The sequence below is a fragment of the Scyliorhinus torazame genome, chromosome 4 (genome assembly GCF_047496885.1).
Source record: "Scyliorhinus torazame isolate Kashiwa2021f chromosome 4, sScyTor2.1, whole genome shotgun sequence".
In the NCBI taxonomy this organism is placed as follows: Eukaryota; Metazoa; Chordata; class Chondrichthyes; order Carcharhiniformes; family Scyliorhinidae; genus Scyliorhinus; species Scyliorhinus torazame.
The window spans coordinates 133,536,238-133,672,774 of NC_092710.1; the positions used below are offsets into that span (position 1 = coordinate 133,536,238).

At 49.8% G+C, this 136,537-nt stretch overlaps 1 protein-coding gene across 4 annotated transcripts; it reads right to left on the bottom strand.

Annotated features, from left to right (window-relative positions):
• Positions 1–368: 368 nt before the first annotated feature.
• cln8 (CLN8 transmembrane ER and ERGIC protein) lies at positions 369–61,967 on the bottom strand. Of its 4 annotated transcripts, none has more exons than XM_072498628.1 (4): positions 61,881–61,967; positions 35,803–35,953; positions 11,155–11,865; positions 369–5,100 (listed from the first exon to the last, which is right to left on the bottom strand). In XM_072498628.1, the coding sequence occupies exons 3-4, from the start codon at positions 11,716–11,718 to the stop codon at positions 4,786–4,788; spliced, it is 879 nt and encodes a 292-aa protein (XP_072354729.1). In that variant the 5' UTR covers positions 11,719–11,865; positions 35,803–35,953; positions 61,881–61,967; the 3' UTR covers positions 369–4,785. The 4 variants fall into 4 exon arrangements, with proteins under 4 accessions (XP_072354729.1, XP_072354730.1, XP_072354731.1 ...); XM_072498629.1 differs by lacking the exon at positions 61,881–61,967 and adding an exon at positions 61,750–61,874; XM_072498630.1 differs by lacking the exon at positions 35,803–35,953 and having other exon boundaries at positions 61,881–61,918.
• Positions 61,968–136,537: the final 74,570 nt, after the last annotated feature.

Here is a 136,537-nt window from a genome sequence, read left to right on the forward strand (position 1 = left end):
AAGAAATCTCATTACATCCAAAGGAGTGTACCTGATAATACGAAAACAGGTTAGCTCCTGAGAGACGGTACTTGCTCACCCACTCCTCAAAAAAATCAGCAAACTTCCTATCTATAAACAAATCTCTAAATCGCTCCAATCTGTCCTCCCTCCACTTTCCAAACGAGTCCAAGGCTGCAGGTACAAGATGAAGATTCTCACAGATTGGGGCCACCAATGACATATCACCCTGCTTAAAATGCTGCCTAAACTGTCTCCATATTCTCAAGATGGCCATTTAGCCAGAGGGAACAGAAGAGGAGCCATAACCAAGGAACTCAAAATAGAGCCTCTGCTGGCGGCTCACTTCATTCGCCCCCCCCCCCCCCCCCCGTACCATTACGTAGTAAAATATTCGCCACCTAATAAAATAATAGATTGGACAAAGCCAGACCAGACCCCCCCAAACTGCCTATCCCTCTGCAAAATACACCCTGCAAATCAGTGGGGTCTTACCAACCCAAATTAAAGATAACATCATTTTACTTATTTTCACAAAGATTTAAGGAGAAGAGTTGGAAGGTACTGAAACAAAAATAGAAACCTTGGGAGGATATTAATTTTTACCAACTGAATCCTACCTGCCAAGGCCAGCAGATGGTTTTCCTACCTCCCCAAGTCAGCCACCTTGACCAGATCCGCAAAATTCAGTTTATGGTGCGAAGCCCAGCTGTGGGCCACCTGGTTTCCCAGATAAGGGAAGCTGGACCTGGCCAGGCGAGAGGGCAACCTCCCCATATCGGATCCTCTTTCTGGGAGATTCACCAGGAAGCATTCGCTTTTGCCCAAGTTCAATTTGTACCCCTCGAAGGAGCCAAACCTCCTGAGAAGCTCCAATCTCCTATGCATTGGTGAGGGCACCTGTTCAATACAACAAATCGTCTGAATACAATATACCCTATACTCTGTGCCCAAATCTGACCTGCAAAGGTGGCATAACCTTCCCCTGTCCTTGGCTGGCAGGGTCCAGTGTATCAAAATGAATATTCTTCCACTGTTTTTGTTTCTTGTTCAATGTCTTCCTTCCAAAATCCTTTTTTGGGAGGGTCAATAAGTTGAAAGCAGCTTTTACATGGGCGGATAAGATGCCAAGAATTCGTTGGACCGTTTTTCAGACAGACAATTGGGAATTACCCAATTTGCTTTTTTTAATTATTGGGCGGCTAATGTAGAAAAAGTGCTCGGTTGGTGTCGTGGCCCAGGGTCCCCTCGGTGCAGGTTGAGGCGAGGTCATGTAAGGTCTGGGTTGGGAGCTCTGGTGACAGCTTCGCTCCTGTTTTTGCCGACAAAACATTCTATGAGCTCAGTGGTCATACAACCTCGAGGATATGGGGACAGTTCAGGCAACATTTTAAGCTTATATCTGTCGAAGTAGCCCCTATTTAGACGAACCAGCTGTTTGAGCCGGAGAAGCTAGACCATTTGTTTTGGGAATGAGGAAGGAAAGAGCTGGAGAAATTGGGGGACTTGTTTCTGAAGTGGCAATTTTCCAGCTCGTGGGATCAAGTTCGTTTTGATATCTCCAGGTTCGGAATTTTGTACGAAGACCTTCCCGGCCTTCCCCAATCCGCCGCCGCCGCCTCTTATGGAAAGGGTCCTTTTGCTGATGGGGTCGGAGGGGGTAGCACATCTGGAATCTATGGGCGGTTCCTGTCAGATGAGGTGGGCCCTGTGGACAGGGTGAAAATAAGGTGGGAGGGAGAGCTGGGGCCATAGTAAATGATGAGGTGTAGAGTGAGGCTCTTTGCAGGGTGAACTACACCTCCTCGGGTGTGATGCTGGGCTTGATCCAGTTCAAAGTAGTGTTTAGGGCACGTCCGACTAAGGTGAAGATTTTCTTTTCTCCAGAGGTGGCTGATAGCAATGTTCAGGGGGCCTGGCCAATCTCACGCACATGATCTGGTCTAGTCCCAACCTTTTGGGTCTCCTTCTTTAGTACCACGTCAGCAATTCTCAATTGGAGTTCTGTCCTCTGGTTGCAATATTTGGAGTGTCGGACATGTGGGCCTGCAGTCAAGGGCAGAGGCGGATGTTCTCGTCTTCACCTCGTTGATTGCCCTGAGGCGAGTTCTGCTGGGGTGGAGATCTCCAACCCCACCCAGTGCCTCGGCATGGTTTGGGGACCTTATGGTGTTGATGCATTTGGAGGTCAAATACACCATGAGGGGATCGGCTGAGGGATTCTACTAGAGGTGGCAGCCTTAAATTACCTATTTCAAAAAACTAATCGCCACCAGTTGCTAGTGGGGAGTATGGGTTACATGGGTTTGTACAAATGTTTGTATTTGTGGATATATAAAAATATAATTTTTTTGGTAATATTTGGCAAAATTAAAAAACTTTTGGATACAAGCTATAAATCTAAGCTCAAAGCCCATTTCCCCCTTATTATAGAAAATTAGCATCTTTATTTTGGCTACACACCTCTTTCTGTGGTTAACTGTAGGTACATACCAGATCAGGGTTTCCCAATCTGTGGTTCAAAACACCCAGTGGGGTCATGAAACAAGATTTTGGCGTTGTGAGTGGCGCAACAGCAATGGGTGTCATGGAGTTTGGCTGCTGGGTAGTTTGAGCTGAATGCTGACAGCTATCAGGACCCTTTAAATCTGCACCTTTTTTTTCTAATGGTGGGTGTGGCCTAATGGACAGATCTTTGAGGCAGATTGCTGCTGCAAAACTGTTTAAACATTTACCACCACGTTGCCCTTCCCTTTCTCCCCAGCCTGCTGCACACACATGCAAGCGCTAACCCCGCATCGCCCCTGCAACATGATCAGAAGTCCAAAACGTACCTAAAAGGAGCCCCAACCATCATCATTCAAATGTCTGTCCATCATTACAGTCTTAACAACTCAGATACTAAATTGCCATAGTTTTGTTACAAATACAAAAGCTTTAAAAAAAAAGTCAGTAATTTTACAATGGTTTCTTTTGACCCAGAGCTTAAAAATGTTAAAGCCATGACAATAATCAGATTACTGACAGTGACCTTAAAAAGGGACAAAGCCATGTTATCAGCTCAAAAATCACAAAAATACTTTAAGCTGCAATGCCATACAGAAGATACATTGTTGAAATACAAATCGAATGATATTTTCTACAAAGTAACAGATCTACATGGATCAAACTGAAGAACTCAGCAATTATATTCCACAGAACAGAACTTGAAAGTGCAAAGATCCCGGATCCACTGAGGGGATGAGAGTTCAGCTGGCTTGTCCAGCACTTGTTGCTCATTCCTAATTGCCCTTGGGAAGTTGGTGGTGAGCTGTCTTCTTAAACCGCTGCAGTCCAACTTTTCAAAGTCAAAAGCTCCTGCATTCTACTTGTAAGGCAAATTAAAGAACCAAGATGGCAATGGAATTACATGAGCATGCTGAAGTTATTTTTTGTGAAAATGCCAAGTTGTAATATTTATATAATATATAAAGATAAGACACGAGGATAATGTCTCTGAAATAAATTAACAAGTGTCTATAGTTGTTAAATAAAATATGGGGCGGATTTGCATTTCACTGCCAAATTGTGTAATTGTTAGGACTTTGCATCCAGTGATAAAAAATGGGTTTCATATGGATTAATGCATCCCAAAAAGTCAATTATTTACACAAATCTAAAACTTTAACCGATGTACGGACACTTTTACAGACCGAATACTGTATGAATTTTTTTTGAAAAAACCTGCTTTGACATCAGCTTCTTTCATGCCCATGCGGCATCCCAATATGCTTTACAACCTATCGAGTGCAGTCAATGTTATAATATAGAAAACACAAGTTGTCAATTTACCCACAGCACATTGATGATGACCAGATAATCTGTTTTGTGATGCTGATTGCTCTTCTGCAAAATAATGCTAGAGCATCTTTTTGAGGGGACAGATGTGGCATCAGTTTAACATCTCATCTGAAAAATGGGGCCTCCAACTGCGCAACACAACACTCCCTCAGTATTGCACTGGCGTGTCAGCCTTGATTTTTGTGCCTCAAGTGCTGGAGTGAGACTTGAAGCCAGAGAGCCTTTTGACTCGAGAAGCAACAGTGCTATCAGCAGTGACTTAGTTAGCAGCAATATTAAGAATGTAAAATAGGTTGTCCTGCGCCACAACAGTGGTACCAAGAGAACAAAATACTTCAATGTAAAAGCCATGATGACATTCAATAGAATGATTACATGATGAGAGAAAATTATTGCTGACTCATTGTCCGTGCAGTGGGTAAATACACGAGTAAAGCAAATAGAATATGTATCATATTATGTGAAACTTTCCCATGTAGGAAACGAATAGCGAGTCTTGAAAGGTACCACTGAAAAAGTATCCATTACCCCAAAACTCATTGACATTTAGATATTTACTTATGCAGTTATGGAGTTTCATTACAATCTCTCATCTTTGCTTTAAATATGGGACTTTCAAAAAGACCACTTAAAATCGATTGCTAACTAAATTCTCAAGTCAGATGTCAGAGGACTGCACCAAATTCAGCATGTCAGGGTTCATGCCATCACAAGTTTGCAGAGAACCTTTCTTGACCTATGTTCGGTTTGTGTGTCATTTATTGCACAACCGTGCTCATATAAAATGATCCATTTTGATGGGAAATAATGAACATGTTTGGATGTCAAACGCAATAGCCAGGGATACAGAGCAGCTAACCTCAATGAGTAGATTTGTGCAGCATAGCATGTTAGCATAATTTTGCATGTTTGGGGTTTAATATTTTCCCCAAATTGTATTTCAAGTCATGTTGTTTTCTTCAAAGTCTTGCTTGTTTCACCATTCTCCCTGCCACTGGCCTCCTTTGCAAAGTTCCAGTCAACTGGGCTAAAAAGTTGGATTGTTTTCTTGCGTGTCCAATGCGGGTTGATTATGAAGGTCAGGAGGAAAAGTCCAGAGAAGAACACCATGGCCTGCGGGACTGGTACATGTAGTCTTATTCTGTCAAAATGCTGCCAGCATACCCACCATATGTGATAGGTGAGGATCATGCGACAGTGAAACAAGTGGATCATGAACCACTGGTTTAATTTCCAGGGCAGAACGTGTGAAAAACCAGCCTGGGAAGGGAAGATTAAAAGAAACAATTAGGACACATCGTGGGCAAACTCAAATTATCCGCACCTCCTCAAACTGTTTTCTAATCTACAGCAGTCCTTTCCTCAGTTAAATCTCAAAGCAGAGAGCAATATGAAATGCTCTTTAGACAAACTACAACTCTAGGTGCACAACACATTAAATCTAACCTTTTCTCTATTGGTGATTATGTTGGGGTTGAGGGTGGATTCCTGATTCTTTTTCTTTTGTGTTTTGTATTTAAAATGTTGGGGGTGGGTGAGATAAAGGGATTGTTGACCAGGGGATTGCCATTGTTTTTGTTATTGTTGATTATTTGTTGGTGGGTGTAAATTTGATGAAACTGTGAAAAGGGGGAAGAATAAAAATAATCTAAAAAAAAATCTTCTCTGTAACAGTTACTGTGAAAGGGAGCATTTTTCATTGGGATTGAAGGGTCATTTTCACATCTGCTATCATTATACAAACTGAAAAGTTTGAAATACAGTGCTGAATTTAAATTTTAAAGAGCAAAAATCGTTATGAATCATTTGAATTAACCAACATTTTCTTTCTAAAAGTAGTGAGACTCCTTAAGTGTGCAGCAAAACCGAGCCATGCATGTTCAAAGACATCTGCAAAGCCACTATATTCCTGCTGGTGGAACTACAGAGCTATTATTAGGGGTCAGTCTTCAGCTCACCACCAGAAAAACTAACGGTCACTGCAGTCTCAAAGCACACACAGTTTGCATTATGAATTGAAATCTCATTCTTATATCGTTCTTAAGTGTACAAGGGCAGAGACGGCAGTTAGGGCAGTGATATGCTCCTCCTGCCAGATGTAGGAGATCAGGGAGCTTTCTAGCGTACCTGACGACTATGTCTGCGGGTTGTGTGACCAGCTGAATCCCCTTACAGACCGCGTAGTTTGGTTGGAGCAGCAGCTGGACACATTGCAGAGCATACAGGGGGCAGAGAGTGTGATAGACACTAGCTTCAGGGAGGTGGTTCAGACAGGCAGATGGGTGACCGCCAGGAGAGGCAGGCAGTTAAGGCAGGAGCCTCCTGCGGCTATTCCCCTCTCAAACATGTATACCATTTTGGATACTGTGGGAGGGGGTGAGGGATGACCTCTTCATCATAGAATTTACAGTGCAGAAGGAGGCCATTCGGCCCATCGAGTCTACACCGGCCCCCGGAAATGTACCCTACCCAAGGTCAACACCTCCACCCTATCCCCATAACCCAGTACACCCACCCAACACTAAGGCCAATTTTGGACACTAAGGGCAATTTATCATGGCCAATCCACCTAACCTGCACATCTTTGGACTGTGGGAGGAAACCGGAGAACCCGGAGGAAACCCACGCACACGGGATGTGCAGACTCCGCACAGACAGTGACCCAAGCCAGAATCGAACCTGGGACCCTGGAGCTGTGAACCAATTGTGCTATCCACAATGCTACCGTGCTCCCCTCCTCAGTGGAAGATACCAGCAGCAGCCAGGCATATGGTACCACAACTGGTACTACTGTGGAGCAGGGTTGGGCTAAGTCCAGGCGAGTGATAGTAGTAGGAGACTTGATAGTCAGGGGCACAGACAGGCGTCTTTGTGGCCGCAAACCGAGTCGAGGGCATCCTGAAACCGTAGGGTAAACAGACAGATGTCATTGTCCACATTGTTACTAATGACATAGGCAGGAAGAGGGAACAGGTCCGGCAAAGACAATTCAGGGAGTTAGGTCAGTAGCTAAAAAGAAGGATCTCTAGGGTAGTAATTTCAGGATTACACCCCATGCCATGTGCTAGTCAGGCTTGGAACAGGAAATTAGGACAGTTGAACACCTGGTTAAAGAGCTGGTGTAGGAGGGAGGGCTTTAGATACTTGGATCACTGGGATGCCTTCTGGGGAAGTAGGGAACTGTACTAGAAGGACGGGTTGCACTGAACTGGAGGAACACTAATATCCTGGGTGGGAGGTTTGCTAGTGCTGTTGGGAGGGTTTAAGCTAGTGTGGCAGGGGAGTGGGAACCAGATCGGCAGGCCAGTAAGTGTAGAGAAAGTGGGGAAGTGTAGTAAATGAGGAAATAAGTGAGACTGAGATAAACATAGCACAGAGTAAGAGCAGGCAGGGGGAAGCCACAGGGCTCAGCAGGACTGTAGGCCGGAGTGTGTTTGCTTCAATGCAATAAGTATAACAGGTAAGTCCGATGAACTGAGATCCTGGATTACTGCATGGAACTGTAATGTTATTGCAATTACGGAGACATAGTTAAAGGAGGGACGGGACTGGCAGCTTAACATTCCGGGATATCACTGTTTTAGATGGGACAGAAGGAGAAACAGGAGAGATGGGGGAGTTGCATTGCTGATTAGGGAGCAGATCACAGCTGTTGAGGGAGGACACATTGGAGGGATCTTGTAGTGAGGCATTGTGGGTGGAGTTCAGGAATAAGAAGGGTGAAATCACAATGTTGGGAGTGTACGACAGACCTCCCAACAGCCCGCAGGAGACAGAGGAGCGATTGTGTAGTCAGATACTGAAAAGATGTGAAAAAAAGCAGGGTAGTTGTGACGTGTGAATTTAACGTTCCCCCATAAGGGCATCAGGGGTTATTGGGAAGAAGGCAGGAGAATGGGGATGAGTAAATATCAGCCATGATTGAATGGCGGAGCAGACTCGATGGGCCGAGTGGCCTAATTCTGCTCCTATGTCTTATGGTCTTGGAAGTGGGTGAAATCTTAATGAGTACTTTGTATCGGTATTCACCAGGGAGATGGACATGATGGATGTTGAGGTCAGGGATACGTGTGTGAATGTTCTGGAGAACGTCAATATATCAAAGAGGAAGTGTTGAGTATCCTAAATTGCATTATGGTAGACAAGTCTCTGGGGCCGGATGGGATCTATCCCAGGTTACTGCGGGAGGCAAGAAGACAAATAGCTGGGGCCTTAACAGGTATTTTCACATCCTCTTCAACCACAGGCGAGGTTCCAGAGGACTAGAGAATAGCCAATGTTGTTCCCTCATTTAAGAAAGGAAGCGGGGATAATCCAGGAAACTATAGGCCGGTGAGCCTGAAATCAGTGGTACGGAAGCTTTTGGAATAGATACTGAGGGACAGGGGCAGGGATTCTCCGCAATCCCGGTCAAGTGTTGACCCCGGTGTCAAAACCGGCGTGAGCGACGCCAGCAACGCTGGCATCAACGTCATTCTCCCATTCCTCGGGGGCTAGAATGGCGCCGGAGTGCTGTGTGCTGCTCTGGCGCCGAAAGCCTGCCCTACACGGCTGCCGCGGATCCGCGCATGCACGCCACGGCCGGGGCCACTACAGCCCATGGGCAACATGGCGGAACCCTACAGGGGCCCAGCGCGGAGGAGCTTAGGCCCTCCCCGGAATTAGCGCACCCTCCGATTGGTTGCCCCCGATCGCGAGCCTGGCAACCGTGGATGCAGTTCTGGTCACATTATCAGAAGGACGTGGAAGCCGATCAAGATGAACGTACTGCCAAGGTTCCTCTTCCTATTTAGATCCATTCCGATCTTCATCCCCAAGGCCTTTTTCCAAAATGCAGTCTAATCATGACGTTTGTGTGTGGGGGAGTAAGAACCTGAGAATTCCCAAACAGACACTGCAAAGAAGGAAAATCAAAGGGGGCTTGGCCTTACCCTCCGATACTACCACTGGGCAGCAATGGCAGAAAGAGTGAGGGGATGGGTACAAGAACCCGACACAGATTGGGTACAAATGGAGGAGGCATCCTGTAAAGGAATGACCCTCCGGGCCCTGGCCACAGCAGCACTCCCATCCTCCTCAACAAGATACACAACGAGCCCAGTGGTAGCGGCCACGCTGAGAACATAGACCCAGCTGAGACAACACTTCGGGATAACCAAAATGTCCCCCATGGCTCCCATATGCGGCAATCACAGATTCCCCCCCCTGCCATGCTAGATACCACCTTCAAAAGATGGAGGCGGGTCAGGGGCACACTGACGGTCAGGGACTTCTAGGTAGGGCGCAGACTGGCGACACTAGACAAAGTGACTAGGAAGTGGAAACTAGCAAAAGGACAGGAAATGAGAAACCTCCAAATAAAACACTTCCTCTGCAAAGAGACAGTAGGCTACTCTAGGGCCCCAGAAAGCACACTACCAGAGGACCTGATGGGCACAAGCAATGAGAAGGGGGGGCTATGTCGGAAAATATACGGAAAAGCTACTGGACAGAGCCCGGACTCTACTGGACGAGGCCAGCCAAAAATGGGAGGACGAACTGGGGACAGAGGTAGGATGGGGACTCTGGAGCGAAGCACTGAGCAGGGTGAACTCCACCTCCTCCTGCGCAAGGCTAAGCTTAATGCAGCTCAAAGTGGTGCACAGAGTGAACCTGACCAGAACCCGAATGAGCAGGTTCTTCCTGGAGGTGGAGGACAAATGTGAGCGGTGCCAGAGGGGCCCGGCCAACTACACCCACATGTTTTGGGCTTGCCCCAAGCTTGCTGGGTTCTGGACAGACTTCTCCAAAGCAATGTCCAAGGTTGTGGGGGTGAGGGTGAAGCCATGCCGAATAGTGGCAATCTTCAGGGTATCGGAGCAGCCAGAGCTACACATGGGGAAGGGGGCCAACGCCCTTGCTTTCGTTTCCCTAATCGCACGCCGGAGAATCCTGCTCGGTTGGCGATCGGCAGCACCACCCACAGCTGCAGCCTGGCTCGCTGACCTTTCGGAATTTCTCCACCTGGGAGAAGATTAAGTACGCCACCCGAGGGTCAGAGGAAGGCTTCCTGGATACTTTGGGGCAGTTTGTCGGTCTGTTCCAAAATCTGTTCGAGGCCAGCAACGAGGGGGGGGGTAAGGAAGGGGGGGAAACCATGAGAGATGGGGGGGGGGGGAACACCCCATCCTTTTTTCCCCCCCCATTCTGTCCAGAAAAGAAAAGAAAAGCACAGCCGAAGTGGGGGGAGGGGAAACCATAGACCGATCCAGAGGGCAACAAAACGCACATAGGGTCAGTTAAACGAAGGACGAACTAAACCTCTCTGTATAATAAAAGAAATTAGTGCGAGCGATAAAAATGTGATGTGTATGTATACAACTGCTTATAAATATGGAAAATGCCAATAAAAAGATCTAAAAAGGAAGCTTTGGAGAGAGTGAAAAGAAGGTTCACCAGGATGCTGCCTGGTCTTGAGGGTGTTGGCTATGGGGAAAGGTTGAATAAATTAGGATTGATTTCACTGGAAAGATGGAGGCTGAGGAGAGACCTGATAAAAATCTACAAAATTATGAGAGGCATAGACAGGGTGGATAGTCAGAGGCTTTTTCCAAGGGTGGAAGTATCAATTACAAGGGAGCACAGGTTCAAGGTGAGAGGGGGGAAATTTAAGGGAGATGTGCAGAGTAAATTTGTCACGCAGAAAGTGGTGGGTACCTGGAAGGCGCTGCAAGAGGATATGGTGGAAGCAGGCACATTAGCAACATTTAAGAGGCATCTGGATGGGTACATTAATAGGGAGGAAATAGGGCAGCACAGTGGCACAGTGGTTAGCACTGCTGCCTCATGGCACCGAGGTCCCAGGTTCGATCCTGGATCTGGGTCACTGTCCGTCTGGAGTTTTCACATTCTCCCAGTGTTTGAGTGGGTTTCACCCCCACAACCCAAAGATGTGCAGGGTAGATGGATTGGCCACGCTAAATTGCCCTTAATTGGAAAAAATGAATTGGGTATTCTAAATTTTTTAAAAATTGAATAGGGAGGAACTAGAGGGATACGGACCAAGTAAGGGCAGAAAGTTGTTTTTTTTAGTTAGGCATCATGATCAGCACAGGCTTGGAGGACCGGAGGGCCTGTTCCTGTGTTATACTTACCTTTGTTCTTTGAAACGCTAACCCCCAACGTCAGATTTAGTTTCCTGTTCCAAAGAATAAGCTGTCAAAGACTCAAACATATTTGCTTAAGGCCATCTTTCTAAACACTGTCCCACCGTTTTTATGATTTATTTTGTTCCCGTTGTAAAAAAATAAATAGAGAAACACTAATACACTTTACCTTCAACAGGATCCAAGAAATGCAAGTGAATGGAGTGCTCATCTCCAGCAATAGCACCATCATGGGCAAATAGTGACCCGCATTGTCCCATATCAAATTGGTGGCAAAACCAGATATGGCAAAAAAGTGATGGATAGCCAGGGCCACATCAAATGTTTTGAAAACTACATTGAACCCATGAAGAGCTGCATTCTCCAACATAAAGAAGCCAAGTGCTGTTAAGATGTTGAACCAAGACCAGTTTTGTTGAGCCAGTATTTTATCAGCATGCAATTCGGAGTCTTTCAGGAGAGCCCAAAGACCTGCAGCCATGCCCTGGATCCCAAAAACACCACGAGTGACAGCAAGGTTCCAGAAAACCTTCTCCTTTGCTGGCAGAGAACAGTAGGTCACAGACAATACAAGGCATAGCCAATGTGAAAGAATGAATATTACAAAATAGAATAGGAAACCGGCAGCGATCACAGTGCAACGGACATTCCAGGCAGAATAGTCCATGTCAAAAAGGTTTTCTGAAGTGTCACCCTTATGGAAGGAATTCATTTTGTCAACTGAAGCAGTCATATTCAGTTGAAGTGTGTTGTCGCCAATTATGTTTGGTTGTCGGTTCAAGAAAATTCAGCCAGCAAAAACAAAATTTGTCTCCACATCCAAAGTGCCTGGTGAAAAGTCCATCCAAGTTTACGGAGGCTCTGGACAATTACAAGTCATCTGGAGGAAAAGCACAGATTAACAATGTTAAAAAGGTCAGCCAATCACTATATACTTTTGTTGCTGTTTTACAGGCCTAAAATTATGCAAATTAAGAACTAAATTTTCTTCCAATTCTTAGAATCTCTACAGTGTAGGATGCCATTCAGCCCATCGAGACTGCACCAGCCCTCAAAAGAAGCATACTACCTAGGTCCACTCCTATCCTATTCCCATAACCCCGCACATTAATCATGGCCAATTCACCTAACTTGCACATCTTTGGACTGTGGGAGGAAACTAGAGCACCCGGAGGACACCCACGCAGAACATGCAAATTTCAGTCATCCAAGGCTGGAATCGAACCCTGGACCCTGGCGCTGTGAGGCAGCAGTGCTAACCAGTGTCGCTCCTCACCTCCGATGCCTCTCCTCCCTCCCCTATCCTAGTACTGCCCTCAAATATAGTGGTACTTGCGTAGTACAGTAGTGGGCAGCTTTTCCGTACCTCACCTACATGGGTCAGCATTCATTTTTAAGGCAATACAGTTGAGTATCAGCATTAATGGGTAGGCATAAAGTCATAATACCAATCATTATTCTGCCTTCACCAGACCCAGCATTTCCAGCAGGAATCACTACATAGCAATCAGCAATGGGAATTTCAACTTTCTCTCACCCTAAATCAAGGGCCCAATGCTAAAACCAGCAGCCTCACCACTGTTAGGCAATTTCAGTAAGGGCACTGTAAAAATTGTGCATCAAAAAGAGGACTTGCATTATTATATCTCATTAGATGGTACAGGTGTCCACTTCACCCCGGGTGTTCGTTTTAAAAATTTACTAACAAACCAACCAATATAACTAGCAAATAATTCTACAAACTTTTTAACTTTCAGCAATTTCAAATCAAGCTGCTTTCAGGCAGTGGATTGACACTATGATTAAACGTTTCTTTTTGAGCTATTCGTAAAACTGCCCAAAGTTGGCACTCTTTTAAGATATCATAGGAACAATTTTTAAAAATGTTTTAAAATTCTGGCCCATCAAGCTGGTTTGTGCCAGATTTCACATGCAGTGATGTGAATGAGTTTGAGTGAAAACCAAAGGGGAAAAAGATTGTTTGGGGAGAAATTTGAGAGCCATTTGCATGTGGATCACTGATGATGCCCAAATATAAACCTATAATACCGTACATATATTTGCATTCAGCATGAAATAACCTTCTTAATAACTGGAGTAATACCAAACTATATTTGTGCAAGAATAAAAACAATTTACTTGGGGCAAAATTAAAATGCATCTTTTCCACCCCCTCTTCCCTCCCAGCCCAAGTGCCAGTCTGGAAGTGCTGACCCTTATTTTGCTATCTGACCTCTAAGCCAGGATTAACACATGTTTTTCTTTTTAACACTGTCATTACCACTCCGTTGTCGTGTGTCCATGACATCTTTCTCATTTTACCTCTCTTGACTTACAACCTACCCCTGTCCTTCTATTTTGCTCCACCTCCCCCACACCCATCACATTTCTATCTCTCGTCAGCTCTGAAGAAGTCATTCAAACTCAAAATGTTAACTCGGCTTCTTGTCGCAATGATGCATTTTCTGATTTTAGTTTACATTTGCACAAGAGGAGCGACCATTCTCGGAGTTATCATTCCACCTTTCGCTTTGTGTATTTCTTCTCATGCCTCTCACATGGAGATAAGAGGGAAAGAAGACATCTCCCTCACAAACGGTCCTGCACTTAGTTGCTCAATTTGCATAGATTCTAAAAATGGCAACTACTCGAGTTATGGGCCAGGGTTTAGAGAACACCAAAGTATATCATGGAGTTCATCTAACCCACAACTTTCAATAGATTTTGGTTATGAGGAGCACAAGGGCCCACCTTCCAGAGGTGCAACAGAGATCTTAAGTATTTAAAAAAAAAACAATGTTTATTCTATGAATCCAGTTAACATTTTATAAACACTCAATTTTATGAGTTTGAGTGCTTATGAAGCTACACTCATCCAAGCTTGTGGAGTGTATTCCATCACAATCCTAATTTGTGTCTCAGATGTTGGAATGGCTTTGAGCAACCAAAAGTGGAGTCCCTCGCCATAAAATACCCAGCCTCTCACCGGTTCCTACAGCCACAGCATTTAACTCGTTAACAGTTTTAGTCAATGGCAACTTGCAGGATATTGATGATGGCAATGCTGTCAAATATCAAGGGGAGGTGGTTAGCCTCTCTTGTTGGCCTTTCTCTTGTTGGAAATGGTCACTGTCTGGCCTTTTGTGGCAGGAATGTTATGAATCAGTCCAAGCCCACTGCACATGGATAGAGGCTACTTTGTTATCCAAAGAAAAATGGAACTAAACACTATGCAATCATCAGCGATCACCACCACGTCTTGTCTTAAGGTGGAGCTCGATGACAAAGCGGATGGTGGTATTGGGCCCCAGAACACTGCATAAGGGTATGATATCCTGTGGTGAGATGACTGGCCTCCAACAACCAAAATCATGTTACTGCATCCACTCTCTCCTCACTGCTGGAATTCAACTTTTTTGTCCATGTTTGAACCAAGGCTGTAATGAGGTCTGGAGTCAAGGTTCCGGCGGATCCCAAACTGAACATCAGCAGGCAGGATTTTGGGGAGCAAAGTGCTGCTTGATAACACCTTCTATCACTTTGCTGGTGATTGAGAATGGGGCAGATTCACATTTCTGGCTGAAAATTGTTTCAAAAGCTTTAGCTTTAACTTTTGTACTCACACTGGACTCGGGCAGGAGCAGGACATTAACCACAACCACAGTATCTCCTGCCAAGGCAACATCACTGCGCATGGACACTGGTCTGTGCAAGCCTCACTCTGCTGTGCCAAAACATGGGTTTTGCAGGTAGGAAATACATGCAGGTCTTAACATCTTAAACTCAGAATTAAAATAATGCAAACTTTTTTTTTCCTTTTGACACTGAATGAATTTCAATCTCGCAGCAGCAGGTCAGTGAAATTCTAATACAGCAAAACTGCGCATTCCTGGCATTGACAGCAAACACAGTCATTGACTACTGCATCAATGTGTTTGACTCCATCGTATCTGCATCCGTTCAAATATTATTCATCAATATTTGATAAGGAAAAGGTCAGTTCATAGCGCACCCAGAGTGGCAGTAGCTAATCAGTATCCCTGGTCTTGACATAGGGCCAACAACCTTTTTCAGGCCATCGGGACCACGGTTTCTACTGCCAAGTTTCTACTGCAGCCTAAACTTAAAGCCAACGTGAATGAGGCTCTCCTGCAACGCAGATTGAAAACTAAAACGAACAAGGATAGAGATACCCATGGACTCAGTCCCCTAACACCAGATCAAATGGTCAGAATTCAGACTGCATCTGTGTGCTCGTCAGATGCAGGAGTAGTTGCGATGGCCTGTGGGAGTCTGCATGTCCGCTGGGGGCTGGTGCCTCGGCCTGGTGATTGAAGTGGTGTGTTATCTGTTGGTGCTGTTCTGCTACCTGAATATAATTGTCTACATAGTGGGCACCGTCTAAGGCTATCACATAGCTATTCGATTGTGGTGCAATACCACCCCCATGTTCTCATGACAGGACAGCCTCTGGGAGGGATCAAATCTCTGCTCGGGCTGGATGTATCTGAACCTGAGCTCACGTCCTTACCCATGAGACCAGTCAAAATACTGTTGGAAAGCATCTGAGCTGCACAACTGGCAGCAGCTGTTAAAACATTTTTAAAAAAAGCAGAGTAAGGCCTACTTTGATGGCAAGGTGAACCCCATTGAGTATGAAGTTGGACATAAGATAATGCTGCAAGTCTTCCAGCCCGGCACATTCCTATCCCCAGAAACGCGGGACCCTGCCAAGTGGTGGACAAGGCGATCCTATCCATTTACCGGTACTGATGGATTCTGGGAAATCCGGATGATACCATGTGAACCGAATGAAGGCATTCAGTTCTCAAAACAACTATCATCAATACTCTTTAACACCAGAGGGAATTGAGGCAGTGCCCCCCCCCCCCCAACCCCAGGGTCTGGTCCCTGATCCCGTGTTTCCAGTCCCACCCTCACAAAACCCAGGCGCAAGAGAAAAAGAAAACGAGACGTGATTAAACCGCACCTTGCGGCGGGACCACTGAAAGCACCTGGTACGACGCTCCGACCGGGAGTAAGTGGAATAGCTGGTTCCAGGTAGCCAGAGTCTGCCCACTTAAATCACCACCTCAAAAGGAAATACGGGGACCGTAAATAAAATGTAGTGTTCATTTTGAATTTATAAACTTTAGGACTTGTGGCAGACCCCCTGTTCCCTTGCACTCCTCCATTCTCCACATTTCTTTCTTGCTATGATTTCATGGAAGGTTTCCTCCACAGGCTGCCTGTTCTAACAATTGTCAGGATCTGCTCGATAAAAATGTTTGAAAAATCCAAAGTACCACATTCAGTTCAATGATTGGTAGCCATCATCTCTATCAATCATAGAAGAACGTAGTCTTCTTGATATTCTCCGGAGGTTGGGGGACCTTCGCTTTGTCACCTCTCTTCGTCTCCTATGCCCACCTTCACCATAGAGAAATATTCGGCAGGATTCTCCAGTGGCCGACAACGAAATCAGGAAAGGTGATTGGGCAGAGATTCGGTAGTGAGGCCGAAATCGTGGTCGGCGCCAGGCGCCCACCAGAATGCAATGCTCCAGTGCCTCGGCAGCGGAGTCAATGCGTTCTCCACCACACATACATTAAACGGCGTTGGAATATCATTAGCGGGCCTGACCCGGTATTCTCTGGGGCTTCCGCGATGCTCCGGCTCCTCCAGGAGGAATTATCTACGGCGAGGTTCACTCGTGGTTTCAAAAATCGGGAAACAGGTGTTGTGGCTGCTGAGGGAGGCAGAGAGAGGGGCTCCAGAAAGTGTCCAACATCATAGTTTTCAGACAGTTGTGCCGCAGGGGGAGGGGTGGGGATGGTCAGCAGGTGGGCCATGGGGTCAGGGTGGCCGGGCACGGACCATCATTACCGCAGCCTGCAAGGCAGCCATGCAGCTGCGCACACAGCTGACTGCCCACTGAGTGCTATGGGCCTTATGGGTGTCACCGGGCCACTCCTTAGGTACCCTCTGGCCCCAGCTAATCCATCAACAGGATGGGCGTGCTCCAGCGCAACCTGCGTCATCTTATTGGCTGGGATGAGTGTGTGTGGGGAGTGGAGTGCTAATATGCTGCTGCAGCTCGTCTGTCTCTCGAGTGTCAATAATAATAATAATAATAGCTTATTGTCACAGGTAGTCTTCAATGAAGTTACTGTGAAAAGCCCCTAGACGCCACACTCGCCTGTTCGGGGAGGCCGGTACGGGAATTGAACCCACGCAGCTGGCATTGTTCTGCATTACAAGCCAGCTATTGGAATCAGTCAAGTTCTAAGTGGCACTGGTGCTACCCCATTAACGGTTGCTGAATTGCTCCGGGAACAGTGCCAATTTTGCTTCGTAGAAGTCCGCTGATTCAGTCCCAGCATCAACACTTCACTTTTGAAACGGAGAATCTTGGCGAATCTTGCTTCACCATCTCTTCTCGCCTGAATCATCTTGTCCATTTATGAAACTTACTGTGGCGAAACTCAGTCAGATGGCGTCAAGTACCAGCATCCAACGTTCAGTGTAGTTATGATTGGTAGTCATCACCACACATGAATCATACAGGAATATATTCTCCTTGACGTTCTCCAGAGGTTGGCAGACCTTTGCTTCGCCACATCTCCCATGTCATCTTGATCATACAGAGACGTCGTCTCCAGGAGTCAGCGAACCTTGCTTCACCAACTCCTCTCATCTTAATGATTTTCTCTTGCATCATCTCTTCTCGTCTTAATCATCTCTCTTCTCTTCCACACGACTGCGTGTGTGTGCAACAATTCATCATCCCAGGAAGCACCCAATTAAACCACTAATTCCTAAACCACTCCAATTCTGAGTAGACACACAGATCCCGACCACAACCCTGAGGCACACCTCAATCCTGATCATTGGGAAACTTGTCTCCTGCTAAGTCAGCGAACCTTAGCTATCATTTCGCCATCTCTTCTCGGACAAGCCTTTTGTTTCGCCATTTCTTCACGTCTTCTTCATCACATCTTTTTGTCTAATTTCCGCTTGCGCAACTCTGCCTTGTGACAAAAGCCATGATTTATCAACATAGGAAAGCAGCCCCCTTAAACATGGATGTCTAGATGACCTGCATCCCCAGGAGGCACAAAATTAGACATGGGCACCTGGCCACCTCAGGTTCTGGGATAAGATTATAAGAGGGTTCAGTAAGAGCATGTGTCAGCATCTGGTGGGAGGGATTTTTGTGTTGTGTAGTGTATTTGTTGTCTTTGTATTTTTCTGTATTTTCAACCATTTAATTAAGCAGTTTAATTTTGTATTTTATTTATGATGTCTATGAAATATATGCATGTTGAGTTAGGGAGTGGGATTGTTTGCCCAAGATTCTGATATGTGCCCGTTTGGTAGCTTGGTTGGAGTTGTGAGATTTGGTTCGCTGACGCTCACTGGATCAAGCAGAGGGGACGGTGGTAAAAATAATAATAATAATCACTTGTCACAAGTAGGCTTCAAGGAAGTTACTGTGAAAAGCCCGTAGTCGCCACATTCCAGCACCTGTTCGGGGAGGCCGGTACGGGAATTGAACCCGCGCTGCTGGTCTTGTTCTGCATTACAAGCCAGCAGTTTAACCCACTGTGTTAAAAAAAGAGAAAGGCCTGAATTTTAAACTCAATATACAATTGGACACTTTAAATTAAGAATTGGACATTTTAAATCATAGCCATAGCTAGCCCACAGGCAGGCCTGATGGGAATTCGAACAGCCAAGTTTGATTATACTGAGCAGAGACAGATAATCGGGACAACTCTGGGCCTGCCCTGTAAACAGAACATCAGGAAATAATCGGTCCCATTCAAATAGATTGACGGTTGTGGATTGCCCACATGAAGCTAGACTCTCTGGTACACAGATTTCCTGCGGTTACCACATTTGGAGTAAGGTAATGTGCTGACAATACCTGGAGATGGACCCCTGGGGATGGGCTCCTGGTGTCCTGCACAGTTGGTATCGGCAACTCCATTGGATGCTGCGACACCACCCAGAGACCACATTGGCTGAGGGCCAGAGAACTTTCTGGAATGGCGCGAAGAGGGGAATAAGAATCAACCATCAGGAGCCTCCTCGGTGAAGACTAAGTGCAGAGGCAACAGAGAAGATTTGACGGCAGATCAGAGGACAGAAGGAAGCAGTGTGCAAGACCCACCTTCGCGGACGGAGGTCGTGAGACAACCAAGACTTAGAGTTGGACCCACAGCTCAATTGAGTTCATCTGCATGGGTAGTATGAAGAATCTTGGGATTATTGTAGTTGGGATCATTTAAGAGGGGTAACTGGTTTTATTGTGTTTGATAATAAATTTGGATGAATCGTAAATGTCTGTCCTTTGTTCATCTCGCAAATAAAGGCACCCAAGTACAAGGTTTGAATAATAAACTGATTGAAGTGCCTGATCTTTTACACGCAACAGTTTGTCCACCACTGATTGTATAATCTAGACCATTATCTGCCAACAAGGCTTAGTTTAGACTGATGCACATCAGGCATTAGATGGGATGTTGGGTCCGAGCATTACACCAGAGGAAATCAAACTTTTAGTGTGGGGGTGGGTTGGTCCGGGGTGGCGGACCAGTGCAGGACCGCGCTCCACCCCGCCCCCAGCCCCCCCATGAGTCGGAAATCTAATTTTATTGTCTAAAATGAATATCAATTTTGCTGGTGCTCAGTGAAGGCAATTGAGGTTGCCAAAGAACCAGCCACTCTAAAATATTGATTGGTCCACAGTTATGCTGCTGCACACAGACATTCTCTGTAAAAGCTGTGGTGTAACATGTGGTTTAAACTCAATGCCATTATTGGTCTTTCCTCATTTTTCCTTTCTAGTTTCTCTTGCCCCGACAAAGCTACCAGATCGAAACAGTAGTCTGCACAAATGCAGAAACTTCAATTAACCACAACAACGAACTGCATGCCCCAACAGCTGAACTGACAGAAACAGCTAACCTCCTGTTTCTAACCAAATAGGAACTGGTGCCTTGCCACGATCTAAGCCATCGATATGTTATGAATTATAAACATTGCTTAGCCATTGCTGAAATAACCAATAAGGATTCCAGGACTTGCTATGCAAATAATTAAATGGACCTTTTCTCCGATCATCATTGTAAGCACCATAATCTCCTCTGTCTCCTTTTAGAGGTTATCTGCAAGAAACTTAGCATAGAAAACAGGATTTTTTTTTAAACAAACAAATGGGAGGTTGCGGACTGTATAACCAGCATTAGCGGTTAAAATTGAAATCATGACAACATTTAAGAATAGACTAGACAAGTTGTTGATGGAAAAGGGAACAAAAAATATTGTAGCAGAGGCAGCAAACCAGAGTAGACTACAGCGGATGTGGAGAATTTATGTCAACATGGACTGGTTGGACTGAAGAGCTGGTTTCCCATGTTGCAATTCCAATGGAAGTCCGCAAGAGTAAAATCTACAATGAGAAGTGTTTCTTACATGTCTCTGAATGTGTGTGTTTGCAAGAAATGTACAGTGCAGAATGTATTCCTATTTTTTTCTGAATTGGAGCATCTTCTAAAAGTCTGTAAATTTTTGTACAGAGTGCATGAAGAGATCAAATACTGCCCACAGAGGGCAATTCATTATTTACTAGGTTTTGTGAGGGGCATGCCAGAATCTAATCTTCTGGAGGCTTGTGCAAGGGATGACAAAAGTGCAGTGTGTGATCTTTATTTTCATTCCAAATGAAAGCCACATTCGTGGGAAGATTGAGGAGAAGTGATCATAAGCAGGTTCTGTGCTTGTTTATTGCATTCCTGAATTCCCAGAGAAAAACTAATGATCATCTTCCAATGGTTAACTTTGTACTCTTTTATGTTCTGCAGTTTATGTGGTGAACCTTTTGAATTGGTGAAAAAGGAATCAAAAGAAAAACTTGAGGGCATGGTGTCATGTAGCACTCCAGGATTTGGAGTATATAGTCTGGCACTTACTGAGGTAGTGCTGCACTGTCAGAGATGACATTTTTCAAATAAGGTATTAAAACTGTGATTCCCCTCTGCTATCTCAGAAGCACGTAAAAACTGTACAGGACACGGTGGCACAGTGGTTAGCACTGCTGCCTCGCAGCTCCAGGGACCCGGGTTCAATTCCTGCCTCGGGTTACTGTGAGGAGTTTGCACTTTCTCCTCGTGCTGCGTGGGTTTCCTCCAGGTGCACCGGTTTCCTCCCATAGTCCAAAGGGTGCAGGTTAGGTGGATTGGCCATGCTAAATTGCCCCTTCGTGTCCAAACAGTTAGGTGGGGTTACAGGGAGAGGGTGGTGGCGTGCGTTTAAGTAGGGTGCTCTTTTCAACGGCCGATGCAGACTCGATGGGTCGAATGGCCTCCTTCTGCACTGTAGGGATTTTACGAACTATTTGAAGGGCAGGGAATGTCTCTCAATATCCCGGCCAACACCTATTCCTCAACTGAACTGGATATAATGGGTGCAATTCTCCCATCGGGAGACTAAGTCACGGCGCCGGAGTGAAAACTGGAGTGTTTCACTCTGGCGTTGGTGGGCGCTCCCAGCACCCTATTCTCCCGTACCCGGGGGTGGGGGGTAGGGGTGGCTAGGAGCAGCGCCGCGTCATTTACGTGTGCCGGGCCTTGCCACCGCGTAATACGGCGCCGCGTAAATGACGTCAACCGCACATGCGCAGGTTGAACGGCGCCAACCCGCGCTTGCCGTCCTACCCGCGGCCGCCCCGCAAGAAGATGTCGGATGGATCGTGCGGGGCGGCGGAGGAAAGGAGGTCCTCCTTCAGAGAGGCCGGCCCGCCGATCGGTGGGCACCGATCGCGGGTCAGACCCCTTTTGAGACCCCCCGGTGCAGGAACCCCCCCCACAGGCCGCCCCCCCCCAGCATTCCCGCCGGACGGAACCTGCCGTGTTGGGCGGGCCGGAGAACCGCTGCTCGCCCGTTACAAACGGCGAGCGGCGATTCTCCGAGCGGCCAGCCGTGATTCTCGCCGCGCCGGTTTGGGGGGGGGGGGGGGGGGGGGGGAGAGGAGAGAAAGAGAATCGCGTGCAGGTGCCAGGGCGGCGTGGCAGGACTCGCGCAGCGCTCCGGCGATTCTCCCACCCGGCGTGGGGTGGGGGGGGGGATTCCACCCATTCTATGTGACCCCGGTCAGAGTCTATTTTCTCAGCCAAATTAAGTGAATAGTGGATACAAATTCTGAGAAAGTTAATTTGTTGCAATAAGTGAGGTTGAAAATAGTGATATTCAGCTTGAAAGACTCCACCTTTGTGATTTTAAAAAAACCAGAAAGATACTATTGCTATTCAATATAAAAAATGTTGCATTTACAGGAATTGCTGATCCATCACAGAAGTATTACGAGCATTATTGCAGCTTCAATGGGAAGTAATCTCATTTTTAATTCTCTGCTGGCTCAGTCACTTGCCAACGTTGGCACATTGAAAGCTGTGATGATTCATTATAATTTCAAATTAACCTTACAAAGCAAGTAGACTTGTGAATTAGATTTGTATATTGTACGATTCGTATGCAAAAAAAAAAAACTGTGCAAAGTTACGAAATTCATGGAAAGTGAATCTCAGCCTCAGTGAACGTCTCACCCCAAAATACTGCATTGAAGTGCCAGCTTACATTAAGTGCTCAAGTTCTGGAGTGGGGTCTGAACCCATGATCTGGCTCAGAGTTTGGGAGTTAGGAAAGTTACTGACACACAAATTAAGGCATAACCTACAGTTTGAAAATTAAGCTATTTTAAAGCTGCTTTGTTCATTGAATGCTGCCCTGTAAAATAGCATATAAAATAGATAGCTAAAATCAAGCAACAAGAGTGGAATCTATTTCCAGTATTTCACTGAGAGAAGAAGAAGAAAACTGAACCTCACAGACAGATTACAAACTATATCACATTCTTAGGTATCAGGTAATTAAATAACGGTCAACTTTATTTGGTTGCAACAAGAGCACTCATCAGCTATCAAGAAGCAATGGTATTAAATTTTTCGGATCCAACAGAATTAGATGACGAACAGTTATGGGCAATAAATTAACTATAGGATTCAGCTGAAAACATAAATCACGTTCACAAAGGTTTAATCACAATTTGAACACATTTATTAAATCTGTAAAACAAAATGGCTATGCTGTACTGACCAAAGCAAGTAGCATTAATACTCAGGAATGAAATGTGTTCTAAATGTTCACCTTCCCACATAGCCATTTATATAGCAGATTCCAACAGAGACTGCCATAACTAATGCTAAATTACAACTAGTTTTACATTATGGACTTGCGTACATGAGGAACAGGACTGTCCCTGTGAGAGGTCATAATAATTTATTCTTTCACATCGTGCGGATATCGCTGGCTAGCCAGCAGTTATTGTCCTTAACTGGTAACTGCCCTCGAGAAGGGGGTGGTGAGCCACCTTCTTCAACCACTGCAGTCTATCTGACTGTAAACATTAATGAGCTGGAAGGAGGAACTGAGAGCATTGTTGCTAGGTTTGCAGAAGATACAAAGAACTTGTGGAATTCTCTACCACAGAAAGCTGTTGAGGCCAGTTTGTTGGCCAGTTTGTTGGATATATTCAAGAGGGAGCTGGACGTGTCCCTTGCGGCTTAAGAGATCAAGGGGCATGGAGAGAAAGCAGAAGTGGGATACTGAATTTGCATGATCAGCCATGATCATGTTGAATGGTGGTGCAGCTCGAAGGGCCGAATGGCCTACTCCTGCACCTTATTTTCTATGTTTCTATATGTAGAGGGACTGGTTGTGTTGAAGAATCAGAGAGGCTACAAAAGGAGACAGGCTAGGAGCGTAGGCAAAAAAGTGGCAGATGGAATACAATGTGGAAAAGTGTGAGGTTGTGCACTTTGGTAGGAAGAATAGAGGCATGGACTTAAATGGGAAAAGGTTTCAGAAATCAGAAGCACAAAGGGACTTGGGTGTCCTAGTTAAGGTTAACATGCATGTTCAGTTGCTGTTAGGAAGGCAAAGTTGAGAGGGCTAGAATACAAGAGCAGAATTGTACTGTTGAGGCTGTACAAGTCTCTGGTCAGACGTCATTTGGAATATTGTGAGCAGTTTTGGGCCTCCTATCGAAGGATGTGCAGGTGAACCATCGTGTTTCCTCCACCATTCAATCATGGCTGATGTTTCCCATCCCCATTCTCCTGCCTTCTCCCCATAACCCCTTATTAATCCAGAGGAGGTTCACAAGAATGATCCCCGGAATGAAGGACTTGTCATACGAGCCGCGGTTGAGAACTTAGAGTCTGTACTCAATGGAATTTAGAAGGATGAGGGGGTGGGATCTCATTGAAACTTACAGAATACTAAGAGGCTTAGATAGAGTGAACGTGGAGAACTAGGAGAAACTAGAACCCAAGTGCACAGCCTCAGACTAAAGGAATGATCGTTTAAAACAGAGAGGAGGAGGAATTCCTTCAACCAGAGGGCGGTGAATCTGTGGAACTCATTGCTGCAGAAGGCTGTGGAGGCCAAATCAATGAGTGTCTTTAAGACATAGATAGATAGGTTATTGATTAGTAAGGGGATCAGGTGTTTACGGGGAGAATGCAGGAGAATGGGAATGAGAAACATATCAGGCATGATTGAATGGCAGAGCAAACTCGATGGGCCGAATGACCTCATTCTGCTCCTATGTCTTATGTAGAGATATCTGCAGTCCTGTTGGAAAGGGAGTTACAGAATTTGGACCCAGCAATAGTGAAGAAACAGTGGTACAGTTCGAAGTCAGGACGGCTTGGAGGAAACTTGTAAGTAGTGATGTTCCCATCCATCTATTGCCCTTGTCCTTCTAGGTAACAGAGGTTATGGGTTTGAAGGAGCCTTGTTGATTTGCTGCATTGCATCTTGCTAATAGTACACACACTTGCGTCAGTTGTGGAGGGTTTGAATGTTTAGAGGTTGTGGATGGGGTGCCAATCAAGCGAGTTGTTTTGTCCTGGATGCTGTTGAGCTTCTTGAGTATTGTAGGAGCTGCACACACCCAGGCAAGTGGAGAGTATTCCATTACATTCCTGACTAGTGCCTTGTTGATGGTGAACACACTTTAGGGAGTCAGGGATGAGTAACATGCTGCAGAATTCCCAGTTTCTGAGCTGCAACTGTAGCCACAACATTTATATGGCTGGGCCAGCTTAGCTTCTGCTCAATAATAGTCCCCAGGATATTGATAGTGAGGGAGTAGTGTTAGGAATTTGGAATTAAATGAAAGGTAAATAATTGAATAAAAAAAGAAACCGATGCTACAGTGAGGACCCGAGATGCCTGGTAGCAGGGTGAAACAGGTAGCTTGTTAAACAAAGCGAAGACTAACAGTCTAGGAACCTAGATCATTTCCATACCTAGTTGTAAATCAACTGCGAGTGTCAAGCTGTTGTGAAGAAAGAAAGAAGAAAGCTGTTTGTGAGAGCTTGAGTTCTACTTTAAACTAGAAGAAAGGTCCTGAAACTAAATCTACAAGTCCTCTGTGGTAATTATTTTCTGGAATAAGCAATGTTAAAACCTATGGGATGTTGTTTGGGGGAAGATGTATTCTTGGAGTTCAGGAAAGTAGATTGATTTGGATTGGGAGGTAATGTAAGTATATTGTCTGCGTAGCCATTATTGTAGTTAATTGTAAATGTTGATCTTTACTGTTAGCTTTCTTGTTGTATTGTTTAAAGTTTAATTACCTTTTTTTTTAATTTAGAGGACCCAATGTTTTCCCCAATTAAGGGGCAATTTAGCATGACCAATCCACCTAACTGGTGTATCTTTGGGTTGTGGGGGGTGAGACCCACACAGACAAGCGGAGAATGTGCAAACTCCACGTGGACAGTGACCCGGGCCGGGATCAAACCCGGGTCCTCGGCGACGTGAGGCAGCAGTGGTAGCCACTGCGCCACCGTGCCGCCCCTAATAAACCTTTTGTTATTTGAATAATTTACAAGACGGACACCGTTTCCATCTCTTTTCCTACATCATTTTCCAAATCACAAAAATAGTTGCGAACTGTTCCAAGGTTCCCTTCTGGGAATTGAGATGCCCGCGCACTGAACATCAGCAGGATTCATAACAGATGGTAATACCATTGAATTTCAATGGGAGATTGTTAGATTCTCTCTTGTTGGAGATGGCGATTGCCTGGCACTTCTGTGGTGCGAATGCTACTTGCCAGCTATCAGTCCAAACTCGAATAGCGTCCAGGTTTTACTACATCTAGACACAGATTGCTTCAGTATCTGAGGATGGCACTGAACATTGTTTGCTGACGATTTCACATTCCCACTTCTGATCTGGAGGGAAGGCCATATCCTTTCCCAGAATTTTCCGACATCATTCTGTGTGCAATGTTCATTTGCATTCATGTGATGATTTGCATCTGAAGCAATCAGTCATCATTTGACAGCGTTCAAATTAAATCACTGACCTGAAATGAAATCATAGTGCTCAAGCCACAACAATTGTGAACATTCATTTGCCTTCAAAGCAGTCCCTTCAAAGCACTTAAAGTGTTCAACTGATATCACTGACGATCAAATGATATCAAAGTGAAGCCGGACCATCATCAGCACCAAAATGTTCAGCAGAAAGTGTTCAACTGACACTTGTAATCAAGGAGCTACGTACATTCTATAGTGATCGCAAAGTTTTAGATATCAGATGTTTCTAAGTCCCAGCTGATGCCATATATACATGCAGTGTGCAGATTATTTAACATAGGGTCAGTACTCAAATCATTATTGTGATGATATATATTATTATTTTTTATATTTTGGGGGTTGATTGCGCTATTCTGCAAAGCAGGCGTGTTGGTCTGTGTATGAGAGAAACTAATTTAACCAAGCTGGGGACTGATTCTTTGGTAGGGTTTGAGACATGAATGGAATGTAGGTGTTAAAGGCATTCATTTGAAGTAGGCATAGTCAAGTGAATTTTGTGTCAGAAAACAGTAGGTAGATTTTTGCAATCGGAGACAAGTATTTGAATTTTCAGCTGTAAAATTTCAAAGGGGAATAAAACGTTTTACAATTTGAAAGAGGTTATCATTAAATAAGGCAAGCTTACTAAATTGTATTTGACTCCAAAGTGTGGGTAATAGGGAGAACAGGGGAGATTTTTATAATTTGGAAAAGTTAAGTTGAAAGAAATGCGAAAATCAATGGAACGAAGATGAAAGGGAAAAAGGGTATTGAATAAAAGATATTAAGCTGTGTTGGGGTTGGCTATGTGAGACCTCCTGGGGTGCAGCTTGGTGTTGGGGAGAAAGCTGTGAAGGTGCCACATTTGAAGCAGTCACTGCAGCCAAGCCAGAAAAGAGTACGTTTACCAGAAAGCAGTGTTTTGTTTTGAAGTCTTGAATTTCCACAGCACAGTGTGTTTAAGAGGCCTTGTGATATACCTTTAATACAGCAACGCCTAGTGTGTCTGAACAAGTGAGGTTCTTTTGAAGAGTGTTTGGTGAAGCAAATGTCAATTGCGTAATTGTAATCTTGTGTGTTTAAGTTTTCTTTTGGTAATAAATGTTTATTATTTAAAATCCCAAAAGTTACTGGAATTTGTGGTTTCTGACTTCAGTCGACATTTTTCCCCCAATTGTCTACATACAAAAAAAAAAGTTGTGATATGTAGGCCAAGTTCCCCTTTGGGATGGTTTATGTAGTAATTAACATCTGCTGGATCATAACACTACAGTGAATATTTTAAGGGAATGTAAGGGAATGTAAGGATCTCGAGGAACAGTGCATGAAATAAACTTGGGAACATTTTCCAAATAAAGTTACTAATTGTTCACAAAATAACAACAACATAAATTTATATGGTGCTTTTAACATATATAAAAGTGGACCAGAAGTATCATCTGGCAAAATTTGACAAAGCCTGCACTTCCATTAGATCTCTTAGAAACTTTCCAAAATGTTTTCATAACTTCACATCTGAATGACAACACTGCTAATATTATACAGTACTGCACTGGATTGTTATCTTAACATTATGTAATGAAATTTTGGAGTGGGACGTCTGAACCTAAATGTATCATTCACATAACAATTAGACTTTTAAAGGACGACTGGTCTATTTCATGATAAGCTCTCTGATGGACACTTTATGAACTGTTAAACATTCGATTTTCCATGGCCCAGAATCACCGTTCCTAGAGGGTTGGGGGAGCGTGAGAAGATGGTGTGCTTGGGAAGCCCCCTGGAAATTCATTAGGGAAGGATTGCAAGGGAATTGCCAGGGAAGTTTCAGCTTCTGAGGGACAATTACCGTACACCATGAAACACTCGAAACTCCAATTTGAATCATAGGCTTTCAGCAGAATAGATATCCGGGAAAACATACATCAAGACTAGGGATAGATATGGATGTCCTGGTCCCAAGAAATGTACCTCGGTCACAGCCGGCCGCACGCCGTTAGATCAAGCTATTGATAAATCTATATTAGCAGGACTTCTGTTCTGATATAGTGCCCACACTTACTGTCCACAAGGACAGGTTCCACTTACCCAAACCCAAAAAACTGTACAGTTTGACAAAGCAGAATTCCATTGTGCAGGTGTATTACTGAAGTTAAACTGACTAAACGGCTAAATTAACCTGCACAATACAAGTCGGTAAGCTTCCCAGTGTTTATCCAACCCAGGATTATGCTACACGTTGGAATTGTAGCTACCCAACTTTTACAATATTTTTTGAACGTTCATAAATTTTTTTCAAAAAGGCAACAAGGATTAGTTATACGGAACAACTTGAACATTTGAGTTGCAATCACCCAGATAAAACTAAACTGGCTTTAACGAAAGGTCACCGGTCTGAATTCTGAATTGTTAACTCTTGTTTCTCACACCCGGGAGTGCAGGTGGAAAGAGAAGCTGACCTGTTGGCCTTTGCCTCCCTGATAGTCCGGAGACGGATTTTGTTGTGCTGGCAGACTCGATGCTGCCGAGCGCAGGTGTATGGGTGAGCGATTTGGCAAAGTTTCTGCACTTAGAAAAAAATCAAGTTCGCCATCAGGGGTGCAGAGGGGTTCACCTCGAGGTGGAAGCTGTTCATCGACTTCTTTAAGGAGTACGGACTCATCAGCAGGGTGTGGGGGGGGGGGGGGGGGGGTTATTTTCTCCTTGGCCCAGGGTCTGGGTTATAAGTTAAATAAAGGGGTGGCAGGCGCCGAGGTGGCAGGGGGTGTGTATATGGATGGTGTGGCTGTTTGCTGTTGTTTTTTGTTTTTCTTCTTTTGTTATGTATATATTTGAAAATGCCTCCAATAAAACATTTTTTTTTTAAATAAAAAAAAAAACTTTTTCTCTATCCACAGATGTTGCTGGACCATCTGCAGCATTTTCTGTTTTCACTTCAGAATTGCAGCATCTAGCTTTCGTGTTCTGTATAAAAAGGTGCCTGGCCCAGTTGTCTGATTACATAGACCATGGAAGGATTGACAAAGTTGCAATCTCCTATCACCACTTTATCTGTTTGGAGCCAACCGGACTTTAAATAGCCATTGATTAACCCAATCCCACCCGCAAGCTCCAAGGAAAATGAGCCATCGTGATTTTGAACTGATGGTTAATAATGTGTAAAACCCTATGTTCAATGGTTGCATGCCATCTTGCAATAGTTTGAGAACATAAAGGTTCCTCCAGACAATAAAAATACAATCAAAAGAGAGCACATCAGCCCAACTGGTCATAGAAACGACTGACAGCTCAGCTGTGCACTGCCTCTTAGTACAACAGAATACTCCAGTATTGTAGACGTTCTCCCCATGTCTGCGTGGATTTTTCTCCGGGTGCTCCGGTTTCCTCCCACAATCCCGAAAGACGTGCTGTTAGGTGGATTGGACATTCTGAATTCTCCCTCTGCGTACCCAAACAGGCGCTGGAATGTGGCTACTAGGGGCTTTTCACAGTAACTTCATTGCAGTGTTAATGTAAGCCTACTTGTGACAATAAAAGATTATTAAATCTCTTGTCTCTTCTCTCCTACCTCAAGATATTTCCAAATATTAATCATGCTTTCCTTGATGAAATACTTCCTGACAACAATCTTGATGAAGAGATCATAGTTTTATTCAAGTTATTTCACATCATAAATCTGTACAAAACCCTGACAACAATCTTGATGAAGAGATCATAGTTCTATTCAAGTTGTTTCACATAATTAATCTGTACAAAATGTGAAACATACTGACATAAGCACAAGTGACGACAAATCAGAAAATACATCACGGTCAGTATTCCATTGACTGAATGATTGAAATTCTGTTTATTTTTATTACATGAGGTGGTTCCATACATTTTCCTCCAAAGACGAAGCCAAAGGTAACCTTGGATATAATAATTGCCAAGGGCTTATTGAAAAAGAAAGTCATATTGAGGGTGGATAGACCAGGAAGTATTTGGCATGAATGAGTGAACATTCAAGCAGGTTAGCTGGGAACCACTAGCAGACAAACAAGGAGAAAGGAAGAGAATCACAGAGAAGATCTTGGAAGTCTCAACTACCACTAGCATCACACTGACTTGCAACGCTCCCAAACCCATCTTTACCCACAGCTACTCCTGCAATTACCGTCCTCGTAGAAAAACTGAACCTCATTGTAAATGAATTGGGGCCCGTTGAATAAAGTGCAGAATGACCTCTAGAGTGGAACAAGAAGGGAACCCAAATAAAGTGGAGAATAATTAGCCTTAGATTAACATGGCCTCCAGACAATGCTGGTGGAGGGCTTGAGACAACGTTGGTAATGAAAGCCAATAGCTTTCCAACAATAAATGGAAACTGTCAATTGCTCAGCTTTCCACTCTTACTCATTTGTCATTCACACTTAGTGAATGAGAATAGCATTTGACATTGAATAAACTGGATATCCGAATATGTTTGATTTGCTATATTTGATCTTCATCTCAGACAATCATGTATATTTGCTCAACCTTTAGGTGTGATATATAATTGTAACAAGGTAGAAGTTAAGAGGCAAGTAGCGCGATTGAATGGCTTTGTTGCGCCTGACTCGACTATGCCATTGAATCTCGCAAGAGATTCAATGCTGGGAATGGTGGGCGGGATCCAGCAATTAGGCTCATTTAAAATTTCTGTGCTGGATTCTCCCAGCACCCAGGAATGATTGCCCCTGCCTCGGAGATCTCGCATTGGCGCCGTTTACCACTGGTGCACACAAAAGTGGACCAGGTGGAGAGACACCTGGAGTGGTCCCTCAGGCCATCGGCAGTACGCCCCCCAGGCAACACTCTCCCCGGCAGTGCCAGGTTGGCAGGGACACTGCCAGGGTGCCAGTGTCAAGGGGTACCGGTGCCAGGTTGCCCGTGCCAGGGATCAGGCCTGGCCATGCTCTGCCCTTATGAAATGGAGCTCGCTGACCCCGTAACAGGCAAGCTAAGGAGGGTTAGGGTTGGGGGTGTGGGGTGTGTCAAAAGATAGGGGCAGAATTTAAAAATGGCACCCCAACCTCTTGCTGCAGTGAAAATGATGTACAAGTGCGGCTGCACTGACAATGAATGCAAGTGCGACCTCGGCACAGCATTCCTTGCCAAGGCCTAAAAAAAAAACCAGAGCCCCGTTTGATATCGGGGTCATTCCCTGCATTGTAGGCGCCGAGAAACATCCCGCTATTCGTGCCCAAAGTGGGGCTCTTTGGTTGTTAAATTGCACCCAAGGTTTTAGTTGCATGGATAGTTATTCAGTCCTCCTCCTCCATGTCTTAACTTGTTTTTCTAATCTCTTTCGTCTGCAAATATATTAGGTCTAATCTGAATGAAGGAGGAAGTATCTTTACAAGAATGTTACTTTTAATAGCTTTACAGGAAAAATAAATACAGCCTTCTTGTGCAGAATTGTAAACCCCAAAATAAGAAATGAAACTTTTACACACCCCTTGCAAATTTATTAAAGGTTTCACCAACTTAGCAGCACACTTCCTGGAAATAGTAGACTACGTTTATTTAAATTTTAGTTCCTTTTCTGCCTAAATTGTGAAAAGGAATAAATGTTGGTGATGCGGGACTGATTCAACTTAACACAATAGGGACTGAACTAATCCTTTAAGTACAATTGAAGCAGTGCTGTCAGAAAAATATGTCTGAGGTATTGAGCGACGATATATAATAAATAGTGAAGATCTTTGGCTTCAAGATCTTCACCTGCTGGGTGCAAAGTAACTAACCCTTTTCTCCCTCAAGCAGGTAATTTGAGAATATTCACTATCCCTCCAGAGGCAACACTTCAGCAGGAGATGGGGACACAGTGTTAATGCAATAGGGACGTGGCATGTTGAATTTCAAGGGAGTAAGGCGAGTTGGATGGCTTCACTTTAATGCTAGGGGTATCATGGGTAGGGCAGATGAGTGCAGGGCATATGTTGACACGTGGAGTTGTGATGTTGTTGCGTGGTTGAGGGATAGGCAGCTCAATGTTCCAGGGTGTAGGATCTTCAGGAAGGACAGGGGAGGATGTAAAAGAGGTGATGATGTATTATTAATTAAAGAGTCTGTTACTGCCGCAAGGAGCGACGATATATTGGAAAGGTTTTCTAATGAGGCATTGTGGGCAGAGCTTAGCAATAAAAAGGGGGTAGTCACAGTGGTGGTATTGTATTACAGGCCAATAGGAGGCAAAAGAGGAACAGATATGTAGACAATTCACTGAGGTGTATAAAAACAATAACAAGAGATGGTGCAGTGCTGGACCTAGTTGTGGGGAATGAAACCGGACAGGTGTTTGAGGTAGCAGTACGTCACATCGGTTTTCACTTTGGAGAGGAGAACGTATGTGCAGAATTCACATACGGGACTATGAGATTCTTCAGCAGTTTGACAAAGGGAGTGAGGAGGTGCTGGAAGATTTGGAGGGCTTAAAAGTGGACAAATTCCCAAACCCAGATGAGTTGTGTCCCAGGCTGCTGAGAGAGATGAGAGGGGAAGGTACAGGGGCTCTGAACCAAATTTTTATTTCCTCTCTGGCCACAGGGGAGGTCCCAGAGGACTGCAGGACAGCTTATATGATTCCACTTTTCAAGAAGGATGGTAGAGGGGCGGCACGGTAACACAGTGGTTAGCACTGTTGTTTCACAGCACCAGGATCCCAGGTTCGATTCCCCGCTGGGTCACGGTCTGTGCAGAGTCTGCACGTTCTCCCAGTGTCTGCGTGCATTTTCTCCGGGTGCTCCAGTTTCCTCCCACAAGTCCTGAAAGATGTTCTGTTGGGGTACTTTGGACATTCTGAATTCTCCCTCGGTGTACCCGAACACGTGCTGGAATGTGATGGCGAGGTGCTTTTCACAATAACTTCATTGCAATGTTAATGTAACCTACTTGTGACAATAAAGATTATTATTAGAGATAAACCAGCGAATTACAGACGAATGAGTCTCACATCAGTGGTACGGAAAGGATTGGACAAAATTCTGATGGACAGAATCAATCTCACTTGGAGGGGCAGGGTTGGATCGGGGACAGTAAGCATGGCTTTGTCGGAGGAGGTCACGCCCAAAAATTTGATTACATTTTGATTACCATGTGTGTAGATGATGGTAGTGCAGTTGATATAGTTTATATGAATTTCAGCAAAGCCTTTGACAAGATCCCACATGGGAGAGTGATAAAGAAGGTAAAAGAATGTAGGATCTAGGGTAACATGGCCAGTTGAATCCAAAATTGGCTGATAGAAGACAGACGATGCAAAAAGATTTGCCAAGTAAGTGGTTGACAGTGAAGAAGTAGGTCTTGGGTTACAGGAGGATATAGACGGATTGGTCAGATGGGCAGATCAGTGGCAGATGGAATATAACCCTGAAAAGTGTGAGGTGGTGCCCTTTGGAAGGCGTAACACAAGGCAGTACTCAATGAATGGCAGGGCACGAGGAAGCTCAGGTGAACAGAGGGATCTTGTGGTGCTTGTCCATAGATCCCTGAAGGCAGCAGGACAGGTGAATAGGGGGGCAGTTAAGAAAGCATACAGGACACTTGATGTTATTAGTTGTGGCACAGGTTATAGAGCAGGGAGGTTATGTTGGAGCCTTACAGGACTTTGGATAGGCCACAGCTAGCATAGTGTTTGGTTATGGTCACCACAATATAGAAGGATATGATTACATTAGAGAGGGTGTAGAGGAAATTCACCAGGATGTTGCCTGGGATGGAGCATTTTAGCAATGAAGAAAGGCTGGATAAGCTGGTGTTGTTTTCTTTGGAGCAGAGAAGGCTATGAGAGGACCTGATTAAGTGTATAAGATTATGAGGGGTATAGACAGGCTGGACACAAAGCAGCTGTTCCCCTTAGTTGAAGGATCAATAACAAGGGGGCATAATTTTAAGGTGAAAGGTGGAGGTTTATGGAGGTGGTTTAGAGGGGATTTCAGGAACAATTTGTTCACCCAAGGGGGGTGGGAATCTGGAATGCACTGACTTTAACAGAGAGTCAAATGAGTTGGCAAAGAGTCATCCAGACTCAAACATTAGCTCCCTTCTCTATTCACAGATGCTGTCAGACCTGCTGAGATTGTCCAGTATTTTCTGTTTTGGTATCTGGAATGCACTGTCTGGGAGGGTTGAAGCAGGAAACCTCACAAAGTATTTGGATGAGAGCTTGAAATTTTGTAACATTCGAGGCTGTGTGTCAAGTGCAGGCTTGCTGGGCCAAAGGGCCTCATCTGTACTGTATGGTTCTACATCCAGAATCAGAGGAACATTACTGATGAACAAAAGCTACATTCCATATTTATCTCAGATGAAATGTAATTACAAACATTTAAAAGGTTACAGAAATCACAATATTCCTTCTTTCATGCTGGGATAAGACTCAATGGACATTGACAATCCCGCCCCAGCCACTTTGACATAAGGTTGAACTTTTCCTTCCCCAATTCCTCCACAGTCAAACAGCTCAGCAGCTGTTACTGCACCGTGATCTGGATTTTCGATTTTTTGCTTTCCATGACCAGACACGCAGAGACCAACTCTAGCACCGTCACTACACAGGTTCCTCTCCAAGTCAAAAACACCTGATCTGACTGGGATATATTGCCATTCCTTCATCAGTCAAAAAATCTGTAACTCCTATCTAACAGCACTATGAGTGGATCTTCACCACACAGACTGCAGTCGTTCAAGAAGGTGACTCATTGAGTCAATGCCAACTCAGGATTGATATCAGCTCCATTTTTAAAATGAATTTTAAAAACTTTAGACATTCGGATTCTTTTTTAATAAAATGGTGCCAATCGCAAATAAAAAGCAATATAAATGGGCGCACTAAAGACATGTTTGAGAAGGAAAAATCTAAATGATCAATTCCGAGCCTTACAAACCAGGAAGTTGAGTTTGATTTCTAGTCAGCGTTTGATTAATTCCCATCTGGGGCGGCAAGGTGTAACATTTGGCCACCAGTACTTCCTCAAGTTGTTCGAAGAAAGTTGCTTCACGATTCTCACTTCTGATTTCTTTCCAGTGAGCCCTGCTGATGTGCATATGGGAGGATGTGACCATGACTTGTCCACAGCCACACAATCAGGGATCACATGATGATCTCCTGGAACAAGGTACGGGGAGCCAAAGAACAGCTGCAGTGTCAATTCCCTAACAACAGTAGGTGATAAAAGCAGAAAGCACACTTCAAAAAGATTTGAAGAGGTGGCCAACTCATAGGAAGCAGGTTCATCACAAAATTTCACAAATACGAGTTCCCAGTCTCAGATGCGCCAACACATTCTCTCACTATTGGCCGATTAGACCGGTGGCTCCAAAGTTAATCGCTGCAAAATGAAGTTTGGCTTAGTACTCACCACATGAAACAATTCATGGAAGTTTCAAAAACCTTTTATGCTGTGGAAAATCCGTTTCCATCCTTTGGCGACTTGCCATTTCAAATCTCTCCATTCAATTGGCAGTCATTCTATGGATAAACAGCTGCAGCATTACCTTCATCAGGATTTCCTTTGGGAATACATATCAGATAAAAATTCAGTACCAACAGAATGGAGGTCAGTATGCAGCTGACACTGGATTTTGCTAACACACCAGGTTTACAGATCTGAAATAGAAACCCATTAGAGCCTAATGTTTACATGTTAGAAGCTGGCATCAGTGGGATCTGGAAATGGTAGGTCTCGATAACCTGTTACGGACACCTGGTCAGCTCTGAACAGTGGCCAAGAGACTGAACCTGAGCCATAACTTTTTTAAATTTTAAAGTGGGGCGGAAAGATCAATTTGTTCCAGGAATGATGGGGCTTGGTTATTTTATAAACAAACTTTATTGAAATGTCGTTCTTCAACCTTAACACACTAGTTCCCATTAAACAGCACTTTAACAGAACATGCTGCTCTCATGCCACTTACACAGGCAGATAAAGGCAATATATACACAAAGCAATTTTTCTTAGGGACTTTTGTTCAGAAACTTTTCCAAAGCCTGCCTCGGTGGCAATTTCATGACCTCTCTCAATTGATATTGAAAGCCTCTCCCCTACCTGTTGAAAACAGGATTCTTTTTCTCTCTCTCTAAGCTCCGCCATGCCCCTCAGACAATGTTTCTCTGTGGTTTCCAGACTTGAACGTATCATCATTGATTTGACTGTTTGATGGCCTACTTCCATTTAAACAAAAGAACAGAGCCATGCTATTGATATGCAATTAACCTCTCATTGACGGACAAAGAGACTATCAGACTCTGTAATGGGTTGATGGGTGGTCAGACAGGAGTGTTACAAAGGACAATGGCTCAGGGGCACCCTGTGTATTCCCACTAATGAATTTAAGTCGTGACTGGGACAATGTAATTCGGCCAGGTGTGGGCGTATCAGGTTTTTATCCCCCTCAGTCTGTTCAACCCCCAAATTGCCTGCCACATCTTAGATCTCATTTCTGCACCCAAGTTCCTAATATCTCCCTCACGTAACAAACCCTAGAAAAGTAAAACTTAAAACATACTTTATTAATTGCCCTACATCCCCTCCTGCTAGAAGGCATAAACTATTTGCCCAGTATATGCCAAAATAAGTTGACCAAAAAGACAATATGACTTGCTTCCCAGATTACCTCTAACGCTCAGCAAGAGAAGGTTGTATGTGGACCAGCAGTTTTGAAAAAAATAATTATTCTAGTATTCACTAAAAGCAACGTGAGGGGGGGGGGGGGGGGGGGGGGGGGGGGGGTAGTGGTAAAACCTGATTCATTCCAGTAACTTGAATGCAATTGACGTTAAACTGGCTGGTCTGTCCTCGTCAGATTTCTTCCACTTTAAATATTGGGAGTAATATTTAAAATTTTCCAAGCCCAAGACAGAATTTCTGAATGCAGAGCGGGTTGGAAAATCATCAGTGCATCTTCAATTTCCTTCTTTATCTTTTATCACCCTGGGGTAGAACCATCTAGCCCCCACGACTTGTCAATTATATCTTTTTCTCTATTCCCATTTTTAAACTTGTATTTCAATCTACCAAATTCCTCTCCTTCCTATGTCTGAATGTTTCTTTGCGCGGTATTTTATCATCCCCCATTATGTAATCATTATTGTCCCACATGCAAACTTTAAGTGGCCCGTACTCCTCTTTAAAAATCTATTTATAAACAACTTTGCGGTTAGTCTTGATACTGCTCGCAGTTTCTTTGAGATTATTTTCTTTACACCCCTTGATTGTTTTCTTTTATAGCTCTCAAAGGTCTGCTCGATTTTGACTTTGTGTGTCATACTGATACTGCCTTGCCCTTCAAGTAAAGCCTGACATTCTCCAAGTGTACCAGAAAGTGAAAGTATTAAAAATACCCGAGCCGGAAAACAAGGGTGATGCAGAGGGTTAAATGAGGCCCTCATCTTTTATCTCTGGGTGGGTTGAAATCTAGTTCAGACTAATGGATTCAAGTCTTCTAATCGCAAGGACACTTAAGAAACACATTTGGGAAGTTTCAATCCAACTCTGCAAATAATGGGCTGAGCTGGTATCATTCAAGTGCTCCACGTACAGCATTTGTTTAGAAAATGTCAACTTGATGCAGTAGACAAGCAAGTTAGGGCAGAGTGGAAGGAGCATTAATTTACAGCTAACCATACTATCCTTGAAAGAAATCACCAACCATCATTATTACCAGTTCTGAAGGAGCTACAACTGAAACTTTATCTAGTCTGTTCTGTACACAGATGCAGAAGGAGTGCATCAATACATTTTTTGTTTGCGCTTCAGGAGTGCGATGGAATGCTCGCCACTTGCCTGAATGGGTGCAGCACAAACAACAGCCAAGAATCTGATGGGAAAGATGGCCAACATTGTGCTGTGAGGCATGGTAGTCAAAAAGAGGCCAACAGATTTGTCTGTGCAAGAAACTGCCACTCTGGAGAATGGGTTTCATGGGAACAGACAGAAGGATGGTTTGCAACTGGACATTTTGATGATGACATTATGTTTTGGAACAGTGAGAACAAGCCACTCTCAAGGACGAATGATGCCTACATACTACAGGATTGTTTATAAAAAGTAGCAGCTTTAAGATCTCAACGGCAATGACCCCGGGGATCAAGACAAGACCCGGGTTTGGTCGCTCACAGCATATACCCGAGCGAGCCTGGACAATTTGTCTCTATCAGGTTATAGCTAAAGTTAAATAATAAAAGCTGTATAAATCAAACTTGCAGTGAGTATCAATATTTGTCTGTTTCATCAGTTGATGCCAGAAAAGGACAGCAACATATTGGCACCCCAGATGGGAAATGTCTAGATTTTAGACTAATTGGACCGATTCAGAGTTAAACATCTCAATCGCCCAGCCTGAATTAAGAGGGCAGGTGATGGCCAAGATTAAATGGGTGAAGGGGGCATAAACTAAGGACTGGGCAGTCGATTAGTTCAGAGGGCATGTTCAAACGACCGACATTGCAGACAAAAAGATTAGAGTGACTAACGGTTAATAACAAAAGTAAGCTCCATTAATCAACCTTGAGGGATGTCCAGCAAACTTCAAGTGCGTAGATGAGGAGAAACTGGATGGGAAGTTAGCGATAAAAGTATCTGGAAAGGAGTTTAAAAGGATTAAGAGGCACTCGCTTCTTTTCCTCTCTGCCAGATTGGCACCAGTCCCCAAAAACAGTTAATTCTGTGTTGATTAACTGAATTGAGAAATGGTTGAGTCTCAGCCAGAATGGGAAACGGTACTCAGGGAAGGAGGCAGTGCCTTTCTGATGGGTTACAGTTGATAAAGTCAGTAACCAAAGCCAGGAGCCCAGACCCCTAAAATAAATTGCATGTAAACAAGTTGATAAGGACCGCGCAAGTTCAAAAAATCTGCTTAGTGATGGGCAGTGATAGAATGTCATCAGGAAAAGAGGAAGAGAATACCATGAACTTCGATTGGAGAGCATGACAAGATTTACAGCAGAACCACCCCGCTCCCCCGGCCCCAGATTGTGGAGCAGTAAAATCAAAGGAATAATGACTTTGGCATATGCTACAATGTGACTGATAGACAGTTTAGCAACAGAGACAGGAGCAAATGATGTCCTGGGAGCTGCAGAAGAATGACGGAGATTACAAGCGCATCCTTGATAGATTTTCTAAAGAGCTTCAGAAAGGAAACGAGTTGGAGGAAATTCCTGAATAAGTTGATCTACAGAGCACATCTGAGTGCCTTACAGTAACAGATGCAAAGACTTAAGGAAACTGTGGATGAGCAGCAGAATGGAACGGATGCATCAGTTACATTGGTAACAGGAGGCACATGATAGGGTGTGTGGTGCTAAGAAAAAAACTACCGCTGTTAGACCAAGGTTTGGAACAAGATAATGATTTACAGTCAGAAAATATCAGACCAAGCGTGGAGTTAGAAGATGCAGGGGGGATTTTGAGGAAGTTAATTCAGCCACAAAGTGCTGCCTCCCGTGAAGAAGACCAGTCCCAGTGTTTAGTTCAAATGCAAACACCATGTCACAAATCAGCCATCAGCAAGCAGTTCTAGCTGTCATCTCCAAAACCGGGACAGTTAAAAGCACTCCTCGCTCTTCTCTGTCTCTCCTGTGATAAGGGAATGTCGGCGTGAGGTCAGACATGTGACCCTTACTCCGTGCTTGTTTGCCCAGTTGAAGGAATACCACACATTGAAGTCAAATTATTCTTGAGGCAGTGTGTTGTGCGCAAGCATCGTAGATTCAAAGAATTAGTTTGGAAAGGGAACTAAAATTAATTAATTTGAACTGCTGAGAGTTTCTGGTTAAAATAAATTTGAACCGTACTAGAATTCAAAAGGGTTGTTCTCGAGTTTGAAATAATACAGTTGTGAAGGTCTGTCTGTTCCAAAACAAAGATAAGAAGAATTTGATAGCAATCCAATTTGAATTTTCCAAAAGATAACTTATTTTCACAAAATTTTGTAACTTTGGTTAAGTAGTATTTATTGGAAATTGAAAGGGAAAAGGATAAAGAACAGAAATAATAATAATCTTTATTGTCACAAGTAGGCTTACATTAAGGCTGCAATGAAGTTACTGTGATAAGCCCCTAGTCACCACATTCCGGCGCCTGTTCGGGTACAAAGAGGGAGAATTCAGAATGTCCAATTCACCTAACAAGCACGTCTTTCAGGACTTGTGGGAGGAAACCGGAGCACCCGAAGGAAACCCACGCAGACAACGTGCAGATTCCACATTCAGTGACCAAAGCTAGGAATCAAAGTGGACCTTGGCTCTGTGAAGCAACAGTGCTAACCACTGTGCTACTGTGCTGAAATTGACATAATAAAGACTTGGAAATAGAAACTTTAAAACAAGAGTATAAAGCTGCAAAATCAGTTTACTTAGAGGTGCAAAAGAATCAGCTGAATTTGTTACATAGGAGCAAATTCCAAATGGAAACTGAGAAGGCTTATCTGGAAAAGGAGCAAGTTGTTTGTGAATGAAGCTCAGCTCAGAAAGAAATTAAAAGTTGAATAAGAGATGTGCTAATTTACAAGGAGCCATCAAAGTGATACATCAAATGAGTAAAACCTTTCAACATCAAATCACTGACCACAGATGTCAGCATGAGACAGATAAGTTGAAGTCACAACTCAAGATCCAGAGGGATCTGATGTGTACCTTTGGAGCTGTAGAATCAAAGAATATGGAGGAAGGAGAGGCAGATTGGGATGAACTAGGCCAAGCCACTCAAGAATAAGGAAATCGGGAGGAAGTAGAGAAGCCTAACCCCTTCTCCTCCTTGATCTGAACATCTTAAACCACCGCTCTGTAACCAATGCCCATGAAACCCACCACAACACAGACCAGGGGCATAGAGTATAACACGCCACGTACAATAGCCCAGTTAGCAGAAACAGTAAAACAAAATCCCGGTATTCAAGCCTTACAAGACTCAGGGGGAACACTTGAAACGAATACGACCATATTAACGGCTGTGGGATACAGTAGAGAGGACCTGGTACAAGGTCTGATTAAGTGTCGGCAAAGGAAAGGGAAACGTCACACGTCCTTTCCTGTGGACACTAATGCTCCAAGGCTGTGGTACTACAGTTAAGAGAACCGGAACACCTACCTTCCTCACAGACTATCGTTACTACGAAGGGGAATTGCATGAATGTCAGGTCTTGACAGCAAATGATCCCAAGGGACCATTTGTGCAAAAACAGAGAGTGGGGGGAAGCCCGGGGACACCAAGGCTCGGACTGGTAGCCACCGCCCCCACCCTTAAAAGTTTTGTTGAGCCACGGATGAGGATTTGGAGCAGATCAGGGATGGAGTATTTCTGGCGTCTTATAACAAATGAAAAGGACAGGTCATCCTGACCACTGTGCTAAGAAAGGAGAGCTTAGACACACCAGGCTGGTAAATAGACCATGGCTGAATTTACAAATAGACCATGTGGGCCCCTTGCCACCATGTAATGGGGGCAACAAATACATCTTTGTCATCACCGATACCTTTAGTAAATGGATTGAAGCATTCCCTAGCAGGATGGGCATGACAAAAGTAGCAGCAAATGTGCAGGTACAGCTGGTGTTCACTAAATGGGGACTTCCCTGTAACACTGAATCAGACCAAGGAACTGATTTCACCACTCAGGTGATGCAGAGTGTAATGACCGGTTTTGTTCCACATAGCAGCCTAGCCTCCACAGTGTAGCGGTATAGTGGAAAGAATGAAACTAACTTTGAAAAATATGATTCGGGAAACTGACCAACTTAGAATGCAGTTCTGCCCTTTGTCCTAAAGATAGTACGGAATTCCGTATTCAGCTCCACAGGTTTTGCTCCCCATGTACTGATGACAGGACACCCTCGGAGAGGAGTGGAACCTTTGTTGGGATCGGATACGTCAGAGCCAGAACAGACAGGTTTATCAGCCATAAAAAAGCTGCACAAAAGCGGAGGGATAATATCCAAGCCGCCCATATGACCGATGCAGTTAAAGGGGGTCAGAAAAAGAAGGGCGGCAAAGCATATTTTGATGACGTCAAGGCTGTGGAGTATGAGATTGGGAATAATGTCATGCTCCAAATCCACCAACCTGGAAAGTTTTAGTCCTCTAAATATAGTGGACCACATTCTATAGTCGGCAAAACAAGTCCCTCGGTGTACAAAGTCTTGGACTCTGGTAAAGCCGATTGGTACCATGTAAATCAGTTAAAGCTATTCAACCCTCAGGGCAATCACCAGCACAATGTGTTGCTGGATTCAAGTTAGGAAGTTGCAGTTGGGCGGCATGGTGGCGCAGTGGTTAGCACTGCTGCCTCATTGCACCGAGGACCCAGGTTCAATCCCGGCCCCGGATCACCATCTGTGTGAAATTGCACATTCTCCCAGTGTCTGCGTGGGCCGCACCCCCACAGCCCAAAGGTGCGCAGTGCAGGTGGATTGGCCACGTTAAATTGCCCCTTAATTGGAAAAAATTAAAAGCAAGATACAGTTACACCTTCCCATCCTCCCCTAGTAGAGAATGGAGCATCTGCAGAAGCTGCCACCTGCTCTAATCAGACGGCATTCTTGTATGAGCACTAAAAGGCATAATCTCGAAGGAGATAGTCTCAGGTTGAAAGAGGAAAAAAGGAAAATGGGAGAAGATTAATCTGATAAGATCCTAGTGAAGAAGAAATTTTGGCTGATTGTCGAGCAACATCAAAACTGTAAATAAGACCATATACTATCTTGATCTCAATACTAGGTATGAAAAGATGGACTGGGAAACAGACTTGGTGATTATCAGTGTGGCGACTCTTGGGACTGGAGGAATCACAGCATTAACAGAGACAACCATCTATGAAAATTATGTCACGATATCGGAGATACAAAACAATAACCAAGAAAGAATCGTGGGTTAGAGGCCATCCATACCATGGACCATTACAGACATCGCACATAAAAAAGTCAACAAGCCCAGCAAGATTCTTACTTGGTGTACTAATCTAGATGCATATATGACCATTAAATAGAAAAACGTGTATAAAATGTCCTATAGACAAACTCATGCCCGTGGAATGGTCAGAACAGCTAATTATCTCAGCTAACACCTCAACCAGGTGCCTGCTTTGGACATCAGGTTAAATGTAGGCATCCTAAATCTAATCGGGGAAGGCAGGACCAGACTTTAGAAATATGTCGTCAGGCCCAATAGGCGCGCACGATAAAGTGTTTATAAAGTGGGATGGGCCATCAAATCCAACAACCTTCCCTACCACAATCCACATAACTCCACTTCCAATGATCCCTGCACCACTGGGCTGAATGCCCAAATATGGTCACAGGGCCTGAAAATAGTATGGTCTAGAAGAATATTTGGAAAAACACTATGATAATGTAAACTACGAATTAGTGCCAGTAGTTTTAATTATTGTAAAAATAAGGCTCCCGGATTGGTGTCCTAACCAGATCAAGAGATTATATAACCGACAGACTAAAATATTTATTAGGCCAAGAAGTAGGAAATGATGGGGTATGCTAAATGATGCAGCAACAATGTACTGTCCAGGAATGACTACTGTTAACACTTTAGATTTGTAAAATCTGGATGAAAAATTGAGAATTTGAAGGCGACAAGTGAAAAATATATTAAAGAAATTATTATATTATATATCGAAGAAAAAGACTGAGGGAAATGAACAAACAAATTGAGCAGGGTTAGATATTGCGCAAGTACGGGAAGGGCATGCAGAAACAATTAACCAGATAATAAAAGAGAAAGCTAATGACTGACACCAGAATCAGAATCAAATTCTTTCCAGTATTTATGGAAATTGGAAGATAGAACAATTGAGTGAAAATTTGGAAGAAGTGAATAAAGGATTAGTGCCATCATGGGATTGGCAATGAGCATTTACAAAATTTGACCAATAGGGGCATTAACCCAAAATAACAGGGTGCCAACTTAAGGCAGCTCAGTAAAGGTAGGGGAGCTGGGGTGTAGGAGCCGGAATGGTGGGATGTTAGGTATTGAGTTGATTATTTGCAGCCCTGTTGGCTTGTTTTGTGGTTATATTTGATGTGTAAATATAAATGCCTCAATAAAATATTTTTCAAAAATAAATCAAATTAAAGAAATGAGTTAGTGGGGAACAAATATACAACTTGACCCATGGGAACAAATTATATCGTATTCGGTAATAATAGCTATTAATGTAATTGTTTTAATTAGTTATGATTAGCTGTAATGTAGCTTGGACTTGAATATCTGCCTGATGGGAAAAACTGGCTAAGGTTTTCTGTGATCTGCTTCACTCAATTCAGTGGATCAAAGGAGGGGGGAGGGAAACGATGGGAAAGATGGCCATCATTGTGCTGTGAGGCATGATGGTAAAAGAGGTCAACAGATTTGACGGTGTGAAAAATTGCCTCTGCAGAATTAATTTAATTTGGACAGAATGATGGCTTGCAACTGGGCATTTTGCTGAGAACACGGTTTTGTTCTCTCTATCGGGTAGTATACTTTTGTTCAAGTTGTGAGTCTTGAAAATAATTTAACTGTGTAAAATCAGCACATAGCTAAAGTCGGAGTTAAATAATAAAAGCTGTATAAATCAAACTTGCAGCGAGTATCAGTATTTGTCTGTTTCGTCAGTTGATTCCAGCAGAGGGCAGCAACAAAGCTCAATACCATCCAGGACAAAATAGTCTGCTTGATTGGTATCCTATTCACCACACTCATCACTTGGTGCACACTGTTGCCACTGTATGCACCATCTACAAGGTAATAATCTATTATCTTTATTAGTGTCACAAGTAGGCTGACATTAACACTGCAATGAAGTTACTGTGAAAATCCCCCAGCTGCCACACTCCAGCACCTGTTCGGGGAAACCGAGGGAGACTGCAGTGACTCATCAGACTTTAGACAGCACCTTCCAAATGCATGGGGCGCGATTCTCCGCTCACGCGACTAAGTGCCCACGCCACCGTGAACGCTGTTGAGTTTCACGACGGCGCGAAACGGCCCCAATCTAGAGCGATTCAGGGCCCGAAAATGGGCTAGGATCGGGGCCGCGAGGTCAGCGCGCGACGCCCGAATGACGCGGCGCTGCACCATAAATGGCACGATCCGCACATGGAAGGACCTGGAGTAGGAGAAGGAGAGATGGCTGAGCGCCGACTAGCCGCACCGAGGTTCCGGGACACGGACCTGGACACCCTCCTAGATGAGGTGGAGAACCGAAGGGCCACCCTCTGCCCAAGACGTGGGCATCGCCAGCCACCCAGCACGGTGAGGCGTGGTTGGCAACGCTGTCAGTGCTGTGGGGCACACCCCCCCGGTGGGGGAGCAGTGTCGGAAGAAGCTGCACAACCTCACTCGGTAAGTGGCACCCTCATGCCAGGGTAAGTGCCATGAGGGTGCCGCCGGGTCACAACCCCCCCCCCCGGGCACGAGGGGGGGGGGGGGGGGGGGGTTAGGGTGCACAACGATTTACTCGACCCACATGAGCCCCGGGACCCCCCCTGGAGAGATGCCATGGCGTGGCTCCAACTGTCTCGTAAACCAGCATTAATGTAGCTTATATCTGCACGCCATGATAATACCCGCCTAATTGTGATGCTTTATCCAACCCCCCCCCCACCCCCCCCCCCACACCCCCCAGGACAAGACAGCTCACAACCAACGTGAACGTTTGAGAACCGGAGGGGGTTCCCCTGTGCTGCACCCCCTAAATGTCCACGAGCAGAGGGCCCTGGACCTCGCTGGGGGATCTGCCACCCGGGAGGTCGCGACATGCCAGGTCGGAGGCGCAGAAGCAAGTGAGACAACCCTGCATGTCCTCACCCCCCTCCCACCTGCACTCTCCCTCACCCCCCTCCCACCTGCACTCTCCCTCACCCCCCTCCCACCTGCACTCTCCCTCACCCCCCTCCCACCTGCACTCTCCCTCACCCCCCTCCCACCTGCACGCCGCTCCCTCACCCCCCCTTCCACCTGCACACTCTCCCTCACCCCCTCCCACCTGCACTCTCCCGCACCCCCCTCCCACCTGCACTCTCCCTCACCCCCTCCCACCTACACTCTCCCTCACCCCCCTCCCACCTGCACTCTCCCTCACCCCCTCCCACCTGCACTCTCCCTCACCCCCCTCCCACCTGCACTCTCCCTCACCCCCCTCCCACCTGCACGCCGCTCCCTCACCCCCCTCCCACCTGCACACCCTCCCTCACCCCCCTCCCACCTGCACTCTTCCTCACCCCCCTCCCACCTCCACTCCGCTCCCTCACCCCCCCTCCACTCCGCTCCCTCACCCCCCCTCCCACCTGCACTCTCCCTCACCTCCCTCCCACCTGCACTCTGCCTCACCCCCCTCCCACCTGCACTCTGCCTCACCCCCCCTCCCACCTGCACTCTCCCTCACCCCCTTCCCACCTGCACACCGCTCCCTCACCCCCTTCCCACCTGCACTCCGCTCCCTCACCACCCTCCCACTTGCACTCCGCTCCCTCACCCCCCCTCCCACCTGCACTCCGCTCCCTCACCCCCCTCCCACCTGCACTCCGCTCCCTCACCCCCCTCCCACCTGCACACTCTCCCTCCCCTCCCACCTGCACACTCCCTCACCCCCCTCCCACCTGCACTCCGCTCCCTCACCCCCCTTCCACCTGCACTCCGCTCCCTCACCCCCCTCCCACCTGCACTCCGCTTCCTCACCCCCCTCCCACCTGCACTCCTCTCCCTCACCCCCTTCCCATCTGCACACTCTCCCTCACCCCCTCCCACCTGCACACTCTCCCTCACCCCCCTCCCACCTGCACTCCGCTCCCTCACCCCCCTCCCACCTGCACACCGCTCCCTCACCCCCCTCCCACCTGCACTCTCCCTCACCCCCCTCCCACCTGCACTCCGCTTCCTCACCCCCCTCCCACCTGCACTCCGCTCCCTCACCCCCTTCCCATCTGCACACTCTCCCTCACCCCCTCCCACCTGCACACTCTCCCTCACCCCCCTCCCACCTGCACTCCGCTCCCTCACCCCCCCCCACCTGCACACCGCTCCCTCACCGCCCTCCCACCTGCATACTCTCCCTCACTCCCCTCCCACCTGCACTCTCCCTCACTCCCCTCCCACCTGCACTCTCCCTCACCCCCCCTCCATCTGCACTCTCCCTCACTCCCTCCCACCTGCACTCCGCTCCCTCACTCCCCTCCCACCTGCACTCTCCCTCACCCCCCCCTCCCACCTGCACTCTCCTTCAACCCCCTCCCACCTGCACACTCCCTCAACCCCCTCCCACCTGCACACTCCCTCAGCCCCCTCCCACCTGCACACTCCCTCACCCCCCCTCCCACCTGCACACTCTCCCTCACTCCACTCCCTCCTGCACACTCTCCCTCACTCCCCTCCCTCCTGCACACTCTCCCTCACCCCCCTCCCACCTGCACTCTCCCTCACCCCCCTCCCACCTGCACTCTCCCTCACCCCCCTCCCACCTGCACTCTCCCTCACCCCCCTCCCACCTGCACTCTCCCTCACCCCCCTCCCACCTGCACTCTCCCTCACCCCCCTCCCACCTGCACTCTCCCTCACCCCCTCCCACCTGCACTCTCCCTCACCCCCCTCCCACCTGCACTCTCCCTCACCCCCCCTCCCACCTGCACTCTCCCTCACCCCCCTCCCACCTGCACTCTCCCTCACCCCCCTCCCGCCTGCACGCCGCTCCCTCGCCCCCCTTCCACCTGCACACTCTCCCTCACCCCCTCCCACCTGCACTCATCCCGCACCCCCCTCCCACCTGCACTCTCCCTCACCCCCCTCCCACCTGCACTCTCCCTCACCCCCCTCCCACCTGCACTCTCCCTCACCCCCCTCCCACCTGCACTCTCCCTCACCCCCCTCCCACCTGCACTCTCCCTCACCCCCCTCCCACCTGCACTCTCCCTCATCCCTCACCCCCCTCCCACCTCCACTCCGCTCCGCTCCCTCACCCCCCCTCCCACCTCCGCTCCGCTCCCTCACCCCCCCTCCCACCTGCACTCTCCCTCACCTCCCTCCCACCTGCACTCTGCCTCACCCCCCCTCCCACCTGCACTCTGCCTCACCCCCCCTCCCACCTGCACTCTGCCTCACCCCCCCTCCCACCTGCACTCTCCCTCACCCCCCCCTCCCACCTGCACACCGCTCCCTCACCCCACTCCCACCTGCACACCGCTCCCTCACCCCCCCACCTGCACACCGCTCCCTCACCCCCCTCCCACCTGCATACGCTCCCTCACTCCCCTCCCACCTGCACTCTCCCTCACTCCCCTCCCACCTGCACACTCTCCCTCACCCCCCCTCCACCTGCACTCTCCCTCACTCCCTCCCACCTGCACTCAGCTCCCTCACCCCACTCGCACATGCACACTCTCCCTCACTCCCCTCCCACCTGCACTCTCCCTCACCCCCCCCTCCCACCTGCACTCTCCTTCAACCCCCCCCACCTACACTCCCTCAGCCCCCTCCCACCTGCACACTCCCTCAACCCCCTCCCACCTGCACACTCTCCCTCACCCCCCCTCCCACCTGCAGACTCTCCCTCATACCCCTCCCACCTGCACTCCGCTCCCTCACCCCCCCTCCCACCTGCACACTCTCCCTCCCCTCCCACCTGCACACTCTCCCTCACCCCCCTCCCACCTGCACTCCGCTCCCTCACCCCCCTTCCACATGCACTCCTCTCCCTCACCCCCCTCCCACCTGCACTCCGCTTCCTCACCCCCCTCCCACCTGCACACTCTCCCTCACCCCTCCCACCTGCACACTCTCCCTCACCCCCCTCCCACCTGCACTCCGCTCCCTCACCCCCCCCACCTGCACACCGCTTCCTCACCCCCTCCCACCGCTCCCTCACCCCCCTCCCACCTGCACTCCGCTTCCTCACCCCCCTCCCACCTCCACTCCGCTCCCTCACCCCCCTCCGACCTGCACTCCGCTTCCTCACCCCCCCCACCTGCACTCCGCTTCCTCACCCCCCCCACCTGCACTCTCCCTCACTCCCCTCCCACCTGCACACTCTCCCTCACCCCACTCCCACCTGCACTCCGCTCCCTCACCCCCCCACCTGCACACCGCTCCCTCACCCCCTCCACTCTCCCTCACTCCCCTCCCACCTGCACTCTCCCTCACTCCCCTCCCACCTGCACACTCTCCCTCATACCCCTCCCACCTGCACTCCGCTCCCTCACCCCCCCTCCCACCTGCACACTCTCCCTCACCCCCCTTCCACCTGCACTCCGCTCCCTCACCCCCCTCCCACCTGCACTCCGCTCCCTCACCCCCTTCCCACCTGCACACTCTCCCTCACCCCCTCCCACCTGCACAATCTCCCTCACCCCCTCCCACCTGCACACTCTCCCTCACCCCCCTCCCACCTGCACTCCGCTCCCTCACCCCCCCCTCCCACCTGCACTCCGCTCCCTCACCCCCCTCCGACCTGCACTCCGCTTCCTCACCCCCCCCACCTGCACTCCGCTTCCTCACCCCCCCCACCTGCACTCCGCTTCCTCACCCACCCCACCTGCACTCTCCCTCACTCCCCTCCCACCTGCACACTCTCCCTCACCCCCCTCCCACCTGCACTCCGCTCCCTCACCCCCCTCCGACCTGCACTCCGCTTCCTCACCCCCCCCACCTGCACTCCGCTTCCTCACCCCCCCCACCTGCACTCCGCTTCCTCACCCACCCCACCTGCACTCTCCCTCACTCCCCTCCCACCTGCACTCTCCCTCACCCCCTCCCACCTACACTCTCCCTCACCCCCCTCCCACCTGCACTCTCCCTCACCCCCTCCCACCTGCACTCTCCCTCACCCCCCTCCCACCTGCACTCTCCCTCACCCCCCTCCCACCTGCACGCCGCTCCCTCACCCCCCTCCCACCTGCACACCCTCCCTCACCCCCCTCCCACCTGCACTCTTCCTCACCCCCCTCCCACCTCCACTCCGCTCCCTCACCCCCCCTCCACTCCGCTCCCTCACCCCCCCTCCCACCTGCACTCTCCCTCACCTCCCTCCCACCTGCACTCTGCCTCACCCCCCTCCCACCTGCACTCTGCCTCACCCCCCCTCCCACCTGCACTCTCCCTCACCCCCTTCCCACCTGCACACCGCTCCCTCACCCCCTTCCCACCTGCACTCCGCTCCCTCACCACCCTCCCACTTGCACTCCGCTCCCTCACCCCCCCTCCCACCTGCACTCCGCTCCCTCACCCCCCTCCCACCTGCACTCCGCTCCCTCACCCCCCTCCCACCTGCACACTCTCCCTCCCCTCCCACCTGCACACTCCCTCACCCCCCTCCCACCTGCACTCCGCTCCCTCACCCCCCTTCCACCTGCACTCCGCTCCCTCACCCCCCTCCCACCTGCACTCCGCTTCCTCACCCCCCTCCCACCTGCACTCCGCTCCCTCACCCCCTTCCCATCTGCACACTCTCCCTCACCCCCTCCCACCTGCACACTCTCCCTCACCCCCCTCCCACCTGCACTCCGCTCCCTCACCCCCCTCCCACCTGCACACCGCTCCCTCACCCCCCTCCCACCTGCACTCTCCCTCACCCCCCTCCCACCTGCACTCCGCTTCCTCACCCCCCTCCCACCTGCACTCCGCTCCCTCACCCCCTTCCCATCTGCACACTCTCCCTCACCCCCTCCCACCTGCACACTCTCCCTCACCCCCCTCCCACCTGCACTCCTCTCCCTCACCCCCCCCCCACCTGCACACCGCTCCCTCACCGCCCTCCCACCTGCATACTCTCCCTCACTCCCCTCCCACCTGCACTCTCCCTCACTCCCCTCCCACCTGCACTCTCCCTCACCCCCCCTCCATCTGCACTCTCCCTCACTCCCTCCCACCTGCACTCCGCTCCCTCACCCCACTCCCACCTGCACACACTCCCTCACTCCCCTCCCACCTGCACTCTCCCTCACCCCCCCCTCCCACCTGCACTCTCCTTCAACCCCCTCCCACCTGCACACTCCCTCAACCCCCTCCCACCTGCACACTCCCTCAGCCCCCTCCCACCTGCACACTCCCTCACCCCCCCTCCCACCTGCACACTCTCCCTCACTCCACTCCCTCCTGCACACTCTCCCTCACTCCCCTCCCTCCTGCACACTCTCCCTCACCCCCCTCCCACCTGCACTCTCCCTCACCCCCCTCCCACCTGCACTCTCCCTCACCCCCCTCCCACCTGCACTCTCCCTCACCCCCCTCCCACCTGCACTCTCCCTCACCCCCCTCCCACCTGCACTCTCCCTCACCCCCCTCCCACCTGCACTCTCCCTCACCCCCCTCCCACCTGCACTCTCCCTCACCCCCTCCCACCTGCACTCTCCCTCACCCCCCTCCCACCTGCACTCTCCCTCACCCCCCCTCCCACCTGCACTCTCCCTCACCCCCCTCCCACCTGCACTCTCCCTCACCCCCCTCCCGCCTGCACGCCGCTCCCTCGCCCCCCTTCCACCTGCACACTCTCCCTCACCCCCTCCCACCTGCACTCATCCCGCACCCCCCTCCCACCTGCACTCTCCCTCACCCCCCTCCCACCTGCACTCTCCCTCACCCCCCTCCCACCTGCACTCTCCCTCACCCCCCTCCCACCTGCACTCTCCCTCACCCCCCTCCCACCTGCACTCTCCCTCACCCCCCTCCCACCTGCACTCTCCCTCATCCCTCACCCCCCTCCCACCTCCACTCCGCTCCGCTCCCTCACCCCCCCTCCCACCTCCGCTCCGCTCCCTCACCCCCCCTCCCACCTGCACTCTCCCTCACCTCCCTCCCACCTGCACTCTGCCTCACCCCCCCTCCCACCTGCACTCTGCCTCACCCCCCCTCCCACCTGCACTCTGCCTCACCCCCCCTCCCACCTGCACTCTCCCTCACCCCCCCCTCCCACCTGCACACCGCTCCCTCACCCCACTCCCACCTGCACACCGCTCCCTCACCCCCCCACCTGCACACCGCTCCCTCACCCCCCTCCCACCTGCATACGCTCCCTCACTCCCCTCCCACCTGCACTCTCCCTCACTCCCCTCCCACCTGCACACTCTCCCTCACCCCCCCTCCACCTGCACTCTCCCTCACTCCCTCCCACCTGCACTCAGCTCCCTCACCCCACTCGCACATGCACACTCTCCCTCACTCCCCTCCCACCTGCACTCTCCCTCACCCCCCCCTCCCACCTGCACTCTCCTTCAACCCCCTCCCACCTACACTCCCTCAGCCCCCTCCCACCTGCACACTCCCTCAACCCCCTCCCACCTGCACACTCTCCCTCACCCCCCCTCCCACCTGCAGACTCTCCCTCATACCCCTCCCACCTGCACTCCGCTCCCTCACCCCCCCTCCCACCTGCACACTCTCCCTCCCCTCCCACCTGCACACTCTCCCTCACCCCCCTCCCACCTGCACTCCGCTCCCTCACCTCCCTTCCACATGCACTCCTCTCCCTCACCCCCCTCCCACCTGCACTCCGCTTCCTCACCCCCCTCCCACCTGCACACTCTCCCTCACCCCTCCCACCTGCACACTCTCCCTCACCCCCCTCCCACCTGCACTCCGCTCCCTCACCCCCCCCACCTGCACACCGCTTCCTCACCCCCTCCCACCGCTCCCTCACCCCCCTCCCACCTGCACTCCGCTTCCTCACCCCCCTCCCACCTCCACTCCGCTCCCTCACCCCCCTCCGACCTGCACTCCGCTTCCTCACCCCCCCCACCTGCACTCCGCTTCCTCACCCCCCCCACCTGCACTCTCCCTCACTCCCCTCCCACCTGCACACTCTCCCTCACCCCCCTCCCACCTGCACTCTCCCTCACCCCCCTCCCACCTGCACTCTCCCTCACCCCCCTCCCACCTGCACTCTCCCTCACCCCCCTCCCACCTGCACTCTCCCTCATCCCTCACCCCCCTCCCACCTCCACTCCGCTCCGCTCCCTCACCCCCCCTCCCACCTCCGCTCCGCTCCCTCACCCCCCCTCCCACCTGCACTCTCCCTCACCTCCCTCCCACCTGCACTCTGCCTCACCCCCCCTCCCACCTGCACTCTGCCTCACCCCCCCTCCCACCTGCACTCTGCCTCACCCCCCCTCCCACCTGCACTCTCCCTCACCCCCCCCTCCCACCTGCACACCGCTCCCTCACCCCACTCCCACCTGCACACCGCTCCCTCACCCCCCCACCTGCACACCGCTCCCTCACCCCCCTCCCACCTGCATACGCTCCCTCACTCCCCTCCCACCTGCACTCTCCCTCACTCCCCTCCCACCTGCACACTCTCCCTCACCCCCCCTCCACCTGCACTCTCCCTCACTCCCTCCCACCTGCACTCAGCTCCCTCACCCCACTCGCACATGCACACTCTCCCTCACTCCCCTCCCACCTGCACTCTCCCTCACCCCCCCCTCCCACCTGCACTCTCCTTCAACCCCCTCCCACCTACACTCCCTCAGCCCCCTCCCACCTGCACACTCCCTCAACCCCCTCCCACCTGCACACTCTCCCTCACCCCCCCTCCCACCTGCAGACTCTCCCTCATACCCCTCCCACCTGCACTCCGCTCCCTCACCCCCCCTCCCACCTGCACACTCTCCCTCCCCTCCCACCTGCACACTCTCCCTCACCCCCCTCCCACCTGCACTCCGCTCCCTCACCCCCCTTCCACATGCACTCCTCTCCCTCACCCCCCTCCCACCTGCACTCCGCTTCCTCACCCCCCTCCCACCTGCACACTCTCCCTCACCCCTCCCACCTGCACACTCTCCCTCACCCCCCTCCCACCTGCACTCCGCTCCCTCACCCCCCCCACCTGCACACCGCTTCCTCACCCCCTCCCACCGCTCCCTCACCCCCCTCCCACCTGCACTCCGCTTCCTCACCCCCCTCCCACCTCCACTCCGCTCCCTCACCCCCCTCCGACCTGCACTCCGCTTCCTCACCCCCCCCACCTGCACTCCGCTTCCTCACCCCCCCCACCTGCACTCTCCCTCACTCCCCTCCCACCTGCACACTCTCCCTCACCCCACTCCCACCTGCACTCCGCTCCCTCACCCCCCCACCTGCACACCGCTCCCTCACCCCCTCCACTCTCCCTCACTCCCCTCCCACCTGCACTCTCCCTCACTCCCCTCCCACCTGCACACTCTCCCTCATACCCCTCCCACCTGCACTCCGCTCCCTCACCCCCCCTCCCACCTGCACACTCTCCCTCACCCCCCTTCCACCTGCACTCCGCTCCCTCACCCCCCTCCCACCTGCACTCCGCTCCCTCACCCCCTTCCCACCTGCACACTCTCCCTCACCCCCTCCCACCTGCACAATCTCCCTCACCCCCTCCCACCTGCACACTCTCCCTCACCCCCCTCCCACCTGCACTCCGCTCCCTCACCCCCCCCTCCCACCTGCACTCCGCTCCCTCACCCCCCTCCGACCTGCACTCCGCTTCCTCACCCCCCCCACCTGCACTCCGCTTCCTCACCCCCCCCACCTGCACTCCGCTTCCTCACCCACCCCACCTGCACTCTCCCTCACTCCCCTCCCACCTGCACACTCTCCCTCACCCCCCTCCCACCTGCACTCCGCTCCCTCACCCCCCTCCGACCTGCACTCCGCTTCCTCACCCCCCCCACCTGCACTCCGCTTCCTCACCCCCCCCACCTGCACTCCGCTTCCTCACCCACCCCACCTGCACTCTCCCTCACTCCCCTCCCACCTGCACTCTCCCTCACCCCCTCCCACCTACACTCTCCCTCACCCCCCTCCCACCTGCACTCTCCCTCACCCCCTCCCACCTGCACTCTCCCTCACCCCCCTCCCACCTGCACTCTCCCTCACCCCCCTCCCACCTGCACGCCGCTCCCTCACCCCCCTCCCACCTGCACACCCTCCCTCACCCCCCTCCCACCTGCACTCTTCCTCACCCCCCTCCCACCTCCACTCCGCTCCCTCACCCCCCCTCCACTCCGCTCCCTCACCCCCCCTCCCACCTGCACTCTCCCTCACCTCCCTCCCACCTGCACTCTGCCTCACCCCCCTCCCACCTGCACTCTGCCTCACCCCCCCTCCCACCTGCACTCTCCCTCACCCCCTTCCCACCTGCACACCGCTCCCTCACCCCCTTCCCACCTGCACTCCGCTCCCTCACCACCCTCCCACTTGCACTCCGCTCCCTCACCCCCCCTCCCACCTGCACTCCGCTCCCTCACCCCCCTCCCACCTGCACTCCGCTCCCTCACCCCCCTCCCACCTGCACACTCTCCCTCCCCTCCCACCTGCACACTCCCTCACCCCCCTCCCACCTGCACTCCGCTCCCTCACCCCCCTTCCACCTGCACTCCGCTCCCTCACCCCCCTCCCACCTGCACTCCGCTTCCTCACCCCCCTCCCACCTGCACTCCGCTCCCTCACCCCCTTCCCATCTGCACACTCTCCCTCACCCCCTCCCACCTGCACACTCTCCCTCACCCCCCTCCCACCTGCACTCCGCTCCCTCACCCCCCTCCCACCTGCACACCGCTCCCTCACCCCCCTCCCACCTGCACTCTCCCTCACCCCCCTCCCACCTGCACTCCGCTTCCTCACCCCCCTCCCACCTGCACTCCGCTCCCTCACCCCCTTCCCATCTGCACACTCTCCCTCACCCCCTCCCACCTGCACACTCTCCCTCACCCCCCTCCCACCTGCACTCCTCTCCCTCACCCCCCCCCCACCTGCACACCGCTCCCTCACCGCCCTCCCACCTGCATACTCTCCCTCACTCCCCTCCCACCTGCACTCTCCCTCACTCCCCTCCCACCTGCACTCTCCCTCACCCCCCCTCCATCTGCACTCTCCCTCACTCCCTCCCACCTGCACTCCGCTCCCTCACCCCACTCCCACCTGCACACACTCCCTCACTCCCCTCCCACCTGCACTCTCCCTCACCCCCCCCTCCCACCTGCACTCTCCTTCAACCCCCTCCCACCTGCACACTCCCTCAACCCCCTCCCACCTGCACACTCCCTCAGCCCCCTCCCACCTGCACACTCCCTCACCCCCCCTCCCACCTGCACACTCTCCCTCACTCCACTCCCTCCTGCACACTCTCCCTCACTCCCCTCCCTCCTGCACACTCTCCCTCACCCCCCTCCCACCTGCACTCTCCCTCACCCCCCTCCCACCTGCACTCTCCCTCACCCCCCTCCCACCTGCACTCTCCCTCACCCCCCTCCCACCTGCACTCTCCCTCACCCCCCTCCCACCTGCACTCTCCCTCACCCCCCTCCCACCTGCACTCTCCCTCACCCCCCTCCCACCTGCACTCTCCCTCACCCCCTCCCACTTGCACTCTCCCTCACCCCCCTCCCACCTGCACTCTCCCTCACCCCCCCTCCCACCTGCACTCTCCCTCACCCCCCTCCCACCTGCACTCTCCCTCACCCCCCTCCCGCCTGCACGCCGCTCCCTCGCCCCCCTTCCACCTGCACACTCTCCCTCACCCCCTCCCACCTGCACTCATCCCGCACCCCCCTCCCACCTGCACTCTCCCTCACCCCCCTCCCACCTGCACTCTCCCTCACCCCCCTCCCACCTGCACTCTCCCTCACCCCCCTCCCACCTGCACTCTCCCTCACCCCCCTCCCACCTGCACTCTCCCTCACCCCCCTCCCACCTGCACTCTCCCTCATCCCTCACCCCCCTCCCACCTCCACTCCGCTCCGCTCCCTCACCCCCCCTCCCACCTCCGCTCCGCTCCCTCACCCCCCCTCCCACCTGCACTCTCCCTCACCTCCCTCCCACCTGCACTCTGCCTCACCCCCCCTCCCACCTGCACTCTGCCTCACCCCCCCTCCCACCTGCACTCTGCCTCACCCCCCCTCCCACCTGCACTCTCCCTCACCCCCCCCTCCCACCTGCACACCGCTCCCTCACCCCACTCCCACCTGCACACCGCTCCCTCACCCCCCCACCTGCACACCGCTCCCTCACCCCCCTCCCACCTGCATACGCTCCCTCACTCCCCTCCCACCTGCACTCTCCCTCACTCCCCTCCCACCTGCACACTCTCCCTCACCCCCCCTCCACCTGCACTCTCCCTCACTCCCTCCCACCTGCACTCAGCTCCCTCACCCCACTCGCACATGCACACTCTCCCTCACTCCCCTCCCACCTGCACTCTCCCTCACCCCCCCCTCCCACCTGCACTCTCCTTCAACCCCCTCCCACCTACACTCCCTCAGCCCCCTCCCACCTGCACACTCCCTCAACCCCCTCCCACCTGCACACTCTCCCTCACCCCCCCTCCCACCTGCAGACTCTCCCTCATACCCCTCCCACCTGCACTCCGCTCCCTCACCCCCCCTCCCACCTGCACACTCTCCCTCCCCTCCCACCTGCACACTCTCCCTCACCCCCCTCCCACCTGCACTCCGCTCCCTCACCTCCCTTCCACATGCACTCCTCTCCCTCACCCCCCTCCCACCTGCACTCCGCTTCCTCACCCCCCTCCCACCTGCACACTCTCCCTCACCCCTCCCACCTGCACACTCTCCCTCACCCCCCTCCCACCTGCACTCCGCTCCCTCACCCCCCCCACCTGCACACCGCTTCCTCACCCCCTCCCACCGCTCCCTCACCCCCCTCCCACCTGCACTCCGCTTCCTCACCCCCCTCCCACCTCCACTCCGCTCCCTCACCCCCCTCCGACCTGCACTCCGCTTCCTCACCCCCCCCACCTGCACTCCGCTTCCTCACCCCCCCCACCTGCACTCTCCCTCACTCCCCTCCCACCTGCACACTCTCCCTCACCCCACTCCCACCTGCACTCCGCTCCCTCACCCCCCCACCTGCACACCGCTCCCTCACCCCCTCCACTCTCCCTCACTCCCCTCCCACCTGCACTCTCCCTCACTCCCCTCCCACCTGCACACTCTCCCTCATACCCCTCCCACCTGCACTCCGCTCCCTCACCCCCCCTCCCACCTGCACACTCTCCCTCACCCCCCTTCCACCTGCACTCCGCTCCCTCACCCCCCTCCCACCTGCACTCCGCTCCCTCACCCCCTTCCCACCTGCACACTCTCCCTCACCCCCTCCCACCTGCACAATCTCCCTCACCCCCTCCCACCTGCACACTCTCCCTCACCCCCCTCCCACCTGCACTCCGCTCCCTCACCCCCCCCTCCCACCTGCACTCCGCTCCCTCACCCCCCTCCGACCTGCACTCCGCTTCCTCACCCCCCCCACCTGCACTCCGCTTCCTCACCCCCCCCACCTGCACTCCGCTTCCTCACCCACCCCACCTGCACTCTCCCTCACTCCCCTCCCACCTGCACACTCTCCCTCACCCCACTCCCACCTGCACTCCGCTCCCTCACCCCCCCACCTGCACACTGCTCCCTCACCCCCCTCCCTACACTCTCCCTCACTCCCCTCTCACCTGCACTCTCCCTCACTCCCCTCCCACCTGCACACTCTCCCTCACCCCCCCTCCACCTGCACTCTCCCTCACTCCCTCCCACTTGCACTCCGCTCCCTCACCCCCCTCCCACGTGCACACACTCCCTCACTCCCCTCCCACCTGCACTCTCCCTCACCCCCCCTCCCATCTGCACCCTCCTTCAACCCCCTCCCACCTGCACACTCCCTCAACCCCCTCCTACCTGCACACTCCCTCAGCCCCCTCCCACCTGCACACTCCCTCAACCCCCTCCCACCTGCACACTCTCCCTCACCCCCCCTCCCACCTGCACACTCTCCCTCACTCCACTCCCTCCTGCACACTCTCCCTCACTCCACTCCCTCCTGCACACTCTCCCTCACTCCCCTCCCACCTGCACACTCTCCTACACCCCCCTCCCACCTGCACACTCTCCCTCACCCCCCACCCACCTGCACTCCGCTCCCTCACCCCCCTTCCACCTGCACTCCGCTCCCTCACCCCCCTCCTACCTGCACTCCGCTTCCTCACCCCCCTCCCACCTGCACTCCGCTCCCTCACCCCCTTCCCACCTGCACACTCTCCCTCACCCCCTCCCACCTGCACACTCTCCCTCACCCCCCTCCCACCTGCACACTCTCCCTCACCCCCCCTCCCACCTGCACTCCGCTCCCTCTCACCTCCCCCCCCCCCCCCCCCCCCCACCCCCCCACCCCGTTGGCCGCAGCCTGCTCGGGGAAGCCGACCCGGTCTCCAGGAGCTGCGCTACAGTCCGCTCACCTCCTCCCTGCTCAGCGTCAGCCAGCACGACTGGCTGACGACTTTAAATAGCAGGTGTGAACTGCGACGGCGTGAACTGGGGTCACGCCGCCGGGACGTCTGCCCATCCGGCCCCGAGAATAGGGGGGGTGGCGGAGAATCGCCATTTTGGGTGTCTTGGGCGATTCTCTGGACTGCGCCGCGCAGAACTCGATAGTACCGATCTCGCCGTTTGAGTGAATCGCGGGAGGGCGTCGGACCGGCGTCCCGTGAAAAAATGGCGCCCCAGGCTGTTCTCCCAAACGGCACGGCATTGGAGAATCGCGCCCATGATCTCTACCACCCTGAAGCAGATTCCTGGGAACACCACCACCTGCACGTTTTCCTCCAAGCACAAACCATTCTGACTTGGAAATATATAGCCGTTCCTTCACTGTCGCTGGGTCAAAATCGTACAAGTCCCTTCCCAACGACACTGTGGGTGTACCCATACCTCAGGGGATGCAGGGGTTCAAGAGGCAGCTCAACACCACCGTCTCACGTGCAGCAGTTAGGTGTGGACAATAAATGCTGGTCTAGCCAGTGACATCACATCCCATGAAATAATTTTAAAAAGATTATTAGTATTATTCCAGCTCCGAGAACAAATCAATATTATAATCACTTTTAATTGTCAGATTGGAGCGTGTGGACTGAAATACGACAGGAAGAATCACTAGGGCAGAAAACACAGACCAGAACTCTTCCTTATCAAATTTTCAGAATATTAGCACCCGCCATTTCTATCCATGGGTCACACATGTGTTTGTTTTCCCCTGCCTGACCATCACCAGCTCTAATCAAGGACCAACATCTCAATTAACTTTCTGTGCTGGCTGATCAATCACTAATTTGCTATTTTATTTCCGATTTCCAGCATTCACGCTTATTCTCTACTTCTTCAACCAATCATCACCCATTCATGGCTGCTTGTGAGATCTCGGTGTAACCAAATTGGCTGCCAGATTAGGATACGCGATCACGGGTGATTGCACTTGAAAAGCAATTATCTGCCCACAAAGCACTTTGGGACATTCTGAGGACATAACATACAATTATTGTAAAGCTTTCTTTACTTTAAACAAAGATGGGGCACAGCAAAGGAATCTGGCCAGAATTTTTCCCAAAGAACGCCACGTAATTTTGCAAATCAATTCCCAAACATAGGACTGTTACTACAAGCTTCTGCTTGTTTAGCTATTGTTCTGTGCTACTAGTTGACTATTTTGTTTTTATTAAACTCTAGCAAAATACTCGGCACAACAAGACAATCTTTCAAACCAATAAATGGGTAAATGAGGCAATTGAGGAAGTGGGGTAGCACTTAACAGGCAAACAGAAAGTGAAGGTTTTTCAGTAGTCTGGTTTGATGACTTCTGGCAGAGATGTGTTTGCTATCAGCTTTCAACGATACAAAAAAAAAAAATTTACATCACTGTACTGATCGCTATATGTGCATGTACACAAGGGGTTGATGTGTAATCAGTAGCACCACATGATCACTAAAGGGCCGGACCAACAGGGGTATAAAAAGCAACCACATTGGGTGTCTCTCTTCTCTTGGATGCACTGTGACCAGGGCAATAGCAGACTAGTTCAGCTGGCTAGTGGAGTTATGTATAGTTACCGTAATTAGATCTTGTTAACCTTATCACTAGTATCAAAGCTAAAGTAAAGAACTCATGCAATTATTGTTATAGTTACTCAAACTTTTTGTTACTACTGGACGAGTTTGAGTCTTCATCGAGATTCATAAGACCTCATCACTAACCAAGGTTTGAGTAGCACATGTTACCTACCACACAGATAACAAAACAATCACTTCAGGATAGCCACAAAACACTTTACCACTAATCAATTACTTTTAAAGTCCAGTTACCATTTGCCAAATAGGACTATCTACAGTTCAGAATCAATAGTTTATCCCCACACGAACCACCACCTCAGGTCTGCCCCCAGATTAAGCCCACCCCAACTTTACCCTCCATACCGACCATCGTGCCAACTCTCAACACTGATCATCTCCCCAATGCCCCCCCCCATATTAACCACCACCCCAGGTTTACCCTCCACATTAACCAGGTTAAAGACTGGAATTACCCCACGCTGACGATTTTCTGGAGTTTAAAGCACGGACACCATTCCCTTGCGTTGAAAGCCGTGGTTAGCCTCCCTCCCCAGGTTGACCATCACCCTCCGCCAGGCCCGGGTTCACCCGCCGCTATGCTCACCCCTCTCTCCGTCTGAGCATCCTCGCGGCCACTCTGATGGGATGAACCCCGCCGCTCACGTGACCCCCAGCCTGACGTGCCTCCGCAGAGCGAGCCCCGCCTCCGTTCTGATTGGCGGCGGCGCACGCGTAACAACAGATTCGGCTTTACCATTGGTCGAAAGCGACCACCCAATGGCTTCAGCCAATAGACAGAGGTGGGCGGGCTCCCTGAGGCGTCTCAGCTGATTAGAATGCTGGCCCCTCCCCTCAGTGTGCAGTGAGCCCAGCCCTGGGAGTGAGCCTTTGCTTAAGTTAACTCAGAATCAGTGCAGTTCAGAAGGAGACCATTTGGCCCATCGAGTCTGCACCGACTCTCCAAAAGGGCGCCCTAACCCTATCTAAACCGTACATCCCTGGACACAAAGGTGCAATTTAGCATGGCCAATCCACCTAACCTGCACGTCTTTGGACTGTAGGAGGAAAATGGAGCACCCGGAGGAAGCCAAGCAGACACGTGCACACAGTCTGAGGCTGAATTGAACCCAAATCTCTGGGACTGTGAGACAGTAGTGCTAACCACTGTGCCACCGTGTTTTCCTACTCAGCATCAATGTGTCCTGTATGGACTGATCCTGACAGTGCACTGAGGAAAGGTCTCCCACGTGCATCTCAGTTATTTCAAGTATCTGCCTTGTGCATGATTAGTTGTGCAGATAAGTTGGAGCTATGAAAATCGAGCAGCTTTATCCCTCCAAGCAAAGTTTAATCAATAAGATGTTAAAAAATGTCCAAACGTTCCTGCATTCAGTTAACCTTTTCATCTGCAGACCCTTAATCGTTTCTCTCTTCAAAAACCCATTTATGATCTTTCTGAATCAATTTTAAGATTGGACAGCTGTGGCAAATGTGCCTAATTTTTTTGTTGGTGAATTTCTATACCTTTAATTGTGTTGCTCTTGTTCTTGCTGCAGACACTTCACTAGTGTTGACTTTTGCGTCATTTTGGCTCTGAAAGGAGTTTCCAGAGCCGTTATAGGTGCAATTTGGGATTCATTCTACATAGAATTGAATTACACAGAATCTACAGTGATGAACAGCCCACTTTGTCCAACAGATCAATGCCAATATTCATGTTCCATGCAAGCTTCCCCTCCACCTTACTTCACCTTAACTTAGCAACTATTAGCACTGCTGCCTCACACTGCCAGGGACCCGGATTCAATTCTGACCTCGGGTGACTGTCGGTGTGGAATTTGCACGTTCTTCCCATGTCTGCTTGGGTTTCCTCCAGATGGCCCGGTTTCCTCCCACAGTCCAAAGATGTGCAGGTTATGTGGATTGGATATTCTAAATTGTACCTTAGTGTCAAAAAGTTTAATAGGGGAATGGGGGAGTGGGCCTAGGTAGGGTGCTTTTCAGAGGGTCGCTGCAGATTTGAGGGGCCAAATGGCCTCCTGCACTGCAGAGATTCTATGATTCTAACTATTCGTGTCATCACTAAGACCACCTACTTCCAACATCACCCCTGTCTCAGCTTATCTGCTACTGAATCCTCATCAATGCCTTTGTTACCATTAGACTTGACCCTTCCAATGCACTCCTGGCTGGTCTCCCACATTCTACACAAATTTGGGATAATCCATAGCATCCACCTGCTGAGATTTTCCAGCATTTTCTCTTTGGGCTCTGCTTCCCATGTCTTAACCCGTACCAATTCCCTGGCCTCACTGACCGACATTGGCCCCCAATCAAACAATGTTTTGTTTTTAAAATTCTCATCCTTTCAAAAGTCTCCATGACCCCACCACTCCCTGGGCGGGATTCTCCACTCCCACGCCGAAGTGGCCGCGCCGTCGTGAACGCTGTCGAGGTTCACGACGGCGCGGAACAGCCCCGGTCCCGACCGATTCAGGCCCTGACAATGGGCCAGTATAGGGGCCGCGTCATCAACACGCGCCAGGCCTTGTCGCCCGCGTAAAAACGGCGCCGCATAGATGACGGGCCGGCGCCGCATAACGGACGTGGTTGCCGTCCTCTCTAAGTCCGCCCCACAAGAAGATGAGGGACGGATCTTGCGGGGCCGCGGAAGGAAGGAGGTCCTCCTTCAGAGAGGACGGCCCGACGATCGGTGGGCACCGATCGCGGGCCACCCCACATTTCAGGTAAAGCCCGGTGCAGGATTCCCCCTCGCCCCCCCCACAGGCCGCCCCCCCAGCGTTCATGCACCGCCCACGACTGCAGCGACCAGGTGTGGACGGCGCCGGGGGGAACCCGCTGTTTTGGCCTGGCCGCTCGGCCCATCCGGGCCTCAGAATAGCGGGGATGCCGGAGAATCGCCGTTTTCGGTGTCTTCGGCGATTCTCCGGCCTGCGGCCCGCGAAACTCGACCGGGCCGTTCCCGCCGCTTGGGAGAATCGCGAGAGGGCGTCGGACCGGCGTCCCCGGATATTTTGGCGGCCCAGGCGATTCTCCCCACCGGCGTGGGAGTGGAGAATCGCGCCCAGCCTGTATCTTAAATCTCTTCCAGCCCCACAAACCTGTAAGATATCCGCACTCCTCTAATTCGGATCTCCTGTGCATTCCTAATTGTATTCACTACAATGTCAGTGGCCATACCTTGAGTTGCCTAGGCCCATGTTCTGTAATACCCTCCTTATATGTCTCCACCTTTATATCTCACTTTCCTCCTTTCAGACATCTCTTAAAATCGCTACCTTTGACCAAGTTTTTGGTCATCTAACCTAATATTACTACCATGTGATTTGGTATCATACCGTGTTTTATAATGCTTCTCTGATGTTCCTTAGAATGTTTCATTATGTTAAAGGTGCTACATAAATATAAATTGCTGTTGCATTCCAGTCACCCTCATGTAATTATCCAGCTTCCCTTTAAATGCATCGATTCTATGTTTTTTAAATTCTTCGTGGGATGCAGGTGTCACTAGCTGGATCAGCAAGTGTTGCCGTTGTGAAGGTGGTGGTGAACCATCTTTATTCAGACCATGTAGTGTAGGTACACCCACAGTGCTGTTAAGAGGAATTTCCATGAATTCAACCCAGTGACAGTGCAGGAATGGCAATAAAGTTCTAAGTCAGGATGGTGTGTGGTTTTTTATTTACATAATCTTTATTGTCACAAGTAGGCTTACATTAACACTGCAATGAAGTTACTATGAAAAGCCCCTAGTCGCCACATTCCGGCATCTGTTCGGGTACACAGAGAGAGAATTTAGAATGCCCAATTCACCTAACAGCACGTCTTTCGGGACTTCTGGGAGGAAACCGGAGCACCCGGAGGAAACCCACGCAGACACGTGGAGAACGTGCAGACTCCTCACAGGCAGTGACAATGGGTTAGATGAGAACTTACTAGTGGTGGTGTTTCCATACATATGTTGCCCATGTCGTTCAAGGTGGTAGAGTTCACAGGATTGGAAAGTGTTGTCGAAGGAACCTTGGTGAATTCTTGCAATGCTTCTTGCAGCTGGCCCACACTGCTGTCACTGTGCGTTGGTGGTGGAGGGAGTGAATGTTTGCAAATGGAGTGTTAATCATGCAGGCTGCCCATTGAATTGGTATCAAGCTTCTTGAGCGTTGTTGGAGTTGTAATCATCCAGTATTCCATCATACTGTTGACTTGTGCCTTGTATATGGAAAACAGGCTTTGGGAAGTCAGCAGGTACAGTAATCACCACAGAATTCTCAGTCTCAAATTTGCCACAGATACTCCACTTGGCAATGTGAGCCACATTTACATTACTCTCTGAGCAAAGATGTCACTGGAATTCTTTATCGAACATTCAAAAAAATACTTTTTTATTGAACTTTTGACATTCTGTACCCAAAAAATACAGAAAGTACAAAAATTAGAAACAACAACAGTAAACCAAATAATAAGAACAATAGCCCCACCCCGCTTACTCCCTCTCCACCCCGCCCCTAAAAGCTACCAGTGACTAATTCCTTAAAGTATAATATGAACAATGCCATCTACGGTAGAACTCTTCAATTGGTCCCCTCATGGTATATTTGACCTTCTCGAGCTGCCAAAACTCCATAAAGTCACCTAGCCACACTGAGGCGATACGTAGTATCATCACTCTCGAATTCAGGAGGATTCCCTGAATATAGCCACTAAAGGATTGGGCTCCAACTTAATATTCAGGATTACCGATTTGGTGCTGAAAAAAGAGACACACAATCTTGGAACAGGACCAGAACATGTGCATGTGATTTGTAGGCCCTCTCACACCTATCCTCAAAGAAACAACTAAAGAAACAACTCATTTTGGCCTTGATGAAATATATCCTAAACATCACCTTGAGCTGGATTAGGCTCAGCCTCACACAGGATGACATGGCATTCACCCTGCGGAGGAACTCACTCCACACCTCCTCCTCCAGTATGGGTCCCAGCTCGTCCTCCCATTTGGCCTTCACCCCCTCCACCGAGACTAACTCTTCCCCAAAAATCCATCCATATATGCCGGACGTACTACCCTCTTCCGAGCCCGAGCAGGAAACAATCCTATCCAATAAGATTGAAGTGATGTGGGGCTGCTGGCGTTGGACTGGGGTGGGCACAGTAAGAAGTCTTACAACACCAGGTTAAAGTCCAACAGGTTTATTTGGAATCACTAGCTTTCGGAGCGCAGCTCCTTCATCAGGTGAATAAGGTTGGAGGCCGCACCACAAGAAATGTTGGGAACTCCCATTGAACAAAATTTCGAACCTGGAGGTACCTAAACGCGTCTGCGCTCAAGAGCCCAACTTTCTCTTTCAGCTCCTTCAGGCTGGCAAACCTCCCCTCCAGAAATAAATCATTCACTCTCTCCAGCCCTTTCCCTTTCCACCCTCCAAATGTGGTTCAAACAAATGTCCATACAAATAGGGGCCCATCTTGATGCTGATTCCAGCTTGAAACGCTGACAGAGTGTCTCCATATTTTTGAAGTGGAGACAACCACCAGGTTTGAAGTGTAATTTGCTGGAGCAAAAAGCAGAGATGCCGTCACCAACGCCCCAAACTGGGCTCTCCCCACAACCCAGATTCCATCCGCAGGCAGGTAGACCCACTCCAGTCTCCACCCCACCCCAACACCTTCTCCACATTGGCAGCCCAGTAGTAAGACATCAAGTTTCGCAGCACAAGCTCCCCAACTGTCCATCCCTCTGTAGGACCCCTCTCCAAATCCTTTGGTTTTCCCCTCCATATGAAGCTGCTAAATCCCCTGGAACAAATACTCGGCTAGGAATACCAGAAGACACTGAAATAAGAACAAGAATCACGGCAAGATGTTAATCTTGATGGATTGAACCCGGCCCACAAAGGACAGTAGAAGGCTGTCCTACCTTTGCAGCTCTGCCGTGACCCTACCCACTAGATTGGTACAGTTCAATTACAGAACTGCGCCCAATTACGAGCCACCTGGATCCCAAATACTGAAAGCTCGTCCTGGCCAGGCGGAAAGGCAGATCAACCAAAACAGATCCCCGTGTTGACCACAAAATAATCACTCTTTCCTAAATTTAACCTGTATCCCGAGAAGAGCCAATGCTCTTCAATATACCCATTATATCCCCCATAATTGGCCCTGGGTCTCTCACGTACAGCAGAAGGTCATTCGCATACAAGGAAATCCTGTCTTCCACCCCACTTCTAACAATTCCTCTCCACTTATTTGAGGCCCTCAGGGCAATCGCCAATGGATCAATCGCAGCGCGAACAAGAGGGGAGACATAAGACACCCCTACCTCTTCTCCCTATATAGCCAAAATGACCCTGAACTCATGGTGTTGGGGTGCACGCTGGCAGAAGGTACAACAACCGCACCCATGACACAAACGCAGGGCCCAGCCCCAAATTCTCCAAGACTCAGAGAGGTACCTCCACTCAACCCTATCGAACGCTTTTCCTCCGTCCAACAACATGATTATCTCCGGTTCCATCCCAGATGCTGGTGTGAGAACCACATTGAGCAGTTGCCTTACATTGGATGACAACGTTCGACCCTTCACAAATCCTGTCTGGTGTGGTAAACCACGTTATTGTATTATATGCATTGCACTGTATCATACATGCCTGGGCTTGTCCAGGCTGGCTCTGCCTGTGGCTCCTCCCTCGGGCTTCTGTATAAAAGTGGCAAGTCTCCGCCTCTGGACCCAGTTTGGGTCCAGAGGCAGGAGGCTTGCTGTTTAGTGTATTAAAGCCTCAGTTACATTTATCAACTTGTCGTGTATTATTGATGGTGTATCATCTGGTTATCCCCAACTACCTCCAGGAGACAGGGTTTCAATTTCAGCACCCGGGACTTGGTCAAAAGCTTTGCGTCTACATTGAGCAGCAAAATCAGGCCGATGCACACTCTGTGGGATCCTTATCCTTTTTCAGGAGAAGAGAGATGGATGCCTGCCCCAACCTCTCAGGGAGAGAACCCTGCTCCAGGCAATCATTAAACATCCCAATCAATAATGGAACCAACTAACCTGCAAACTTCCTATAAACAAACCGGGAACCCATCCAGCCATGGTGCCTTCTCCCTCTGCATTTTGCATGGCTGTTCGAATCTCCTCCAGTCCCAGCGGCGCCTCCAGCTCTTCCCGCAATTCCCCACCATGGGAAACTTCAGACCTTCTCAAAACGCTGCCATTCCCCGCTCATCGCCTGGTGGCTCCAACTTATAAAGTCTCTCATAAAAGGCTCAAAATGCCTTCAAATATGGCACCTGGATTATGGAAGCACTGAGGTGAAAGCAGGGTGAGCAAATCAGAGGCCACCCACCTCCAATATGGTGTGCTTGCCTTTCTTTTTAACAAAGTCCGGGACTATATGGTGTAAAGAGCCATTTTCCCCACCCACCATCGGACTTTGCCGATATAATAGAAATTCCCGGTCAGGGGTTCATTTCTGGTGGAAAGTATTCAAAAGCAGAAAATCAGTGTTAAACGTGTATGCAATCTTGGTTGGACCAGTATTGTGCACAATTCTGATCTCCACATTACAATAATGATATAAAAACACTGGGAAAAGTGTAAACAATATTAACAAGGATGATACAAGAACGGAGAGAGTACGACCAGCAGGAAACCCTGAACAGGCTGGTGATGAATGGAAAAAAGGCTGAGAAATGGTCTGATGTAGGTCTTTAAAATGGTGAGGTTTCAGAAGGCAGAAATCAAAACTAGAAATCATAAATATTAATAAGTCCGATGAAGGACTTCCGGTGACATCATGCGAGAGTAAGTTGCACGAAAGGTAGCTCCCCACAGGGTCTTTGTTTTTTGATCCCTTTTGCCTGTTTTCTGGGGGATTTTTGTGTCCAAACGCAGTTGGCTGATCGAGGGGACATTCTCTCGATGGAGTTATGTCAAAAGTTTTGACGACAAAGCCCACTGGGAAGAAAACCCAGGCTGGTAATATGACGAAGGGATCTGAAGAAGAGACGATGATGGAGGCGGCCCGCCCATTACAGTAGACACACTAGCTGCGGTGATGGCGCAGTAATCGGGAAAAGTTGGGAAGCAGATGAACAGGCAGTTTGAGTGGCAAGGTAAAGAGATGAAGGGATCCTTTAAAGCCACAATCAAGTTTCCCATCCTTAAGTTCCTTTGAGCTGAGTGGCTTGCTTGACCATTTCAGGTAACTAAGAGTCAACAACATTGCTGTGCGTCTAGAGTCATGTGTAGGCCAGACCAGGTAAGTACAGCAGATTTTCCTCCCTAAAGGACATTAGTGAATCAGATGGGTTTTTGCAACAATTGATGATAGTTTCATGGCCATCATTACTCAGACCAGCTTTATATTCCAGATATATTAATTGAGTTCAAATTCCACCAACTGCCATGGTGTGATTTGAACTGTGACCTGAGAGAAATAACCTGGGCCTTTGGATTACTAGCCCAGTGACTTTACTTCTAAAACACCATCTCCCCCTGTTCTACCTTGTCCTATCCTGACTGGCTCTTGGATACTCGCTGCTTTTTGCTGGTGAAAATAAATTGTTTACTGAGCAAATATATTATCAGTGCCAAACGTTTGCAGGGCAAAAATATCATCACTGCCCGATGTTCACTCAACAAATATAGATGACATTTTAACAGCTAAAAAGCTAATATCTGATTTTCTACTCACAAAGATTAGCTATCAACTTTTCTGGGGGAGGGGGAAGGGAGGATTGGAGTTGGGGGTTGGGGTGGTGGGGGGAGGGGCGGGGGAAGAACTGGAAGCTTACCACAAGCAAAAGGGAAAATATAAATAAAGTTTGAAGAGAAAGATAAAGGGAATAGGAAGTAAATAATAAATAATTAATCTTTATTAGTATCACAAATAGGCTTACATTAACACTGCAATGAAGTTACTATAAAAATCACCTGGTCACCACCACACCACAGCACCTGTTCAGGTACACTCTCGGAGAATTCAGAATGTCAAATTCACCTAACCGGCACGTCTTTCTGGACTTGTAGGAGGAAACCGGAGCACCCGGAGGAAACCCACGCAGATACGGGGAAAACGTGCAGACTCCGCACAGACAGTGACCCAAGCCGGGATCCAACCCAGGTCCCTGATGCTGTGAAGCAACAGTGCTAACCACTGTGCTACCGATTTCACCTGAGGATCACCACACCTCAGACGAGGGGCAAGGTTGAGAAGGTGGGGCCTTCATGAATAACCTCTGGAGGGGGGATGGGAAGAAAGATATACCGGGGTAATAAAAGGAAACTTTATATCAGAAAATCTTGACCCTCTTCTACCGCCTGAGAAACATGTGAATAATATATAGTGTGGGGAAACATAATAGGGTAAGATATAATAATAATAATAACTTATTGTCACAAGTAGGCTTCAATGAAGTTACTGTGAAAAGCCCCTAGTCGCCACATTCCAGTGCATGTTCAGGGAGGCCGGTACGGGAATTGAACCCGCGCTGCTGGCATTGTTCTGCATTGCAAGCCAGGTATTTATCCCACTGTGCTAAACCAGCCTGGGATAGCATCTGGCTTGAATGACAAAACAGAGGCTGAACAGGTAAATACACTATTATATTAAATTGGTCCAATAATAAAAGAATCTTTTGACAAGTTTGAAGAGATCATGAAATCATTTGACAAATATTTTAATATCTTATTGAAACGTTTGTACAACATTTTGAAGAGAGAAAAATTTGCCACAAGAGCCCCAAATCAGCCAAACCTGTAGACATCTTCATAAATGTGGGCAGCACGGTAGCATTGTGGATAGCACAATTGCTTCACAGCTCCAGGGTCCCAGGTTCGATTCCGGCTTGGGTCACTGTCTGTGCGGAGTCTGCACATCCTCCCCGTGTGTGCGTGGGTTTCCTCCCGGTGCTCCGGTTTCCTCCCACAGTCCAAAGATGTGCAGGTTAGGTGGATTGGCCATGCTAAATTGCCCTTAGTGTTGGGTAGGGTTACTGGGTTACGGGGATAGGGTGGAGGTGTTGACCTTGGGTGGGGTGCTCTTTCCAAGGGCCGGTGCAGACTCGATGGGCCAAATGGCCTCCTTTGCACTGTAAATTCTATGAAATGATTTATACCGATTGGCTGAAGACTGTCTATGGTCACCTTCAGTCAGAGCTTACAAAAGACCATAATGGAATGGGAGTAACTGATGATACTATTTTGGATATGCTTCAATCTGAAGACCATTTGACATTGGTAAAGGTAATCCAAAATGTCGGACAATCTGAGGTCCGTCAGTAAAACAGATCCATTTTGCAAGGCGAAGATAAACCAGGGTACAGAACAAAACCCCAATGACAGAACAACTCTTAAAGCAGTGACAGGGCAAGGAGACTCCAGGACAATAATGACAATATCCAAACAAAACTAAGGGTGGTGGTGAGCCATATCAGAACTGTGGCACCAAACATCTCCACAGGTGCAAGCAGTGTCCAACAAACACTGTGCAGTGCTTCCACGGTAACCAGCTGGGCACTTTGGTAAGGTAAGTGGAATCTCAAAACATGCAGAAGATCCCAAGAGAATCAATGAGGTAGAAGAACCAAGAAGAACTCCAACAATGCTTCTTAGGGAAAAGTAAGGATCTCAGATACACGGGAATAGGTAAAATATTCAAGAACTCTGCCTCCACTGCTGTCTAGCAAGAGAGTGCCATGGACCTGTTGTGTATTCATGGTATTTCTAATGTTTTCTCACTAGCAGCCTTGCAGTGGAACAGGAGCACTTTAAGAGACCGAGCATGGGCATCGGTCAGTGTAACCTAGCAGTGTTAACATCTTCTCATGAAGCTCTTTCTGTGTTTGAACCTCTGAGGCCTGCAGATTTAATTTTCAAACCACCACAATATCCTGAGAGAAAAACATTCTCTACGTCTCTGTCTTAAGTGTGAGGTTGCTTAACCGTGCTGCCTAGTTGTAGTCTCTCCCACAAGGGAAAACATCCTTTCAGCATCCACCCTGTCGAGTGTCCTCAGGATCTCAAACGTTTCAATAAGATCACCTCACATTCTTCTAAAGTCCAATGGATACAGGCCCAAACTGTCCAACTTTCCTCATAAGATAATCCCCACCATCGAGGAATCAGTCAAGTAACTTTTTCTGAACTGCTTCTAATGTCCTACCTTAAATGAGGAGAAATAAACTGTACACAGTATTCCATCTCAATGCGCTTTACAACTGTGGCAAAATGTCCCTACTTTTATATTCCATTCTCCTTGCAATAAAAGCCAACATTCGATTTGCCTTCTGAGTCACTTGCTGAACCTTCAGACTAACCTTTTGTGATTCATATACTAGGACATCGAGATCCCTCTGTGCACCAGAGTTCTGCAATTTCCCTCCATTTAAATAATATGCTGCTTTTCTATTTCTCCTACCCTAGTGGACAAGTTCACATTTTCACACATTATGCTCCACCTGGTTAGCACTTTGCTTCACAGTTGCCAGGGACCCGGGTTCAATTCCAACCTCGAGTGACTGTAGAGTTTGCTCTTTCTCCATGTGCCTGCGTGGGTTTCCTCCGGGTGCTCCGGTTTCCTCCCGCAGTCCAAAGATGTGCAGGTCAGCTGGATGGGCCATGCTAAATTTCTGCTGAGTGTACAAAGGTTGGGTAAGGATACAGAGCGAGTGCGGGGATTGGGCCCAGGTAGGGTGCTCTTTCGAAGGGACGGCGCAGAGCCGATGTGCCGAATGGCCTCCTTCTGCACTGTAGGGATTCTATGATCTTTGAACTGTGGGAGGAAACCGGAGCACCCAGAGGAAACCCACACAGACACGAGGAGAAAGTGCAAACTCCACACAGACAGTTACCCAAGGCTGGAACCTGGGTCCCTGGAGCTGGTTAGGTGGAGTTACGAGGATAGGGTGACGGAGTGGGCCTGGGTAGGGGTGCTCTTATGGGGGGGTTGGTGCAGACTCGATGAGCTGAATGGCCTCCTTCTGCACTGTAGGGATTCTATCTCAAAATGGCTGTGGAGTTTCCTGTCCTTTCGCCTATTTTGGTGGACTTTTATGTGTGTGTGTGTGTGTGTGGGACTGTTGCCTGTGGGTGTATCCGGTTAACTGCAACATCTAAATCCTCGGAGACTGAATGGATTATAGCTCGTGTATTTCTCTGAGTTTGGCCTTTCTCGCATAGTGGACCATCTGATCTAAAGTAAGGTCATCTTTGATCTGCAGAAAGCTAGAGAACTTTTCATCCCCGGTGCCCACGCCTATGCAATCACAGATTAGCTCATCTGTATCTGCGGGAGCTAATTTGGTGAGAAATTCAACTGATTCTCCAGGTTTCAGTGACCTTTAAACTATGTTCACTCGCTGACTAAGTTGCACTTTGGAGTAACATACATGTTGAAGGCCTTGAGAACAGCATCAAAGTCACTGTTCCTCCACCCCAGGCCTCAGGAGGCCATATTCTACGACTGGACCCACAGCATAAAGAGACAAACTGACTTGATGTTTTTACACTTTACTCGTAGAATCATAGAACTTATAGTGCAGAAGGGGCCATTCGGCCCATCGAGTCTGCACCGACCCCTGGAAAGAGCACCCCACTTAAGCCCACGCCTTCACCCTATCCCCGTAACCCAGTAACCACACTTAACCTTTTGGACACTAAGGGGCAATTTAGCATGGCCAATCCATCTAACCTGCACATCTTTAGACTATGGAAAGAAACCGGAGCACCCGGAGGAAACACATACAGACGCAGGAAGAAAGTGCAAACTCCACACACAGTCACCCGAGGCCGGAATTGAACCTGGGTCCCTGGAGCTGTGAGGCAGCAGTGCTAACCACTGTGCCACCTTGCCGCCCAATATTTAGAGTACCTAATTCTTTTTTTCTAATTGGGCACTTTAGCGTGGCCAATCCACCTACCCTGCATATCTTTCTGCGTTGTTGGGATGAGACCCACGCAGGCACAGGAGAATGTGTAAACTCCACACGGGCAGTGACCTGGGGCCAGGATCGACCCTGGGTACTCGGCGCCGTGGGGCAGCACTGCTAACCACTGTGCCATCCTGCTGCCCAAGTTAATGTGAAGGCCCAAGGCTGCTCAATATTGGAGAAAGTACCTTTTCCAAAACTTCCACTTATGGCCTCTCTGCGTGCCCTTGAGACTTTCAAATAGGTGAAGTAGGGGCAGGTCTGCTCACAGGATATGGACATTGTTATCACGCATCAGTTTGTTTCCTCTTTCCATAGAGTTGCAGTTCCATTGATGGCATCAATCACTAGCTAAATTGGCATCACCCCACTGTCATGATATTTAGATCAGCATATCATGGTGCAATCAAACACACACTGATGGACATGCAGTCGGACCAACCAACACACACACAACATCGCAGCCAATCACCAGTGAGAGCACACGCACTATAAAAACAGGGGACACCACAGTTCCCGCGGATTCCAGCAGCAGCCAGCTCAGAGCACCGAGCTCAGAGCCTGCCACTCAGACATTCACCATGTGCTGAGTGCCTCACCCAGATAGTGATAGGACAGGGTCCACAGATTAGCTGGTAATGCACGCACCCAAGTTAGCAGTGTGCTGTTATAGTTAAGTAGTAAATAAAATTGAGTTACACCATCTCCAGCCGTGTTGGATCGTTTGTACACCAGAACACCCAACACGACACCCACTACTACCATTCTTTGTCCTGCCATCGTGATCTGTGGACTCATGGCGTGGCTCTTGGTTTTGGGTACTGTGGTGGTTCGAGAGATACATTGGCGGTTTCCAGTAGTTAACAAATGGGTTTATTGATGAAAGGCAAAAGGTAATTAGATAACAGGCTCAGAACATTATACAACAGGTCTTTATTCTTCAGCTCCCTGGTCCACACTGCCCGAGGTTATGCTCCCAGGGCTAGCACAATCTCCTCATTCGCCCAAGTTCGTCCTCTCCCGCGCGAATGGCCTCGAGCTGGTCATGTGGTCCATGGAGCACACCCGCTTAAAGGGGCCGAGTTACCACAGGAATGCATTACCTATCTTCCCTAGACAGACATTTGTCTTAGTCTCATACTTGCTTTAAACTAGTTTATTAACAGTGGATATAAACAGATTATACAGTAGATATGTTGCTCCTGAGGACAGTATGTTCCATCCTCTCTCTCTCTCATCGCTGGTACATCATCACCTACATCACTTATTAGCATATCTATTCTATTAACCCATTGCACTACAATCTTCCAGGCAACCTTTCCGAATATGATTTGTCCAATCTATATGTCTATATTAAAATAACCCATGATTATCGCCATAACCTTTGTCACAAGCCCCATTATTTCTTCCTGTATACCCCCCTACAGTGTGGTTGCTGTTTGGAGGCCAATAAACTACTCCCACAAATGACTTCTTAATGTGACTGTTTCTTTTCTCTACCCAAACTGATTCTACGTCTTGATCTCCAGAACTAAGGTCATCTCTCGCTATTGTACCAATGTCATCCTTAATTAACAGAGCTACCCCACCTCCTTTTCCTAGATTCCTGACCTTCCTAAATGTCATGCCCCCTTGCATATTCAGGTCCTAGCCTTTGACGTCCTTCAGTCAAGTCTCTCTCTTGGCTGTCAGATCAGATTTGTTTTATTTGAATTGTCAATTCACCCGTGCATTCAGATACAGAACCATTAATGTTGTCTGTTTACCATTTTTGCAACCCGTAGCTTTATCTGCTGGTGCACTCTAAGTCTGTCTGTTCTGTCCCTTCCTGTCACACTTACTTCCCTTATCCCTATCCTGTTCTTTTGCCTTGTCCTCTCTCTTTAATTTGTCACAATTTCCCTGACTTCATCCCCACTATTTAGTTTAAAGCCCCCTCTATTGCCCTAATTATACCACTCACCAGAATACAGGGGCAGGATCCTCCGACCCCGCGCCAGGTCGGAGGATCGGCAGGGGGTGGGGCATGAATCACGCGATGCCGCCCCGACGCCGGTCCGCCGATTCTCTGGTCACCGGAGAATCACCGCCATTGACGCCCGTGCGATCGGTGTGGCGCAGGTCGGAGGCTTTGCTATGCAGCCCCCCCAGCGATTCTCTGTGCGCGATGGGCCGAGTGCCCGCTGAGTTAGGCCGATTCCCGCCAGCGCCGTTCATGTGTTGTCCTACCCGGCGGGACCTTGGCATTCATGTTGTGGGGGGGCGGCCTGGTGGGGAGGAGGGGGGATCCAACCCCGGGGTGGGGCCTCAACGGTGGCGTGGCCCGCAATCGGGGCCTACCGATCGGCGAGCGGGCTTATCCTGGTGGGGGCCTATGTTCCTCCGCGTCGGGGCCCTGTACCTCTCCGCAATGTTGCGTCATGGTCGGTGTGGAGAAGGCAAATAGCATGCATGCGCGAACTCGCGCCAGCCATAGCGCGCAAGCGCGGACTTGCAGCACCCATTCTGACGCCAGTATCGGCAGCTGCAGCAACGTGACGCTCTTCAGGGCCGTGTGGCCCCCTGTGCGGCGCAGGATTGCTGCTCCTAGGGGCCTGTTGACGCCGCCGTAAAACACGGCGGTGTTTACGACGGCGTCAACACTTAGCCTCAGGATCAGAGAATCCGGCCCCAGGTTCCAGCATGGTTCAGACGAAGATCGTCCCAACGGTAAAGCTCCAACTTTCCCCAGTACTGGTGCCAGTGCCCCATGAATTGAAACCAATTCCTCCAATTCCTCCCTTCTCTTCTATTTTACCAATCTTTGAACCAAGCATTTAACTCCCTAATCCTATTTACCCAGCGCCAATTTGCTTGTGGCTCAGGTAGTAATCCAAAATTGTTCCCTCTGAGTTTTTCCTTTTTAAAAAAATGTTTGTTTATTGGGATTCTCAATTTTTTCCAAAAAATTTGCATTGAACAAACAAAAGCAGAAAGTGCAGAAAGACAGCTACAGATATCAACAGGTACAGCACAAAACAATAGTCATGACATAATGGGGAACAAATAAGGCCAGATGAATCAGGGACAAAATCCCCAACAAGTTCATAAATGAGAGGTCTGCACCCAAACAGGATCCACCCAACATTACAGACCTACATCTCGCTCATAGATACCACCTCAGAGCTAAGAGGAAATCGACTAACTCTTACACCGCAATGTAAACGCTTCTCCAGATCCACACCAGAACAGGATCCACTCCAGAACAGGATCTACTCCAGAATAGGATCTACTCCAGAATAGGATCCACACCAGAACAGGATCCACACCAGAACAGAATCTACTCCAGAACAGGATCCACACCAGAACAGGATCCACACCAGAACAGGCAGCCATCCTGTACCTTAGAGATGTCAAAATAACAAAAATAAAGAGAGGACCGGGCACAATCAAACCTTAAAACTCAGCCTAAGGTCCCCATAGAAGAAGTAAAAAGAGAACAAGAACAAGAGCCAAATGCAAGAATCCGAACTTCCATAACCCCATCTCCCTGCCCCAGATCAAAGGTCAAGACAGATCACCAACACCAGCACCCCCCCCCTCCCCCCCTCGGAGGACAACAGAACACTGTGGGGCCAAGAATTAAAAGGAATGTAAACTTGATAGTGAGATGAGGAATAGGGAGAGAGAGCATTTAAACACGTGGCTACAGGGATGGTGCAGGCGGGAGGGTTTCAGATTTTTGGATAACTGGGGCTCTTTCTGGGGAAGGTGGGACCTCTACAGACAGGATGGTCTACATCTGAACCTGAGGGGCACAAATATCCTGGGGGGGAGATTTGTTAGTGCTCTTTGGGGGGGGGGGTTTAAACTAATGCAGCAGGGGCATGGGAACCTGGATTGTAGTTTTAGGGTAAGGGAGAATGAGAGTATAGAGGTCAGGAGCACAGATTTGACGTCGCAGGAGGGGGCCAGCGTTCAGGTAGGTGGTTTGAAGTGTGTCTACTTCAATGCCAGGAGTATACGAAACAAGGTAGGGGAACTGGCAGCGTGGGTTGGTACCTGGGACTTCGATGTTGTGGCCATTTCGGAGACATGGATAGAGCAGGGACAGGAATGGATGTTGCAGGTTCCGGGGTTTAGGTGTTTTAGTAAGCTCAGAGAAGGAGGCAAAAGAGGGGGAGGTGTGGCGCTGCTAGTCAAGAGCAGTATTACGGTGGCGGAGAGGATGCTAGATGGGGACTCTTCTTCCGAGGTAGTATTGGCTGAAGTTAGAAACAGGAAAGGAGAGGTCACCCTGTTGGGAGTTTTTTATAGGCCTCCTAATAGTTCTAGGGATGTAGAGGAAAGGATGGCGAAGATGATTCTGGATATGAGCGAAAGTAACAGGGTAGTTATTATGGGAGACTTTAGCTTTCCAAATATTGACTGGAAAAGATATAGTTCGAGTACAATAGATGGGTCGTTTTTTGTACAGTGTGTGCAGGAGGGTTTCCTGAAACAATATGTTGACAGGCCAACAAGAGGCGAGGCCACGTTGGATTTGGTTTTGGGTAATGAACCAGGCCAGGTGTTGGATTTGGAGGTAGGAGAGCACTTTGGGGACAGTGACCACAATTCGGTGACGTTTACGTTAATGATGGAAAGGGATAAGTATACACCGCAGGGCAAGAGTTATAGCTGGGGGAAGGGCAATTATGATGCCATTAGACGTGACTTGGGGGGGATAAGGTGGAGAAGTAGGCTGCAAGTGTTGGGCACACTGGATAAGTGGGGCTTGTTCAAGGATCAGCTACTGCGTGTTCTTGATAAGTATGTACCGGTCAGACAGGGAGGAAGGCGTCGAGCGAGGGAACCGTGGTTTACCAGGGAAGTGGAATCTCTTGTTAAGAGGAAGAAGGAGGCCTATGTGAAGATGAAGTGTGAAGTTTCGGTTGTGGCGATGGATAGTTACAAGGTAGCGAGGAAGGATTTAAAGAGAGAGCTAAGACGAGCAAGGAGGGGACATGAGAAGTATTTGGCAGGAAGGATCAAGGAAAACCCAAAAGCTTTCTATAGGTATGTCAGGAATAAGCGAATGACTAGGGAAAGAGTAGGACCAGTCAAGGACAGGGATGGGAAATTGTGTGTGGAGTCTGAAGAGATAGGCGAGATACTAAATGAATATTTTTCGTCAGTATTCACTCAGGAAAAAGATAATGTTGTGGAGGAGAATGCTGAGCCCCAGGCTAATAGAATAGATGGCATTGAGGTACGTAGGGAAGAGGTGTTGGCAATTCTGGACAGGCTGAAAATAGATAAGTCCCCGGGACCTGATGGGATTTATCCTAGGATTCTATGGGAGGCCAGGGAAGAGATTGCTGGACCTTTGGCTTTGATTTTTATGTCATCATTGGCTACAGGAATAGTGCCAGAGGACTGGAGGACAGCAAATGTGGTCCCTTTGTTCAAAAAGGGGAGCAGAGACAACCCCGGCAACTATAGACCGGTGAGCCTCACGTCTGTAGTGGGTAAAGTCTTGGAGGGGATTATAAGGGACAAGATTTATAATCATCTAGATAGGAATGATATGATCAGGGATAGTCAGCATGGCTTTGTGAAGGGTAGGTCATGCCTCACAAACCTTATTGAGTTCTTTGAGAAGGTGACTGAACAGGTAGACGAGGGTAGAGCAGTTGATGTGGTGTATATGGATTTCAGCAAAGCGTTTGATAAGGTTCCCCACGGTAGGCTATTGCAAAAAATACGGAGGCTGGGGATTGAGGGTGATTTAGAGATGTGGATCAGAAATTGGCTAGCTGAAAGAAGACAGAGGGTGGTGGTTGATGGGAAATGTTCAGAATGGAGTACAGTCACAAGTGGAGTACCACAAGGATCTGTTCTGGGGCCGTTGCTGTTTGTCATTTTTATCAATGACCTAGAGGAAGGCACAGAAGGGTGGGTGAGTAAATTTGCAGACGATACTAAAGTCGGTGGTGTTGTCGATAGTGTGGAAGGATGTAGCAGGTTACAGAGGGATATAGATAAGCTGCAGAGCTGGGCTGAGAGGTGGCAAATGGAGTTTAATGTAGAGAAGTGTGAGGTGATTCACTTTGGAAGGAATAACAGGAATGCGGAATATTTGGCTAATGGTAAAGTTCTTGAAAGTGTGGCTGAGCAGAGGGATCTAGGTGTCCATGTACATAGATCCCTGAAAGTTGCCACCCAGGTTGATAGGGTTGTGAAGAAGGCCTATGGAGTGTTGGCCTTTATTGGTAGAGGGATTGAGTTCCGGAGTAGAGAGGTCATGTTGCAGCTGTACAGAACTCTGGTCCGGCCGCATTTGGAGTATTGCGTACAGTTCTGGTCACCGCATTATAGGAAGGACGTGGAGGCTTTCGAGCGGGTGCAGAGGAGATTTACCAGGATGTTGCCTGGTATGGAGGGAAAATCTTATGAGGAAAGGCTGACGGACTTGAGGTTGTTTTCGTTGGAGAGAAGAAGGTTAAGAGGAGACTTAATAGAGGCATACAAAATGATCAGGGGGTTGGATAGGGTGGACAGTGAGAGCCTTCTCCCGCGGATGGATATGGCTGGCACGAGGGGACATAACTTTAAACTGAGGGGTAATAGATATAGGACAGAGGTCAGAGGTAGGTTCTTTACGCAAAGAGTAGTGAGGCCGTGGAATGCCCTACCTGCTACAGTACTGAACTCGCCAACATTGAGGGCATTTAAAAGTTTATTGGATAAACATATGGATGATAATGGCATAGTGTAGGTTAGATGGCTTTTGTTTCGGTGCAACATCGTGGGCCGAAGGGCCTGTACTGCGCTGTATTGTTCTATGTTCTATGTTCTATGTAGTGGGTAAAGTCTTGGAGGGGATTATAAGAGACAAGATTTATAATCATCTAGATAGGAATAATATGATCAGAGATAGTCAGCATGGCTTTGTGAAGGGTAGGTCATGCCTCACAAACCTTATCGAGTTCTTTGAGAAGGTGACTGAACAGGTAGACGAGGGTAGAGCAGTTGATGTGGTGTATATGGATTTCAGCAAAGCGTTTGATAAGGTTCCCCACGGTAAGCTATTGCAGAAAATACGGAGGCTGGGGATTGAGGGTGATTTAGAGATGTGGATCAGAAATTGGCTAGCTGAAAGAAGACAGAGGGTGGTGGTTGATGGGAAATGTTCAGAATGGAGTTCAGTCACAAGTGGAGTACCACAAGGATCTGTTCTGGGGCCGTTGCTGTTTGTCATTTTTATCAATGATCTAGAGGAAGGCGCAGAAGGGTGGGTGAGTAAATTTGCAGACGATACTAAAGTCGGTGGTGTTGTCGACAGTGTGGAAGGATGTAGCAGGTTACAGAGGGATATAGATAAGCTGCAGAGCTGGGCTGAGAGGTGGCAAATGGAGTTTAATGTAGAGAAGTGTGAGGTGATTCACTTTGGAAGGAATAACAGGAATGTGGAATATTTGGCTAATGGTAAAGTTCTTGAAAGTGTGGATGAGCAGAGGGACCTAGGTGTCCATGTACATAGATCCCTGAAAGTTGCCACCCAGGTTGATAGGGTGGTGAAGAAGGCCTATGGAGTGTTGGCCTTTATTGGTAGAGGGATTGAGTTCCGGAGTCAGGAGGTCATGTTGCAGCTGTACAGAACTCTGGTACGGCCGCATTTGGAGTATTGCGTACAGTTCTGGTCACTGCATTATAGGAAGGACGTGGAGGCTTTGGAGCGGGTGCAGAGGAGATTTACCAGGATGTTGCCTGGTATGGAGGGAAAATCTTATGAGGAAGATTGGGCAGCACGGTAGCACAAGTGATTAGCACTGTGGCTTCACAGTGCCAGGGTCCCAGGTTTGATTCCCCGCTGGGTCACTGTCTGTGCGGAGTTTGCACATTCTCCCCGTGTCCGCGTGGGTTTCCTCCGGGTGCTCCGGTTTCCTCCCACAGTCCAAAGACGTGCAGGTTAGGTGGATTGGCCATGCTAAATTACCCGTAGTGTCCATAAGGGTTGGGAGGGGTTATTGGGTTGCGGGGATAAGGTGGAAGTGAGGGATTAATGTGGGTCGGTGCAGACTCGATGGGCCGAATGGCCTCCTTCTGCACTGTATGTTCTATGTAATCTATGAAAGGCTGATGGACTTGAGGTTGTTTTCGTTGGAGAGAAGAAGGTTAAGAGGAGACTTAATAGAGGCATACAAAATGATCAGGGGGTTGGATAGGGTGGACAGTGAGAGCCTTCTCCCGCGGATGGAAATGGCTAGCACGAGGGGACATAGCTTTAAACTGAGGGGTAATAGATATAGGACAGAGGTCAGAGGTAGGTTCTTTACGCAAAGAGTAGTGAGGCCGTGGAATGCCCTACCTGCTACAGTAGTGAACTCGCCAACATTGAGGGCATTTAAAAGTTTATTGGATAAACATATGGATGATAATGGTATAGTGTAGGTTAGATAGCTTTTGTTTCGGTGCAACATCGTGGGCCAAAGGGCCTGTACTGCGCTGTATTGTTCTATGTTCTATGTTCTAATCTAGGACAAAGGTTCGGCACAACATCGTGGGCCGAAGGGCCTGTTCTGTGCTGTATTTTCTATGTTCTATGTTTGTTCTAAAGGAATGTAAAACAAGTGGGAAACCCACTCCAGGAGGGGAGGGTCATCAGAACGACGCCAGATTGGGCAGCACCCTGAGAGGGAGGGCCAACGCCCCCCCCCACCCCCCCCCCCCACCCCCCGCCCCCCCACACCTGCAAACGCTCCACCTCCATTCCCCCGCCTCACAACCAGGCCACTCAAAAGAAGAAAGGATTAGGCTTCCCAAAGCCAACGTAGATCCAGATCTGTGTGTCCAGGACACCAAGGCTCACAATCAAACAGCAGGACAGCCAGACCTCATGGACGGCAATACTAAGAGAGAAGTAGAAGCGATCCCTCCCAAAAGCTTTCAAAGTAAGAGAAAGAGTGAAGAAGGAGAAGAAGAAGAGGAAGAAAAACCGTCAACCCCTCAGACCCACAAACCTTTCCCAAAAGATTACTACTAGTCACGAATCGGACAACCAACCGCTGGGTGTGCCACTTCCAACTCCCCAAACTAAAGAATAAGGATAATTACTGGACACAGCCATTGGAACCTTTTCCCAATCTTCACCTCTATGGATGTGGATCTACCCACATTGGACTACCCCACCACAACCCCACAGGGAGGCACTCTTATCCAGCACCGCCACAAAGAAAAAAGAAAGATTGGCGAATTGGCTCCAAGGACTCTCTTGACAACCCAGTCCTTGCACCCTACTGAAGCTAAGCCAGTTCAGTCCCGTACAGGACATAACACCTCTCCTCCCCACCCAAACCATCCAATACATATACCAGCAACAGGACTGCACACCCCAACAAGAGAAGAGAAGAGAAAGAAGAACCCCTCTTGGAAGGCACCACCCCACTAGACACACTACCTACCACCAAATAAAGGACGTTCAGATCAGCCTCACTCACAAGAGCTCTGACAGCAATTAGAACAGTCAAAGAGGGAGACCCACATCAGGAGGATGACCATCTCTCCCCTAAGGGGAGTCCAACAAACCCCACTCCTCAACAGGATAATACACAGTTTGCCTGGGCCTGAGGAAGAAAAAGGAGCAGCCAAAAGTTAAAAGAAAATTCTGTCTCTGGGGGGACATTCCTCAAACGTAGTGAGGGCGGAACTAACCTTACTGCCCACACCCTCCACCCCTCACCCCTCCTCCCCACTCCAGCCCCCTCATCCTCCCCCAAGGATATATTCGGATAAAGAAACTATGCAAATCTCGAATTCAAATTTCAGCCTAACATGTTAAAATGGTATTACATCAGGATAACCACCGGTGCTGGACTTCACACCCAAAATATTTACTTCACTGCAAACAGATAAATTGGCAATATCGACGAACAACATGATTAGCAGGGCAAAAAGTCCAGGATAACAACTGAGGAACGAGGCAGTCATCAGGATAAATACCACTTCACTGACACACAAAGAAAGTAGACATCCAGGATAAAGCAGGATCTGAAACGGAGAGCACACTACAGGATTTTCCTAGGACCGGCACATGAAGCTCACTACTTCCAACGTGCTGGCAACCGAGCCCAAGTGATCACCTACCTAGGCTCCAGCTGGGGGGACGGCCCACCTGGCTCAGGCAATCTCAAATCCTCTCGACTGACAACAGCAATAAGACAACACAGAACAAGAGGTCAGAATCCCAGCCCGACCCCAGGCCTCAGAGACAGGGTTAAATGCGCTCCATCAAATTTTAGCTGCCCAGCATCCAGATCGAGATTCCCGAAATTTGGCAGCCCATTCTTAAACTTAGCTGGGAACTTCTGCGCCACCTCACTAGGGATACTAGGTATGACCGGACTCCTCATTGGTTCCCTTCATCTTCACCCAAACTGCTCAGGATGAACAACAGGCCATGCAACCGAAACTCAACCTTGCGGAGGCAGATTTCCACAAGAGACAGTGCTCTCTCTGCTACATGAACCTCCTTGTGCGCTGCCATGCCTCCATAAAGACACCTCGCAATTCATAAAATTGGGCTTTAATGTCCTATACTGCAGATTCAAGGCTGCAGATGGATTATCTTCATCGCAAGCAGCCATCATCTGTCGGTGTGCATGATATCAGATGTGTGGGAAACCTCTCAAAGGCTACCAAGGGTTAGGCCCCATCTCAACACCCTCCAGCCGCCATGAATCAATGAGAATTAAAGCATATTTCCGTGACTTAAAAATGCTGCAACCTTGACCAACAAATCTTGGTACATAATGAAAGCCATGTAAACCCCAAAAATATATAAAAGCGATATGCACATGGATAAAAACAAAGATTGAAAGATGGACAGAGCCTAAGCTCATGAAAATGAGGGTTTTTTTTAACATTTAGCTCCTGGCTCCTCATGCTCGCTGAACAGAACTTCTTTCCTCATCCTGCCTATGTGTCTGGTATCTATTTGGACCACAAACACCAGATCCACTCCTTCCCTCTGCAAGTTCCTTTCCAGCTCCAAGCAGATGTCCCAAATCCTGGCACCGGGCAGACAACACAGATTTCTGGATTCTTGCTCTTGGCTGTAGAGAACTGTGTCAATCCCCCTGGCTATACTTTTATGTACTAACATTATATTCCTATAGACTCTCCTGACCTGAATGGCTTCCTGCGTCACAGTGTCATGGTCAGTCCGTTCACCCACCCTTCAGCTCCTGCTTTTGTCCCCACAAGCTGCAGAATTCCCGATCCTGTTGAACAATTGCAAGAGCTGAGGCTCCTCCACTTCCAACTTCTCAACCATCAAATCAGAATACTGTTTCCTAAGGGTTGTGACTGCCTCCTGGAACAAAATGGCCAGGTAATGTTCCCACTCTTTGCCGAATCGCAGTGTCTGCAGCTTGGCTTCCAGCTCAATGACTCTGAGCAGACGCTCCTCAAGCCACAGACACTACAAATATCTTTGCCCTGGAATCACACTGGTGCCTAGGAATTGCCACATTCTGCACTCGCAACGCATCACTTGCACCATCATTATGTATGAAATCATATATTATTATTTTCTTAATTAATTTATAATTACTCCTACTTCTAATATGCTTTACTATTGCTAATAAACATAACTAATGCTAATAAAACCTTACAATGACCAATTACCAATAAATGACATGGACTTTGAAAGTTAGACATGGGTTTTGAAAGATAAATAGCAAAATGCTCACCAGCCACTTAACTGTTCCCTGTGGTATCACACTTATCTCTGGACGCAGCCAGTCTATAGACTGACCAACCCCTGATTCTTTTTTACTGGTCTGTAGCTCTCCTTAAAACCCAAAAGAAAGGTAGCTCCTCGCCTGGACAGCACCTTTCCCCTCACTGCACCAAATTCCCTCTCTCAATAAATTCCTAGTCTCACACTCTGTGACTAGCTGTATTCAGTGACCAGCTGCCGACTTCTGCGTGCTTATCTTGCAAAGGAAATTGTTTCGTCTTGCACTACTGGTTCAAAATGGGGTCTTTGGCTTTCTCCATAACCGACACGAACACTGTTGGACCTTTGCTTGTCTTTTTAATGTGTTTTAGTGTTAAAATGTCTGGACTGCTGCTGGTTCAAGGAACACATCCCAAAGATATTTGGAGAGCTCCATCTGTTAAATTATCCATTTTATGGAATTTGGAGCCTTAACAGCCCTTTCCAGCTGGATCATGTTTTGAACATCTGTTACCAAAATGTTTTCTCAGGAACAGTTGTTAAACTTGGATACTCCAATGCAATAATACAGTCAATAAATACAGGACAGTTCGCAATTTGGTCTATTTATCACCTTGGCTTCTCTGTTACATTGTTCAAACCACAGAATCGCTTGTCATTTAGACATTTCCCACGTATCAAATAGAATGAATTTTAACACTATACAATCTTGAAAAACGTCTTCCTTTTTTTACATATGGAGGGCAGAGGTAGACAGAGGGACACAGAGAGAAAGACTAGGAAGGAGAGTGAAGAGTCAGGAATAGCTCAGATAAAAGTCATAGCGACAGGTGGAGTTGAAAGGCGCAGTCAGAGCAGAAAGCAGCGTTAACATAACAAATAAAAGCAAACTACTGCTGATACAGTATGCTGAAACATGAAATAAAAACAGAAAAAATGCTGGATAAACTCAATGAGTCTGGCAGCATCTGTGGAGAGGGATACGCAGTTAACATTTCAAGTCCATATGACCCTTCTGCAGAACTGAAAAGGGATAGAAATGCGGTGAGTTATATACTCAGAGGTGGAGGGGGCTACAGAATGGAAAGTGAGTGATAGTTCGGTGTGAACAGGAGATTGACAAAGATGTCACGAACATGAGACAAAGGGGTTGTTGATGGTGCCATTAGGGACGGAAGAGTGTTAATAGTGGCAAAGGTAGGACGGCAGAATGTGTGATTAGGAGAACAGAGGTCAATGCTCAGCTGGAGCAAAACTGAACAAGAGACAGTGGCCATGTGGGGAGGGGTGGGTTTGTGTTGGGCCAAGCCAGGGGAACTGAATAACAGAAAACAAAAGGGAGAGTCAAGAGGGGAAAGTTCACAGACTAAAGTTGTTGACCTCAATGTTCAGTCCAGAATGCTGCAAGGTGCCTGAAGAGATCGGTGTCGTTCCTCCAGTTTGCGTTGGGCTTCACTGGAGCTTTGAATCAGGCCGAGGACTGGAGAGAGAAAGAGAAATGGAGTTAAGTGGAAATGAGTTTGGCTTTACAGATTATTCCATTTCAGCTAGAATGATTTTAACTCAGATGCGGGAACGTGAAAAAATGAGCGACTTGTCAGTCTGGAAATGGCAGTTGGCGGGATTGGAGGGTTTTAACAGCCAAGCCTCATGACTGCATCGCTTGTCGGCTGAACTAGCTGGAACGTTGGCCGCAAGTGGCTGGCCGGCTGTGAAAATTGGACATGAGAAGGTTGCCATTGGGTAGCCTGGCACTGAGGATCAGGAAAGTGTTCTGGCAGGGGAGTCCTGGTCAGGGGAGTCCAGGTCAGGGGAGTCTTGGTCAGGGGAGTCCAGGTCAGGGCAGTCCTGGTCAGGGGAGTCCTGGTCAGGGGAGGGTGTTAAAGAAACCTGCAGCAAGCAAACATGATGCTTCTTTGAGTTTATAAAGTCGATATATATATTATTTTGCCCAGGAATGCTTTGGCTTTTCTTGGCCCACGTGCAAAAATCTGGTCCTGACTGCTGTCCACAGTAGTTTTGGCGAAGTACTAAGTCACTGATGCTCAGTGCTAAAATGGGAATCAGGTCCCAATTACATTGTCAGGACACATTCTTTCATTTGAAGAAGATCTTGCCAGCTTGGGGTGCGTGACTTTATGCCTGGAGTCAGAGTCAGAGAATTAGATTTGGATTCAGCCAAGTGGAATACTTGTCAATGTGATTGATGGCTTAATGGACCAAAGAGCATAGAGTACAATAATAAGCTAGGTAGACAAAATAAGACTGAGTAAGAGGACTAGAGAAAGACAGGTATTGCAGCAGCACTTTGAAATGAGCAGGAATATGGGGATTAAAGGCCAAGAGATAAGGAATGACAGAAGGAGAAAAATAGGAATGAGAATCACAAGGTTGGGGGGGGGGGGGGGGGGGGTGATTCTCACTAAAAATAAGACCCTGAGCCCAAAACACCAGACGAGTCCAACATCATAAGCAACTCATAATTGATTAGCCAAGGAGGTACAAGAGGATTCAACTTGACCCATACTGCAGGATATATTTTATTGAGTCATAAATGTGAAGATCAGCAGGAATGAATGACAAACTGACATGTGGATGGGGATAGGATTCGAAGGAGAAACATGTAGAGAAGAGGAGAAATGGCAGATGGGATTATGGGATTGGCTGCTGACATCCAGCAATTGTCAGAGCTTCTGGCCCTTGTTACCGAGAAGAAAATAAAAATAAACTTGTTAAAGTGACAGTAAGATGTCAAACTGAAGACCATGGCAGCTGTGACATAGGTTGAATGAATATTGCTGGAGAGAGAGACGTCCAGAGAATGTGTGTATATTGGATGCGCGTGGGAGAAGGCTAATTGCACAAATATCAAGAGTGGTGCAGAGAGAAGCTTTAATACCAAAACAATATATAATATGGGTATTAAGGAGGAAGGCGGGAATGCATGGGGAATTTGTTGCAGTGGATGGCAGGTAATGGGGAGGGAAACAATTGTAGGGCTATGGGCAAAGAGCAGGGAGTGGGAGGAATTTAATTGCCCTACCAAAGGACCAGTGGGGCGAGTAGACTCCTTCTGTCCTGCATCATTCTCCCTCTCTCTCTTCTGTGGCCATGTCAGGAAAGGATGTTGGAAACTGTGGAAGCCTCTGTTGGGCCGTGGTTATACTGGGCAAGCTGCTACAGTGGTTTGGCGTTGCCTTCTGCAGATGACTGACGAGGAAAATCTCCCACTCTTGCCACCTGCCATAATCGTGTCAGAAGGGCTTGCAGGTTAATATTCAACCTACTTTGACAAGTTATGAATGCACTTTCGGTGGTCATCCCGTCCCGGAGCTTGTGGCTCCGAGGTAGGGACCCGACCCACTGCACCACAAGACCTCCAGCTGTATCGCTCTATGATTCTATACTTCTGTGAGAAAAGAACTACGACAGTCAAAATGACTTATAGAATCATGAAAGGAAAAACAAAACAGTACCATGGACGAGGAGAATCTAAGGCAGAGGTAGAGGATTCTTGATAAATAAGGAGGTGAATGGTTTCTAGGGGGTAGGCGGGAATGTGGAGAAATCAGATCAGCTCTGATCTTATTGAATGGCGATGCAGGCTTGAAGGGCTGAGCGGCCAACTCCTGCTCAAAATCAGGGTGGACAGAGCAGATAGGGAGAAACTGTTCCAGCTTGTAAAAGGATCAAGACTGAGAGGGCACAGATTGAAAGTGCAAAAGAGACAAATGTGATGTGGGAACAAACTTTTTCACACAGCGAGTGGTTCGGGTCTGGAATGTGGTGGAGGCGAGTTTCGATCGAGGCATTCAAGGGGGCAGTGGATGATTATTTGAATAGAAACAATGTGTAGATGTACGGGAAAAAGGCAGGGAAATGGCACTAAGTCATGATTGCCGTGTTGGGTGTTCCGATACACAAACAAACCAACACGGTTGTAGATGGTACAACTCTGTTTTATTGTTTTGTATAATAATAACTATTAACTTCTGGCTGTGGTTCGTGCTTCACCAGCTAACCTATGGACCCAGCCCTTGCACTATCTTAGAGAGGCACTCAGCACATGGTGTATGTCTGAGTGGCGCGCTGTGAGCTCTGTGCTCTGAGCTATCTCCTGGTGGAATGAGCGGGAACTGTGGTGTTCCCTGTTTTATAGTGCGTGTGCTCTCACTGGTGATTGGCTGCGATGTGTGTGTGTGTTGATTGGTCCGTCGACCTGTCCATCAGTGTGTGTGTGTGATTGCACCATGATATGTTAATATGGATATCATGACAATGATGTTGGTTTGCAGAGCTGGCGCAGACACGACAGGCCAAATGGCCTCCTTCTGCACCGTAACAGTTCTGTGATTCTGTAAACCGTAACAAGAAGAGGAGCAGAACCTATTTCAAAGCTAGTGTTTCTGGAAGAAAAATTGCAGTGAATCGAAAAAAAACTGCTCCTGCAGAAATCTTCAATAAAACTGCTGCAATTTTACAGTAAGTCTTTTAGTGCCTGGAAAAAAGTTTGACGTTCTGCTGCATGTGACTTTTCAAATCAGTTGAACACCCAGGATACACTTCTCCAATACGCCACTAGATGGAGCATTTTGTTCATTGTAATCCCGCATTTATCGCTTGCAATTGTGTAGGTAAGTTGGAACAATTATCTTTCTGGATCTAGTTTTCTTACTTGATTACATCTGTCAAATTAGTGTTAGAATTTTATAATTGACCTTTCAATTTGAAGCTTGTTTTTTTTGCTATTAAGGGTTTGTGTTGCTTATGAACAAACAGGGGGTCTCTCCATTTCACAACTGATTGTTCATGTAGTCCACATAGACAACATTAATCCCTAATTGACTCATCAATTCCTAATGAGCTCAACTCGAGCCAGCTACCCTGACTCTTCAAATTGATTTTATTTTCAAAAAATGGATTTTCAAAAGCTATGGAGTGGAATATCCTCTGGGGAGGGGGGGTGGGGAGTAATAATCAGGAAGTTACAACTTAAAATTGCTATTTGCAAATGTCTATTGACACCAAAATTTCCTGCCAACCCCATTAACAGGCATAAAAGGGCAGTACGGTAGCACAGTAGTTAGCACTGTTGCTTCACAGCTCCAGGGTCCCAGGTTCGATTCCCGCTTGGGTCACTGTCTGTGCGGAGTCTGCACGTCCTCCCCGTGTGTGCGTGGGTTTCCTCCGGGTGCTCTGTTTTTCTCCCACAATCCAAAGATGTGTAGGTTAGGTGGATTGGCCATGATAAATTGCCCTTAGTGTGTCCAAAAAAGGATAGGTGGGGTTACTGGGTTACGGGGATAGGGTGGAGGCATGGGTTTAAGTGGGGTGCTCTTTCCAAGGGCCGGTGCAGACTCGATGGGCCGAATGGCCTCCTTCTCCACTGTAAATTCTATGATTCTATGATATGCATAGGAATCCACACAAAAAATAATCGGGGTCTGAGCAAAGCACCAAATTCACATCATTCATTCCTTTTAAAGTATGAAAATGGAAATTTCAAGCCATCTACCATACAAGTGCATTCGGCTCAGCAGCCGAATATTTATAATGGGAGCAAGTGAGAAGCTCCATCTGAAATAGTTCCCATTCACATGGCCATTCTGCTAATGTCAAATCACACTCAGATTTCCTGTAAATCTCATTTGCATATGCAAGGGAACGCAAAAAAATGGTGTAAATCAGTCAAGGCCCAATAAAAGCAACAAATTGATACCATTCCTTCTTAACATTCAGCTCATGTTACCATCATTCATGCGTTGCAGACACAGCATGTTTAAGAATCGACAATCAGGGAAGCTTTTCAATTTTTAATGTGGCTTCTGCCCATTCCATCAAACTGGAGTCAAAGGTTGCAAAACATAGCGACAAAATAGCAGAAAAATGACTTTGTTTCCAGCTGCACTACACCCCATTATTAATCTGTGCAATTGGAGGAAATTTGTGCGTATGGCTCTTTAGCTTGGGGCAGAACAAATACAATGTACTGACTTGCATTCAGGAGTAATGATCGATAAATGGGTGGTAAAGAGTGAGGTGACTGAAGTGAGTCATTATTTGCATGCACTTGGATAGTCAGAGGCTTTTCCCCAGGGTAGAGGGGTCAATTACTAGGGGGCATAGGTTTAAGGTGAGAGGGGCAAGGTTTAGAGTAGATGTACGAGGCAAGTTTTTTACGCAGAGGGTAGTGGGTGCCTGGAACTCGCTACCGGAGGAGGTGGTGGAAGCAGGGACGATAGTGACATTTAAGGGGCATCTTGACAAATACATGAATAGGATGGGAATAGAGGGATACGGAACCAGGAAGTGTAGAAGATTGTAGTTTAGTCGGGCAGCATGGTCAGCACGGGCTTGGAGGGCCGAAGGGCCTGTTCCTGTGCTGTACATTTCTTTGTTCTTTGTTGTTCCTGACTTCCCAAAGCCTGTCCACCATCTACAAGGCCAATAAATGCTGACCTAGCTAGTGCCGCCACATTCCAAGAATGAATAAAAAAACATTTGCATCGAGGTTTTCTTTGATCTTTTATGCCAGGTATCTGCTTTACACTTCAAGTATACATATGTCTGGCCACAAATACACAGGAGATCCTACCCCTAAATGTTTATAGCGGTTTGATTTTAAAATCTGAAAACCTGGAGTGTTTCAAAATGGCACGGTTCTGAATTGTTCCAAATGTAAGAATTAATAGATTCACTTGTTCAATAAACGGGTTTGGAAGGGCATGTAGAACTGTCATGCATGTCAGCACGTCTGAAATGGATCTGATTCTTTTGATGCTGAATCTCTTCTGCTCTTTCTGCCAGAAACCAATTAATTATTTTCACATCATTTGGCCAAACTTACACTTAAGTGGCTCTGAAATTTCTGGAGATTTGAAGCTTTGGATGGAGAGCAACACCACCCCACAATCTCACTGCCAGATAATTTGGAGCTTAGTCAAATCGCTGCACTGCAGTGGATTGGAGAATCCCACCCATTAACTGTACCTCTGCACGGGCAGCACAGTGGCGCAGTGGTTAGTATTGCTGTCTCACGGTGCCGAGCTCTCAAGTTCGATTCTGGGTCACTATCCTGTCTTGTTATGCTCTTGTCGTAGCATAAGCGGCTTCCTTGTGGTGCACTTTCAAAGGAAGGTTCAGACGTGGAGATAACTTCAACACGTTTATTAAACTATTTACACTTCTCCTACTCGGGTTCGCCACTACTGTTAATCCTACTATAGCTACTTAGATTGACTAACCAGCTGCTACAATCCACGTGGTGGGTGGTAATATTGAATCAACCCTGTGTCTCTACTCACTGACTGTCTCCACTGGAAAGAGGCAGATCATGTGTGTTGTGTCCTTTATATATGGGTTGGTGTAATGCCCTCCTGTGGTCGTGTCACCTCTATGTGTATCGTGAATGCCCATTGGTCGTGTCCTATCTAACTGTTCTATTGGTTGAGTGTCTGTGTGTCATGTCTCTGGTGATCCCTCTAGTGTCTAGCTAGTCTACATGTATTTACATTAACCCCTTGTGTCTTCACAGTGATGCATATCACCACATATCCGTGTGGAGTTTGCACATTCTCCCCGTGTTTGCGTGGGTTTCCCCTCCACAACCAAAAGATGTGCAGGGTAGGTGGACTGGCCACGCTAAATTGCCCCTTAATTGGAAAAAACGAATTGGGTGCTCTAAACTTATTTAAAAAAAAAGAAAATAAAACTGTTCCACTCCACAGATGCTGCCTGGCTTGCTGACTAATCCCAGCATGTTCTGTCCTCATTGATGTCTTTAATTGGATTCTTCAAAGCCGTTAAAACTTTCAGAAATGATTGGGTTGAAATTACCGACAGCAGAGAGAAACAGTTAACATGTTGTCTATTCTTTTCCATGCTCTTGAGAATAGGAGCTCAATTTCTTTGGGTCTACCAAACCCAAAAGGTGTGTGAAATCATGGTGCTGAGACAGGAAGCAAAATATCAGATCCGTTGCGCACTGCACATCTAATTAATGACCACTTATCATACAAACTGTGTAAAATCAAGAGCATTTAATTGCATTTTTGCTGAGTTATACAAAACAAACCCAATCCCTCTAAAGTTCTTCCTCTCAACCTCGATTCATTTGTGACAGTTTACCTCAGTTGACTGGACAGCTGGTGTGTAAAGCAGAACGAGGTCACCAGCATGGGTTTAATTCTCCTGACGGCTGAAGGTCTCGTCTACTCATCCTTGCCCTAAAGTGGTGGTGGTCCTTAGATTAAATTACCACGAGTCAACAAAGCTCTGTGTTGCTCCCTAGCTAATCTTTTGGTTCAGATATTGAGCCTCTCTAGGGTGGCACGGTGGCGCAGTGGTTAGTACTGCTGCCTCACGGCACCGAAGACCCGGGTTTGATGCCGACCCTGGGTCACTGACAGTGTGGAGTTTGCACATTCTCCCCATGTTTGCGTGGGTCTCACCCCCACAACACAGAGATGTGCAGGTTAGGTGGATTTGCCATGCTAAATTGCCCCTTAAATCGGGAAAAAATATAATTGGGTACTCTAAATTTAAAAAACCATGGGCGGGATTCACCGACCCCCCTCCGGGTCGGAGAATCGCCGGGGGCTGGCGTGAATCCCGCCCCCGCCGGTTGCCGAATTCTCCGGCACTGGATATTCGGCGGGGGTGGGAATCGCGCCACGCTGGTTGACGCCCCCACCCGGCGATTCTCCGGCCCGCTGCTGGAATGCCTGTCCCGCCGGCGAGAATCAAACCACCTCTCTTACCGGCGGGACAAGGCGGCGCGGGCGGGCTCCGGGGTCCTGGGGAGGGGCGCGGGCCGATCTGGCCCCGGGGGGTGCCCCCACGGTGGCCTGGCCCGCGATCAGGGCCCACCGATCCGCGGGCGGGCCTGTGCCGTGGGGGCACTCTTTTCCTTCCGCCTTCGCCATGGTCTCCACTATGGCTGAGGCGGAAGAGACCCCCTCCACTGCGCATGCGCGGGGATGCCGTGAGTGGCCGCTAACGCTCCCGCGCATGCGCCGCACAGCAAAGTCAGTTTCGCGCCAGCTGGTGGGGCACCAAAGGCCTTTCCCACTAGCTGGCGGAGCGGAAATCAGCCTGCCGCGTGCCTAGCCCCTCAAGGTTAGGGCTCGGCCCCTCAAGATGCAGAGGATTCCGCACTTTTGGGGCGGCGTGATGCTGGACTGATTCGCGCCGTTTTTGGCGCCGGTCGGCGGACATCGCGCCGATTGCGGAGAATCCCGCCCAAGATTCTGGAAAAAAAGTTCAAGAGGCGCAGTTTATGCCGTCACTGTGACGATGCGAGGCCTGATACAATGGCGAGGCTGGCTCCACAGAGATCAGAGGGTTACATAACAATCAGCACCGAAAATAACTACCCCCGCCAGACTCCCCACCATGGACACGTAAACCGCACGCTCCACAAGACTCACCTCATCCCTCACCATCAGCAGTAATGGCCTCCCCCCCGCCCATGTCATTTTTTATGTTAACTCTTGGTTCTCTGTCCACAGATGCTGCCAGACCTGTTTGGTTTTTCCAGCACTCCCTGTTTTATTTCAATGATTCAGCATCTGCAGCATTTTGCTTTTACTTGGAGTGAATTGAGCGCACTTCTAATCTTGCTCAATCTGAAAATTGGGGTTATCATTGATCAAACGACATGGGTACAAGGAAATGCAAACAATCCCTACTGGATCCTTATCGCTGTGCCGCTGTTTCCCTCTCATGTTATGTATGTGATATGAAGGGGGGAGGGGCGGGATGTGGTAGTGTGGCCCCTTTAAGGGGTGATAGTGTGCCGATCATGTCACCTGACTGGGGTCTTTTGCTCAGGAGCATGCAAACCTCGGCCAATGGGAAGAAAGCGCAGGAGCCCGGGAGCAGGGGACCCAGCGTGTGGGCCCGGCAGTCAATGAATAAAGACCTGTATTGTAGTTGCTGTGCCTGTATAAAGCACAGTGGGCTAAACAGCTGGCTTGTAATGCAAAACAATGCCAGCAGCGTGGGTTCAATTCCTGTACCAGCCTCCCCGAACAGGCGCTGGAAGGTGGTGACTAGGGGCTTTTCACAGTAACTTCATTGAAGCCTACTTGTGACAGTAAGCGATTATTATTACTATATTAGAGTCCCCACTTATTTAATATTGCCCAGTGCAGCATTATCCACATCCTTTCAAATCTCTTACTTTTTCCAGATTACCTTTGTTAGCTGGACAACATTGCATCTCAAGAATCATAGAAAGTGGACAACACAGAAGGTGACCAATTGACCCATCGTTTCTGCGTTGGCTGCAAAGACCGAGCCGTTCGGCCTGATCCCACTTTCCAGCATTTAGTCCATAGTCCTGCACGTTAAGGCACTTTAGGTACCTGTTAAAGGAGATGAGGTTTTATGCCTCTACCAATGTAATAGGAGGCTGATTAAATCACAAAGTGATTTATTCAAATGGCAATGATGTAAACTATATACAACACAACAACTACAATACAGGTCTTTATTCGTTGACTGCCGGGTCCACGCGCTGGGCCCCCTGCTCCCGGGCTCCTGCGCTTTCTTCCCATTGGCCGAGGTTCACATGCTCCCAAGCAAAAGACCCCGGGCAGGTGACATGACCGGCAAACTATCACCCCTTAAAGGGGCCACGCTACCACATCCCGCCCCACTCCCTTAATATCACATACATAACCAGAGAGGAAACAGTGGCATAGCGGTATTGTCACTGGATAGTAATCCAGAGACCAAGGTAATGCTCGGGGAACCTATGTTCAAATTCCACCGTAGTTGATGGTGAAATTTGAATTCAAGACAAATCAGGAATTCAAAGTCTAATGATGACCATGAAATCATTGCCATTTGCAGTAAACACCCAATTTGTTCACTAATGCCTTTTAGGGAAGGAAATCTGTCGTCCTTATCTGCTCTGGCCTACATGTGAGTCCAGACTCACAGCAGGATGGCTGACTCTTAATTCATAGTTTCATGGAATTTACAGTGCTGAAGGCGGCCATTCGGCCCATTGAGTCTGCACCAGCCCTTGGAAAGAGCACCCCACTCAAGCCCACACCTCCCCCTATCCCCGTAACCCCACTTAACCTTGTTTGGACACTAAGGGCAATTTATCATGGCCAATCCACCTAACCTGCACATCTTTGGACTGTGGCAGGAAACCGGAGCACCCGGAGGAAACCCACGCAGACACAGGGAGAACGTGCAGGCTCCGCACAGACAGTGACCCAAGCCGGGAATCGAACCTGGGACCCTGGATCTGTGAAGCAACTGTGCTAACCACTATGCTACCTGCTGCCCAATTGTTTTCAGGCAGGCTGCAATGGCCACATCACATAAATGATTTTTAAAAAAAAAATAGGTGACTATTTACAGCGATGGCAGAACCACAAATAGGGGGTGATATGGCAAAGTATTTCATAAAGTCAGTCTATCAGGCGACTTCTGAGTTCTGGAGGAATGCTTCAGTTCTCTGAGTTCTTCACAAATGAGGTGTCTAAAGGTCTCAGAAGGGGCCTTTTCTGAAACTACCGGTACCCCCATTTCTGGCTCTGATGAAGAAACAATGGATCCACTTGTCTTGCTGTCAGGGTGGCAGCCTCTCACTTTATTATGTAGTCCAGGTGCTTTCGTGCCTCTCTCCTTTGATGCATTCCTCGGTCCTCTACGTTTCTCCCAGGTATCCATGTTGGTCCAACCCCAAAGTTTCTAATGACTAACTAGATGATCTGCTTTGAAAGATCTGTTACCTCTGGCCTTGCCGCACCTCCACCCTCCCCGCTAAATTGGGGAATACCCGGTCCAGGTGTTTTCAGAGACATTGCCCCATCAACGGTTCTGCTGGTGTTACCCCAGTGGTGTTATGGTGGGGGGAGTAGTGTCGTAAGAAAGGAGGAAATTGGCTAGCCTGAGTCATAAGGGTCTGTCTGGCTGCTTTTTCATTGAAGATTTGAAGATTTGCATTGCTCTTTCTGTCAGGACCTTCAAGGCCGGGTGATAGGGGGCTGTGCGGATGTGCTGAATATCTTTGGCCTGCACAAAATGCTGGAATTCTTCCCAGTAAAGGCAGTGCCGTTATCCGAAATGATAAATTCCAGGAGGATGTGTATCATAAGAAATGTGTCTCAATCTTTTGCTGGTGGCTGCTAAAGTGGTTTTGTACACATTACTTGAATGTCCAGCCACTTAGATTGGGCATCCACCACTATTCATAACATTTACATGATGTGGCGATGCCAGCGTTGGACTGGGATGTGCTCAGTAAAAAGTCTTACAACGCCAGGTTAAAGTCCAATATCACTAGCTTTCAGAGCTCAGCCCCTTCACCCACAGCCTATGGAGATGGTAAACTTCTAATGAGGATGTAAGTCTGGGGTCCACAGACCGTAAGCAAGATTACTTTTTGTTTGTCTTCCCCACTAATATCATGAGCAATGAAAAAGTATTGAAACCTCTCAATGCATTGGCCCCAGTCCTCAGTCCCCGGGTCAAAAGAATTGAGTTTTCCTGTTAGTGGCACTATTTTTCACTCACTGTTACTGCAGAGATCATGGGCGGGATTGTCCAATCCCACGGCAGAGTGTCCACGCCATCAGTAGCATTGTGGATAGCACAATTGCTTCACAGCTCCAGGGTCCCAGGTTTGATTCCGCCTTGGGTCACTGTCTGTGTGGAGTCTGCACATCCTGCCCGTGTGTGCGTGGGTTTCCTCCGGGTGCTCCAGTTTCCTCCCACAGTCCAAAGATGAGCGGAGAATCGCGTGCCGGCATCGTGGCAACGTGGCCCGTTCGCGGGGATTCTCCGGCCCGGCGCAGGGCTGGGAGAATCCTGCCCCATTTCTTTTCCCTTCTCTGGAGATCTCCCATGGCACACCCTCTCCCCCTCGAATTTTGAAGCTTGCGACGGTAGTCCAATTTACCCTCGTTACCAATGTAATAATGTGAGGTTCCAACGTGGAGGCTGCTTCAATTGCAAAGTGATTTATTCAAATACCAAGGAGGTAAAGCTATATACAGGCACAGCAACTACAATGCAGGACTTTTAAAAACAGGGGCTGGTTTAGCACAGGGCTAAATCACTGGCTTTGAAAGCAGACCAAGGCATGCCGGCAGCACGGTTCAATTCCTGTACCAGCCTCCCCGAACAGGCGCTGGAATGTGGTGACTAGGGGCTTTTCACAGTAACTTCATTTGAAGCCTACTTGTGACTGTTATAACCTGCCTGCTTACCATTGGCTGGGGACTAATGACAATCCCACAATCCTGTGGGAGTATGAGCTTCCCCAATGAGGGGGGCGGAGAAATCATTAGCAGACTCCCTGCATAAATAAAGCTGGCCAGTTTGGAACCAGCCAGGAAGGAGTGAGCAGCGAGCGAAGTTGCTGCTACTGTTGTATATATATGTTATTGTGAATAAATGTTATTTCTTTGTATCCTTACAACTCGTGCTGGATTCTTCGTGGCACTCACAAAACTGGCGACGAGGGTTAATGTGAATAGCTGTCTACACTATTGAAGCCACCTCCCTGGATGTTTGTTGGATACAGGTTGGAAGTTGTTTTCTATTACACCATGCCTCTGTACAGACGTTTGGATGTTTTTGATGCTGCGCTGAAAAGCTGGAACCAGTACGTACAACGGATGCGTTACTATTTCCGGGCAAACAACATCACCGAAAACGAGCGCCAGGTGGTCACATTGCTCACCGCCTGCGGCCCGCGTACGTTTGGGGTGATTAGGAGCCTGATGTACCCAGCTGCGTCAGACACCAAAACGTTTGATGAACTTGTGAACTTAGTGGGGCAACATTTTAACCCAACTCTGTCCACAATAGTCCAACGTTACCGGTTTAATACCGCTGAGAGGACCCCAGGAGAATCCCTTGCTGACTTTCTATCCAGGCTACGCAGGATTGTGGAATACTGTGACTATGGTGAGACCTTGTCAGAAATGTTACGCGACCGTTTGGTTTGCGGTATTAACAATGCGGCCACCCAGAGAAAGTTGTTAGCTGAGGCAACATTGACTTTTCAACAGGCCATTCAAATAGTATTGTCCCGAGAGAGCGCAGAATGAGGAGTGCAGGTGTTACAGGGAATGGAGGTGCATGCCTTGGGGCGCAACCCCTTCCGTCCGAAAACGTCCCCCCGCACTCCTGCGGTACCTTGGGCGAGGCAACGTCCGGATCGACGGCAGTGGCCGTCGGACATTCCTCCCCGAAGGGAGCCTTCCCCAGAACCAATGGATGAGGTTCTGGAGGTGCCTACAAGTCCGTGTCAGACTTGTACGCGCCGACCCCGTCGTGGCCGCCGGTCCTGGGGGCACCAGAGGCACCGTCGTTCCAACCTAAACTGGGACCAGCCTAGGGGCCGTACCTTCCATGTGGATAAACCTGCGGCGACTACTCCTGAGGACGTGGAGACGGAGGACGACTGCCTGCAGTTGCATTGTGTGGCAGCTCCCCGTGTGGCCCCCATTAAGGTGACAGTACGGGTCAATGGCCACCCACTTGAGATGGAGTTGGACACTGGCACAGCGGTCTCGATGATCGCCCAGAGGACATTCAACCGCAGGGTATACAGACCCTTACATTAACCAACACACAGGCCAGGTTGGCCACCTACACGGGGGAACCATAGGACATTGCAGGAACTACGATGACCCCTGTTGTTTATGGATGCCAGGAGGGGCGTTTCCCACTTATCGTGGTGCGCAGCCATGGGTCCAGCCTGTTGGGTCGGGACTGGTTGCCCATTTGCGGTTGCAGTGGCAGCACATCCTCCAAACAGTTTCTGGAGGGTTGACTGAGGTGCGAGGATGATACCCAGATGTATTCCAGCCCGGTTTGGGGAAAATAAAAGGGGCCGTAGCCCGTAACCAAGTCGAACCAGGAGCCACGCCGCGCTATTTCCGGGCACGCCCGGTGCCTTACGCTTTGCTCGAGAAGGTAGAAGGGGAGCTCACTCGTTTGGAGAGTTTGGGTATTATTAGGCCCGTTCGTTTCGCTGACTGGGCAGCACCAATTGTACCTGTAATGAAGCCAGATGCCACAGTTCGCTTGTGCGGCGACTATAAACTTACAGTGAATACGGCTTCCCGACTCGACCGATATACAATGCCTCGCATAGAGGATCTCTACGCGAAGCTTGCAGGCAAACTCTCGTTCACAACATTAGAAATGAGTCACGCCTACCTACAGTTGGAGCTGGACCCTGCCTCCTGACCATATAAGAACATAAGAACTAGGAGCAGGAGTAGGCCATCTGGCCCCTCGAGCCTGCTCCACCATTCAATGAGATCATGGCTGATCTTTGTGGACTCAGCTCCACATTCCGTCCCGAACACCATAACCCTTAATCCCTTTATTCTTCAAAAAACTATCTATCTTTATCTTAAAAACATTTAATGAAGGAGCCTCTACTGCTTCACTCGGCAAGGAATTCCATAGATTCACAACCCTTTAGGTGAAGAAGTTCCTCCTAAACTCAGTCCTAAATCTACTTCCCCTTAATTTGAGGCTTTACCCCCTAGTTCTGCTTTCACCCGCCAGTGGAAACGACCTGCCCGCACCTATCCTATCTATTCCCTTCATAATCTTATATGTTTCTATAAGATCCCCCCTTCTATATTCCAACGAGTACAGTCCCAGTCTACTCAACCTCTCCTCGTAATCCAACCCCTTCAGCTCTGGGATTAACCTAGTGAATCTCCTCTGCACACCCTCCAGTGCCAGTACGTCCTTTCTCATGTAAGGAGACCAAAACTGAACACAATACTCCAGGTGTGGCCTCACTAACGCCTTATACAATTGCAGCATAACCTCCCTGGTCTCATACTCCATCCCTCTAGCAATGAAGGACAAAATTCTGTTTGCCTTCTTAATCACCTGTTGCACCTGTAAACCAACTTTTTGTGACTCATGCACTAGCACACCCAGGTCTCTCTGCACAACAGCATGTTTTAATATTTTATCGTTTAAATAATAATCCTTTTTGCTGTTATTCCGACCAAAATGGATAACCTCACATTTGTCATCATTGTATTCCATCTGCCAGACCCTAGCCCATTCACTTAGCCTATCCAAATCCCTCTGCAGACTTCCAGTATTCTCTGCACTTTTTGTTTGACCACTCATCTTAGTGTCGTCTGCAAACTTGGACACATTGCCCTTGGTCCCCAACTCCAAATCATCTATGTAAATTGTGAACAATTGTGGGCCCAACACTGATCCCTGAGGGACACCACTAGCTACTAATTGCCACCCAGAGAAACACCCATTAATCCCCACGCTTTGCTTTCTATTAATTAACCAATCTTCTATCCATGCTACTACTTTCCCCTTAATGCCATGCATCTTTATCTTATGCAGCAACCTTTTGTGTGGCACTTTGTCAAAGGCTTTCTGGAAATCCAGATATACCACATCCATTGGCTCCCCGTTATCTACCACACCGGTAATGTCCTCAAAAAATTCCACTAAATTAGTTAGGCACGACCTGCCCTTTATGAACCCATGCTGCGCCTGCCCAATGGGACAATTTCCATCCAGATGCCTCGCTATTTCTTCCTTGATAGATTCCAGCATCTTCCCTACTACCGAAGTTAAGCTCACTGGCCTATAATTACCCACTTTCTGCTGACCTCCTTTTTTAAAAAATATATTTTATTCAAGATTTTTTGGCCAAACATGACAGTACATTGTGTATCCTTTACACAGCAATATAACAATATAAATAACAATGGCCAGTTTTAAACAAAGAAATAAATATATAAACAAAATCAAAAACAAAACTAAATGGCAACTGCCTTGTCCAAAATAAATCCTCTCCAAAAATACAATCCAACAATCCAATATACAATTACCTATAACAACTACCTATACATATTATACATATACACTAACATCCCTGAGAGTCCTTCTGATTCCTCCCCGCCCCCCCCCCCCCCCCCCGGGTTGCTGCTGCTGTCTTCTTCTTTTCCATTCCCTCAATCTTTCTGTGAGGTATTCGACGTACGGTTGCCACCGCCTGGTGAACCCTTGAGCCGATCCCCTTAGGACGAACTTAATCCGTTCCAACTTTATAAACCCTGCCATGTCATTTATCCAGGTCTCCACACCCGGGGGCTTGGCTTCCTTCCACATTAACAATATCCTGCGCCGGGCTACTAGGGACGCAAAGGCCAAAACATCAGCCTCTTTCGCCTCCTGCACTCCCGGCTCTTCTGCAACCCCGAATATAGCTAACCCCCAGTTTGGTTCGACCTGGACCACCACCACCTTCGAAAGCACCTTTGTCACCCCCACCCAAAAACCCTGCAGTGCCGGACATGACCAGAACATGTGGGTGTGATTCGCTGGGCTTCTCGAGCATCTCGCACACCTATCCTCTACTCCAAAAAATTTACTGAGCCGTGCTCCAGTCATATGCGCCCTGTGTAACACCTTAAATTGTATCAGGCTTAGCCTGGCACACGAGGACGATGAGTTTACCCTACTTTGGGCATCAGCCCACAGCCCCTCCTCAATCTCCTCCCCAGCTCCTCTTCCCATTGCCCTTTCAGCTCATCTACCATAATCTCCCCCTCGTCCCTCATTTCCCTATATATGCCTGATACCTTACCGTCCCCACCCATGTCTTTGAGATCACTCTGTCCTGCACCTCCTGCGTCGGGAGCTGCGGGAATTCCCTCACCTGTTGCCTCGCAAAAGCCCTCAGTTGCATATACCGGAATGCATTCCCTTGGGGCAAACCATATTTTTCGGTCAGCGCTCCCAGACTTGCAAACGTCCCATCTACGAACAGATCTCTCAATTGTGTTACCCCTGCTCTTTGCCATGTTCCAAATCCCCCATCCATTCTCCCCGGAACAAACCTATGGTTATTTCTTATTGGGGACCGAACCGAGGCTCCCGTCTTTCCCCTATGCCGTCTCCACTGCCCCCAAATTTTCAGTGTAGCCACCACCACCGGGCTTGTGGTGTATTTCTTCAGTGAGAACGCCAACGGCGCCGTCACCATAGCTTGTAAGCAAGTCCCCCTACAGGACGCCCTCTACAACCTCTTCCACGCCGCTCCCTCCTCTTCTCCCATCCACTTACACACCATTGAGATATTGGCGGCCCAGTAGTACTCACTTAGGCTCAGTAGTGCCAGCTCCCCCCTATCCCTACTACGCTGCAAGAATCCCCTCCTCACTCTCGGGGTCTTCCCGGCCCACACAAAACTCATGATACTCTTCTCAATTCTTTTGAAAAAAGCCTTCGTGATCACCACCGGGAGGCACTGAAACACAAAAAGGAATCTCGGGAGGACCACCATTTTAACCGCCAGCACCCTCCCTGCCAGTGACAGGGACACCATGTCCCATCTCTTAAAGTCCTCCTCCATCTGTTCCACCAATCGCGTTAAATTTAGCCTATGCAATGTACCCCAATTCTTGGCTATCTGGATCCCCAAGTACCGAAAGTCCCTTGTTACCTTCCTCAACGGTAAGTCCTCTATTTCTCTGCTCTGCTCCCCTGGATGCACCACAAACAACTCACTTTTCCCCATGTTCAATTTATATCCTGAAAATTCTCCAAACTCCCCAAGTATCCGCATTATCTCTGGCATCCCCTCCGCCGGGTCCGCCACATACAACAACAAATCGTCCGCATACAGAGATACCCGGTGTTCTTCTCCTCCCCTGAGTACTCCCCTCCACTTCCTGGAACCCCTCAATGCTATTGCCAGGGGCTCAATCGCCAGTGCAAACAATAATGGGGACAGAGGACATCCCTGCCTCGTCCCTCTATGGAGCCGAAAATATGCAGACCCCCGTCCATTCATGACCACGCTCGCCATCGGGGCCCTATACAGCAGCTGTACCCATCTAATATACTCATCTCTAAAGCCAAATCTCCTCAGCACCTCCCACAAATAATCCCACTCCACTCTATCAAATGCTTTCTCGGCATCCATCACCACCACTATCTCCGCTTCCCCCTCTGGTGGGGGCATCATCGTTACCCCTAGCAGCCTCCGTATATTTGTATTCAGCTGTCTCCCCTTCACAAACCCAGTTTGGTCCTCATGGACCACCCCCGGGACACAATCCTCTATCCTCATTGCCATGACCTCGGCCAGAATCTTAGCGTCCACGTTCAGGAGGGAAATTGGCCTATAGGACCCGCATTGCAGCGGGTCTTTTTCCTTCTTTAGGAGAAGCGATATCGTTGCCTCTGACATAGTCGGGGGCAGCTGTCCCCTTTCCCTCGCCTCATTAAAGGTTCTCATCAGTAGCGGGACCAGCAAGTCCACATATTTCCTGTAAAATTCAACTGGGAATCCGTCCGGTCCCGGGGCCTTCCCCGCCTGCATGCTCCTAATTCCTTTCACTACTTCCTCCATTTCGATCTGTGCTCCCAGTCCCACCTTCTCCTGCTCCTCCACCTTAGGAACTTCCAGCTGGTCCTGAAAACACATCATTCTCTCCTTCCCATCCGGGGGCTGAGCTTCATATAATCTTTCATAGAATGCCTTGAACACTCCATTCACTCTCTCCGCTCCCCGCTCCATCTCTCCCTCCTCATCCCTCACTCCCCCTATCTCCCTCGCTGCTCCCCTTTTCCTCAGTTGGTGGGCCAGCAACCTGCTCGCCTTCTCCCCATATTCGTACTGTACACCCTGTACCTTCCTCCACCGTGCCTCTGCAGTACCAGTAGTCAGCAAATCAAATTCTACATGTAGCCTTTGCCTTTCCTTGTACGGTCCCTCCTCCGGTGCCTCCGCGTATTGCCTGTCCACCCTCAGAAGTTCTTTCAGCAACCGCTCCCGTTCCCTACCCTCCTGCTTTCCTTTATGTGCCCTGATTGATATCAGCTCCCCTCTAACCACTGCCTTCAGCGCCTCCCAGACCACTCCCACCTGGACCTCCCCATTATCATTGAGTTCCAAGTACCTTTCAATACACCCCCTCACCCTTAAACACACCCCCTCATCCGACATTAGTCCCATGTTCATTCTCCAGGGTAGACACTGTTCTTTTTCCTCCCCTATCTCCAAGTCCACCCAATGTGGAGCGTGATCCGAAATAGCTATAGCCGTATACTCCGTCCCCCTCACCTTTGGGATCAGCGCCCTTCCCAAAACAAAAAAGTCTATTCGCGAATAAACTTTGTGGACATAGGAGAAAAACGAAAACTCCTTACTCCTAGGTCTACTAAATCTCCATGGGTCTACTCCTCCCATCTGCTCCATAAAGTCCTTAAGCACCTTGGCTGCTGCCGGCCTCCTTCCGGTCCTGGACCTCGATCTGTCCAGCCCTGGTTCCAGCACCGTGTTAAAATCTCCACCCATTACCAACTTCCCCACCTCTAGGTCCGGGATACGTCCTAACATGCGCCTCATAAAGTTGGCATCATCCCAGTTCGGGGCATATACGTTCACTAAAACCACCGCCTCCCCCTGTAATTTGCCACTCACCATCACGTATCTGCCCCCACTATCCGCCACTATGGTCTTTGCCTCAAACATTACCCGCTTCCCCACCAATATAGCCACCCCCCTGTTTTTCGCCTCTAGCCCCGAATGAAACACCTGCCCCACCCATCCTTTGCGTAGTCTGACCTGGTCTATCAGTTTCAAATGCGTCTCCTGTAGCATAACCACATCTGCCTTAAGTTTCTTTAGGTGTGCGAGTACCCGTGCCCTCTTTATCGGCCCGTTCAGCCCTCTCACATTCCACGTGATCAGCCGGGTTGGGGGGCTCTTTACCCCCCCCTTGTCGACTAGCCATCCCCTTTTATCCAGCTCCTCACCCGGTTCCCACGCAGCTGTGTCCCCCCAGGCGGTGCCCCCCCGCCCCGCCCACCCCACCCCATACCAGCTCCCCCTTCTCCCCAGCAGCAGCAACCCAGTAAACCCCCCCTCCCCCCCCCCCCCCCCCCCCCCCGCTAGATCCCCCACTAGCGTAGTTGCACCCCCCATGTTGCTCCCAGACGTCAGCAAACTCTGGCCGACCTCGGCTTCCCCTCGTGACCTCGGCTCACACCGTGCGATGCCCCCTCCTTCCTGCTTCCCTATTCCCGTCATAATTATCATATGGCGCCCCCAATGGCCGACGCCCCCAGCTCCTCCACCTCCCTCCCTCCCTCCCCCACAACATGGGGAAGAGAGAAAAGTTACCGGGTCGCAGGATTAACAACATAAAAATCATCTCTCCCCCCTTTTTCCCCCCTCTTCACCCCCCATATTCGCCCCACCACTTTGTCTCAAACGTTCTTTTTTATAACCCACTTATTCCAATTTCTCTTCAACAATAAATGTCCACGCCTCATCCGCCGTTTCAAAGTAGTGGTGCTTCCCTTGATGTGTGACCCACAGTCTTGCTGGCTGCAGCATTCCAAATTTGACCTTCTTTTTATGAAGCACCGCCTTGGCCCGATTAAAGCTCGCCCTCCTTCTCGCCACCTCCGCACTCCAATCTTGATATACGCGGATCACCGCGTTCTCCCACCTACTGCTCCGAGTTTTCTTTGCCCATCTGAGGACCATCTCTCTGTCCTTATATCGGAGGAATCTCACCACTATGGCTCGGGGAATTTCTCCAGCTCTCGGTCTTCGCACCATCACTCGATATGCTCCCTCCACCTCCAACGGACCCATCAGGGCCTCCGATCCCATTAACGAGTGCAGCATCGTGCTCACATATGCCCCGACGTCCGCCCCTTCTGCACCCTCGGGAAGACCAAGAATCCTTAAATTCTTCCTCCTCGCATTATTCTCCAGCACCTCCAGCCTTTCCACACATCATTTATGGTGTGCCTCGTGCATCTCCGTCTTCACCACCAGGCCCTGTATATCGTCCTCGTTCTCGGCAGCCTTTGCCTTCACGACCCGAAGCTCCTGCACCTGGGTCTTTTGCTCATCTTTTAGCCCTTCAATCGCCTGTTATATCGGGGCCAACAGCTCCTTCTTCATCTCCTTTTTAAGCTCTTCCACGCAGCGTTTCAAAAACTCGTGTTGTTCAGGGCCCCATATTAAACTGCCACCTTCCGACGCCATCTTGGTTCGTGCTTGCCTTCCTTGCCACTGCTCTAAAGGATCCACCGCAATCCGGCCACTTTCCTCTCCTTTTTCAATCCGTGTCCGGGGGGATTCCCTTCTGGTTTATCACAAAGTGCTTTTAGCCGTTAAAATTGCCGTTGGGGCTCTTATTAAGAGCCCAAAAGTCCGTTCCACCGGGAGCTGCCGAAACGTGCGACTTAGCTGGTCATCGCCGCACCCGGAAGTCCGACCTCCTTTTTTAAAGAGTGGTGTCACGTTTGCTAATTTCCAATCCGCCGGGACCACCCCAGAGTCTAGTGAATTTTGGTAAATTATCACTAGTGCATTTGCAATTTCCCTGGCCATCTCTTTTAGCACTCTGGGATGCATTCCATCAGGGCCAGGAGACTTGTCTACCTTTAGCCCCATTAGTTTGCCCATCACTACCTTCTTAGTGATAACAATCCTCTCAAGGTCCTCGCCTGTCATAGCCTCATTTCCATCAAACACTGGCATGTTATTTGTGTCTTCCACTGTGAAGACCGACCCAAAAAACCTGTTCAGTTCCTCAACCATTTCCTCATCTCCCATTATTAAATCTCCCTTCTCATCCGCTGAAGGACCAATATTTACCTTAGCCACTCTTTTTTGTTTTAAATATTTGTAGAAACTTTTACTATCTGTTTTTATATTCTGAGCAAGTTTACTCTCATAATCTATCTTACTCTTCTTTATAGCTTTTTTAGTAGCTTTCTGTTGCCCCCTAAAGATTTCCCAGTCCTCTAGTCTCCCACTAATTTTTGCTACTTTGTATGCTTTTTCCTTCAATTTGATACTCTCCCTTATTTCCTTAGATATCCACGGTCGATTTTCCCTCCTTCTACCGTCCTTCCTTTTTGTTGGTATAAACCTTTGCTGAGCACTGTGAAAAATCACTTGGAAGGTTCTCCACTGTTCCTCAACTGTTTCACCACAAAGTCTTTGCTCCCAGTAAACTTAGCTAGTTTTTCTCTCATCCCATTGTAATCTCCTTTGTTTAAGCACAAAACACTAGTGTTTGATTTTACCTTCTCAAACTCCATCTGTATTTTAAATTCCACCATATTGTGATCGCTCCTTCCTCGAGGATCCCTAACTATGAGATCCTGAATCAATCCTGTCTCATTACACAGGACCAGATCTAGGACCGCTTGTTCCCTTGAAGGTTCCATTACATACTGTTCAAGGAAACAATCGCGGATACATTCTATAAACTCCTCCTCAAGGCTGCCTTGACCGACCTGGTTAAACCAATCGACATGTAGATTAAAATCCCCCATGATAACTGCTGTACCATTTCTACATGCATCAGTTATTTCTTTGTTTAGTGCCTGCCCCACCATAATGTTACTATTTGGTGGCCTATAGACTACTCCTATCAGTGACTTTTTCACCTTACTATTCCTGATTTCCACCCAAATGGATTCAATCTTATCCTCCATAGCACCGATGTCATCCCTTACTGTTGCCCGGATGTCATCCTTAAGTAACAGAGCTACACCACCTCCCTTACCATCCACTCTGTCCTTCTGAAAAGTTTGATACCCTTGGATATTTAAATCCCTGTCGTGACCATCCTTTAACCATGTTTCAGTAATATCCACTAAATCATAGTCATGCACGATGATTTGCGCCATCAACTCATTTACCTTATTCCGAATACTACAAGCATTCAGGTAAAGTACACTTATGTTGTTTTTTTTTTTTACCTCGGTTCTGAATCTTAACACCTCGATCAGTAACCTCTCCTAAGTTATATTTCCTCTTAACTTTTCTCCTAATTTTCCTTGTCGTTGAACCCATATCTTCATGTAACAACCTGCCGCGTCGCTTACCATTCATGTTTTTACTTCCCGTTTTATTCCTTTTAGTATTCCTGGTCCTATTCACTGAGCTCCCCTCAGTCACCGTACCTTGTACTGTCGCCTTTTTTGATTTTTGACGATGGCTTCTCTGCCTTACACTTTCCCCCTTACTGCCTTTTGTTTCTGTCCCTGTTTTACTACCTTCCAACTTCCTGCATCCCTTCCCATCCCCCTGCCACATTAGTTTAAACACTCCCCAACAGCTCGAGCAAACACCCCCCCTAGGACACCGGTCCAGTCCTGCCAAGATGCAGACCGTCTGGTTTGTACTGGCCCCACCTCCCCCAGAACCGGTTCCAATGCCCCAGGAATTTGAATACCTCCCTCTTGCACCATCTCTCGAGCCACGCATTCATCCTATCTATCCTGACATTCCTACTCTGACTAGCTTGTGACACTGGTAGCAATCCTGAGATTACTACCTTTGAGGTCCTACTTTTTAGTTTAACTCCTAACTACCTGAATTCATCTTGTAGGACCTCATCCCTGTTTTTTACCTATATCGTTGGTGCCTATGTGCACCACGACAGCTGGCTGTTCACCCCCCCCCCACCCAGAATGTCCTGCAGCCGCTCCGAGACATCCTTGACCCTTGTACCAGGGAAGCAACATACCATCCTGGAGTCTTGATTGCGTCCGCAGAACCACCTGTCTATTCCCCTTACGATTGAGTACCCTATCACTATAGCCCTGCCATTCATCTTCCTGCCCAGCTGCGCAGCAGAGCCAGCCACGGTGCCATGAACCTGGCTGCTGCTGCCTTCCCCTGGTGCGCCATCTCCCTTAACAATATCCAAAGCGGTATATCAGTTTTGCAGGGAGATGACCGCAGGGGACACCTGCACTGCCTTCCTACTCCTGCTCTGTCTTTTGGTCACCCATTTCTATCTCCCTCAGTACCTTTCACCTGCGGTGTGACCAATTCGCTAAACATGCTATCCACGATGTCCCCAGCATCGCGGACACTCCAAAGTGAGTCCATCTGCAGCTCCAGAGCCGTCAAGCGGTCTAACAGGAGTTGCAACTGGACACACTTCTTGCACGTGAAGGAGCCAGGGACAGTGGACATGTCCCTGAGCTCCCAGATCGCACACAAAGAGAATGACACGGGTCTGAGATCTCCTGCCATGTCTTAAACCTTCGGTTAACTTCAACAACTACAATTTCCCCCCCAAAAAACAACAAAGAAAAAATAAATAAATATACCAATGAAAAGAAAAAGAAAACAGAAAAATGACTTACCAGTCACTTACCAGGGATAAAAAGCACTTCCTCCCCACCCAGCTTCGAATTCCCACCTAGATTCAAATTCCCAAACTCACTCTTTTCTGTCTCACTCTGACTGTGTCTTCTCTGGCTCACTGGGAGAACTCACTGGGAGTGAGTTACAAGTTGCTCTTTTTAAATTGGCCTGAGTTGACTCCCCTCCCCCACCTGCTTTTAGATCAAGGTTGATTTAAAGTGACTGACAGTTAACTGCCAACTAGTTATGTGAGTGGGTGGGGCAGCCCTTGTTAACCTACACTGCACAATTCTAGATTAATTTAAATTAATTTATACTCCTGAAATTTAAAAGGAGCTGACTTACTGATTTGATTTGATTCAATTCCCACCTAGATTCAAATTCCCAAACTCACTCTTTGCTGTCTCACTCTGGCTGTGTCTTCTCTGGCTTACTGGGAGAACTGACATATGTAACGATTAATACACACCGGGGCCTGTATGAATATACACGTTTGCCCTTTGGAGTATCCTCTGCCTGCGCTATTTTTCAACGTGTTATGAAGGCCGTTTTGAGAGGTTTACCGCGTGTTGCTGTCTACTTAGATGACGTTTTGATCACAGGGACGTCGGAGCAGGAACATTTGGAAAATCTGGAGGCTGTCCTTGAGACGCTTTTCGGAGGCTGGAGTCCGTTTACGTCACACAAAGTGCGTCTTTCAGGTGAAGGAAGTAGTCTACCTGGGTTACAGGGTGGACCGCGAAGGTTTGCACCCCGTCGCAGAGACGGTGCGTGCGATTCAACAGGCCCCCGCCCGACTGACACTTTGCATCTTCGTTCTTTTCTTGGCCTCGTAAACTATTACGGGAAGTTCCTCCCCAATCCGGCAACTAAGCTGACCCCGTTGCACCTTCTGCTAAAGATAAATCACACCTGGGTTTGAGTTCAGCCACAAGAAACCGCTTTCTGGCAGGTAAAAAAATAATTGTCATCGTCTGGGTTACTAACCCACTATGATCCTGGAAAGCCTTTGCTCGTCACATGTGATGCATCCCCGTATGGTATTGGGGCCGTCCTGTCCCACAAGATGGAGAACTGGGCCGAGTGGCCGATAGCTTTTGCCTCCCGCACATTGATAGCAGGGAAAAAAAAGTATGCGCAGATCGAGAAGGAGGGCCTGGCAGTGGTCTTTGAGGTGAAACGTTTCCACCAGTACGTGTATGGCCGCCACTTCACTATCGTGACTGCTGGGACTTTTCAGAGAGGATAAGCCACTACCGCCCATTGCTTCCGCACGGATCCAGCGCTGGGCTTTGTTGCTCGCTGCATACGAGTATTCTCTGGTGCACAAACCAGGAACGCAGATAGCGAATGACGACGCACTGAGCTGATTGCCTTTATCGACCGGCCCCATGTCGACCCCCACGACCGGTGAGGTGGTTGCAACCCTAAATTATATGGACACCTTCCCTGTCACGGCATCACAAAATGAAATGAAAATGAAAAATGAAATGAAAATCGCTTATTGTCACAAGTAGGCTTCAAATGAAGTTACTGTGAAAAGCCCCTAGTCGCCACATTCTAGCGCCTGTTCGGGGAGGCTGGTACGGGAATTGAACCGTGCTGCTGGCCTGCCTTAGTCTGCTTTCAAAGCCAGCGATTTAGCCCTGTGCTAAACCACCCCTTGACTTTCGCCAAACATCACAGATCCGTGAGTGGTCCCAGGCGGAGCCAGTCCTGTCAAAGGTTCAACACATAGTCCTGTATGGTGGGCAGCATAGACAGCTCCCAGACGAGTTGCGGGCATTTTCCTCCAAGCTGCCAGAATTCAGTGGAAGACGGCATCCTCTTGTGGGGTACGCATGTGATTGTCCCGGAAAAAGGACAGGAGCTAATACTGAGAGACTTGCACAATGGGCATCCAAGCATGCCCAAAATGAAAATGTTGGCCCGGAGTTATGTCTGGTGGTCAGGCCTCGACACCGACATTGAGAAGGTGGCCAAAAACTGCTCCATTTGCCAGGAGCATCAGAAGCTTCCGCCGGCCGCGCCTCTACATCACTGGGAATGGCCAGGGCGGCCTTGGAATGCTTGCATGCAGATTTCGCCGGCCCTTTTCAAGGATCCATGTTCCTTCTATTAATCGATGCCCAGTCTAAATGGCTAGAGGTGCATAAGATGGTAGGCACAACGTCCTGCGCAACAATTGAGAAGATGCGTTTGTCTTTCAGTATTCATGGCCTCCTCGAGGTGCTGGTCATGGATAACGGCACTCCATTCACAAGTGAGGTGTTTGCGAGGTTCACGAAGATGAACAGCATACGCCATATCCGCACTGCCTCTTATCACCTGGCTTCAAATGGGTTGGTGGAGCGCGCAGTGCAGACATTCAAACGAGGTCTAAAGAAGCAGTCTTCCAGGTCAATGGACACGAGACTGGCTCGCATTTTGTTTTCAGATAGGACCACCCCCCCATGCGGTGACTGGGGTAGCTCCCGCAGAACTCCTAATGGGCCGGAGATTTCGCACCCGCCTTAGCATGGTTTTTCCGGACATTGGCGCAAAAGTACGCCGCACACAAGAACGGCAGGGACAGGGATTTTCTCGGCATCGGCCGATTCGGCAGTTTGCACCCGGTGACCCAGTGTTCGTTCGGAATTTTGCTGGTGGTGCCCAGTGGGTCCCTGGCGTAATCTTTCGCCCTATATCTTACCAGGTGCAAGCCCAGGGTTGTCTCCAGCGCAAACATGTAGACCACGTTTGGTCCAGAAGACTATCCCTTCCAAAGATTCCCTGCCCCCGGAGCTCATTTCTACAGCCACAGAGACCAGACACAATGGAAAGTAGTCCTCACAATCTTCCTCTGGTGCCTCACTCAAAGCCTGCGCAGGACGTTACAGAGCCGCGTGGAGATAGAGACGCCGAGATGACTTAGGCAGCAGACTCTGACTCCAAGATGGAGACGCAGGACACATCAGAGGGGGAATCTTCGGGCCCACGGGCCGTGGATGTACAACCGTTACGCCGTTCATCACGGAAGCGCTGGACTCCGTCTCGTTACACGCCACCCGATCCAGCGCCTCGTGCAAATGGTGTCCGGCCTGCGGCAAAGCGAGTCTGACGCCCTCTTTCGCCAGGGTCTTCGGTGTATTCCTTGGACTTTGGGGGGGTGACGGATGTTATAACCTGCCTGCTTACCATTGGCTGGGGACTAATGACAATCCCACAATCCTGTGGGAGTATAAGCTTCCTGTTGTAACCTGCCTACTTACCATTGGCTGGGGACTAATGACTATCCCACAATCCTGTGGGAGTATGAGCTTCCCCAATGAGGGGGGCGGAGAAACCACTAGTAAACTCCTAGTATAAATAAGCTGGCCAGTTCAGGAACCAGGAGGAAGGAGTATGTAGCAAGGGAAGTTACTGCTACTGTTATGTATATATGTTATAGTAAATAAATGTTATTACTTTGTATCCTTAAAACTCATGCTGGATTCTTCGTGGCCCTTACAAAACTTCCCCAATGAGGGGGGTGGAGAAATCATTAGCAGACTCCCTGTATAAATAAAGCATGCCAGTTTGGAAGCAGAGAGCGAAGTTGCTGCTGCTGTTGTGTATATATATGTTATTGTAAATAAATGTTATTTCTTTGTATCCTTAAAACTTGTGCTGGATTCTTCGTGACCCTCACAAAAGTGACAATAAGCGATTTTCATTTCATTTCATTTTCATTGACTGCTGGGCCCACACGCTGGGTCCCCAGCTCCATAGGCCTGAACTTTCTTCCAATTGGCCGAGGTTCGCCTGTTTCCAAGCAATAGACCCCATGTGGGTCAATGGCCTGAAAAAGATTGTCCCTTGAAGGGGACACGCTATCACAACCACCCTTTCAGGCAGTGAGTTCCAGATATCGAACATCCACCAGGTGAAGAAGTTTATCCTCATCTAATCTCTAATCCTTCGATCAATTACTTTAAATCTATGAGCGAGCAATAGTTCTCTTATCAAAAGTGACATTGTCTGTTTAATGATGATATATCACCTATAGATTGGTTAACTCTTCATCCGAAAGACAGACAATAATTAAGGTAATTCAGGCACCTAGAGACCAATTGAAACAATGGCTTAGCAAGTATGTGTCATCGTCAGGGCTAACAACACCAAATCACTCAAGAAAAAAATGAGCTGTGATTTCACATAATTTCTCTGTTGCTGCATAGGGATTAAGGTTTCCCTGCATTTACAAATGGTTTTAGCCTTGGTAATATAATTTTTGGTCCCTGCCCCCAGGTGAAAAAGATGGGGCAAGGGTGCAAATCCTCAAAATAATAGGCTCCATTTATCACTGTTGTCAACCTCAGTCTTCTACAGTTTATAAATAACTTATCAAACCAGAGTTGCATTAGGCTGTGAAAATCTATTGCCCCTCAGATCCCTCAAATTATTTTTCCAAGACTTACTGTGCCCATAGCAATTACCATAGCTGAGTTTATGAGACGTCTATCCTCATAGATTAGTTTTGGTTCCATTCGGTTTAATAATAGGCCGAAACATTTCTCTTCAATACAAATGCAGTCACTTTGTTAACAATATGTCACCCTGGGGTTTTATTGATTTTGTTAGAAAATAACGCCAACCTGATCTGAGAAACCTATTCAAGCAAATCCCACCATGATAGCACATTGGCACCATGGTTAGCACCGCTGCCTCACGGCGCCGAGGACCCGGGTTCGATCCTGGCCCCAGGTCACTGTCCGTGTGGAGTTTGCATATTCTTCCATGATTGCATGGGTCACAACCCAAAGATGTGCAGGGTATGTGGTGATATACATCACTGTAAGTACACAAAGGGTTAATGTCCATACACTACACCTAGCTAGACACTAGAGGGAGCACCAGAGACATGACGCATAGACAGTCAACCAATAGGTCAGTAAGATAGGACACGACCAATGGGTATTCGCAAGTCACACCGAGGTGATACTACCACAGGGGGGCATTACACCAACCCATATATAAAGGACACAGCACACATGATCTTCCTCTTTCCAGTGGAGACTCTCAGTGAGCACAGACACAGCGTTGATTGAACATCACACCCACCACATGGATTGTAGCAGACTGGTTAGTCAGTCTGAGTAGCTATAGCAGGATTAACAGTAGCGTCAAATCCAAGTAGGAGAATTGTTAATAGTTCAATAAACGTGTTGAAGCTATCTCCAAGTCTGAGCCTTCCTTTGTCAGAGTGCACATCAAGGAAGCAGCTTATGCTACTTCAAGAGCATAACAAAACAGGATAGGTGGATTGACCATGCTAAATTGCCCTCAATTGGAAATTGTTTTTTTTTTAAATCAAGTAAATCCCACTAAATTCTTCCAGACTCAACAATTTGACATTTTCAATGAGGATACTTAGTTCTCATTTGAAAACAGCTAAGGGCACTTGAGATAAATAAAAAATATCATTCTTCATTGTCACTGGGTCAATATTCTGGAACTTCCTAGCTGACGTTCCTCTGAGAGCCACATCAGTACATGGCCTACAGTGGTTCAAGACAAAGGCCAGGACTTATCGGCCCCGGCGGTGGCGAGTGCCGCCACAAGAGGTTTGGTGGCCCAGCCAAAGGTCTGTTGACTTTCGTCGGGACTGGAAAATCTAGTCCAAAGATTCACCAACACCTTTTAGAATGCAAATGCCGCTCTTGCTGCCAGTAGCAATATATCTCCAGGCAACTTTTAAAAATTAACACTGGGGTGCAAAGACCATAGTCTAAAGCATGGCTGAGTTTTTCAAAAAATGTCTTTGAGTTGTGGGGATGAGACCCACGCAGACCCGGGGAGAATGTACAAACTCCACACGAACAGTGTCCAGGGGCCGGGATTGAACACGGGCCCTCGGCACTTTGAGGCAGCAGTGCTAACCACTGCACCACCACGCCGCCCTAGCATTGTAGATTTACATAATGATTTAACTCCAAGGAAGTGATAGGAAATTTGATGAACTAATAGACATTCATATAGCTTATGTCGATAATAAAATTCTTGATTGCCGAGTGTAAAAATGTAGATATATTTTTACATTATTCCAATACAGAATAAAGACAAATCAAATAACGTGGGGAGAATATGTTTAACCTATGTTCTCATGAATTCTGTCTTTTTCCCTCAATTGACACCGATAACAGTGAACTGGGCGGTTGATGGACATTTTTCCTGCCTCCCCTACTTTTAAGTTTAACATACTCCACCGAGTCAGCCAATATAGGGATGGTTCTCTCTGTCATTCCAAATCACTGATCGGTTTTGCTTCCTGAAGTCTGCTTTTCTGTTCAGTTGAATTGGCTTTGTTAAGGTTAAATCATCCACCAACTTCAAGTGGTTAGATGATGCTTTATAAAAGACTCCAACAACAGTTATGTCCTAATTAATTCATCTTTTAAGCTGCCATATTCACAGTTCGCTGCAAGACCTTACAGACTGTTCATATATGCATTAATACTTTCTCCTTTTCAGTAGGTACGTTTGTTAAATTTAGCCCACTGAACAATGGGATTCTTGTTCAGATTGAAATAGGCGTCATAGAATCATAGAAGTTTACAGCATGGAAACAGGCCCTTCGGCCCAACCAGTCCATGCCGCCCAGTTTTTACCATTAAGCTAGTCCCAGTTGCCCGCACTTGGCCCATAACCCTCTATACCCATCTTACCCATGTAACCATCTAAATGCTTTTTGAAAGACACAATTGTACCCGCCTCTACTACTACCTCTGGCAGCCCATTCCAGACACTCACTACCCTCTGAGTGAAGAAATTGCCCCTCTGGGCCCTTCTGAATCTCTCCCCTCTCACCTTAAACCTATGCCCTCTAGTTTTAGACTCCCCTACCTTTGGGAAAAGATGTTGACTATCTACCTTATCTATGCCCCTCATTATTTTATAGACCTCTATAAGATCACCCCTAAGCCTCCTACGCTCCAGGGAAAAAAGTCCCAGTCTATCCAGCCTCTCCTTATAACTCAAACCATCAAGTCCCGGCAACATCCTAGTAAATCTTTTCTGCACTCTTTCTAGTTTAATAATATCCTTTCTATAATAGGGTGACCAGAACTGCACACAGTATTCCAAGTGTGGCCGTACCAATGTCTTGTACAACTTCAACAAGACGTCCCAACTCCTATATTCAATGTTCTGACCAATGAAACCAAGCATGCCGAATGCCTTCTTCACCACCGTGTCCACCTGCGACTCCACCTTCAAGGAGCTATGAACCTGTACTCCTAGATCTCTTTGTTCTATAACTCTCCCCAACGCCATACCATTAACTGAGTAGGTCCTGGCCTGATTCGATCTGCCAAAATGCATCACCTCACATTTATCTAAATTAAACTCCATCTGCCATTCGTCAGCCCACTGGCCTAATTGATCAAGATCCCGTTGCAATCCTAGATAACCTTCTTCACTATCCACTGTGCCACCAATCTTGGTGTCATCTGCAAACTTACTAACCATGCCTCCTAAATTCTCATCCAAATCATTAATATAAATCACAAATAACAGTGGACCCAGCACCGATCCCTGAGGCACATCACTGGTCACAGGCCTCCAGTTTGAAAAACAACCCTCTACAACCACCCTCTGCCTTCTGTCGTCCAGCCAATTTTGAATCCAACTGGCAACCTCACCCTGGATCCCGTGAGCTTTAACCTTCTGCAACAACCTACCATGCGGTACCTTGTCAAAGGCTTTGCTAAAGTCCATGTAGACAACGTCTACTGCACTGCCCTCATCTACCTTCTTGGTCACTCCCTCAAAAAACTCAATCAAATTTGTGAGACATGATTTTCCACGCACAAAGCCATGCTGACTGCCCCGAATCAGTCCTTGCCTCTCTAAATGCTTGTAGATCCTGTCTCTCAGAATACCTTCTAGCAACTTACCTACTACAGACATTAGGCTCACCGGTCTGTAGTTCCCAGGCTTTTCCCTGCTGCCCTTCTTAAACAAGGGCACAACATTCGCCACTCTCCAATCTTCAGGCACCTCACCTGTGGCTGCCGATGATTCAAATATCTCGGTTAGGGGACCCGCAATTTCCTCCCTAGCCTCCCACAACATCCTGGGATACATTTCATCAGGTCCGGGGATTTATCTACCTTGATGCGCTTTAAGACTTCCAGCACCTCCTCCTCTGTAATATGCACACTTCTCAAGACATCACTATTTATTTCCCTTAGTTTCCTAACATCCATGCCTTTCTCCACCGTGAATACCGATGAGAAATATTCATTCAGGATCTCACCCAACTCTTGTGGCTCTGCACATAGATGCCCTTGTTGATCCTTAAGAGGCCCTACTCTGTCCCTAGTTACTCTTTTCCCCTTTATGTATCTGTAGAATCTCTTTGGATTCACCCTTGCATTATTTGCCAAAGCAATTTCATGTCCCCTTTTTGCCCTCCTGATTTCCCTCTTAACTCTATTTCGACAATCTCTATACGCTTCAAGGGATCTACTTGATCCCAGTTGCTTATGTACGTCATATGCCTCCTTCTTCTTTTTGACCAGAGTCTCAATATCTCGAGTCATCCAGGGTTCCCTACTTCTACCAGCCTTGCCCTTCACTCTAAAGGGAATGTGCTTACCCTGCACCCTGGTTAACACATTTTTAAAAGCCTCCCATTTACCAGCCGTCCCTTTGTCTGCCAATAGTCTCCCCCAATCTACCTCTGCAAGTTCCTGTCTGATACCATCAAAATTGGCCTTGCCCCAATTAAGAATTTTAACTCTTGGGCCAGACCTATCATTCTCCATAGCTATCTTAAAACTAATGGAATTATGGTCACTTGTCCCAAAGTGATCCCTCACTAGCACTTCTATCACTTGCCCTTCCTTATTTCCCAAGACGAGGTCAAGTTTTGCCCCCTCTCTAGTCGGTCCATCCACATACTGAATGAGAAATTCCTCCTGAATACACTCAACAAATTTCTCTCCATCCAAACCCCTAATGCTATGGCTGTCCCAGTCAATGTTGGGAAAGTTAAAGTCCCCTACTACTACCACCCTATTATTCTTGCAGCTATCTGTAATCTCCTTACATATTTATAAGGAGGTTACAAATTATTTTATAACTTCATTGTATGTAGCTTTTACTTTGTTGATCCCTTGCCTGATTCAGAGATCATCTGCACAGGCACCCATTGCATACAATATCATGCTGACCTGCTCACCACTCTGTCATAATAGCCACTCATGCATATAATGAGATGCAGACAGGCAGTGATTGACACACAGGATAACCAATGAACACACACGACACAGAACAACCAATCACCAGACAGGACACCACCACTATAAAGCCCACAGGGCATTAAGACTCTCTCTCTCTCTCACAGGACACAGCTACTGAGGTAGTTAGAGTTCACAAGCCAGTGAGCACCATCTCCATGTGGTAGAGAGCTAGTCTAGTCAAGCCAGTAGGAGGTTATCAATTAGATTAATAGAGTGTCAACCCACAGCAGATTATGTACAGCAATCAGCAAGTTCAATAAAACAGTGTTGGACCATCGCCTGTGTCGGAAGCCTGTTTCTAGTTTCACTGCATCCAGTTGCAGTCAACGTTGAACCAACTCACTTAACACATCACACTCTGCTTGGCCTAGCAGCCCAATGGGGTGTGATACCTGGTATATCACTGACGCTAATTGAGCCACTCTTCTGCCTGGGTCAGACCTGAGACTTGTTCAATCTTTCCTATAATGGCAGAGACTTTCCCATACTTGTTGTCACTTGCAGCCACCATATAATATTTTGGCCTCCCTGTGCTAACACAGAATATTTTCAAAGTCTGCTAAGGTGGGGAAAACATTAACCTTATTAAGAAACAACTTACTGTGGCTTCATCTTGCCAGGAGCTTCAACATGACAGAGCAAGGTCATGTGATGTTGCATCAATTCCATGATGATGTTTACTGTGCCTCATTAGCAAACCAACCTCTTATGCTACAGTGATCCAATTGAAACATGTAATATTCTTCGAGGGCTTGACAAGTTGGATCGTGAGAGGCCATTTCTCCTCGCTAGTGAGCCTAGAACATAGCCTCAGGGTAAGAGATCAGCTTTTTAAGACTGGGGTGAGGAGTAATTTATTTGCTCAGAGGCTTGTAAATCTTTGGAATTCTCTATCCAAGAATGCTGTGGATGCTGAGTCATTGAGTAAATTCAAGATAGATTTTTGGACATGAATGGAATTAAGCGATATAGGGATAATGTGAGTAAGTGGACACCATGTTGAAGTTCAGCCATGATCCTGTTGAATTGTAGAACAGACTCTATGGAGCCTGCTCCAAATAATAGTCAGCTTGTTGTGGGTCAGGTGATACATAAAGGCCAGATCAGGTAAGGAGAGCAAATTTCCTTCCCTGAACGAAATTAGTAAAACATTAATTTTTATGGCAATCCGGTAATTTCACGCCACCTTGACTGATGCTACCTTTTTGTTACAGATTTATTTTAATTATCTTTAAACTTGCAAGCTACCATGGAAGGATTTCACTTCACGACCCTGATAACTAGTCCAGGATCTCTGTGTTATCCATCCAGTAACATAAGCATTGTGCTACCGTACCCCAAATGAGTACATGTCACCAAATTACTCATTCAGGTTGTAGATGTCGTTGTATAAGATTAATGACATGCCACTGCAGCTAGTGACAAAAAATTAGTTCTTCAAATTTTCCAGTCAATGGGTTCTCTTACAAGAGATTTATTTTTATCTGAGTTGACTTTAAGTGGGCTCCAATGTAAATTTGTACATCCTGCAAGTATAATTTCCGTTATTACAGTATTTATGTTTTAATGAGAGGTTATGAAATAATGCTGTCATATTGATTGCTGCTTGTACCCATCATACTTGGCTAGGATTTGTAATCTCACCAGGTGCAGAACTAGTGGTCTCACACACAGACAATATGGGATAAATATAGATATTTAATTATATTATATTCCCTCCCATTTGGAAGCGATTTGGTGCTCCATTTAGGTTCTTTTAAAAAAAATCACATCTCAGGTACTGTATCACAATGCAAAAAGACAAAGTAATGCTTGACCCTTTCAATTTGATCCATTTCAGGCTTCAGTTTGGAGTGAAAACCAATGGCTTTGTGTAACCAATGTCCAAGGGAGACAGTAATGGAATTTAACCTTTTCAATTTCCTCCATAACTCTGCGAGAGGGAGTCTTACCTTCAGTTACCACTGATGAATGCAATTCTGTCTTTAACTTCACAGGAAAGAATATCCTGTGCAATGTCACTTTTATAATGATAATGAACTGCCTTGCTTGTAAATTCCACCTTAGCTGGAAAAAAAGTTCTGATTTACTGCAACCAAATTCTTAAAAATGCAAACAAATAAAAACACTTCAACAACAATAAAATCAATTTAAATGGACCTCACAACATTAGAGCTAATTGAGAATAGTAATTTCTGATGCTATAGAAAGCAAGATACATATCACTATAGCTAAAGGATTTGGGGCACATTTATTCCTATCTATTTCCGATCTATCAGTCTCAATTTCTCAGATGCTGAGGGACAAACTTTCCCCTTGGAGGCAGGAATCCCGAGTCGGGCCAATTTCCGCCTTTACGATACAACCTCGGTGCCCGGGGGGGAGAGGGGGGAGCCCAATCCACCCACAACGTCCATCCATCCCCCCTCCACCCCCGTCCCCCGTCCCCGCACCACCTCTGTGGCCAGAACACCCCTCACACCCATCTGACAGAGCACATGAGTAACAGTGTGAACAGGTCCTTAATGTGACAACATATTTACAGATTTGTGTCCTCAAGCCCCTCTAACTAAACTGTGCCCTGCACCTGTGCCAACTTACTGCTGTCTAACTTTCTGGCCTTACGGGCCCTAACACTGCGTCTTGGTGGATCCCCAGATGGTACATCAAGGGTGGAAGCACCTGCTGCTATTCCTGCCCTGCATCCTGGGTCCCAGTTGGCAGCAGTCTTCTGGGACAACTGGGCCTGGATGGGCCCGGCTGCTGCTCGGGTGTTCCAGGTGGTGTGGTGCTGCCCTGTTCTGCCTGTTGCCCACCAGATATGCCAGTAACAGGAGGGGGGAGGGGTCCGAGTTGCTGCTGTGTACCAGCACCTCCCCTGCGGGAGTCACCGGCATGGACCCCATCACCACCTCCTCCCTCGGGGTGCCTGATGGCCCCCGGGCTATTCCATGGGATGGGGGTGCGAGTGGAACCATCCGCTGAGGGTCCCCCGCTATCTGGTGCTGCCATCTCAACCAGGGCTCTGCATGCTCATGGCCATGGAGCACAGGGAGTGGACCACCTCTGCCTGGGACTGCGCCACATCACCCATTGATTGTGCCACCCCCTTCTGGGCCTGCATCACATGAGTCAGTGACTGCGCCATCTCTCTCTGGGATTGGGCCACCTCCGTCTGTGCCATGTCGGCCAACTCCTGGGCAATGCCGCCGGTGCTCTCAGCCATGGCCTGCTGTGACTGGGCCATGCTCAGGCGTGCTGCTGCAATACAGGTGGGTCTGGCACATGGCTGCCTGTGAGAGGACAGCCCTGTCCTGGGCCTCGGACACCACCTGCACAGATTTCCCCAGGCCTTGGACATGCTGGTCCATAGCCAACACCCTTACACCCAAGGCCTCCATTGCGGAAGCCACCTTTGTGGCTTTGGCCTGGGTGGCACGCATAGCCGGCAGCATCACCCACCTCCTGCTCCTGCACATGGTTGGACTCCTCTACCTGCACCTGCAGGTGCTGGATGTTTGCAGACAATCCCTCATGCAGTCCCTGGCTCTGTGACTGAATCACTACGATCGATGGGACTGTCCGTTCCAGAAACACAAAACCTTTCTGGACAGCAGCTAGGGGTCGGCCCGCCCTCTGACTGTCCGCCTGTCTCAGGATTTCCTACCCCAGGAGCCTCTTCACTAACGGCACAAGCGAGGTGCGTGTCTCTGGGATGGTAGAAGGTGTTGGAGACAAGTGTGACGGGAAATCGGTGTCATCCTCGGATTCGAGCTCCGGGGTCTCCTGGGTCTCGGTTATATAGCTCGGCTCCGTGGCGGTGTCCTCGTTGCTGGTCGGCACCTGGGGCTCTAGTTTGTGCCTGATGGCAGGGGCAGGTATCACCAGAAGGGCCCCCCCTTCACCTGTAGTTCCTGCAAGACACAAGACAAGACGCATTATTAGATCGTGGGTAAAGTGTGTGGTGGGCTGGTGGAGCAAGGGTGTGAGGATGGTGTGGGGGTGAGCGTGGTGTGAGGATTGTGTGGGGATGGTGTGGGGGTGAGCGTGGTGTGAGGATGGTGTGGGGATGGTGTGTGGGTGAGCATGGTGTGAGGGTGGTGTGGGGGTGAGCGTGGTGTGAGGGTGGTGTGAGGGTGGTGTGGGGGTGGTGTGGGGGTGGTGTGGGGGTGAGCGTGGTGTGAGGATGGTGTGGGAGTGGTGTTGGGGTGAGCGTGGTGTGAGGATGGTGTGGGGATGGTGTGGGGGTGAGCTTGGTGTGAGGATGGTGTGGGGGTGGTGTGGGGGTGAGCGTGGTGTGAGGATGGTGTGGGAGTGGTGTTGGGGTGGTGTTGGGGTGAGCGTGGTGTGAGGGTGGTGTGGGGGTGGTGTGGGAGTGGTGTGGGGGTGGTGTTGGGTGAGCGTGGTGTGAGGATGGTGTGGGGATGAGCGTGGTGTGAGGGTGGTGTGAGTGTGGTGTGGGGGTGAGCGTGGTGTGGCGGTGGTGTGGGGGTGGTGTGGGGATGGTGTGGGGGTGAGCGTGGTGTGAGGATGGTGTGGGGGTGGTGTTGGGGTGAGCGTGGTGTGAGGGTGTGAGGGTGGTGTTGGGGTGAGCGTGGTGTGAGCGTGGTGTGAGGATGGTGTGGGGGTGGTGTTGGGGTGAGCGTGGTGTGAGGGTGGTGTGGGGGTGGTGTTGGGGTGAGCGTGGTGTGAGGGTGGTGCGGGGGTGAACGTGGTGTGAGGGTGTTGTGAGGGTGGTGTTGGGGTGAGCGTGGTGTGAGGATGGTGTGAGGGTGGTGTTGGGGTGAGCGTGGTGTGAGGGTGGTGTGGGAAGGTGTTGGGGTAAGCGTGGTGTGAGGGTGGTGTGAGGGTGGTGTTGGGGTGAGCGTGGTGTGAGGGTGGTGTGAGGATGGTGTGGGGGTGGTGTTGGGGTGAGCGTGGTGTGAGCATGGTGTGGGGGTGGTGTTGGGGTGAGCGTGGTGTGAGGGTGGTGTGAGGGTGGTGTTGGGGTGAGCGTGGTGTAAGCATGGTGTGAGGGTGGTGTTGGGGTGAGCGTGGTGTGAGCGTGGTGTGAGGGTGGTGTGAGGATGGTGTGGGGGTGGTGTGAGGATGGTGTGGGGGTGGTGTGGGAGTGGTGTTGGGGTGAGCGTGGTGTGAGGATGGTGTGAGGATGGTGTGGGGGTGGTGTGAGGGTGGTGGGGTGGTGTTGGGGTGAGCATGGTGTGAGGGTGGTGTGAGGGTGATGTGGGGGTGAGTGTGGTGTGAGGGTGGTGTGAGGGTGGTGTGGGGGTGAGCGTGGTGTGAGGGTGGTGTGGGGGTGGTGTTGGGGTGAGCGTGGTGTGAGGGTGGTGTTGGGGTGAGCGTGGTGTGAGCGTGGTGTGAGGATGGTGTGAGGGTGGTGTTGGGGTGAGCGTGGTGTGGGGGTGAGCGTCGTGTGAGGGTGGTGTGGGGGTGGTGTGGGGGTGAGCGTGGTGTGAGGGTGGTGTGAGGGTGGTGTGGGGGTGAGCGTGGTGTGAGGGTGGTGTGGGAGTGGTGTTGGGGTGAGCGTGGTGTGAGGGTGGTGTGAGGGTGGTGTTGGGGTGAGCGTGGTGTGAGGGTGGTGTGGGAGTGGTGTTGGGGTGAGCGTGGTGTGAGGGTGGTGTGGGGGTGGTGTTGGGGTGAGCGTGGTGTGAGGATGGTGTGAGGGTGGTGTGGGGGTGAGCGTGGTGTGAGGGTGGTGTGGGAGTGGTGTTGGGGTGAGCGTGGTGTGAGGGTGGTGTGGGGGTGGTGTTGGGGTGAGCGTGGTGTGAGGATGGTGTGAGCATGGTGTGGGGGTGGTGTTGGGGTGAGCGTGGTGTGAGGGTGGTGTGAGGGTGGTGTTGGGGTGAGCGTGGCGTGAGAATGGTGTGGGGGTGGTGTGGGGTGCGCGTGGTTTGAGGGTGGTGTGAGGGTGGTGTGGGGGTGAGCGTGGTGTGAGGGTGGTGTGGGAGTGGTGTTGGGGTGAGCGTGGTGTGAGGATAGTGTGGGGGTTGTGTGGGGGTGGTGTGGGGGTGGTGTGAGGATGGTGTGGGGGTGGTGTTGGGGTGAGCGTGGTGTGAGGATGGTGTGGGGGTGGTGTTGGGGTGAGCGTGGTGTGAGGATGGTTTGGGGGTGGTGTGGGGGTGGTGTGGGTGTGGTGTGAGGATGGTGTGGGGGTGGTGTGGGAGTGAGCGTGGTGTGAGGATGGTTTGGGGGTGGTGTGGGGGTGAGCGTGGTGTGAGGATGGTGTGGGGTTGGTGTGGGGGTTGTGTGGGGGTGGTTTGGGGGTGAGCGTGGTGTAAGGATGGTGTGGGGGTGAGCGTGGTGTGGGGGTGGTGTGAGGATGGTGTGGGGGTGGTGTGGGGGTGGTGTGGGGGTGAGCGTGGTGTGGGGGTGGTGTGGGGGTGGTGTGGGGTTGGTGTTGGGGTGGTGTGAGGATGGTGTAGGGGTGGTGTGGGGGTGAGCGTGGTGTGGGGGTGGTGTGGGGGTGGTGTGGGGCTGGTGTGGGGCTGGTGTGGGGGTGGTGTGGGGGTGGTGTGAGGATGGTGTGGGGGTGGTGTGGGGGTGGTGTGGGGTAAGCGTGGTGTGGGGGTGGTGTGGGGGTGGTGTGGGGGTTGTGTGGGGGTGGTGTGAGGATGGTGTGGGTGTGGTGTGCGGGTGAGCGTGGTGTGGGGGTGGTGTGGGGGTGGTGTGGGGGTGGTGTGAGGATGGTGTGGGGGTGGTGTGGGGGTGAGCGTGGTGTGGGGGTGGTGTGGGGGTGGTGTGAGGATGGTGTGGGGGTGGTGTGGGGGTGAGCGTGGTGTGGGGGTGGTGTGGGGGTGGTGTGGGGGTGAGCGTGGTGTGAGGATGGTGTGGGGGTGGTGTGGGGGTGGTGTGGGGGTGATGTTGGGGTGGTGTGAGAATGGTGTGGGGGTGAGCGTGGTGTGAGGATGGTGTGAGGATGGTGTGGGCGTGAGTGTCATGTGGGATAGCATTGGGAGGGTTGGGGCGGGTTGGGGGGAGTGTTTTTGGCACATGTGTCACGGGGAACAGCAACTCAGTGGGGCCTCACTTCCTCACCCGACGCTGATCTCCACCCCGGCGACTGGCCTTTCCTTGGGCCTGCTGACCACGGCCAGTGCCCTCTGCTCTGCCACGGTGAGGGGCCGCAGGTCCGAAAGTCCCACTCCAATCTTCTCCCGCATCCAGTGGTTGTGGGCGGTCTTCTCCTGGGAGGGGAAGGGGGGATGGAAACAGAAAATGCACAGTGTTAGGCAGTCCGACGCATACAGCCCAGGGGGTGGGTATCTGGTGGCTTCAGTGGCCAGGGCACCCGGCCATGGCGGCTGGTATGGGTGCTGGCATGTGGTGCAGGGTGGGGGTTCAGCCGCTCTCCTGGTTGGGTGGGGGTTAGGGTTATGGCTGTGTGGGGTGGGGGTTCGAGTCAGGGCATAGTGCTGCCTACTCACCCTGGCCACCCTGGGGAGGTTGTGCAATTTTATCCTGCATTGCGGGCTTGTCTCGACAGTATTCCTGACAGCGCTGAACACCTCTGCCACCTGCGCCCAGGAACGGTGAATGGTAGTGGCTGGCAGCCTGCTTCTCAGGCCGGGCACAGGGTCACCAGCCTCTCATCCACGGCATCCAGCAGGGTCTCAACCTCAACGTCCGTAAAACGGAGTGACGTTCTCCTCACTGCCAACTTGTTGGCTGGGGTGGTGTTTCTGGGAGGGGCGCAATGTGTATATGCGGCTGCAGCTTGTCAGCCCCCTGAGTGTCAATTGGGAATCTGGCGAATCCGGCACTGTTTCTCATTGGAATCGATTGTGTTCCACGTCATGCCGGTGCTAACCCCTCAACGGTCGCTGAATCGGTCATGTGCGGTGCCAGTTTTGCTGTCATTGAAGTCCATGAGTCCTACCTTGGCTTCAACACTTAGGGGGGGATTCTCCAATGATGGGGCTGTGACCCCATGCCCGTGAGAAAACGGGCGCAAATCACTCTGGACTTTTTACCAGAAAGTCCGGGGTGATCCTTCACGGAGTGCTTTCGCAGCTCTGGCTGCCGATACGGGGCCCTGCACTTCCGGCCGCGGGTCCATGCAGTCGGTACCGACCCCGCGCGACATGGCGGACCTACACAGCAGGCGCTGAAGAAGTAGTCCCCCCCCAGATAGCGCACGTCCACCGATCGGTGGCCCCCGATCGTGGACGTTGCTGTCCCACCAGGACGGCCACGCAGCCGCGAGTCCAAAATCCCGCCGGGTGGAACCATATGTGAACCAGGCCGGCGGGAATTCGGCTCGTTGTCCGTGGAGAATGGCCGTGGGGGCCTCTTTCAATGGCCCAGACCGGCGCCGAGTCGATCGCTCACGCGTGACTGGCGGTGATTCTCCGGTCGATGGAAAATGGCGGGAAGGCGTCGCAGGTCCGACGCCCCGTTCTCTGAACCCACGGAGGTTGGGAGAATCCTGGGGCGAAATTCTCCTACCCGCCCCGCCACATTTCTGCTCCGACCGGCCGGCGGGAGTCTCCGTAACACCGGCCGGTCAATGGGGTTTCCCATTGTGGGGCAGCCCCACGCCGTCGGGAAACCCCCGGGCGCCGGCAAAACGGAGACTCCCGCCGGCGGAGAATGACGCCGCTGGTCTTAGTCTCAGGAGCGGAGAATTCCCCTGATGACGATTAACTAATTACTTAATAATTTTATTCAGTTATTTATCTTCGTTTAGATATTATTTAATCTTAACACCAACTTCAGAACAAATTTAAACCTTCTGAAAATAGACTTTGACCAGGGTGGCTTGGTGACACAGTGGTTAGCATTGCTGCCTCACAGCACAACGGATCCGGCTTGATTCCAGCCTTGGATGACTGTCTGTGTGGAGATTGCACGTTCTCCCCATGTCCGCATGGGTTTCCTCCGGGTTCTCCGGTTTCTTCCCACAGTCCAAAGATGTGCAGGTTTGGTGGATTGGACATGATCAATGTGCGGGCCTTTGGGGATAGAGGGGGGAGTGGGCTGAGGTAGAATTCTCACTGGAGGGTCAGTGCAGACTCAATGGGAGGAATGGCCTCCTTCTGCACTGTGGGGATTGGATTCGCTGGACCACTTACCGGATATTCACCAGATATTCACCAACAGTTCAAGTCCGCCCCTGTAGACAAGCAAAGTGAAAAGTTAGAAAAGCAAAGGAGAACCACCCTCTCTTCTTCACTGCACTTCCCTCCTCACTGAACTCCCCTCCTCACTGAACCCTGCTCTTCACTGCACTCCACTCCTCACTGAACCCTCCTCTTCACTGCTCTCCACTCCTCACTGAACTCCCCTCCTCGCTGAACTCCCCTCCTCACTGAACCTTCCTCTTCACTGCACTCCACTCATCACTGAACCCTCCTCCTCACTGCACTCCTCTCCTCACTGAACCCTCCTCCTCACTGAACCCTCCTCATCACTCCACTCCTCACTGAACCCTCCTCTTCACTGCACTCCACTCCTCACTGAACCCTCCTCCTCACTGAAGCCTCCTCCTCACTGAACCCTCCTCCTCACTGAACTCCCCTCCTCACTGCACTCCCCTCCTCACTGAACTCCCCTCCTCACTGAACCCACCTCTTCACTGCACTCCCCTCCTCACTGAACTCCCCTCCTCACTGAACCCTGCTCTTCACTGCACTCCACTCCTCACTGAACCCTCCTCTTCACTGCACTCCACTCCTCACTGAACTCCCCTCCTCACTGAACTCCCCTCCTCACTGAACCTTCCTCTTCACTGCACTCCACTCATCACTGAACCCTCCTCCTCACTGCACTCCTCTCCTCACTGAACCCTCCTCCTCACTGAACTCTCCTCTTCACTCCACTCCTCACTGAAGCGTCCTCTTCACTGCACTCCACTCCTCACTGAACCCTCCTCCTCACTGAACCCTCCTCCTCACTGAACCCTCCTCCTCACTGAACTCCCCTCCTCACTGCACTCCCCTCCTCACTGAACTCCCCTTCTCACTGAACCCTCCTCTTCACTGCACTCCCCTCCTCACTGAACTCCCCTCCTCACTGAACCCTGCTCTTCACTGCACTCCACTACTCACTGAACCCTTCTCTTCACGGCACTCCACTCCTCACTGAACTGCCCTTCTCACTGAACTCCCCTCCTCACTGAACCTTCCTCTTCACTGCACTCCACTCATCACTGAACCCTCCTCCTCACTGCACTCCTCTCCTCACTGAACCCTCCTCCTCACTGAACCCTCCATTTCACTCCATTCCTCACTGAACCCTTCTCTTCACTGCACTCCACTCCTCACTGAACCTCCTCCTCACTGAACACTCCTCCTCACTGAACCATCCTCCTCACTGAACTCCCCTCCTCACTGCACTCCCCTCCTCACTGAACTCCCCTCCTCACTGAACCCTCCTCTTCACTGCACTCCCCTCCTCACTGAACTCCCCTCCTCACTGAACCCTCCTCCTCACTGAACTCCCCTCCTCACTGAACCCTCCTCTTCACTGCACTCCACTCCTCACTGAACCCTCCTCCACTGAACTCCCCTCCTCACTGAACCCTCCTCTTCACTGCATTCCCCTCCTCACTGAACCCTCCTCCTCACTGAACTCCCCTCCTCACTGAACCCTCCACCTCACTGAACCCTCCTCCTCACTGAACTCCCCACCTCACTGCAGTCCCCTCCTCACTGAACTCCCCTCCTCACTGCACTCCCCTCCTCACTGAACCCCCCTCCTCACTGAACCCTCCACCTCACTGAACCCTCCTCCTCACTGAACTCCCCACCTCACTGCAGTCCCCTCCTCACTGAACTCCCCTCCTCACTGCACTCCACTCCTCACTGAACTCTCCTCACTGAACTCCCCTCCGCACTGAACCCTCCTCCTCACTGCATTCCCCTCCTCACTGAACCCTCCTCCTCACTGAACTCCCCTCCTCACTGAACCCTCCACCTCACTGAACCCTCCTCCTCACTGAACTCCCCACCTCACTGCAGTCCCCTCCTCACTGCACTCCCCTCCTCACTGCACTCCCCTCCTCACTGAACCCTCCTCCTCACTGAACCCTCCTCCTCACTGAACCCTCCTCCTCACTGAACACCCCTCCTCACTGAACCCTCCTCCTCACTGAAACCTCCTCCTCACTGAACTCCCCTCCTCACTGAACCCTCCTCCTCACTGAACTCCCCTCCTCACTGAACTCCCCTCCTCACTGAACCCTCCACCTCACTGAACCCTCCTCCTCACTGAACCCTCCTCCTCACTGAACCCTACTCCTCACTGAACACCCCTCCTCACTGAACTGCCCTCCTCACTGAACCCTCCTCCTCACTTAACTCCCCTCCTCACTGAGCCCTCCTCCTCACTGAACCCTCCTCCTCACTGAACTCCCCTCCTCACTGAACACTCCTCCTCACTGAACGCCCCTCCTCACTGAACCCTCCTCCTCACTGAACCCTCCACCTCACTGAACTCCCCTCCTCACTGAACCCTCCTCCTCACTGAACCCTCCTCATCACTGAACCCTCCTCTTCACTGAACTCCCCTCCTCACTGAGCCCTCATACTCACTGAACTCCCCTCCTCACTGAACCATCCTTGTCACGGAACCCTCCTCTTCACTGCACTCCACTCCTCACTGCACGCCCCTCCTCACTGAACCCTCCTCTTCACAGCACTCCACTCCTCACTGAACTCCCCTCCTCACTGAACCCTCTTCTTCACTGCACTCCACTCCTCACTGCACTCCCCTCCTCACTAAACCCTCCTCTTCACTGCACTCCACTCCTCACTGCACTCCCCTCCTCACTGAACCCTCCTCTTCACTGCACTCCACTCCGCACTGAACGCCCCTCCTCATTGAAACTTCCTCTTCACTGCACACCACTCCTCACTGCACTCCCCTCCTCACTGAACTCCCCTCCTCACTGCACTCCCCTGCTCACTGAACTCCACTCCTCACTGCACTCCCCTCCTCACTGCGCACCACTCCTCACTGAACTCCACTCCTCACTGAACTCCCCTCCTCACTGAACCCTCCTCCTCACTGAACCCTCCTCCTCACCGCACTCCACTCCTCACTGAACCCTCCTCTTCACTGCACTCCCCACCTCACTGCACTCCACTCCTCACTGCACTCCCCTCCTCACTGAACCCTCCTCCTCACTTAACCCTCCTCCTCACCACACTCCCCTCCTCACTGAACCCTCCTCTGCACTGAACTCCCCTCCTCACTGAACCCTCCTCTTCACTGCACTCCCCACCTCACTGCACTCCACTACTCACTGCACTCCCCTCCTCACTGAACCCTCCTCTTCACTGCACTCCCCACCTCACTGCACTCCACTCCTCACTGCACTCCCCTCCTCACTGAACCCTCCTCCTCACTTAATCCTCCTCCTCACCACACTCCCCTCCTCACTGAACCCTCCTCTGCACTGAACTCCCCTCCTCACTGAACCCTCCTCTTCACTGCACTCCCCACCTCACTGCACTCCACTACTCACTGCACTCCCCTCCTCACTGAACTCTCCTCCTCAGTGAACTCCCCTCCTCACTGAACCCTCCTCCACACCGCACTCCCCTCCTCACTGAACCCTCCTCTGCACTGAACTCCCCACCTCACTGAACACTCCTCTTCACTGAACTCCCCTCCTCAATGCACTCCACTTCTCACTGCACTCCCCTCCTCACTGAACCCTCCTCCTCACTGCACTCCCCTCCTCACTGCACTCCCCTCCTCACTGGACCCTCCTCCTCATTGAACTCCCCTCCTCACTGAACCCTCCTCTTCACTGCACTCCCCACCTCACTGCACTCCACTCCTCACTGAACTCCCCTCCTCACTGAACCCTCCTCCTCACTGAACTCCCCTCCTCACTGAACCCTCCTCCTCACTGAACCCTCCACCTCACTGAACTCCCCTCCTCACTGAACCCTCCTCCTCACTGAACCCTCCTCATCACTGAACCCTCCTCTTCACTGAACTCCCCTCCTCACTGAGCCCTCATACTCACTGAACTCCCCTCCTCACTGAACCATCCTTGTCACGGAACCCTCCTCTTCACTGCACTCCACTCCTCACTGCACGCCCCTCCTCACTGAACCCTCCTCTTCACTGCACTCCACTCCTCACTGAACTCCCCTCCTCACTGAACCCTCTTCTTCACTGCACTCCACTCCTCACTGCACTCCCCTCCTCACTAAACCCTCCTCTTCACTGCACTCCACTCCTCACTGCACTCCCCTCCTCACTGAACCCTCCTCTTCACTGCACTCCACTCCTCACTGAACGCCCCTCCTCATTGAAACTTCCTCTTCACTGCACACCACTCCTCACTGCACTCCCCTCCTCACTGAACTCCCCTCCTCACTGCACTCCCCTGCTCACTGAACTCCACTCCTCACTGCACTCCCCTCCTCACTGCGCACCACTCCTCACTGAACTCCACTCCTCACTGAACTCCCCTCCTCACTGAACCCTCCTCCTCACTGAACCCTCCTCCTCACCGCACTCCACTCCTCACTGAACCCTCCTCTTCACTGCACTCCCCACCTCACTGCACTCCACTCCTCACTGCACTCCCCTCCTCACTGAACCCTCCTCCTCACTTAACCCTCCTCCTCACCACACTCCCCTCCTCACTGAACCCTCCTCTGCACTGAACTCCCCTCCTCACTGAACCCTCCTCTTCACTGCACTCCCCACCTCACTGCACTCCACTACTCACTGCACTCCCCTCCTCACTGAACCCTCCTCTTCACTGCACTCCCCACCTCACTGCACTCCACTCCTCACTGCACTCCCCTCCTCACTGAACCCTCCTCCTCACTTAATCCTCCTCCTCACCACACTCCCCTCCTCACTGAACCCTCCTCTGCACTGAACTCCCCTCCTCACTGAACCCTCCTCTTCACTGCACTCCCCACCTCACTGCACTCCACTACTCACTGCACTCCCCTCCTCACTGAACTCTCCTCCTCAGTGAACTCCCCTCCTCACTGAACCCTCCTCCACACCGCACTCCCCTCCTCACTGAACCCTCCTCTGCACTGAACTCCCCACCTCACTGAACACTCCTCTTCACTGAACTCCCCTCCTCAATGCACTCCACTTCTCACTGCACTCCCCTCCTCACTGAACCCTCCTCCTCACTGCACTCCCCTCCTCACTGCACTCCCCTCCTCACTGGACCCTCCTCCTCATTGAACTCCCCTCCTCACTGAACCCTCCTCTTCACTGCACTCCCCACCTCACTGCACTCCACTCCTCACTGAACTCCCCTCCTCACTGAACCCTCCTCCTCACTGAACTCCCCTCCTCACTGAACCCTCCTCCTCACTGAACCCTCCACCTCACTGAACTCCCCTCCTCACTGAACCCTCCTCCTCACTGAACCCTCCTCATCACTGAACCCTCCTCTTCACTGAACTCCCCTCCTCACTGAGCCCTCATACTCACTGAACTCCCCTCCTCACTGAACCATCCTTGTCACGGAACCCTCCTCTTCACTGCACTCCACTCCTCACTGCACGCCCCTCCTCACTGAACCCTCCTCTTCACTGCACTCCACTCCTCACTGAACTCCCCTCCTCACTGAACCCTCTTCTTCACTGCACTCCACTCCTCACTGCACTCCCCTCCTCACTAAACCCTCCTCTTCACTGCACTCCACTCCTCACTGCACTCCCCTCCTCACTGAACCCTCCTCTTCACTGCACTCCACTCCTCACTGAACGCCCCTCCTCATTGAAACTTCCTCTTCACTGCACACCACTCCTCACTGCACTCCCCTCCTCACTGAACTCCCCTCCTCACTGCACTCCCCTGCTCACTGAACTCCACTCCTCACTGCACTCCCCTCCTCACTGCGCACCACTCCTCACTGAACTCCACTCCTCACTGAACTCCCCTCCTCACTGAACCCTCCTCCTCACTGAACCCTCCTCCTCACCGCACTCCACTCCTCACTGAACCCTCCTCTTCACTGCACTCCCCACCTCACTGCACTCCACTCCTCACTGCACTCCCCTCCTCACTGAACCCTCCTCCTCACTTAACCCTCCTCCTCACCACACTCCCCTCCTCACTGAACCCTCCTCTGCACTGAACTCCCCTCCTCACTGAACCCTCCTCTTCACTGCACTCCCCACCTCACTGCACTCCACTACTCACTGCACTCCCCTCCTCACTGAACCCTCCTCTTCACTGCACTCCCCACCTCACTGCACTCCACTCCTCACTGCACTCCCCTCCTCACTGAACCCTCCTCCTCACTTAATCCTCCTCCTCACCACACTCCCCTCCTCACTGAACCCTCCTCTGCACTGAACTCCCCTCCTCACTGAACCCTCCTCTTCACTGCACTCCCCACCTCACTGCACTCCACTACTCACTGCACTCCCCTCCTCACTGAACTCTCCTCCTCAGTGAACTCCCCTCCTCACTGAACCCTCCTCCACACCGCACTCCCCTCCTCACTGAACCCTCCTCTGCACTGAACTCCCCACCTCACTGAACACTCCTCTTCACTGAACTCCCCTCCTCAATGCACTCCACTTCTCACTGCACTCCCCTCCTCACTGAACCCTCCTCCTCACTGCACTCCCCTCCTCACTGCACTCCCCTCCTCACTGGACCCTCCTCCTCATTGAACTCCCCTCCTCACTGAACCCTCCTCTTCACTGCACTCCCCACCTCACTGCACTCCACTCCTCACTGAACTCCCCTCCTCACTGAACCCTCCTCCTCACTGAACTCCCCTCCTCACTGAACCCTCCTCTTCACTGCACTCCCCTCCTCACTGAACTCCCCACCTCACTGAACACTCCTCTTCACTGAACTCCCCTCCTCAATGCACTCCACTTCTCACTGCACTCCCCTCCTCACTGAACCCTCCTCCTCACTGCACTCCCCTCCTCACTGCACTCCCCTCCTCACTGGACCCTCCTCCTCATTGAACTCCCCTCCTCACTGAACCCTCCTCTTCACTGCACTCCCCACCTCACTGCACTCCACTCCTCACTGAACTCCCCTCCTCACTGCACTCCCCTCCTCACTGAACCCTCCTCCTCACTGCACTCCCCTCCTCACTGCACTCCCCTCCTCACTGGACCCTCCTCCTCATTGAACTCCCCTCCTCACTGAACCCTCCTCTTCACTGCACTCCCCACCTCACTGCACTCCACTCCTCACTGAACTCC

Excerpts from the sequence above, each read along its gene's own strand:
- cln8 (XM_072498628.1), bottom strand. The coding sequence starts at position 11,718 with ATGACTGCTTCAGTTGACAAAATGAATTCCTTCCATAAGGGTGACACT. Across the intron at positions 5,101-11,154 it reads TTTCTTGGATCCTGTTGAAG|GCTGGTTTTTCACACGTTCT; the intron begins GTAAAGTGTATT and ends TTCCCTTCCCAG.